General features: G+C 42.0%; 5 protein-coding genes across 8 annotated transcripts; 2 read left to right on the forward strand and 3 right to left on the reverse strand.

Annotated features, from left to right (window-relative positions):
• Window positions 1-25,197: 25,197 nt before the first annotated feature.
• Window positions 25,198-37,837, reverse strand: CCNE1 (cyclin E1). Its single transcript, XM_082770225.1, has 11 exons — window positions 37,490-37,837; window positions 37,293-37,383; window positions 36,971-37,039; window positions 31,442-31,584; window positions 31,228-31,363; window positions 29,888-30,034; window positions 28,710-28,805; window positions 28,220-28,354; window positions 28,023-28,134; window positions 27,776-27,933; window positions 25,198-26,948 (listed from the first exon to the last, which is right to left on the reverse strand). Exons 1-11 carry the CDS (start codon window positions 37,501-37,503, stop codon window positions 26,826-26,828), a joined length of 1,224 nt encoding a protein of 407 aa, XP_082626351.1. The 5' UTR covers window positions 37,504-37,837; the 3' UTR covers window positions 25,198-26,825.
• A 222-nt stretch (window positions 37,838-38,059) lies between these two features.
• On the forward strand, window positions 38,060-87,472 carry LOC309882812 (uncharacterized protein F13E9.13, mitochondrial-like). Of its 3 annotated transcripts, none has more exons than XM_082770228.1 (7): window positions 38,060-38,275; window positions 39,228-39,310; window positions 46,143-46,323; window positions 54,045-54,195; window positions 56,176-56,303; window positions 61,895-61,990; window positions 87,345-87,472. In XM_082770228.1, exons 1-7 carry the CDS (start codon window positions 38,152-38,154, stop codon window positions 87,350-87,352), a joined length of 771 nt encoding a protein of 256 aa, XP_082626354.1. In that variant the 5' UTR covers window positions 38,060-38,151; the 3' UTR covers window positions 87,353-87,472. The 3 variants fall into 3 exon arrangements, with proteins under 3 accessions (XP_082626354.1, XP_082626352.1, XP_082626353.1); XM_082770226.1 differs by lacking the exon at window positions 87,345-87,472 and adding an exon at window positions 70,245-70,529; XM_082770227.1 differs by lacking the exon at window positions 87,345-87,472 and having other exon boundaries at window positions 61,895-63,330.
• On the forward strand, window positions 87,362-90,126 carry LOC309882813 (protein C19orf12 homolog; the record flags this gene model as incomplete). Its single annotated transcript, XM_082770229.1, has 2 exons — window positions 87,362-87,521; window positions 89,028-90,126. 2 exons carry the CDS (start codon window positions 87,362-87,364, stop codon window positions 89,291-89,293), a joined length of 426 nt encoding a protein of 141 aa, XP_082626355.1. The 3' UTR covers window positions 89,294-90,126.
• An 18,233-nt stretch (window positions 90,127-108,359) lies between these two features.
• PLEKHF1 (pleckstrin homology and FYVE domain containing 1) lies at window positions 108,360-116,134 on the reverse strand. 2 transcript variants are annotated; one of them, XM_082769824.1, is made up of 2 exons: window positions 116,091-116,134; window positions 108,360-110,762 (listed from the first exon to the last, which is right to left on the reverse strand). In XM_082769824.1, the coding sequence occupies exon 2, from the start codon at window positions 110,748-110,750 to the stop codon at window positions 109,929-109,931; it is 822 nt and encodes a 273-aa protein (XP_082625950.1). In that variant the 5' UTR covers window positions 110,751-110,762; window positions 116,091-116,134; the 3' UTR covers window positions 108,360-109,928. The 2 variants fall into 2 exon arrangements, with proteins under 2 accessions (XP_082625950.1, XP_082625951.1); XM_082769825.1 differs by lacking the exon at window positions 116,091-116,134 and adding an exon at window positions 114,815-114,845.
• Window positions 116,135-135,007: 18,873 nt separating this feature from the next.
• Window positions 135,008-137,830, reverse strand: POP4 (POP4 homolog, ribonuclease P/MRP subunit). The gene is made up of 7 exons (XM_082769826.1): window positions 137,768-137,830; window positions 137,629-137,681; window positions 137,213-137,436; window positions 136,582-136,659; window positions 136,308-136,369; window positions 135,868-135,969; window positions 135,008-135,388 (listed from the first exon to the last, which is right to left on the reverse strand). The coding sequence occupies exons 1-7, from the start codon at window positions 137,772-137,774 to the stop codon at window positions 135,252-135,254; spliced, it is 663 nt and encodes a 220-aa protein (XP_082625952.1). The 5' UTR covers window positions 137,775-137,830; the 3' UTR covers window positions 135,008-135,251.
• Window positions 137,831-143,616: the final 5,786 nt, after the last annotated feature.

Here is a 143,616-nt window from a genome sequence, read left to right on the forward strand (position 1 = left end):
AACAATAACAGTTTGTGTTAATATAGCACCTCTAATCTAATTATCTGAAAGCTCTTTGCAAATACTAATTAATTAAGTCTCACAACACCCCTGTGACGTAGGTTATTATTATCCTCACTTTGCACATGATAAACTGGAGTCACCACGATGCTGGTTCCCTCAAGTGCATGGTTACCAGCATAACCAAAGCAAACCTTGGCTGCACAGACCCCTCACCCTGTGTGCCAGCACCAGCCCTTGCTTTGCATGCATATAACAACAATTTGAAAAAATGCAGTGACTTTTTTTTCTTTTTTTTGGAAAGAGCATCTCACTGCAGCACCATAACAGTGGAAAGGTTCCTGGCCCTGACTGACAGACCAAGCCCTCACGTACAGTAAGCACCATGCTACCACTTGCTGCTTTCCTGCTCTAGAGGACTCCCCAGAGGCTTATGGATCCACACAAGAGATTATGCGTTGCCTTATCTCTCTGGCCATCAGGAAAAAAACACTGCAGCAGAAGCAATAATTGTTTGCTTTAGGTCTGCTCCAAGGCAGGGACCTCAAAGCAATGAAGTGCAGGACAAGAACCCAAGTCCCAAAAGTGCTCACAAGAGCAGAGGACTCTTTTAGGGGCAAATCTGGTCTCTTCCAGGTGACAGGAATTTAAGCATCCCCAGGAAAAAAAAATAAAAAATAAAAAATAAAAATATTAATAATGTAATTTATCACAGATGGAGCCATTTCTGTTTAGTTAGGAAATGATCCCTCCCTAAAAGTGAGGGTGGATGGAGCCTGGAAGAGAATGCTTCCAAATAGTTCTCAGACACCTTTCTGACAGCAGCTGGAGGAGAATCCAGCTCAGCACTAGCTACAAGGGTGTTTACACAAATAATGTGTGCTGAAACCTTTTACACATCTTGGCAATTTCAATATTCACTTTATTCATCAGTCTGTTAAAAGGGATTCTATCATCAAGAAAGAAATTTTTTTATTATTATTTTTATGAAAAATTCATCACTGAAAAGAAAGAGACGATTGTTATCCACTTCTTGCTGAAAGCAGGGTAGGTTACTTTAGGTATCCAGAACATCACGGCAAAACACCTGTGCCAGCTGCCCTGCTGTCCCCAACAGGGAAAAGGACCACATGTGTGAAGGGCTTTGCATCTGTTACAACTGTTTTGCACCTACACTGCTTTAAATGAACTGCAGTTGGGTGGAAGAGCTGCCACAGCTCTTCTGACCAGCCAGCTGACTCAGGGATACTTTGGGGCATTTGGAAGGCAGGTTTGGAGCTGGCCCTGGGCTGGGGCACACACCCAAGTCGCATCCCAGTGCTGCCCTCTGATCCTAGACACACTCCTACCCAGGCATAGAGCTGGCTCCAGGCGTATCCCCTACTCTGAACTTTCCCCGATGCCCGTGCAAATATTTTACATTCCCGTTGTATCTTTTGAGGAATATGTTGTGTTTTCTTTCCACAGAAGAGTGTAGCTGTCAAACTGTTCCATCCCTGCCACACAATGAGTCATGGGCTGCTTGGTAATACTGGGGGAAAATACCCCTTAGTCTGCAATGAAATCCATCCTCCTTGTTTTTAACATCCAAGTAATAAAATTCACACAGCTAAATGAAAGATGTTGTTAATTATTTTACAGACTCGTTGCCAATTCATTCTCTCCCGTGTTATATTGAGGTCAGTTAAGTGCTGCGGTTTGCTCCATACTTCACCAGCGGCACAGCATGTGCAATGCTGAGAAAAATGGGCGAGAAGGTGTATTTCTTTAAGTCAAACAAGATAAAGTTTGTTTGCCAGTTGATTACTAAACCTAGGAAAGATCAAACGTCTCCAATCAAGGAGAACTGGGTACAGCGGTTCCTAGCAAGTGCTGTGGCTAATTCCAGACCAAAGGGGAAGCAGGATAAGAGGAAATTTATGAGTAAGCTCTTGAAGTAATGAATCGAAAGTAATGCTGATTGGCCTCATTTACAGCAGTTCAAAAGCTGATCGTCATTGCTGAAGTAGCAAAGGATCAACTGACAATCGGTCCCACGGCAAGGAGCGGAGCTGACCCGCAGGAAGCAGTGCTGGGGGCTGCAGGCTGGGCTGCCACGGCCACTGGCCCCAGTGGCCATGGCCCTGCTGGGGCACCAGTGGAGCATCCCTGGGGAGCAGGGCACACAGTGCTGAGCATCACTGTCTGGGTTTTGCCTCTGTGAAAGAGGGGGACAGGAGCTGCAGGGTGGTTGAGTGCAGCCATCAGGTGCTAGCAGATGCCTGCCGGGAGAGGAAAGCTGTGAAGCACGAGGCCAAGCACTGGCCCAGGGCTCATGTAGGGTCCTCGCTGCCCGCCTGGCGCCACCAGGGCTCTGCTCGCCTCCAGCAGCCAGTCAGCAATAAATCAAAGCAAAAGCCGGTAAATCTTCAGTGATTCCAGGTCCTATTTTTAGAACTAAGGATGTTTCTCACCAGCGCATCACTGTATGCTCATGCAGAACCAGGGCAGGGAGAGCAAGCAGCACATTTGTTACCAATATACCTTCACTTTGAGATGGAGTCTGACCCATGTCTAGGTCAGAGCTGTCCAGGAATACATTATTTGTGAACATGGAGCCATCTGGAAAACATGTGATTCGGCTGAATTTGGACAAAAGCATCTGGCCATAGGTTGTACCATGAAGCATGCAGTGTATGGAAACGTTTGTCTCATCCTGGCTGAGGTACATTGTTATGACTAATTTTTGTAGGTCACACTGCATTCAGTCAGGGTGTGCAGTGAAAACAACATGCCTGATAAAATTTTGAGGCAAAGAAATGTATAAATTTTGAAACTGTGGAGCAAAAAACGGCATTTTCCACCCACATGTACGATCTTTACATAAGCACCAACTCACTGCCTGCACTCCCGTGTGGCTGAAAGCCTGGCATTTCCCCGTGGGCTTTTTCATAGCTGGGGACAACCAAGGGCAATGCTCAGAGCTGCAACAAGTTTTTTTAGGTTCTGCGTACGAGGACAGGCTGAGAGAACTGGGCCTGTTTAGCCTGGAAAAGCGAAGACTGAGGGGAGACCTCATTAATGTCTGTACCTGAGGGGAGGGTGTTGAGAGGATGGAGCAGGTCTCTTTTCAGTTGTGCCCAGTGACAGATTGAGAGGCGGCGGGCACAAACTGAAGCCCAGGAGGTTCTGGCTGATTATGAGGGGGCACTTCTGTACTGTGAGGGTGACGGAGCACTGGCACAGGCTGCCCAGGGAGGCTGTGGAGTCTCCTTCTCTGGAGATACTCAAAACCCGTTCTGTGCAATGTGCTCGGCAGGGGGTTGGGCTGGATGATCTCCAGAGGTCCCGTCCAACCTCGGCCATCATTCTGTGTCTCTCTGTTTTGCCACAGGGCGACCCAGCGCGGCCCTGGCGGCCCGCAGCCCGGCCGTCCCGGGTCCCGGCCCCCGCGGGTGCAGGCCCCAGGGCAGCCCCCAGAGCCCCGCAGCCGGCGCTCCCCGCCCGCTGGGCGCCCGGGCAAGCGCGGGGCGGCCCCGCGGAGCCGCCAGGTGGCAGCAGACCCCCGGCAATACGGCCGAGCTGCGGCGGCGCCCCGCGGCCGGCCCGGGGCGGCGAGGCCGGGTCGAGACTCGGGAGCGAAGCGACCCCGCTGGCTCCCCTCCCACGGCCGAAATCGCTCGGGCGACGGCGCACGCCTGAGGCGGGGGCGGCGGCACAGGCGGCCGCTGTCCCGAGGGCAGGAGCGGCCCTCGCCCCGCGGGCTGAAGGCCCAGGCGTGCCCCGCGAACGCCGGGGAGCCGCGGCCTCGGGCCACGCAGTCCTGGCTGTGCAGGGCCGAGCAGCTCCGCGGCCCCGGAGCCGAGGGGCCGAGCGGCACCGCAGGGCGGGGTTGTTCGCAGCCACCGTGCACGGCCGGCAGTGCACACCCAAAGGGGTACCGTCGCGGTTCAGCGGTTGCACACCGTCGCGGTTCAGCGGTGGTAGCCCCACATGGGCATCTGTGGGGCTGAAGTTTTTTCTTCATAAGCTGCAAATGCGGACACTGAGCCCTGTCCACACTGATTTTTCTCCTCAAAGATCTCATGCGCAAATGGAGACTGCTCCACATCGCCTCAATCAAGCGGCCAAGATGTGCTGAATAATGAATGAGCATGGAAAGGCCTCAGCTGCAGCCAGGCCTGAGTCCCGGCGTGGCTCCAAGTGCCACTTTGCTGGGGAAGCATCTCTCAGATGAATGGGGGCATCGCGGGTACCTCTTCTGTGCCCATCCCACCCAGGACTGTGAGCCTACAGGCACTGGTGGGGAGAGGATTGAGCCCAAGGGCAGCAGGGAGAGCTTAGACCCAAGCATCCCACAGCCCCGTCCCTTCATCTCCCTGCTCAAGGCTGCCAGTCCCCCACTACATTTCTATCTCTTGTACATAGACCACTGCCTGCTTTGAAGGAGTTACAGTGCCTGTGTGTATGCATATGAGAATAAACTAAAAGTTAATAAAAGACACATCAAGCAAGACCATCAAGTGTTTGTTACAAGTTTTTGTATTTATTTGAGGGCAAAGTATGCACAGAATGGCATTTTGCTCCCACCTTGTGCAGCAACATACCTTTGTTTAAAAGACTATAAAGAGCAGAGATGTGAAATGAGTGAATACAATTTGAGGTTATTGCTTGGGTGGGCAAGAGAACATGAAAATTTAAAACATTGCAGCAGCCTACGGATGTAGGCAAACTCCTGGCTGTTCAAGGAACTGATTGTTCAGTAAATGCAAACGGACAAAGCAAAGCATCACTGAACTTGAAAGATAAAGGTCGTAACAATAGAGGCTTCTTAGAGTGGGAGTCATTTTTTCTCTTTTTTCCCTGTTTATATAAGTAAAATACAATTTGAGCAACTGGAACATCAGCTCTTTGCAGTGAAAGGTAATTTGGCTGGAACAGCCAATAAGATCATGTAAGATCCTCTAAAGAAAGCCCAAATGTGTATCCTCGTTTCATTAATAAATGGCTTGAATCCAAGCATAAAAATGATGTGACTATAATGGTTTATCCAACTGGTAGCCACATTCCTTGTTAGCGAGAGATCCCGTGTGGGAACGTTAAAATAAGACATCCCCACATAGCCTGGAAGTGATGAAATGCGACCTAGCAGCTTCAGCACGCATCAGAGGATGGAGCTTAGTAATAAAATATTCAAATAAACAATTCAGCCCTAAATGTTTCTGTACCTGCTGGGTGTCCAGATTTTGAAACTGGGATTTAAAGATCTTTATATTTCTATGTGCCAAGTTTCCATAAGTAAATTTGAAACGAAATGTAACAAGCTGATAATTAGGAACTGATTTGTAGCTGGAAATATAACTGGATCATTTAAACCCGTATGTTGGCTTAGCGCTGGAAAACCAGCAAAATCTAGCATCTCTTTGTGAATAAATCTTTGGCATGCCACAGGTAGGAGAGGGATCATGTGATATGGTAGGTTCTCATTTTTTGCTTCAGTAGACTCATTTTTTATTGAATAGCAGAGTAAATATTTAAGCAAAACTAGTGTAAACTGCTGGCAGGTATGCCATGCTAAGTAGCAGTCATTTACTTTTAAATAATTAAAAGTCAATATACAAGCATAGCATTCTTGTTTCTGTGCAGAGTACAGTACCACTGCTCTGCCTACGTGTCACTTCTGAGCTTGATTTACTAATAAAATGTTTAGCTCAGCTCATTCTGAAAAAAAAGAAAAAAAAAAAAGATTTTTAAAAAGCAGCCCACTCTGTTGTGTATGATTTGGGGTATTTTGGCTACACAGACCCCAGCTATTTCTGCATGTGAGACTGAATTTGCATTACTTGTGGGGCTGATAGGGAAAGCCCTGATTTCCTTTGCATTATGCATAGTGGAAGTGTCAGGATGGCTCTGATGGCGTTTAATTAAATATTTGGCAGTGTTTAATTAATTAAATATTTAAACATTAAATACTAAATAGGATGTGATATCTGCTTAGTGGGCATTATGTCTCAATAGCCATTAGTCATTAAATAGGACTCAAATTGGCCCTAGAAGTCTCCCCTTAGCTAAGCAAGGTCTTAAGTACATGCACTTTCAGATCTTCATTAATAAGTAATAGAGGCCAATTCAGACTATGTAGCAACACAGATATCCCTATTAACGAAAATGTTAATGTCTCTGTTTGAGACCACGCTCTCCAGCCCAGACAGCAGGCGAGGCGCTGGGCTTGCCGGCTGATTTATGGGCAGCTGGCCGGAGCTGGATCTCCCGCCCAGACCTTCCCAGAGAAGAACAAAGGCGCAGAGCTCAGATGCCTGTGGTCTACCAGGCCCAGTGTGTCTGGATGGGACTATTTTAGGTTAACTTCAGGGAATTTTAAATTAATGACGTGGTTTAGCATTTGCATACACTTGCACTCTCTGCAAGAGCCCTGCTGCCCGGGGAGCCATGTAGAGCCTCGGCGCAAATGAGAATCAGGCTCTGCACATCCTCGCTCTGCCAGATTCTCACAACCATTTGCCATGGTCGGATCCAGCCAAATGCTAACACACACCAGCACTTTCAATGCACGTTCTTCCCATAGACATCGGGAGAACGGCTTACACGCTTAAAATTAAGCACGTGAGTAAGTGCTTGGATGAAACAAAGTCTATAAAAAAAAGGGGGGAGGCTGATGCTTTAAAGATTTTCCCGTAAGATATTTTTAGCAGGGGAACAATGTTTTACAGGCCCTTGTGGTTTCAAATTTGCTATTTCATTATTCTCTATTCCCTAGACAACTACTAGTGGCAAACACTTCATACTTTTCATCTCAGCGATATTTTTGGTAAGATTTATCATTTTTGCCACAAAGCCCAAATGCTGCACTCCAGGACGTGCTCTGAGCTTCTTTCAACACTGCTCTGCTCAGCAGTGGTTTCTCAGCCCACACAGGCAGTGCCCAAGGGCTTGGCGGGTCCTGGTGGATCAGGAAGGGAAGGCGGGTGACCGGCTCCCCCAGCAGCCCAAGACTTCTCAGAATTGTGCACTGCTGTAAGTTAAAGCAACTCTGAGATTGTTTTAAGTGATGCTGAGGCCAAACCAAAACCCGGCAAGGGCATCCCTGATCAGCTCGGGGTCCCTTTTCATTGTGAATTTGATGCCACTTGCCACATGTGCTCTGAGGCGCAGTGGAGGCTCAGCAGAGGCTTGGTGTGGGCAGAGCCTGCCTGCTCCACCTCCTGCCCAGACTCCTCCTGAGCCATCCCACGTCGGCCCCAGCTCCCAGGCTGCCGACATGCTGGTAATCAAATTGTGCTTCTGTCCGGCGGTTTTTACTTGAAGTATCATTGAGTTAGCTCTTGAGGGATTTGTGTCTGGTGACATATATATTGGTATAGAAGTCAGAGGTCTTCTATTGCAAAGATCCTCTTGATAGGATGATTATGGAAAAGCTGCTCTGGTTAGAAGACTCTCTAACTAGATTTGGTCTTCTCCCTTCAGCCTCACATTAGTGACTCCTGGTTTCTCTCGCTCTTTTAGTGATCCAATCTTTCTTCTTCTGAATTTCTCCCTTGGGACCTCTGTACACAGACATTTTAATATATCACACTATTCTCTGCAGAAATCACTTGCTCAATAAAGAGACCAGATTTTTTTTTAATTTTACCATTAGCAGCACTCAGCAGCAGCCACAGTGCCCCGTGCCTGTGCTTGGCAGGCACTGGGAGGGGCCGATCCTGGATCGAAGCCCCCTCAGCAGTGAGTCAGTCCTCGCACTTGGGTGTCCGTACTGCGCAGCTGCCACTGGCAGCCATCCGCCACCACTCTGTTCCTTGAAAACCCTGGCTGCGCTCTTCGTGTGTTTTAAGAAACTGTCAGAAATGGGATAGGCACTATAAAGCCAGCGACCTATCAAATATTAAGCAGCACAGCCACTTGCTGCATTACTAGCTAAGTGTCAAATGCAGATTTATTTCTCAGTTTTAATGCTTCCTGTTGTGTGATGTCAAGTTGTCAGAAGACACCGTCTGTGGAACACAAAACAAACCTCAGTGCCACACTTAGGAGTAATTCAGACAGCTTGCTCAGCACCCTCTGCCCACACCAGCTTCCAGTGGAAGCCAGGTGAGCGTGGGTGCAGGCAGGCTGCTCTGCTCCTCTCACCTGCTGCTCACCCAGTTATTTCTCTTGGTGCTTTTGCATGCTTGTTGCATTCTGTTAAAAAGCTTTTCATTTCCTGACAATTTATAAATATGTATTGGGCCTGAAGGATGAGGGTAAAGCAACTGCTGTTTCTTTTTTTAAAGAAAATTAAACATGACAAACTTAGTTATTCATGCAAACCATCCGCCTGTTATCTCTGATTATGCAGGATCCAAATGGTGAATGAGTGAATGAGTGCATTCATCAAAGTAAACTGTCAGAGGCAGGAACACAGTTTTAACCTACCCTTTACCTATTCTCCTTTGTACTTACATTTCATCATCTTCAACAGGCAGTTCAGCTGCTTGGTACCACGGGCACTTATTTCACTACTATCTCTCTATTTTAAAGGGATTAATTAGCCTCCAGAGAGCAGAGGAGAAACATTGCATGTAGCTCTCTCATGCTTTAAAACGTCACTTCATCGGGATATTTTAAGCTCACTGGCCAGAACATATGGTATTTCAGGAATAGAAGCTGGAAGTGCAGTACCCATGTATTCCTTCGCACACCCAGCACCGATGGAGGTTAAGTATTTTGTTGTGTCTGTATGCATTCATATGGATGTACACGTGGGAGAAATATGCAGAAATAAACTTCACACACAGAAAGGTGATGGAGTTATTTTCACCCATCCACCAACCTGCCCCATGGCAGCAGGGAAATCCTGGGATATGTGAACTGGAGAAAATAATATTTCATCATGCTGCCTGAAATCCATGACAAGTGACACAGCACACCAGCCCACTTTAATCTGGAGAGGCTGCCCCAGAGGCACCCATACTCAGGACAGGATCAGCTTCGATGTGGCTGGGCACTGCTGAAGCATTTATGCTGGGGAAGCTCCCGTTTGCCTGGCCCAAGGAGGAGGCTCCTGCAGGTGCTACAAGGTCCCCCAGGCAGTGGACATGTCCTCATAACTTGGCTTTGGCCACAGGCAGCAGGATGATGGGGTGGTCCTGAGGAACAGCCTGAGGCACAGGCTCTCTCTGCTGTTCTGTATAGCCACTTGCTGTTGGTGATTGCTTGCTCGTTGCTCGTGCCTCACTTGGTAACCCGTACCTGTGTCAGCCAGTAGGCACAGCTCTGATGCCGGGTTGTGCTGCAACAAGGGGCAAGGAACAGCACAGTGGCAGCTGCAGTACTTCAGGGTTCCTACGCTGCAAAGCTGGTCCTGTTCACAACCCCTTCAGTTCTCTCCTCTGGGTGAACAAGGACTCCAAAATGCCCAGAGGAAGCAGGGCACGTCCCATGACCCCTCGGCCATCCCCAGAACGCAGAGGCAGCAGGAGGACACAGGCCTCTGGGACAGACAGACACAGAAAGAAGAAGGCTGAGAAGTGAACTAGAGCAAAAGGACTGTGTTTTTATCCCTATAACATTGGGGTTAGCCAGAGGTGGAAGCCACACCTTCTGGTATTTGAATCTGGAGAGCAGGCCAGGGGCCTTGCGTAGGCCTAGGAGTGCCTGGGCCCACCTTCAGAGGGGCCAAGCACCAGCAGCTCGGCCGCTGCTGACTCCAGGCCAGCTCCTGCATGGCACAAACTCAGCAGAAGCTTTCCGTGTCTCCAGCCTTGAGAACAGAGGGGAGGGAGCTCGGGGCTGCTCAGGAACAGCCCAACACCTTCCCACCGCTCAGCAGAGAAAGGGAGGAGGCTAAGATGAACCGAGGAGGCTTGGGTGAAGACAGAATCATTTTGAGCATGCTTGCTTCAAGTAGCTGACAGAGTAAAGACTGCAGTTAGGCAAAAAAGCAGTGTACCACAATGCCTTACTAGCACAAACATAAACACTTGCCCTGTAATTTCTGCCCGAACTGTAACAGCTTGCACCAGAAACCAGGCTCAAGCACATACATTAAGAGGCCTATGCTACCCAGGGTGTGCACATGCAACTCTGTAATGTCTTTTAATACCTTTTTATTTATCTCAGAGCGCACATACACAATGGGAAGGGCCAATTACTGTTTAATGTGGCACACTTGGATCATCTGTGCAAAATTTGCAAATTAATTAATTGGTTACAACTCTTCTTTTCTTCTTCCCCCAAAAACATTAACAATGTGTTGAATAGCGATGCTCAGGAGACCCCGGAGACTTCCCCTCCTCCTCAGCTCTGCCCTGCACCTTCCTTTCACCGCTGATCCCACCCATTTTGGTGCAAAACAGGGACTTGAATTTTACATTTTTGGTGATGCTGAGAGCAGACACCAGCCCTGTGGTGCTGTGCAGTGCTGGAGGGTTGAGCTGGCCAGGGGCTTCAGGGTGGGTGGAGGGCAAGAAGGGCTCTTTGCAACTTGCAATCCCTTCTGTAGTACAATGTGATGCTTCAGCACCAGGAAGAAGCTACCGCGCTCTCCACGGTGATTTACATGCTGGTTGAGTCAGTGCAACAGCGGGACTACTTAACGCTACCCTCCGCCCCCACTGTTACAGAGTTACAACTTTAAACGCCGAGTATGAATCAAGAGATTGCTTCCCATTCAAATCCTCCTTCGGCCCTTCTCATCTGACTCATTTCCAAGATGACCACTGACCTTCATGCTAATTGATCATTACTAATAGATAAGACTAATGCAGCTTTGTACTTCTTGATTGGCACATGCTGCATTTTTTTTGCATGGACTATGGTCATCCAAAATTCAATCAGAAGCTGGTGGACAATACCTTGAGAACCCTGTTGCATGCTGGAGGGAACTGCCATGTTGTTACATGCATTGCTAAAAATGTCTGGAAAGGCTCCCTTCCACCAAAGCCATCTGTGACAAGGTAAGCAATCACTGGTTGCACTGCACTGAACCCTGTGGTGCTTCACTGGTGTTGGCTCAGGAAGCCACTCAACACCACCAATGTGCCCTAGTGAGCCATGCTTGCCTGACTTTGGGCACAGTGAGCTGGAGAAAATGCTGGTGACTCACCTAGAGTTACTGTGAGAGCCAGAGGCACAGCTCAGAGCAAGCTTAGTCATCACTGTCCATAGGCTCTGCTCCAGCTATCAGGTAATGCCAGCCTTCCACAATGTGCGAACACTGCAGAACACATTTCATACACAATTATTACTGGAATCTTGTAGAGTCACCTCCTGAGACCCTTGGGAGCCTGACTAGTTAATAAATATCACAGCAGAAAGGTATATAAAGCACTCAAAACAAAGACAGAAGCACATATAGAAGTGTTGAAAGGGAGAGAAGAGCTGGAGTAGTAAAACAAATCTGCATGAGATACATGACTCAGCAGATGGGCATGCAAGTTGACCATATAAACCAGATCTTCAAGCACTTCAAGGTGACATCTTCAGAAGTATCACCTCAAAACCTTCAGATTCCAACTGTTTGGCCACCAGTTTTTCCAGAAACCCTGTCAATGACACAGCAATGCTCACTCCTTACCAGATCTGCACAGACAGGACAGCAGCCACATATGTAATTGGGTGCGTCACAGAGCAGTGACTTCAACACACAGCCTGCACCACTCAGCTGCTCATACTTTTCCCCCTTCATCCAGCCCTGGTGCCCAAAATGAAGAGCAGCAGTCCTTACACACTACTTCCACCAGTTGAGCCCTGGCAGTGAGTGCTCCAAGGACCCACTTCAGGCAAAACAGAAAATACATGAAGGAAAAAAAGAGATCAAGTCACACACCTTACATCTCAACTACATGCCTTGCCCAAATCAGCAGTGACAAATGGTTGTACAAAGTCTGCATAAGGCTCCTAGCTGGCTAGAATACAGATAAAGCATGTGTGGGCTTCTCACACATTAAGCAGAGCTCATTACAGGGAGATGATATTCATTCTTTTAATTCTGACCACATCATTCACTTGTTGCCTCATTTAGACCACATTTTGCCCCAGTCAGGCAGGTGATATGATGGCACTGGCCTTGCTACAACCACTGCTGCCCCTTGCCAGACAATCCAGCAGCAGTAGTGACCTTTGTGCTGGTGCAGCCAGGAGATCTCACCAAGTAAAACTGCACAACCCCACTGAAACACCACCAGTGTCTTTGTGGGGCTGTGCAACTTCCAGTCCGTGAACACATCTAATTCAAAGCAGAGGACACTCTCCAGTAGCAATGCCAAACACACAGATTAATGACAATACTTTGCCTGTGAAAATAGCCTTGCCGAGTTCAAACATGTTCTCCTGAGATGCCAGATTTTGTAAGTTAGCGAAAACGTTGAGCTGTCTGTTTGCTTTAAACAATTATGTCAGCTCTGCAAGTAAAATATGTTCCCTCGGCTGACCTCCCTGTGCTGCTAGGTAGGGTGGTATTTGGCTGTCTCTGGGTCTAACACAGACGTCAGGGGACAACTGGAGAAATTCCTTGGGAAAAGCAGGGTGCACCCAGCCAGGGAGCAGCGGAGGCACCAGGGTGCTGATGGGCTCCTGCAGCAACGAGCTTTGCTATAGGCAGGCATAGTGAAGCCCTCATGCCTCAGCACAGACAAAAGTCCTGCTCAGGCATGGATATACTGAGGGAAGGACCGCAGCCACAAACCATTTCCCCAACTGTCCCCCCACCCAGCTACCTTTCCACCTTTGGACTGGATTTCCAGAGATGAAAATTTCCAGAAACATCCCCCTTACCTCTTCACAAGGCTTTGACCAAAGGTGGAAGGTCTCTGTGTCCAGAGCCACCTCTGGTCACAAACCTCTCTAATGCAGACCAAGTGCCAAGTGAAAACAGACCTGTTTTGAAAAGTCAGCTCTTCGAATAGAAGGCATCTGATGCCACGCTTTTTTAGAAAATACATTCCTAAGATGAGATGGAGGAGGCTTTTGTTACTCCTCCCACCTCTCTCCCCAAAAGGGGAGCTGCTGCAGAAAGAGCGATTCAATTATTTATCTGAGGTCACGCTGGAAGTTTGTGGCAGCACTGGGAATTGCCAAGCATCCCCTGGGGGTGCCCGCCTTCTACATTAAGCACAAACTCAGCCCTCTTCTCAATAGCATGAGGACCAAAGGCCAGGGCAGGCAGCCTCACTGCTGAGGCAGCCTGTCAGCATGGGCACTGGGCTATTAGCAGAGAAACACTGGCTGTCTGTAGCGAGGGCAGAGCAGCAATATTTATATCAGAGCTAATGGAGGCAGACACCTACTGCTTCCTGATGATTTATGTCAATTTAGACCAATCTCAGCTGGAGGAGCCAGGTCCCTCTGCTGCCTCCCCAGAGGACATGAGGCTGTGCTCAAAAGCAGAGGGAGCCACACCAGCACCCCCATATCGACTGCACTGGGTAACACCACACCGTAGTGAAATTTTCCCATGTAAGCGCTCACTTGATTTTTTTCCACTTTCAGTAAAATGCATCTAACGTAGCTTAACCCCAGGGCTTATAAGTAATGTAAGGCTCCCAACCTGGAGGACGCACCAGAGGACCACAAGAAAAAACACAACTGCGTGGCTACAGACTGGAGTGAACAACACTGGAGATGAAACTAGAGGGCAACCTCGTTCCAGGTCTGGTGCACATGCAGATCCAAAATATTTCTTTGTCATTATCTCCACAGCCCATCTAGACAGCTTTCTGGCATGTGGAAGATCAGGTTTGGGGCAGCCAGAAACTTTTTGAGGGTTATGCTGAAAAGGTTGATCATAGAACAAGATTTTTTTTTTTTTTTTTTTTTTTTTTTTTAATTGGGTGGGAAGGGGTAGTCTTTGCTTTTGCCACTGTGCTGGAGGACAGCAGTGGGATGGCACATGTGGGGATCCCCAGACCACACAGCTCCTGGGCACACTGGTGTTTCACATGGGGCTGGTGTTTAGAGCTGTCTGTCCTGCAACAGGAGCACCACACCACCTTTCATCTGCTAACACCAAGGAAGTCATGTCTTGGGATGCAATTGCATATAAAGCCAATGTCCATCTTGGCTGAAACACAGAAAAAGGTGCACAGGGTGGTTATAGAAGGTTATTTCCCACATTGCAATTACATGAGGAGAGACCACAACTGTGTAACAAATACAAAAACTACAGCACTGTTGTCCGTGATTTTTCAGCCTTCAAGCTGTCAGCAGGTGAGAGGACAGCACAGCTTGCTCTCTCCAATATTCAGATACAGTTTAGCATCAAAAAATCTTTCCGAATGATCATAGTCCAGGAGAATACATCTAATTCCTTCTAAAATAATTTGGAGCTTCACTGAGTAGAAAATTGCTATTTCTGCTCCAATGCCAGAGAATTCCATTTTTAATTATAGAAATTTCTGTTATGCACAATTATAATATTATTTCACATTCTCTTTCACTCTTAGTTCAAACATACTATTAGCTTTTTAAACTACTGCTATGCATTGAGCAGACAGAGGTCACTCCTGATGCAGAGGAGCTCAGACATCCATGCCTCTTGAACCAACTCAGGCCTAGCAAGAAAGTACAAAGCCTTTTTTGTATGTTCTGGGACAAATTATCCAAAATATCAATGACTTCTGGCAGCGACCAGTTTTGATAAGACTTTCAGTCAATTAAATGAAAACAGAAAAATGCTAAAGACCTTCTCCACAGAGTGGCTACGGGACTGATAATGCCTTGTGCAGACATGAGTGGTCTAAGGACCCATTTCTGGAAGGAGTCACAGAAGTCAATGAAAAATGTCAGGTCTTTGGTACCATACGTGTATGCAGGGTCATAAAATAAATAAATCCCAAACTGATAAACACAACATTGCCTTTATGCAGAAATCATCCTGTAGAATTAATCAGTCAAGTAATAATAAAATTAATTTAAAAAAAAAAATCTGACAGGCTGGCTGTTCTTGGGCAATAGTCTGGGATTTGCAGCTCACATCTGTCCCAGATGAAAGACTCAGAGGGCACAGGAGCTGGTCAAGACCTACATCCTGAGGATTAGTGTTTATAAAGAGACAGAGATGATAAATCAGTTGCTTTAATCCACTGCTGTGTTAAACAGATTGTCTCTGTAAGTTTAGTACCTGCTTTTTCAGTTCCGACTGGAATTTAGTACCTTTACTGATCTGAATCGATAACTTTAATTGGTAGTTTAGAGTTATGTGCAAGGCACATTGACACTAATGAAAATTAGTTGTTTAATTCCCCAGCCATGCCGGGGAACATGCCAGGCAAGCCAGAGGGAAGGGGGAAGAAGGAGCAGCTCCATGCCCAGACCTCGGAAGGAAGATAGGATGGGGACAGCTGCAGCCCAGCAGTGACAGGAGGGCACGGGGACAGCTCCCCATGCAGCAGCAGCAGCAGGGAGAAGTCACTCAGACAGAGGCATCGTGGAGAGACATGCGTCTGCCTGGTGCTGCCGTTGGTCAGGGCACAGAGTTTATGCACAAGGACATGGAGGACAGACAGACTCCTGGCTACTCGTGTCATACATGCCAGCTGTACAAATTTTCGGGGTTCAAATGCACCAAACAGATCTCGTGCTTTTTGATGAGGATACCTAACCCAAACCCCAGCTTCTCTGCTAGGAGAGCAGCAGTGTGGACCAGCAGCCAGCCCACCATAAGTCAAGGGGCTGCAGGAATGCAGGCACCATAATCCCTGCACCCCACACAACCTGAGTCCACTGCCCAGAAGCATTCCTCCCTTTGTCCAAGCCCTCGTGCTTTCCTGTGCTCAGAAGGGACTCCTGCACTAGTATTATGCTCTGACAACAGCTACACTCACAGAATAGAAAAGGACACATACAAAAAAAAAAAAAAAAAAAAAAAAAAAAAAAAAAAAAAAAACAGCACCTTCCAATTAAGCTCTTCTAGTATGGATCAAAAATAAAACACAGTCATCATGTAGGAGCATTTGAAGCTCTCACTAACCAGCAAGTAAAGTGTCCAGGCTGTCCCTTCTCCCTTTGAATCATGCCTGCTGGCTGTAGGTTTCTATAGTGTTCTCTTGCAATTACAGCTCTTTTCAACTTCTCTCTCTCTCTCTTTTAATTTAAAGAGATTGAGAGGAATTAAAAAAAAAAAAAAAAAAAAAAAAGAACCCCATCAATCAGATTTATCAAATAAAACTGTGGAGGTAGGGCCAGCTGCAGCTACAAACTCAGCTGCAGATATGGAAGGGAAGGCTGTAATTCACAGTCAGGGTGCTGTGCTTTATAAGGGCTTCGCAGTGAAGTCAGGCCTCCTGCTCTGTTCCTAAGCCTTGAGGCGAGCCCAGTGCCATGCTGGGTGAGGGTACCCTGTACTGAGGCTCTGTGCCCGTGTCTGGAGACCTCGCCTCAGGGAAGCAGGGCTGTGCTGCACTGGCTGCAGGCCACACACCTGTGGTTGACTTTGCAGATGTCCCCACTCCTGTGGGCTTGTGAAGTAGTTTCTTTCCTTGCCCTGCTCCAACATGTGGATGAATACAACATTTGTCTAAGACAGCAAGCACAAATTATTCTGGTCACAACAGTTCAAATAAAAGCAAAGAGAATAATGGCAAGACTTCTCATGGATTTACATGGGCCTGTATTTTATTGGCCTTACTCAGTCTTCCTCACCAAGGCCTACGCTTGTTGAATGCCATTAGCTGAGTGACAAGGCAGAGAAAAAAAAAAAAAAAAAACAAACAAACAAAAAAAACAGAAGTGGTTTCCCCAGGTGCCCACACAGGAATCTGGGGGACACACCGAGGTGCCTGCCCCCAGCAGGGATCGTGAGGGGAGGCTGCCCCACCACACACATCCTCACTGCTCATCTGGTGAAGAAGAGGGTGAGCTGAAAACAATGATGAGGCCTATATGTCACAAGGAGGGATAGAGTCAGGGTTGGAGTCACAGTTATTATCACACAACCCCCCAGGTGTCACGGCTCGAGGACACAAGTGAGGCCTGTGGTTCTCCTGCAGGCCCTGCCAGACCCTCGTGTCCTCCAGCAGTCCCCATCTGCTGTGGTTTTATACAAACAGCTCCTGCAAGGACAAAAATACATCGAGTTGGATAATATATACTTAATCTTTTGTTTCTCTAAGCAAATCTGTGCAATTTTGGAGATATTTTGTAAATTCAGATTTATGATTATTATTTTTCATACTGTGGCTATCACAGTGACCACAGAGAATTTATTGAGGTAATAATGTCTTTAAATAGCCAATTTTCAAAAAAAAAAAAAACGGAACCATCATAATGGATTAACATTGAAGCCATTAATATTCAAACATATTAAGTCACTTAAAGGTTTTTCTGTGTGTGGAATTTTGGGGTATATTCTCCTCATAATACACAAACAGAAGATGTGCTTTACTGTTGACGTTTAGCACATTTTCTTTATTGCTTTTCATTTCATTATGAGTAAAAATGTTATTTGTCCACCCAGCCTTTCCTAGGACAAATGCCATCATTTCTGTTTGTAGAGGCAACCAAAAATTAAAGGAAATATTTTAGATGTCAACATTAAATGTCAAAAAATGATTTTAAGTAATTGCTAATACCCTGGCATGTATGCATTTTATTCAGAAAATCCCTGTTAAAAATATTCATCTGGGGATATTCAAATTTATTATGTAGAACAACACAGCGTTAACGCACTAGCTTCTATTTAATGCTTTGGTTCATAGCAACGAAGATACCAATGGGAAATCATTAGACAAATACGCGATTTTTGCAGCATAATAGGTCTATGTTTGGTATCATCTGTAAAAAAAAATATCCTCACCAAGCTCAAACTGACAGAAAAAATGCAATGATCAGGCAAAGTACAGCAACATTATAAATGTTAACAGATTTCAGAAAGTGATTTTATGTTAATTCAAATGTTAATGTTGTCCGAGGCTGCTGAAAAGAAGGCAGGGCTGCGAAACGAGATAGACGTGGCAGTCAGTAGGAAAGCAATGGGAACACAAAGGGCCGGCTTGTGGTGTGGGTGGGTGAGTTTTATTAATTATATTTCCTTTAGTGCCGTAACAACAACCTGTCAGTAATCTGCACATCCAGTACTTAATTGATGTTAACGATTTTGCTGGCTCCCTGTCCTTGCCACAATCTCCCTGCGCTGGCTCCGGCCACAGCTCGGTGAGAAGGGGTCGTGAGAAGCCCAGCCATCTCACATATCTCTTCACCATCCCAATTAAGTCAATAAGTGCGGTGCCACTGAGCTGGGACTGTTATTTCCAAGCCAAGTCTCATGTGCACAGCTCCCAGCCTACTTTCTGAGTCTCTCAAGAAGCCTGCAACCCTCAGCGCAGCCCCTCACAAAGGGATGTATTCAGGCATCCCTTGCCTCATCCCTGGGCCACAGACACAGGGATGGCCAGCAGCTCTCTAATACTCATGAGCAGCAGGTGCCAGGAAGAACACAGCCATCCCAAACCCAAAGCGTCCATTGTCCCTGCACTACCTTCATGGTGAAGGCATGGATATCTTTAAGCGCTTCGCTAAATCAGATGAGCAATTAAAGGGGGTGAATTAGCGCAACTCAGAATTACCCTCCACCAGGGTTGCTCTGGTATCTCCATCAATTTCCTGGTGCCACCTGCAGCTGCCAGACAGCAATACATCCCAAATTCGCCATGATTTACCTTCTCTGGAGCTTAGCCCTGCCATTATGTCTACCCATGAAACAGTCTCTGCATGGGTAAGCCAGTGGGCCCCCTCTGCAGCAGGAGGATCCAAACGAGCTGCAGCTACAAGCTCAGCCCTGGTGCTACCAGGCTCCAGCCCTCAAGCAGCCTGTGGAAACCACAGGAGAAATCTGCAGGCTGAGCATGTGCAAGCAGTAGAAATGACAAAGCCAGGTTGTTCTGGACAAACACACAAAGGCTTCTTGTTAGGTTCAGCTGAGACATTTCTTGCATCATGCTAGCACAAAGGTACATGCACAAGTCAAGCAAATCGGCCTATGACAGCAGAACCAACAGAGCTGTGCTCCTGCATAGTGCTCCATCCCTCCTTGGAGGGCTCTCAGCCTCTGCTCATCCCCCTTCAGGACCCTCATTCCAGCCCCTTTGGATACCGGAATTAGGTCACAGCTGCCAGTGCAGCACCCCCAGTTGTCCCCACAGCCATCGTTCCTCATCCTTGTCTTCCCCCAGCTTCCTATCTCTGCCCTCTCAGCACCAAACCCTGCTGTTACTCACCCAGGGCTCTGGTCAAGCTCTGAGCAGGGTGGCCAAGCCTTTGAGCCTTTCTCTTTCCCAGATCTCAGTTTTCCAGGGGAGAAAGCCAACAGACAGAGAGGAAGAAAACAAAAACCCTCATAAGTCTAGTTTTAATAGAAAAACAGGCTAAAAATTAAACAGGAAAAAAAAATCTAAAAATAGAAAAACAGGTTAAAAATTAAACATAAAAATCAGCACATTCTTACAGCAAGCAAATGCCATCTTTTACCAGAAGACTTCGGGGGAACCATCCAGTGAGAGCCTGTGAACACCTAGGTGCTTCTCCCACTCCATGCAAAGTAGGTGGCCCAGGCAGCAAAATATTTAACAAATTGTCAAATTGTTCTGCTGCCACTTCTCAGGGGAACGCAATTGCTTAAAAAACTCAGATGAATATGGAGCGATCTACGGGGCACTTTGTTATGTTAATGACTGTTACCAACTGTCTCTCCTTTAATATAAAGTGTTGACTCACTGTCAGTGAGGGTGAGCCAAGACAGCCTGCTTGTGCCTTGCAGTCCTTCCACACTCACCCAAACTGCTCATGTGAAGACACTTTAATATGAAGAGACACTGTCTGTGGCCATTATTAATCTCCAGACTGAAGCCCAGAATACTAATAAAACCACAGAGAATAAGCTAACCTTTCTTCAGTGCATTCTTCATTCTGCAAGATTTTGGCCAAAATTGAAATATTTTTCTTTGATCTTACTAGCCTGTGGCTGTCAACCAGACTGCCCAAATCAAGGCTTAGGGAAGTTTTCACTTGAGTTCCACTGTGCTAAAATAACATCCTTAGCCTGGCATGTCTAAAAGGGGACACCTCCAGCTTCACAAACATCAGAAACCAACATTTTACAGATCTGGCTGAGATGACAGAACAACTTGTTTATTCTCAGGCAGACCTTAAAATGTAACAAGCTTAAAGTGTAACAACCAAACCTCACTGCAAGCTGTATGGTCCAGGTATTACAGTGAGAGCTGGCAGGTACTTGGAAGATGAATGTTGGGGTGAATTAAAATGGTTATCTGTGAATTCTTGTCATGGTCAATAATCCTTAAGCATACAGAAAACTGGGGCTGAGGCCCTGAGCTGCACAGGCTGGCTTCTTGTTAGAATATTGCCTTCAATAAAGGCAAAAAACCTTGCATAGAATTATCAAATAAAGCACTGTGTTACACTTTTCTTTCTGATGTTGTTACTCTGGGATTCAATCCAAAAACGCTCATACCATTTATTCTAGCTACATGCAGGGCACGCAATAGGTGAGTTCATGTTGCTGAAGTCTGAACACGATAACCTGGCAAACCGCTGTTGCTGCTTTTTGTTTTCCACTGTGAAGAAAAAAAAAAAAAAAAAAAAAAAAACCAAAAAACAAACAAACAACAAAAAAAAAACAAACAAAAAAAAACATTCCTACAAAGCTTTATTAAATCTCTACTTCCACTGCAGCAAGTGCCTAATTTCCAGACACACCATTCATTTCCAGTCCTACCTGATGTCTCTTCCATCCAGGTTTAAAACCAAAGCGACTCCTGGAGTAGAGCACAATGACCTGTGCCACTGGCTGGTGTGGCAGCAGCAGCTCTAGCCTCCCAGCCTTAATGGATTTCTCATCCCTACATCATCAATGTGCGTGGCCATTCCTTTCCTGAAAGCCCACATCTGTGCACAAGTTACTTTAGAAATTTTTGTTTAGAGTTTCCCTGACATTACTGAAAATAAAAGAATCTGCCTCCAATAGAGGAAAATACAACTGACCAAGCTGAGCGCATTCAGGACTGGGAAAATCATGGGCGTGCTATGTCCTTCAGCTGCAGAATTTTCCAGGAAATGTCCAGGTTTGTTGCTTGCCTCTGTCATAAAAATTGTTTAGTTCATGATTAAAACAAGAATCATTTCAGTTTCAAGGAATTTTATTATATACAGTTAGTAAACAAAAACACTTCATCATTTGATTTGCTTTTATAGCTCAAGAGTCCATTAATATATGTAGCTGAATAGGTTTTTGTTTTTGTTTTTTAAGCAAAGTGAAGACCAACTGAAATATTGCAAGGCAGTAAATGCATTTAGATTTAGAGCACCATTTCCCCACCACAGTTATGAACACTGTCCATAAATCCACTAGCTCCTCCTCTTTCCCAGGCTCATAAAAATCTAAGAAACTAAACCCTTGTTTCTGTAGCAAAGCCCAAGACAGAAGTGTAACATTTAAGTCTTGCGGTACATCACAGGACTACATGCTGATAAAATAAATATTTCCTCACTCAATGGAAGAGACAGTCTTGTTGGGTGATTGCAGGCAGTTCTTTACCCCATAGCAGAAGGTGGTGCCTGCATCCAAGTACATGCACCAGTCAGTAGCAGTAAGCCCTTTGTCTCAGGCCTAAGGGCAGAGGATTTTTGCACTCCTCACATTTAGACAGTGGTCTCTTCAATTCAAACAGATTCTTAAGAACTGAAATGCCTGGAAAGAGGAAGCACAGGTCTAGCTTTCGCACATCTGCCAGACAATGGAATATCGGGGTATGCTTTGTGCATCGCTGTTGCTTGTATCCCAGGCGATCACATATCTCAAACCAAACGGAAACAAACCTTTCATTATTTTTTTTTTTTTTTTTTTTTTTCTTTTGAGCAGGCTGGCTGAAGTCTGATGGTATGTCAGCTCGTGCATCTGCTATGCTGCTAGAGCACACAGGGACCCTGCACCCTGGCTGGGTGCTTGGAGTGCTGCAGCCACATCCACCCAGGCCTCGCAACCAGGTGCCAATGACCATTTCCAAACCACTGATGCTACAGCACAGGGAAGTGAACTTTAAAGACTAACAGGAGGAAAGTTAGTTGGGGTTAGTCCGGTCAATGGTAAACCATTGAATTTCATCCTGGAATGTTATTGCAGCCCTGTTGAAACTTGAAAAAAAAAGCAGTATTTCATAAAATACATTTGCCTTCTCACTATACTCGTTACACAAGAACGTATTCAGCTCGGTTAAACAAAAATAGTTTCCAAATACATATACAGTCAGTCTGCTTCTCTGAATTGCCAGCGGTTTTAGAACCAAAGCACTCTGGGATCAGAAAGTTCCTCCATTCTTCCTTCATAGCCATTTAATTTAATGTGCCCTCAAACATACCAGCCTGCAGACTTGAAAACCCTGGTTTTATTCAGTGTACAAACAACGCTTTTTCTTTTTCCAATCTCAAACTCACCATGAACAGAAATAAAAAGCTTCACATACAAACTTATTCTTTTGTGCTTGGCTTGGACTGATTATTTCAAGAGACTGAAAGAAGACAGATTACACGGTATTGAAATATTCTGCAGTCTTAATTAAATGTTTGATTAAGTATAAGTTGCGTCAGTAAAAGACAATTCAAAACTTGAGATGCAGATTTTATACTTTAACAATAAGACCTAATTTGAACCATTTGCAGGTAGGATGGCTGAAAGAGCCAAATCTCCAAAATATTTACTGTTCAAAAATCCAAACCATATGGCTGTTTTGTGGAGTCATCAACTCTGAAGCTCAGAAGTTTCATGGATTTTCAATAAGTGCTACAATGTCAAGAAACATACTGTAAAGTCTTCACCCCAATTATTAAAGGGTATACACCCTTTACTTCCTGACATCTTACAGGTAAGTCTGTTACTCCACCTTGGCTTTGTCTAAGCCACCCTTTGCAGGTCTACAGGCTGGCACAGGCAGTGCAGGGAAGAGGGCAGAGGCAGTACTGCAGCAAGCAAGCAGGGCTGCTTCCTGACCCAGTGTCACGCAACAGATCCACACATGGTGCTCATGGCACCCGGTGCCAGGGCCCAGGCCCAGCAGGAGAGCTCTCCATGAAGGCTACAGCAGCTCAGGCCAAGTTGACCTCAACCTTGATAGAAAGGAGGAGATGTGCTTAATGCCCGGCAAATTCAAGGCTAGACAAAATCTGTGCTATTTCACAGTATACCTGCTGGTATTGCCATCTCTCTCCCTCCCATTTATTTATTTGTTTATTTATTGGAGGTGACAGGGTTGGGGGGGGGGGGAAGGAAGGTTTGGAAGGGGAATGAATGTGTAATGTGATTACTTTACATGCATGCTGTTAAATGCCCAGAGGAAGTGCTTTCCCAGAAGTGGGAGGGGATTTATACCATCAAGCAGGGTAAGGTGGGCCCATCCCGTAACAACCAGTGCGCTGCCCAACCCTCCCACCACACTGCATGTTGCTCCCCTGACTGTTTACCAGTGCATGTTTACCTAATCTTGCAGTACCCTCCCTGGGTGCAATTCCCATGGAAGTCTGGAGGAGAGCCTGATGTGGTCTTGGGTAATTCTCAAGCTGAGAACCAAGACGAGATGCTGACCCAAGACCTAGAAGCTGACAGCATTGGGCAGATGATCCTACTATTTTGTAGGAGACAAACCATGCAGGAGAGCTATTTCTATGAACCACCATTAGATAATTGCAGCATTCTCTACAACCCAGCATCTAACAAAACCACAGTACTACCTACACATTTTCATTCTTTCCATTCCCCCTTGCTCCTGTTTACTAATACCAGCTCACAATTACAGCCTCCATTCAACAATTCAGTGCCGTTTCCTTCAATACAATCACAGCTACCACTAACTTCCAAGGGCAATTTTACACTAGCAGTAAGAGAGAATCAGCACTTCCTTTTCACTCAGTTTCTCCAATGTCCCCGGCTTTCAGAACAAGGTGAGGTTTTGATACATAGTTACGACAAACCTTTCAGGAGGAAGATAATCATATGCCACCTGGGTTAGCACAGAATTCAATTTCTTTTCCAGCATGCTTTACACCAGCCTATAGCTATTAAAGGGAGACAGTTTCAAGCCAGAGAATGCACAGTAAAGCACAGCTGAATTGTTTCCCTGCTATTCCCAAGAGCCCACAAGCCCCAGGCTAGGAGCATGTACCATCTTCAGTAAGCAGCATCATGTGTTACTCCAGGGCCTTCTTCCCCTGGATCCCTCCCCTCATCTTTCAGGTAATGTGGTCTAGGTTCAAAGCAGCTTGCAGAAGCATCTTATTTTACATCAGCTCATCTGCCGCACAAACTTTGGCCCACTTGTAAACACACTCACCCTTTTTCTCCTGTCTCTTCAGGCAGAGCTGCCTATTGCTTCTGCCCACCCAACAAAAATCCATCTCCAGCTTGATTCATAACTTGAGATAATTTATAAGAATAGGATTCTCAGGCAAAGAAATAGGGATGGAACATCCTTTTTTTTTTTATAGGGACAATTATTTTCCTTAAATATTTCCCTTTAAAGAATTCCCCTTAAAAAACATCCACTGTTCTTCCCCCAAATGGTTTCTACTCTATAGCAACTAGTGCATAATTTTTTTAAGCTACCCTAGAAAGACAGCACAGAGACATAAGTATCTACACATAGAGCAATGTTTTAAGAATATTTTGTTTGTGGCTGTGTAAGAAATTGACAAGAAAACAGATAATATGGTAGGTTAGCCCTCTTGGAAAGCATAGAATCTCTGGTGTGCGGCTGCATTGACCTAGAAAGCTCCAAGCCAAGATCTTCACACACTGAGCAGACCACTTTCACAGAAATAAAGCAGGTTGACCTTTGAGGAGAGTGGAAAAAAGTTATATTGGTGGGACCAACTTGGCGATATGATTCAGGAAGAGGCCAGTTACATTAATAACTTTAAATATATTTAACAAATAGTTTTCCCACACAGCCCAGAGAACAAGGAATAGAACAAGGAATATTGAGTAGAAAGTTCTATTTAGCTTAAACTAAAAAGCTTAAACATTCATAACTGTGACATTATTGCAGTTATTTTATTGGAGTTAAAAGTAATGAAGTGTAATTCTAATTTATAAGGAGTCAGTCAGTTTTAAAATGACTTAAAAAAAAAACAAAAAACTTCAACTAAGCACAGAAGTAACAGAAAAACTAGTACTGAAGTCCCAGGAAGAGGTCCCCCTACCCACCCTCTCCCCCAGGGTTTTGAATTCTAAATGTAAGGACAAGTACCAAAATGTGTCCTGACACTTCCTCCACTGTTACAAACACTTTTGATAGCAGGTAAATATAAAATTCCTTTGTCTAGGACATGTAGAACTCTGAAAAAAGAAAACTTCTCTGAACTGGCAAACTTGTTGAGCTAACATTTACACTTGATCGCATAGACTTATAACCATTCATTACAAGGAAAAAAAAAAAAAACCAGCAGCACCAAGTAATTCACTTACCATTAGTTACAGTAGGCATTTTTATTACATCAGAGCTTTAACATTTACCAGAATACTGGGTCAGGTAGACTGGGTCAGGTAGAAGGGAAAGGGAGAATAACTTAAAGCAGCCTTGGTGGAAACTAACATTCAGAAAAGTTACCATCAGCAGAGTAGGAGCTTCCAGAAATATATATGTTCTAGCATCTACACAATCTACAGGACATGGTGAACCCTAGTAGTCTCACAGATGTTTTCAGTGTTGTTGAACAGTCCTTCAAAGTGAACATCATAAGAAAAACAAGCAACCATTTTTACATCTATTTCCCTTTTCTTCAGAAACATGACTTTCCAGAAATGGTCTTACTATGAATTTTCAGATGTTACAAAGATTAAGGACAACACTTGCTATGAAACTGTAGATTAAAAGGCACACATCATCCAGAATTCAAATTTGCACAAGTGACTAATTGTCAGAGAATATGCCAAAATCACAAAGTTTAAGTAATTTTTTTCTTTAAACATAAGCTTCTTACCTACTGATCACTTCTTGCTATTAAGTACAATAATCCAGACACTCCGATTCAAGAAGTTCCCAACACATTTGTCATTAGCATGTGTTGTGAAAGGATTCCCCATATACTCATCATACTTATTATCCCCTCTAGTCATTTGCAACTGAATAAGGAAAATCTAACTGCCCAACATGAAAATTTTATCTTTAGTATCCAAAAATGATGCTTTCATTGGTAAGCCAGTAGTGGTAAATAAATAATGTGATAGTTACTATATTCTTTGCACCCAACTCCCACACTACTAGTGGTCACAGTCTGAAAAACCTTAGCTGACCATAATTAAAAGAAAAGTAGGAATATACATAAAACCAGCTGTCTTAGACAGCATTTTTATTAAAAATGGATACACAGAGACATAGCAGCATTTACAATAAAGAGTTTTTAAAAAGGCATCAGGTTGTAAGCCAACCATTTGAAAAAAAGGCTTTGAAATGTAGTCTTCCACAGCACATTTTGCCCATATGTCAATAGGGAACAGTATAACTGCCACTTATCCAAAGGACAAACAGGCTACACACAGTAACTTATCTAGATTTCAATCCCTTTTTCTGAATAGTTGGTCACATCAAGCATCACCCTCCATAGCAGCATTTGGAGCACTCGGTGTGCTTTTAAGTGGCTGGTGTACTTGATCCATTTCTTTAAAATATTTTAACGTTCAATAAAAATATTTCAAATAGAAAAATCTTCTGTCATGAAAAATGCAAGGCTTCCTTTTCAAATTCCATAAAAGCTTATGAACTTCACTGGCAGCCTTTCCATAATGGAGCAGAAGTTAGAACCAGCAGAACAGGCACTTCAGCAAAATTGTCTGTCAGTTTGTATAGTCACATCTGCTTCAGCCCAGCCGACTGTTTCTTACTACTTTGTGGTGGCGTAAGGACCCCAGTGGGGAAAGGTGAAGTCCTATTTTGCTCAGCCAATATGGCTTGTTTTGCTTGAGCTTTGTCCTGAAAGCACAGAAGGGAGAAAATCTTTACTTTGCTATATCAATGGAACAGATTAATATAATTTGGTGTTTTATAACTTCATATATTAGCAATCTGGAAATGCATATATACTAGTAACTGATAAAAACACTATTGCAATACACAATAGCCAGTGAATGAGCCCCAGAGATTAATATTGAACTTTTGGAATCTTTTGGAATCTGATGGTCAGCATTAATAGTATTAGTATTTTCAAGACAGCTAAATTTAGAAGCTACTGAACAGTAAGAGGTTTAACTTCTACTACAATTAAATAACCTAAATATTAAAAAAGCCTGATTGTTTAGATTAGGTAGATTAAAAGGCACGATTGTTGGACATGATTTTGATCCTTTGCAAGTTTCTCAAGCTAAGAACCACTACTGCTCAACTTCTTGTCAACCACCACTGTCACATAGCAGTTCCCTGAGATCAGTCTCAAATGATCAGTCTTTATTTTCATTTTTTCATCAGATAAGGTTTTATTTCCCATTTTTCCTATAGAGAAAGGTCTAATACACAATATTTGAAGTACCCCAAGGGCAGAAGTATGCTTCCCATTTCTAGGGTAATTATTTGTTGTTTGAGATGAGGCTGAAATCACAATCACCTTTTTGTACTAAACACTGTACAAGTCAGGTTTTTCCCCCCGTAATTTTGCAGCTAGAGTACCACCTTATGTCTTTTACCATCTGCACACACAAGTCTCAATCCGATAATGCTTCACTTGAACTTACTGTATGTTCTAACCAAAGAAACAAGACTTAGGCGATTTTAAGACAATTTGTCTTCATTGTGCACATACGTACCAGCAAATCCAAGCTGTTTATGTGCGTCTGTATATTGTGCAAGTCTTCAGGAGCTATACCTCTAAAGTGTTTGAGTTTGGAGCTTCCTACTTCCCGTATAGCCATAGCAAATGGAACCATCCATTTTACGCATTCCTCTATCTCACACCATTCATAACCTGGAAGACAAGACACATGCTGATCTGCCTGAATTAAGGCTTATATTTGAAAATAAATTAGACAGTCCATAAATGCCACCATTACATACCTGAAACTTTCTGCATCAACTCAGATGAAGAGAAGTGGTACAAAGCAGAAGCTGCAAGTACACCATATGTATATTCCAAGCAGCCAATATCCAGCACACAGAGATCCAAGAGCTACAAGACAACAGATGTTTAATAAGTCTATTGCAAAACATTTTTTTCAGATGAAAAAGCATTTGAAGGATGAAATCAGCCTTACCTCCGCTATTTGTACAAATATTTGTTGTGGATATTGTCGCAACAATACCTCATAAAGCTCATTTAAATATGCAGCTTGCATGTAAATGTTTAGCCATGATACAACTGTCAGTGGATTTAAGTTCCAATTAAGAGCCTGAAACAGTAGACATACACAAGACTTCAGTATTAATAAAGAACTCATAACTTAGACCATGCAACTTTATTTACTCTAGATAGAAAGCTATGATTCCTGCTGGTCAAGGCATCTTTGGAACACGCCCATCTAACCCTCTCCCGTACATCCTCCTATTGATAGGGTTGATGAACAATTACTTCTGTTAAATATTCATGTATTGGTGGATACTTTAAATCACTTGTTACCTAGAAGACACTATTTTTTAATTAGAAATTGAATCTCTTACCAGCACTTAGGATTAATTGAGACTCTCTGCTTTTAGTTGACCTTTTTAAAAACCCAAAGCAGAACTAATCCTACTTAGAAATATTACCTTCATAATGATCAATTCCATACTGAGGATTTCATCTTCTGTACAAGCTCCATCTGTAACATAGGCAAACTGGTGCAACTTTGGTGGATAAATTTCCTGAGAGATAGGAGATCAAGCATTCAATATGAGAAATAGTTTGTAACTAGTCCCATGTGTTAAAAAGCAGAACAACTTACTGCCACTTCAGCATTTCAAGACAGATGGGGGGAAAAAAAAAAAAAAAAGAATCAACCTCCCCATCCTAACTCATTATTCTCCTTTACCTTTAACATACATAGACATGTTTTTTAACCTTTCTGCCCTTAGTCTTCATCTTTCACTTCTGAAAGATCAGTACAGCATGCATTGTTTGACTATGGCATCACTGAGGTGGTATCATAATTGACATTGATATTTAATAGTTTTAAATACATCCTTTTATCCTTTGTGTTGTGTAGCTCTAATGGTCACAGACACTTGTATACCTACCAGGGTGTACAACCTTATAAAAACTGTTAGAGTAATGACCTCAGGTCTTGCAAGTTGCAGACCAATACCAATTGATCACAGAAGTTCCAGTGGACAGTTGAAGGCAGTAGCTGTATCAATGCAACCACTATCCTTATTAGATTTTCCACATTAATGTTACTGCTAACACAGAAGCTGAGATATCTTGCTGGTCCAAGAGATACTGCATGGATTGGAACAGGTCAAACAACTCCTCAAACCCTACCATTGGAACTGAGCTGCTTTTCAACCTGAGGAGACAGCTTGGCCTAACTGCTCAACAAGTGCAAGGTTCACCTTAAACAGAGTTCACTAATGAAATCTAATTGTTTAGAAGCAAAAGAATTTGTGCTTAAGAATAGACTGAATATTAATATGCCTCTTAAAAGACAGAGTGATAACTTAAATTATTTTAATTGTTCAATTTGTTCCAGTAAATAAGGAATAACTTAGACTCTATTATCTGGTAGATAATCCACTGACAGTAGAATTGCATAGATACTGTGATGTTAGCTAGTCTTAACTTTAACCACTTCTAAAATATAGGAAAAATTTTGAGATTTATTTTTTGTCTCCCACTCAAATGATAGCATCAAGCTCCATAAAGCTTGCCAAAATGCATCTTGTGCATAATAAGTCTGCTGTCTGTCCATTCACTTTTTTTTTTTAAGGTAAAAGCTGGAGATACTTACCTCAAGCTTTGCTGCTATGAATAAAGAAGAGATCCCAATAAGTTGTAATAGTGTTTTTACAACATTCTGTTGCGTTGCCATAAACCGATCAAAGAAATCTTGTGCTAAATAAAAAGTTTCTCTATGAAGCTTGTAGACTTCACAAACCTAGAGGTATCAGATTAAAAAAGGTCAAGAACAGTGTTAGAGTCAAAAGCAGATGCTACAGATGCATTAAAAAAAATCCAAGACCTAGACATAAAATTCATATTAGGTTTCTGCTTCATTGATACTGAGAACTAATAAGTTAACTAAGAGCAGAAGCTAAGCAGTTTCCTTTGACTCACGAGACAACTGCCAGTACAGTAACTCCTCAAAAAAAAAACAAATAAAAAAAAAAAACACGAACAGATTAGAGTGAAAGCCCTTTTAAGAAATGCATGTGTTCTAATAATGTCAGACCTGCAGTTCCTCATATTCACTAAAATGCATCACTCCAACACCTTAAAAGAGAAAATTCTCACAACTGCTTTAGAATGAAGAATAGAGACTATGTCACCAAGTCATTCAAGCAGCAAAGATACTCCCATACAGACAGTGGGGTTGTAGTACATTCTATAAGCCAGTAGAACTTAGAGCTTACCCCAGAGAACTTAGAGCAGCCTACCTAAAGGAGGTCTACAAGAATGCTGGAGAGGGATTATTTATCAGGGAGTACAGGGGTAATGCACTCAGGGGAGGACAAGGGGTAATGTCTTTAAGCTAAAAGAGAGTAGATTTGAGATTAGATATAGGGAAGAAATTCTTTACTCAGAGGGTGGTGAGGCACTGGAAAAGGTTGCCCAGAACAGTTGTTGACCCAACCCTCGAAAAAGTTCAAGGCCAGACAGGATGGGGCTTTGGGCAACTTGGTCCAGTGGAAGGTGTCCCTGCCCATGGAAGGGAGGTTGGAACTAGATCGTCTGTATAGTCCCTTCCAAGCCAAACCACTCTATGATTTATGTTGTGAGATGCATCTAGTCTCTAATGCAACTCCCCTTCCTTCTTACAGTAACTTGCATAATCATCTGTGCAGGTTTTCTCTGCAGCATGAACTTAAAAAGCTTACATCGCAGAGCATTAGGGACTAATCTAAATGAATATTGGAATACATTGTTGGTACATGCACCATCAACTCAATTCACTGTATGGATATATATGTTTTGTAATTGTAATTTGGTGCCATTCGTTGATGAACTTAAGATGGCAACAAGTGTCTAGTGATAATGGATTATGCAAAGATCACGAACAGTAGTCGTAGCAGTTACAGCATACTTCAGCAAAAGCACATTTGAAATACTCTCAGGCACAGAGAAACTCACCTCCATTAGCCAGTCTAGAAGAATTGTTCGCATTTTAGGTTGCAGGAGAGGGTGCCTTTGCATATAAAGTTTATCCCTCACATATGTATCCTCTTTGTTTATCATGTTTTTCCATACATCATCTCTGTTGGCCCAGCTAAGACAGAAGAATACGTTTAGTCTCAAGTCTAAGACAAAAGAAGACAGACAAGCAGTAGCAAAACAGCAGACTTACCCCAGAACTGGTAATGGTGAAGCTCTAGTTGGAGCAACATTTAGATGTATAAAGTGAGAGTAATCAACACCAACTGGATCATCATCTTTATCTGGAGTAGGAATCAGCATATGGGGATCTTTGTTAATGCTATTCCAGGACGGCTATTAAATGAGAGAAAAGATTTTACACTATGACTTTAAAATAATAATTTTAGCTACAAATAGATGATAGACTTTGGAAAGAAACTATGACAGAAATGGTGATTAATTCTTTAAACTGTACAGAATCAGAGGCTGGAAGGGAATTTTGGAAGTCATCTTGCCCAATGCTCCTATTGAAGCATGGCTATCTACAGCAGGTTGCTCAGGAACACATCCAGACAGCTTTTGAATATCTCCAAGGAGAAAGACTCCAGCCTCTGTGCAACCTGTTCTAGTGCTCTAGTCACCTACACAGTAGGAGAGAATTTTCTGATGTTCAGACAGAACCTCCTGCATTTTATTTTACCCCATTGCCTCGTCTTGGAGACAGGCTCTCTTCAGTGGTGCCCAGAGACATCTTATTGTGTCTTCCCTTATTTATTTATTTGTATGTATTTATATACATTGACAAAATCCTCCCTGAGCCTTCTTTTCTCCAGGCAGAAGGGTCCCATCTCTCTCAGCCTTTAGGAGAGATGTTCCAGTCCCTTAATCATCTTATGGAGCCTTCACTGGACTCTCACCAGTACTCATCTGGTTATGAGTCTCCCTTGTAACATGGAGCCCAGACCTGGAAACACAGGACTCTAGGGGAGCAGAAAGGTGTTGCTCATTTTCACAGCAAAGTTTGCAACTAGATCTGAAGAACATTTATCTTGTTTTGCTTCTGAAGGACCATAACTATACTGTGGAAGTGTATTTAAGTCAGTGTCTTGTGTTGTCATATCACATTTTGACTTCAGGTAAAGAATAAGCAGATGCAACTTGAAAAATCTAATTTCTGCTTGAAATTATACAAATGCAAGGTCAGAACTTCTGGTAAGCAATACGTAGGCAGACTGCCTGGAGTTCTTGGTTCCCTGTGAAACATCCTTGATGATGAACACAGCAAAACTGTAATTTATAGAATGTTCTTTTTACTTGTTCTTTGCGTAGTGTTACGTTAAAAAAATAAAACACTTCAGTTGATCAAGTTGTTTCATGAATAAAGCAAGTACATGTTAAGGAACTGCCACTAAAGCATCAAGTCAACCATTTCACATAGAGAATTTTGCCAAGGCCTGCAAACATTAGAACCTATCATAGCCTTTTTCTCTGATTTGGACCAGAATGTACATTCAGAGTTACTTTCCTCCTGGCTAACTGTTAAAGCTGTGGGCATACACTTTTCCCATTTCCCCAGAAAAATACTACTTCTTTTATTTCACTGTAGACTACAAAGCCAGCCCCATGTCACCATGCATAAGCAAGTCAAAACTTAGCATTTCCCTTTAAGTGTAAAAGGCAGCCATCTTGCTGCAGCAATAAAAGGACAGAAATCCTTAACAATATTCCTAATATACTCCAATAATAATAATAATAATAAAGAATCTTTAAGATGCCAGCAAGTAAAACATTCTACCTGAAATTTTGCCCCCCTCAGAGAAGCTTCCACACCTCATTTTTGCTGTCCTTGCTACAAGTGACATCACTTTCCAACAAAATGGCTACCTCCTAGCACCAGCTTCAGAAACAGAAACCACTGACTTCAGAAATGAAAGCCATAGTTCAATCATAGTTATGACTGATTTATACTGTGAGATAGATAGGTAGTTTTCTCTTGGATTTCTACACGCAAACACAGCATAGCTCCATAGTGCCCAATAGTATGTAGCCCATAGCTACATATTCACCCAATTCCATGATTTAATTCAGGCAGCGTAGAAGGAAAAAAGACAGAATAGAATCTTTATCATAAAAATGTAAGATTTCTTATGAACTGAAATTTGAATAAGTGCCACATTAGCATTGCTTTAAGTTAATTTTTGCCCTCCCTCACAGACTTTAGATACACTTTGTCCTCCCAGCTGCATGACAAGCCCAGCTGCCAACAGCTTTTGGAGAAGCACTGTCTTATCAGTTAATCAGCAAACCAACAGAAAAGCCATAAATTATAATATTTAAAGCTACCTACTACACCAGCAACATCTAAAATAAACGGGTTTTGCTCCACAGAGTTCTTTACCAAAGTAGATATCACACATACTACAAGGAAACAACAATGGCAATTGATTTAAGAGAGATTTCACCACTCACAATCTTCTATAAGGAAACAAATCAGGGTTCAAGAGCCTCTTAGATGTTTTGAGAAGGGAAAACAAAGATACTAGATTGCATAGGAGTGGGAAAGGTCAGTTGGTCTCACCCCAAAAAGTAGCATCTTAACAGACGAACATCAATATCGACTACTGGACTGCAGCCTTACTTTGCCCATCAGAAATAGTAAGAGCTATAGTTCAAGCCATTCTCCACTCACAGGAAGCATTAGAGGTTGAAGCATAGGGCTTTTCTTCACCTTTAGAAAGGGATTCCAGAAGTATAAAAAAAAAAAAAATCACAGAATCACACAGGATTGTCTAGGTTGGAAGAGACCTCAAGATCATCGAGTCCAACCTCTGACCTAACGCTAGCAGTCCCCACTAAACCATATCCCTAAGCTCTACATCTAAACGTCTTTTAAAGGACGAGAAAAGAATAACTCACATAATCAGATTGTTCCCATTCTTTTTGAATAGCATAGGAGATTCTGGTACTTTTAATTTTCAAAATGGTCTGAATATCACCCTGCCCTACATTAGGCCAAAGTCAAGCTCTCAGCTTGGATATGGTTAACATTGCTAACATGCTTGTTCAGAGATGTGTTTTTTGTTTTTGTTTTGTTTTCTCTTCCCTTTTATAGAATCTCTTCAGGAGATATTTTTCAAATCAGTTAGATAGAACATTTTGGCAGCAGTAAGACTGGATTCTGGAAAAGTAGCTAGCGAGAAACTGATCAAAACTATTTCTGGAAAGTTTGCTCTGTCTCTTAACTCAAAGCATTAGCTAGTTCCATCTCAAGACTTCTTACCACTTCAAGTTTCCATTCTCCACTCTAGACTGGGGAGACCATGTTCTTTGAATCATAATTGCATGGACTACTCTAATCTAGTTAGATGAATTTTGTTTTACAGAGCCTTGGAAGTGCATGTGTCCACAGAAAGCAGCCAGAATTAATATGAGAATTGCTAGCAGAATTACAGCAGTGCTACTTCTCTGAAATCAAACACAGAATTTACGCAATATTCTGCTGTCACAAACCTGATGATATAGCCACCCTTTCATCACATAAAGGGTAACGGCATCCTAATTAAGAACTCAGGCCTTATGTTCAACAGAAGCAAACTAATGAATTGACTATGAAGATGCCATCAAGTGGAATGTGACTACGATATTTTGCCTCATGTATAACCTAGTGTCAGTAAACAATTTATTTAATGTAAAAGTCATGTGGTATAGGCTGCAGTGGATTTATAGCTACTTGCATTTCAGAATTGTTGTGCCTCAACAGAATAACTACCTCACTGGCTATCATACAAGCCTGCTATACTGCTGCTGGAACCATAAACATATTCTCATTAGTGGCCCATGGCAATTTGTATCAGAGAATAGCTTGTGTCACACCATAGACTGAAGAGCTGCTGCTGTGCAGCCAAATGTTAGCTTTTTTAAACAGATCTGTAACAATCTGGCTACTTTGTCACAACAAAAAACCTTCTCTATGTAGGGACTGATACACAGGTATCCATTTTTATCTATGTTTTACAGAACCAAAGAGCCAAATTCCTACCAGTATCCTATGCGTAACTTGAGAAATTCCTGAGAAAATATTTTGGACATCGATTACTTAAATTACCTACATTTTAATATACCAGTTATTCCTGAAAATAACATTTAATAGCAGCACACAAAAACAAACAAACCAAAAAAAAACCCACAACATTGGAAATCTATCTACTTTAGAAGTTGAAGATTGATATATGCAAAATATACTCCAAGCTTCTTTCCACCGTTTTCCTGGATTGGGTCCACAATAAGTTTTTTTTTTTTTTTTTAACAATACCTTATTATTATGCAATAAACACATATGAGAAGCCTTTACTCAGTCCAAACAGAATGAATCTTTTGGTAAAGAACTGTGGTGAAGGACAGGCAGCTCTTCCTTGTCAGAAGTGAGAGATTAGTTTAATATACTGCACAAAAGAAAGACAGAAGGGAAGGAGAGATCCCCTCATTAAATGCTCACCATTTGAGCCCTGCTTAATATGTTGACTGATAACTAGTATACGCAGTTGCAACAAGCAGAGGCCATTCCAAACAATGATGCCCATCTGTTATGGTAGCACTTCAGTCTTAGAACTTCCAGCTGCCACTGCTGGTTAGATGTGCCACATTATGCATAGCCTTGCGTACCAAATGAGTACGGTCTGTACTCCCTGATCATGACTTTTGCAGCTTAAGTATCACTCTGCATGTGTGTTAACTGGCTGAAGTCCTAGCAACAGAGTGAGCAAGCATGCGTATGTATACAGAGGAAGAAAAAAAATGGAATAAAACTACTTCAGAAAGTAGGCTAATCTTGCTCTTTTATTTAGAGCAAGCATCTCAATATACGAACGCATCATGCTTTCAACACCGTATACCAACATAGCATCCAATAAAAATACCAATATCCAGAGCATGTCAGATTTGAAGGGCACTTAAGGGAGTTAGAGGATGCTGGTGGAATACATTTTGACTTTGTAACTCAGAGCATTCTGTGTCCTATTCAGGAAAACTGGCCCTGGTCACGACTAGCCTCCACTGAATAGCCTGATTTAAGTCCTTTAGCCACAGCTTAAGTGACTTCCCAGAAGTTATCCACAGAAAAATTAAGCCTATTTCACCACCACAGTAGCATCTTACAGCATAAGCCTCAAGGTTCTAATCAGGAACTTCTAGTACTCTGTCAACCTGATAAAGACACTTGCCAAAGGGAACAGAGGTGGCTGTGAAAGGAACAAGTGATCTTTCCTCTCTCCCAGGTGATTTGTAAGCATAGACATGGTTGCAAAAAGATCAGTCTAAAACATGACTCAGTTTGTGTGCTAAAATGCCTCATGCTTCAGCCTGCAAGACACAGTACATAAGAAAAGCACCCTATACTTGCAGGTCTCTAAATAAGAGAATGTGGAATCCCATCATGTGGAACTAAATGCATATGAAGGCTTTCGTAAGGTACACCCTTGCACTCCCAGGACAGTTGGGAATGTTAACATAAGGGTTTAGGCCAATACAGGCCTTGTCTCTTGCAAAGACTCCAAAGTATGCTGCATGAACTGAAGTGTTTTGTGTTCTTCATCAGCCAGGGTTGGTAGCCCTCTTGGCCACTGCAATACAGCACGTGGTAGCTGCATGCCTGTGGCATTGTGTCCATGTTATTAACGTACTGCAAAATAACACTAGAGTTAACTGAGAATGCAGGAACATGAACTGAGGCCAAATCAGTTACCTGGTTTTCATATTGCTTTTTTCTATTCATTTCCATTTGGGCAATTTCTTCATCAGGATCCTGTAAGAACTACAAAAAGAAACGTACAGCATTAGGAGCAGAAACCATGGGATGAACCAGCACTCACTGCTGCAACACACACCCAGATCCTTCAGGACCACAGCCCCATGACAGACCACTACTGGAGCACCCCGACCACCACATGGTGGCCAGCCACCCAACAAAAGGGCGCAGGAGCCCACGGGCCAAGGCACGCAGCGGGGCAGGAGCTGGCCTGCGAGGGCCAGGGCGAGCCACGCTTCCTGCCCCGGCCTGCACTCACCGTGGCCACATCAGCTTTCCTCTTGCGGGCTCGCATGGCACCCTCGGTACCCCCTTCCCCCTTGGCCGGGGCCTTCTCCTCCGCGAAGTCGCTGCCAAGAAACAAGAAGCTGGAGGAGCCCGGCGGCGGGGAGCCTCCCCCCGGGCTCGCCTAATGGAGACTTCGGCCTAGGCGGCCCCAGCCCCGCGCGGACTCACCTCTCCCGCCGCATGGTGCCTCGCCGGGGCGAGCAGCAGCCCTGCGAGGGGCCGGCCGGGAGCCGCGAGGGCAGGGGCCGGCAGGGAGCCGCCGCGCAGGCCTCCGCCAGCCGGGCCCCAGCCCCCACAAAGGGCCGCGCCAAGGCCCGGCGACGGGGCGGGAGGCTGCGGCCGGGCACCCCGGGGGGGCGGCCCCGGCTGCTCCTTCCCTGCCCCCGTCCCTCACCCACCCACCCGCGGCGGCCGCCCGGAAGCTCAGCGGTGGCCGCCCGGTGGCGGGGCACCGGGGCAGGGCGGGAGGAGCGCGGCGCGGGCGGGCTCCGCTGGGCGCCTCCTGCCTCACAGCGCGGCCGCTCCCGTCCCTGCGCACAGCGCGGCCGGCGCCGAGCGGGACATTTAAACGCGCGGCTGCGGGGCCGCCTCCCCGCCCGCCCGCACACGTGGCCCCGCGCCCAGGCCCCGCGGGACGGCGCCCGGCCGGGGCGGGGTCTGCGGGGGGCGCCGCTCCGCCGCCGGGGCCCGGGGCTGCGGGGTCGGGCCGGGGCGGAGCGGGGCGGCCGCGGGGGAACCCCCGCCCCGGAGGGCCGGGCCGCGCCGGGCCGGGGCTCCCCGCCCGCCCCGCCGTGTCCTCAGCGGGAGGTCAGAGGGGGCCGGGCGCCGCCATGCCCTGCCCCGCCCGCCCCGCCTCTCGCTCCGTCCCCTCCCCGCCGGGCATGGGGCGGCCGCGGCTCTTCGGGCGCCTGAGGGCGGCGGTGCTCGGCGTGGTGCATGTGGCAGCGCTGCCAGGTAAGCGTCGGGGCCCGGCGGGCGCCCCCCTGCTCTCCCCGCGGGCCGGGAGCTGAACGAGCCGGTGGGTGAGGCGGCGGCGAGCTCGCGAAGGGGACCGGTGGGGGAGGACGGCAACGGCGGCTCGGGACGGGCTGCGCGGGGGTGGGGCTCCGCGCGGCTCCGTGCAGCCGCAGCCCGGCCTCCTGCCCCCTCCGCCCCTCGGCGGCTCGGGGCAGCCCGCAGCAGCCGCCCGGCCTCCCGCAGGCCGCTGCCGGGCACTACCCGGCCCCGCTCTGCCCGGCTGCGGGCCCTGCGCCCGGCTCACCGCGAGGTGGGACCGGCCCGAGGCGCTGCCACCGAGCTCGTCGCAGCCCGCACCTCGGCGCCTGGCTGTAGGAAGCGAGCGTCAGAAAAGACTGCAATGAATTTCCCTCAGTATTAGTTCGGAATTCCGGGGAAATCCGTGCATGCTCATCTCTGGCACGAAGTTCTTATGCTGCAGATCAGATAACATCCACCTTGCAGACCAGAATGTTAGATTACTTCAACTGATTTAATATTAATTGGTGATTAGCATAGGTATTCTGCTGACCTAGAGGTCAGGTCTTGCCATAGCATTGGATGGAGAATCACTAACACGAGATAAGCTGCAGTAAGTACAGGATTAACAAGCTAGAAACAGACATGGTACAATAAGATGTTATACAGATACTCTTAAAGTTTGCAAATTAGTCAAATTAGTTTTAGGAACTAAACAGTTACAGCAGATCTGTCAGGTTCAGCTAAGGAAAGAGATGCCATTAAGGCATGTCACAGAGATCCAGCAGCCATTTAACAAGCCTGATGCTTCTCCCTTTTTCAGTGTGCCAGTCCCTATAGCTGTCTTACCAGAAAATTGTTACTGTCTGTGGTTTCAGTTTGCACTTGCACTGCACAATGTTACAATGGGTAAACAATGTTGTTCTTGCAGGGACACCAAGAAGTTCTCTTCCTTTGACACAAATCATTGATCAAGCTTGTCAAGAAGCAGAAATTTACAAGGACGCTGGAGTTGTAAGTTTTGGTTTTCTTCTTCCTATGGCAGCATTTACACAAAGCTGCTTCTGCATAGCCAATACTTTGAACTGAGTCTGAGTGACCTAGAATTCATTAAATACATCTTAAGCCACAGAGCTCAGAAAGACATTTAAACATACATCTTGTATTTCAACATAATGCATAGGCCTTCTAGGTTTCAAAGCCTAAACTATGCATCACGTGCACCCAGAATTGAAAAACCTTGGATTCAAACTTTACAATTTAAGTTGCTTAAATAGGATTACTGTCAATTTCTAAGAATTAAGTCAATTAAAAAAAAAAGACACAGAAAGTTGACTGCAACATGAACTGTTGCTGCCATTCTAGGTATCTGAATGTAGGATGCTTCATCATCCAGTTTGACAAGCCACTTTGTTTAGCTCTGTACAGCATACTCTGGTTTCATGAAGTCATGAAGGAATGGAACATGCACAATCATAGGTACTGAGTATCTCACTTATAGGTGGCAGGGTTCCCCGACAAATAGTGCTTGTACTACAATTGTATAGTTTATTCAGGGACCAAAATATCACCTTGGACCCCCTTTTGCCTGATTTAATCCTTCCATCCTAGCCCCCTGGGAGCAAGCATGTCTGCTCTGCACATCTTGAAGGGAAGGCCCAAAAGGCCATTCTTGACCAGAGGCAAGAGGCAGGTACTATTGCTGAACTGCCATTGGACCTAGAGTGGTGTAATCATCTCTGTAGGTCAGCAGAATTTAACAGGGTGTATGTCCTTTTGAAATGTTGGATGTTTTAAACATTTCATTGCCCCTTGTCTGCACATGTTGATGTGATTTTTAGTTGACCTGCCTACTCTATTATTCACATTTTTGGTGTGCTAAGGTGATGACCTGCTGTCTGAGGTTTGAAAACGGCTTAAATGAACAAGTAGTCACAACTGAGCTGCTGTTTTCTGCAAAACTTTAAACTGGGGTATTCTTTTTAACATCATAAATTACAATGATACCTTACAGACAGTGCAAAATTAAATCTAGGAGTTTAGTCTAAATTATGGAATACCAAGGTCAAAATGCAAGACAAGTCACATGAAGTAGGTTATGGAATGAGCACTTGTAAGGCTAAATTAGGAAAGAGTGCTGACAATGGAATTGTTGGAAGGATAAACAACAGCATAGAAGAATGAAGTTTATGTAGGCAAGCTTCAGTGCACTACCAGTTAAAATAATCTTTAACTGCAAGTGGTACAGAACAAGTCAGTTTTCTTCCTTTTTATACCTGTAGAAAGAACAAGTGTGCAATTGCTCTGTGTTCTGTACTGTGACATTCTGTCTTGTCTTTGCTTTTGCTGTATCAACATGAGGTATAATGTGATTTGATCTACATCAGACGAATAGAAAGTACTAGTCTGTTTTCCTGTGTTAGAGGATGTGGTTCTGTAACCCAGAAGCCATTGCCCAGATTCCAGTACTTGTTTACTTGTTTCCCTTATGTATACACTAATAATATATTAAAGCCTTAGCAACAGAGAGAAAGCCAAGTATATCTAAAGGTAACTGAGGATAGAAGCAGTTAACTTTCACCACAGTTGACTGCACTCAACTCAGAAATAATTTTTAAACCTACCTTTAAGGTAGACAGATGAGGTGAATGCAGTCATTCTCTACATGTTCGAACAAATTCAAGGCATAACTGCATTTCCTGTAGAAGTTGTAACAACATTAGTATACAGGCCAAACCAATCTTTATTCTAAAGGTCTGTACATAATAGTGTTACAGCAATATGACAAGCAAATCCTTTATTAATACCACAAAGGTCGGAGATAATCAGGAGAGCTTCCATAAATATCACTATGGTTGCCTAACGCTTACTGTAATGCGTTTGTCTAGTTTTTCCCCAATACTTTAAGAGAAATGTACACTTGCATGATAGATACTAAAGAGCTTCATGGCTTTTGCACAGATCCTACTCTTCCAAGTTAGCTCTCCTGATTCTGTAACGGAATTATTTGGTTTCTACCCTCCCCAATATTCAGATTGAACTGTTAACCTGTCCATTTTTTTTTTGCAGAAAAAAAAAATAGAACCATAAAGGATTTATCCTAATCCTTATTTCTAACTGCTTGCCTATGGTAGCCTTTAGAAGATTTGTAACCATATTGCTGCCACTAGATGTTTGTATGTTGTCTCAAGTTGCTTGAACTGGAGTTAACATTCAAAAATAGTGTGTGGGCTCGCTCACTCACTATCTATTACACTTGGAAGTAACTCCTAGTTTGTTCAGAAAAACGTGATTTGTCTGCCGTATTAATAACTGAACATAGTAAATATGAAAGATTTGTGATATTAGGATAACAGTAATGAAAACAAGTGAGTGCTCAGTTAGGAAGCCATCTGTGCTCAAAATGTATATGCTTTGTACTTGTGTTGCTGAACAATGGAATTCCCTAGACAAGATCTTATAAGAAACAAGCTATGAGATGTTGTGATCTCTCAGATTCTTATCTGCTTTTGTTTAAACAAAAAACACTTGCAAAATATAATGAAGTTAACTTTTATTCATTCAATTCAGCCTGAATGAAGCTTGCTTTATAACAGAGCATGAGTTCATTCTAGTTTCACTGATGAAACACTCCTTACTTGCTATTACCTAGCTGTAACTACGTGAGTAGGTAACATTGAAGATAAGATATATAAATAAGAGTATTTCTTAAAGAAATAAATATAATGCTGTATTGACTTGCAAGTATTATTATAGTGCTTCTTAATAAGAAAAATTTTAGCTTTGCTTCTTCTACCTGTATTGTTCCTAGAGATGTGTTCATTACAATTCTGAACCTCCCAATCCTTCTCTTGTTTCTGGAGCTGCAAGGGTGGTTGCCAGTACCTGCTCTGCATTAAGGTTCTCAAAAGTGAGAAGCCTACTATCCTTATAGTTACAGTAATGGTTACAATTATTTAGGATTCAATAACAGTTGAGACAGAGCAAGTTATCATTTCTGCTATAGGAATATATAGATTGCTAAAACTGGGATTATAGAGATGAATATTTTAAATCATAGCTGTTACAGTAGAATAAAACAGGGAAGTCTCCCCACTGCCATCTCCTATAATATATACAGGAAAACATAAGGTGCCTACTTACCTGAGTTAAGGTAGCAATCTCTTGTTCTGGAGGTAGAGTTTTTTAAAGAAATTGTCTAGGTACAGCAAATAAATGCTTTACAAGGCTGTCTGATTTCCTTTGTCTACAGGCATGTGACTGTGGTGGTGGGAGAAGCTGTAATTGTTTCAGTGCACACCTGACTATTTAACAATGAGTGTCACACAAAAAGCCTCTCTTCAGTAGGCAGGAACAGTTGTTTTCAGCTTGCAAAGGTTTTGATAACACATAAATGTTTGTAGGTAAAGTTTTTCTGCAAGGAAAACATGGAGGTTAAAGTTACTACAGCTAAAATTTACATTACAGAGGGAGTGAGATAAAGCTTGTATGGTTGTTATACCTATTATGATTTATACTGTTGTAGCTATTTTTTGAGGTTTTTCTGAGGTTGCATATGTGTGCACAACAAGTGTTTTAAGAGGTTGCTTCTATAAATAGAGTAAAGCCAAGGAAATTGTTTTCCTCTGTAGTCAGAGAGGTATTTAACTGACCTATTTTCCAGCAGCTAACTGATACAAGAGGCACTCTCTGTATATGTAGCACTCTATTTCCTTCTTACTTTGAGCGACTTCTCTAGTGTTCAAGAATTGTTGAGAATAAGACTACTTTACGTATAAGCAATACTTAAATTGTCCCAATATTCAATGGAAAAGAAGCCCAAAAGGTTTTTGCTAGTCTTATCTCATACTATTCAAGGGAAATCTGCTCTGGAGTGTGCAATACAATATCTGTTCCGATAGACTTCTACACCATAAGCTTAAATTCCAACAACTTTAATCCAGCATAACTGTTTTCTTTCCACCATTTTAATTAGCTGTCTGATAGTACTGAAGTCTGTTTTATATATGTATAAATTCAGTAAACACAGAAATCTGTGCTGTTATATTTTTATATAAAAATATGGAAGAAAGCTTTGCGTTAATGCATCTGTAATTCTGCTCTCTGTATTGCAGAACATATGTTGTTCTTTTTTTAATTAAACAAAACATAATATGCAAAAGAACATAGCCTATTGGATGGCACCAAAAGAATAATGCATTATTAAACTAATACCAAAAATATTCACAGTAACTATGGACCTTAAGGCTATGGGAAGAGATAATTGTTGAAAAGTGAATATACTAAGTATAAGGTAGAAAAGAAAAATGCTGAAATCCTCCTGTCTGCCTGCATTCTGAACTAGTATTCAATCAGATACTTGTTTTATGCACAGTATTATGGCTAGAGTTCCTAATTACTTTAAAAATAAATTTATTAATATATCTAATAGAATACTTTGCTTTATGCAAATCCTGAGTTGTTAAAATAGAAACAATTCATAGAAAGCTCGGTTTCACTGTGATGCTGCTGTGGAGTTCTGCTAGTCTGTTCTGCTTTTTCAGCTCCTAGCTGAGCATCTAAAGCTTCTTTCCTAGGCCTCTTTTTTTTCGTACTGATGTTGGTTCTTGACTGCCCAGAACTTTTAGTTTGTAGATCCTAGCTTCTTGCCTTTGATCAGCTTGGAGTTCCTAGGTTCTGGTGAAGTCTGCCAAGTTAAGCCTCCTTGAGCCAAGGATCTCATCTTCCAGGTTGTGTGGCCTCAAAGAATTACCTGGTTTTGAGGGTTCATTGTATTCTTTGGGTTTATTTTGTTTTGTTAAAATATTGGAGTCCTTCATTAATCCTTCTGCCATGTATCACTACTGACCAACTTCACTTTTTCTCATAAGCAGTTAACCTCTCTCATGATCTAGTATAATTTATGTATAAAGAGGGAAAAAGGCTAAGAGGGTTCTCTTTCTGTTAGTTCATTAAAAAGGATTCAGTAGCTGGGACTGAGGTATGAGAAGACAATTTGGTCACTTCAAATTTGTGTAAGAGTGCTGACCTCGTTCCAGAGAAACCAACTAAAAGTTGTTTGTTGTTGTTTTGTTTGTTTGTTTGTTTTTCCTGAAAATGCTATGGGTTTTCTGAGGACTGGTTGTCATCTTTGTCATCTGTCTTGCTTCTGATCACAGGTAGAGACACGTAGATGTTAAATCAGACAGTTGAACAGGATGTAGAAATAAGACCAGGCACAGATGTGTTAGTTGGATCTGGTTTTCCTTCACCTGGTTGAGGTTTCTTGGATCTGAATTCTATAATAGAATATGCTGATGAATGGCATGAAATAGTATGTAGCTCTATTGTTATGTGCTCATAATATTATATAGTGTTTTTCATTAGTAAACTGTGCCCTTTTATTTTTAAGGTAACGTGTGTTTTGTATATTTAAGTACTTAGCTGTGAGGTTATCTGGTGAGGGCAGTTGTACCCAGCTGCATTGAATGGGTGTGTGCATTGTGTAGTTGGATTTACCATATTGTTCTCATGGGTTACTTACATTCTGTTTTTTTTCCCCATCCTCCATGTTAGGTGTTCATTTATGATGCCTGTGGCTTAGACTGTAATTCAGCCATTAAATGCTTACTGCGTTTTATATACTGTCTTATCTTTTACTGCCAAAAGGGCTTCTAAACTACAACAGAGATTGAAGAAGCGTTATGTATGTGATTTTTTTTTTAAAGGAAACCTTTTTTTTTTTTTCATCCTTTTTCCTGATTCTCTGTTATTATCATGTAGCTTTCTTTATTTCATCTCTGGTTGTATTTTTTTTAATTTATTTTAAAATGGTCTTCTTTCTATTCTGTCTCAGTCAGAATTTCTTTGAAGTGCAGAGCCCCCATTTTAAGGATTGTGACATGTGGTAAAACTCCAGAGAGAATAGAATTGGTTTTCTATATGTACAATTAATGTGTCTTATAAAATTTTTGTATTTTTAGATAGAAACGTGAGAAATTTCTGGCTTCATTTAAAATTCTCACTGCAAATGCAAAACAACAGGCTTCAAATATGTTTCAAGGCTATACTTTTACTGTTGTTATTAGTCCTTGACAAAATTATATGATTTGATGTTGTTGAAAATGTTCTATTATATACCATATGATTGAAAATGTACAAGGTACTAGATGATGTATAAAGATTTTCAATAAATTGCGTAAATTATTTCAGCAGAGTATTTTATTGTCACTCCATTGTTTGCTAAATGTATGTTCATATGGAGTGAGAAGTACAGTAGATAATAAATAGCAGTATCTTCCTTCAAATAAGCCTGAATCTGGAATGGGAGAAATACATGTATCAATAGTTAATACTATGGTATTAGGCACACTGGAAATAAGCATTTAATAGTGAAACAAACAAAAAAAAACTTTATTTTTCTAAAATAACACATTTTCTGACATTAATTGAATTGAAAATTGCCTTGATTATCTCTAAATCCTTCGTTATCTAAACATACTCAATATCCTATATTCCATTTGGATAATTGAAGTTTCTCTACACTACTTTTAATGAGGTATAAGATTTAACTCATTCGCCTATAGTTCACATTCTAGGATGGATCAAAGGAAGACTAATTGATGAATGTATAATTAAAATCGCATTTATTTCTCTTCCTGATTTCTTTGCAAATACCGTGCTGTTGATTAAAGCACTTTTACAAGTGGTTATATGCATCAACATAATTTACTGAAGATAATCCACCCTTTGAAGGAAAACCTTTAAACTTGTCTTTTAATACAAAACTTAGAATAATAGTAAACTAGCCATGTTTCTTAAATTCCTCTTTCAGCTTATTCAGTTTTCCTTATTATGATCTCCACAGGATGGCTTGATAGTAGAAAACATGCACGATCGTCCTTACACGTTGTGTCCTGGGCCCGAAGTGACGGCAGTGATGACGGCCATCAGTGCCGCCGTGAGGCGATCCTGCCCACACCTCGCGCTGGGAGTCCAGGTACTGAGCGCTGCGAATCAACAGGCGATAGCAGTTGCTCTCGCTGCAGGTAATAGAAATGACTCGCATGTTATTACTGTTGTTTGCTATGGCATTTACTCTCTGCAAATTGTGCATTGTACTAACATAGATACCATGAAAAATGAGACATGAAAAGCTCACTGTACCCTGAAAAAGCAGAAATTAGATTTTGAGAAAGATGCCTGTTTGATTATAATAGATGATGCTCACACAGTGCGTCAGTAGGAGGCAGCTTAGAAATCCCAAGGCCATTGGTGCTGCTTTTTGGGTAAAACCTGTCTAAACGTAATGATTAGTTTAAACCTATTGATGTCTAAAAGCCGCCTTTGGTGTAACTCTATTTACTTCAGTTAAATTATATTTGAAGATTAATTTAACCCACTGTGGTGAAGCATCCTGTTTCAGCATCTAATTATATGTTGTTGCTACCACAGTTATCTATTAAAACTAAATTTTCACTGCCTTTGTTCATGAATGAGGCTTTTTGTATAAAAACAAAAAATAGAGTGTACAGGTACCCAAACTACTTAAAATTAAATTGCATTCAGGGAAATTAAATGTAAATTAATCTACCCTTATTGCAAGAATCCTTGACTTGCTGACCTTTCTCTTCTACTCCTTGCTGAAGCAATTTTAGGTTTTCATATAGAATGTTCCCTGATTCAAAGATGGAGACTGGTTTCATATGGAAAGCTTGTACTTCCCAAATCGAGGGTTGATGCCTCTGTTTACCCAAATTGCATATGTAATTATAGTGAGGTTGCACATTTTGTAAATTGTACAAATATTGTAAACAGGCAGAGTTTTGTCAGAACGTAAAACTAAAAGATGCTCGTACTAATTGAAACCCATACTTTGGTTAAAATAATATGGAGTAACATCTGCAGTGGCAGTTTTAATTATGTTGAATATGTTCTGAAAATCTTGAATCCCTTTTTCTTGGTGGAATTTGTTAGTCTGTGTTTGGAACACAGATTTGATTTGAGTGCTTTAGAATCAGAAGTTCACACTTATAAGGTATGTAACTCCTTGTCAAACTGACCAAACACAGGTTTTATTTTTGCAGTGGAACCTATGTGAAAAGCTAAACCAAAAACCTAACAGAATCCAGTTTTAATTTTCGGGGATTGTATGCATGTAGGATACTTGAGATGCATCGGCATTTGCAAAAGTATTTATATACCTTATTTTCAAAAGTAATAGACTGCTAGTGGGTTATGCTTCCTTTTAGGAGCAAAATTGATCACTGTATAGGGGGTGTAGTGTGGGAACAATGTGTTTCTCTTACTTCTCAGCAATTACTAATGTGGGAGAGAATTCCTGAAGGGCTTGGGTTTTGCTCATCTCTACTACTGTTTTGCACTATTTGCTCTGTAACTGGAGAACAGCAGCTAAGAAAGGCCTGTGTTCTGTGTTTAATGCATTTCATTGCACTTCTCTAAAAATGATTCTCAAGCTCACTGAACAGGAAAGCAAAAAGAAAGAAAATCACTTTAGACAAAGCCATAGTAAAATGACTTATTTTGTAGATAGCAAATCTCATAGTAGTGACTTTAATATCAATACAACTTTAATAGTCATTAAAGATGGCTACTAATAAAGCAAGTCCAACATTTTTGTAGCTTTCACTACAAAATGCTTACTGAAGGTGTTATACCCAAAAAGCGTATGTAGCATCTCCTGCTACTATGTAGACATTTCATTTTCCCTGTAGATACTCCTGTCTCTGGCAGAAATAACTTCTGAAGAGCTGCACAGGGCAACCATAAGTGGTTTAGTGGTTTTTAGGCATAGGTAATTTTATTTTGTAAAGGGGGGGGGGGAAATCAGCAAGTTTATGGTGTGACTGGAAAGAACTCATCAATAATATGTGGTTATGCTGATAAATATGCTGTAGATAGCCGAATAGCAACAGATTAAATCACTGAATTTTCCTAGCATAGAATCATTTAGGTTGGAGAAGACCTTTAAGATCAAGTCCAAATGGGAAACGAGCAAAGACCTCTGTCCCAAAGCAGTCCAACTATACAATAAGATTCTAGACAGCTGGTGAATAAGAAGTTTTATATAAGTGTGTGTACGTTTGTGTATTTTAACCTTTGTTCATTTTTCCCTAGCTTCCTTAATTTTTACTTTGTAATACTGCAGTTCTCTTAAGGAGGGCAATTTGGAAACTACCTGAATTAATCATAAGTTGTCAAAAACTCCTAAGTTTTTTGATTCAAATATTAATAATGTTTTTGAACATCCTTTCTTTCTGAGTGAAATAAAGAACGGCAATAAATCTAGAAAGCCCTGCTGTAAACAAATTCCTCAGGTATTCTCATCGTTAGGCAGTAAAAAAGACAGGACAGCATATTGCAGTGGGTTACTGTTGTTTTCAGATTTATTCAATAATAAATTCAGGCGGTGAAGAATCTGAGAAGGCTGAGGTGTTTTTTTGTTTGTTTGTTTGATTGTTTTGTGTTTCTTGTTAGTTTGTTTTAATTTATTTTAGTTCTTTGGGAAATGTTTGTGAAATTAGGAACCTAAAAGAAAGAAAACACCAAAACCGTGTTTGTGCTGGGAGCTTCAGCACAGATATGGGGCAGTGGCAGCGAAGTAGCGAGGGGCCTTGCAGAAAAAAGGAACAACTTTGCCTGCGCTCTTCTGACAGAAATAACTTTCAACACAATCAGTTCTTCGGGTTACCAAAAAGCATCCAGTGAGCCCAAACAGTTGTAGCCAATCTCCTCCCTGCCCTGGAAGGCTCAGCAAGCTTTTGCCTTGATGCCAAATGTGCGCTGCACAGAGGCTGGGGTCAGCATCTGGCAGGCCACAGCCTCCTCCTGGCACAGGCCTGGTGCCCAGCTCTGCCTCCATCCATGGCCACAGGCTCGCGGGCCTGCTCACTGTGACAGAGCATGTGTGGGGATCTTCTGCTTTCACTTTTGTTTTCAAGACTCTGAAAGTTGCATGATTTATCTTTGTTTCTAAGGGCTGATATGACAATGTTAGTATGTTAAAAATTAGTATAATTATAAAGTGTGTCAGTCACATCATAATTATATCATGAAGTCCTCTGCTGCTCAATATTATACTCTTCTGATGTAGGCTTTTTAATTTAAAATACAGTAATATACCTAGGTAACTGTAGACCACAAAATATTGAGATAATACAGAATAGTACAGTTTTATATTTTTTGACTGGAAGCCACCTCAATCTCAAATACTTATTCTTAGGAAAACAAACCTTCTTAAAAGGTGTTTCTAATGACATCTTCCAAACACTGTATTATCGCCTTTCTTTCCTGTTTCATGGAACTAAACTGTTCTTTGTGGAGAAACATGGCAGAAATCGTTTGCTAGGGATACTTTTCAATTGGTTCATTATTAACAGGTGTACCATGTGATTTTTAGAGGTGTACAGTCTCCTGTTTATAGTTCCTGATTTAATTAGCTACATCTGCTTAAGGATGAGACAGAATGATATATCTATGCAGGTCCTTCACACATTTGTAGAGGATACAAAAATTCTCCATTACTTATTTTTTGTTTAGCAAATATTACTGTTTATTATTTTTCAGTGCTCAGGAATGTTCACTAAATCTGGGTCAGATTTGGGCATCATGTTAGGTTTTCCTTATTTATTTGCATACCTTGTTTCCTGAAGTTAACCACCGTTTATGCTTGGTCTGTCTACTAAATTTCATGTAGTCATGCTGTTTGATATTAACTGACTTTGAAATTACATGTTGTTTCTTTTATTGAAAGTTTGCTAATTATGAAGCAGTAGTCATCTTAGAGAGGACAGTTACATTTAAAGGAATAACCCAAAATCCCTCAGCTGTTTTCTGCCTTTTTCCTTGCATTAATGAGATGGTGTGTTTGGCTCTGATCTATCAGTGTATGTCTTTGCAGAGGAGATGCAGAGCCCTTGCAATACAGGGGATATATGATGACGACAGTCTCTTTATCCTTTTGAACATTCTGGGTGTTCTCCGTAGTAACATGCAGCAGTGATTGAAAGATAGAACTGGCCAATCATTAATCTAATGGAGACAGACTTAATGGTGAAAAGGTTTTCAAGAAATCATTGCTTTGTGGAATATTGTCCTAGACATCTGCTGATCTGTGAGACATAAACAATCCCCATATCTGTATCTCAACAGTGCTGCAAGGAAATGGTTTCCATATTCTAGGCACCTGAGAAAAACCTGAGCACGTGAGCCAGAGGCAAGTTGCATTTTTGTGGTCTGCCAGAGCTTCAATCTGTTTGCCTGGGAGCAAGGACAGCAGGGTCTACTGTAGAGTGCAGCTTGCCTATAGCTGGGTGAGTCTGTGTTATTCTTCATGAATCATTACTCAGTTTATCTTCTACCATCTCCAGCTGACTGTGAAAATGCCCTTTTTTCTTTAAGGACCATATTTTAGAAATCCCATGCGGTCACAGTTTCTTAATTAGTCTTCAGTAATGATAACAGCACAGTCGGTAGCTGATTAAGTGAGGCTTCATATCAGAAGATATCCTAGGTACCCAGCTATCTCCAGGTCTTTTGCAAATACAGCTTTCCTGTCTGAGACTGTTCCTTTCCCACAGCCACCCACCAGCAGAGAGATACTCCACAGGAATTCTCTGCTTGCTACATCCAATGATACTGTTTAAGGTGGGATAGAATTAGGTTAAAATGTATGTGAAAATGTTTGCTGATTTATTATTATTATATTTTAACTGACACCATCCTAATTTTTGGGGATGTGTGTGCATGTTTGGAAGCATCTGCAGGTGCCGTGGAGCAAGGCAGCAAGTGCAGCGACTCTCACAGAGATGAGATGCTGCTGCAAGCACTGCTGGAGAAGCTGCTTCTCCCAGGCTTGGAATTCTTGCAGAGTCTGCAAGGAGCTGCTGCGAGATGATGTCCTGAGTAGAAATGGTTTTCCATAGCACAAAAACTGTATGGCTCTAGCATCAATAGCAAGTGAGGTTGATACTCCTCTGAGTTTTTATTTTCAGAACAAAAAAAATATTTTTTCATCTTCTTTTTGAATTAAGGCATCAAGAAGAGCTGGGAGTCAGGATTTGCTGTGCATGTAAGCCAAGATTCTACCAGTAAATTCACCTGCATCATCTTACATTTGTGTGAAGTTCAAATTTCAGCAGCAACCTGGAGCTGCAGCCTTGCAAAGGCCAGATCCTATTCCGTGAAAGCAGTAAATCCTGGCTTCCAGCTTCTTTTGACTTCATAATTCAGGAAAGAAAAATATATCTGAGAAAGGGCTTCTTAATGATTGTATCTGATTCACTGTTCTGTGGTATTAAAATGCACATTTGCATCATTTTAGGATGGATAATGTAAAAGTACTATTTCCTCAATCAACTTAGTGTTGCAATACTTTTTGACCCAGCAAAGGAAATATTTGTCTGTGGTTTTCTTTTTCCTTTTATTCACTAGTTATCACAGGAAGAAAAGAAAAAATAAAGGTTTCCTGTATAATTGATAAACTTTCACAGCTGCTTAGGCAGAGCTGTTCAAGTAGAATTAAAGTGTAGGAACGCTAGCTTTTGAAAAAGATACAAGATCTATATCCTTAAACAGGCCCTGCTCCAGATGGTAACATGATTACATGTTCTTAACACAGTCCTGAAGCTCTGTTTGCTAGGTTTTCTTAGAAACTTCCTGTTCTTGTTTTCCAGTGAGATTACAAGATTTTTTTTTTTTGTTCCCATATAAGTCAGAAAATGGACTGCCTATTAACTATTAAACATCTATTACTTTTCAACTTGGGAAATGTGAAAATAAGAAATAGTAATGTTCTCACAATTTTATGAGCATAAAAATGAATTCATTATCAGAGTCCAATTATGGTTTCATACAAACAGAAGAGTAACGATTTGGTGCCTTTGCCTATTATAACTAGTTAAAATTTGTATCTTCGTAGCTCCCCAAAACCCAAAGAGAGTATACAGCTCTGTTAAACTAAGGACAATGTTTAGAAGAAAGTCTCAAATTCCTAAGTTAAAGGACCACAAACCAACATCAATAAACATGTAAGCAGTGAGCTTCAGTAAATGAATAACCCTCATCCTGAGGTATCCATTATGATTGCTGTGAAAATTTATCATATTTCTAGTCTGATTGATAGTCTTGTGATTAGAGGATAATTATTTTTACTTATTTAACTCTGAATTATACTGTAAATCTGGATGATTTACATGAAAATATGTGGGTTTTGTTCCTAGATGCAGAAATCTCAGTCTAGCTATTTGCACTGTCTTTCCTACTAGCACCTTTAATTATACTTGTGACATATTTGTGTCTTTGGATCCTGAGAATACTCCATGCTTTTCACCTGCTAATTTCAAGGCATAGGACAGCTCATATTTGATTTGGCACCATCTGTGATGTTTCTTGTTAGCTGGAGTCTGTGTTGCTAAGCAATAGAGGCTCTCCTCTATCAGGCATAAGCTTCTGTTTCTGCAACTTCATGGCTTTTGGAATGAAACTGAAATTTAGCTTTTAAAATAAGCAGGCACCTTGTCATTTGGTAAATGTATTAAAGATCCTTTCTGTTTATATTTGAAATATGTTAGGGTGAAGCCTCTGTTGCCTGAGCAGTTCTTGGGTAGGTGGGGTTGCATCCCTGATGGCTGCTTTCATATGCATTTGTTTCCTTGGTATGTCAGCTCTAATTAAATGTGCAGCTGACTCAAAGCTGGAGGAGCAGCAGAACTTCAGAAGGGCTTGGAAGAGAGCTCTGAAGCAACCTGGAAGAAGGAGCAAAGGTTGCACAAGATGAGTGCTGAACTTTTACGCATCTTAAAGGACAGGTGAAATAAGTTTCAATGCTACAAAAGATTGGAGATAAGAGAGGTCCACAATAAAATAGTCAGAATTCTGTCATCTTGTGCCTAATCGTGGTGGGTTTGTTAAGCCATGGCTTAAGGCATCGATATTTAAATATAAAGATATTCAAAGGCTGTGTAGGGGGAATGCAGGAGTAAATGAATGGTCTGTGGTAGTTGTTTCCATTCTTAGTCTTCCTCCTAAGTACCCATCCCACAAAACCTTCGTAATTCAATGAAAGAATGAACATGGTGAACACTGGGTACTGAGGTAAGGTACAGTTGATGCTTACTGTAAATTTGGAGTGGAGTAGAAACCTTATCTTTCTGTACCTTTGGCCTAGCTCTAGAAGTAATTTCTTGATGTTGTGCTGCGTAGAAAACAAGTTGCATTTAGATGAAGAGTCAAATAATGTGTGTAAAGTGTTGTAGGCTGCGCTTTCTTTCTGAAAGAAAACAAGACCTGTGCTGTTCTCTCTTTGTCCATGTCCTTGTTACTTTTGACCTGTTGGCCAATTTCAGGCATGCATAACAGATAAATAGATGTTGGGAAAGAAGTAATACAATCATAGAGTATCTGGAAAAAGGTGAAACCTAAGTTAATGCCCTTTTTTGGAGGGAAGCCACATCATTAGGACAACGGAGCTATGCTTTGGCCTACCCACTCCTTCGTTGGCTCTTGCCTGCTAGCAAATCATGGCAGAGTGGCAGGGCAGGGTGTGCAGTTCCTGAATCTGTTCCATGGCTGCAAAGACTTAAATATGTGGGAAAGCAAGGGTGGTGAGTCTTAGAGCACACGGAATATTTTGTGTCGAGACCAGATAAGAGAGAGGTAGTAGGGTGGACTTCACTTTTAGTTTTGTTTTTCAGTCTTTGGTTCTGGTTAAGACAATTTTTTTTTTCTTCTTTTTTTTTTTTCCCTCTAGGTCTTGATTTTATCCGAGCTGAAGGGTTTGTGTTTTCTCATGTTGCTGATGAAGGGATCATAAATGCCTGTGCAGGTAACCTGCTACGATACAGAAAACAAGTTGGAGCAGAGAATATTCAGATTTTTGCTGATATTAAAAAGAAGCACAGGTAAATATAAGCAATATTTATGTAAGTATTAATGTAATAATGTTCTTACGTTTTTCTCATTTTTTTTCTGATTATTTTATGTCTATTTAACATCAACAAAGTTAATGATAAAGGGAGAGCTTTATTATTCAAGCAAGGTCTTGCAGCACTATTAGGGATATGTTCAAAAATAAATTTGCACCTGTAAGCTGCAGGTTGCTGCATCTGTGAAGTTTTCAGCTTAACCTTCAGGATATATAAATGCAGACTGTAAATGTCTTGCATCTGGTATCAGGTGAGATTTTATATCCTTATATACCTATTATGTTTAAAGAAATTGTTTCAGGAGGCTAAGCATCCAAGGTTATTTTTAGTTATGCAAGCAGTTTCCACATACAGAGGATCCAGATCATAATATTCTGGCATTTTAGAAAGCTCTTCTCTTTTTTTTCTCCTTGCTGCCAATAATACTGGTTTCTTCTACTTAAATTCGGTGCTGTCTATGTACAGATTATGTTCTGTGATTATCACACAGAAGGAACTTATGACAGATGAACCCAGTTTTTCTGTTGATATTTTATCTTAACTGTCACACAGTACTTTTAGCTATTCATATGTCACTTTTTTTTCCAGAAGAACTGCTCAAATGTTATGTATTATACATGTTAAATAACCTAATTAAAGTGTTTGTGTGTAGTACATGGGTAATCATGAAAATAACCATGTTTGGAAGATTCTAAATATCTGTTTGGTTTTTATTTTTTGTTTTGATTTAAAATAGATTTCAAAATAGAAAAGAAAACAATGCCTTATGGCCAAATAAGCTTTTATGGTCCTTTTGCTTTTGTTTCTTTCTAATGATATATAAAGTTATATATTAAAAAGACATTTTTTTTAGACTTACAAAAATTGATGAATGTATCATGTGCTTCTCTTCATTTGTCTTATCAATTGATAGGTTAATATTTAGATTATAGTTTGGTGAAATGATTTGTTTTTTAAGAGAGGAAAAGAGTTGTGTTTTTTTTCAGGGGAATTCTTAAGTTGAGAAGGAGATGCTGAGAGCCATCTTATTACTACCTTATTATATGTATTTGAGATTTATGCCCACCTTTCTCCACATACAGAAAGGGATTTAGTATACTTTCTCTTGCACCCATCACCACTAGTAGAAAGCACTGCTGAGTAAGCATGTCCTACCACTCACTAATACGGAACAAAACCGGGCCCCCCATGTCTATTGTCCATCCAAGCTAATCCAAGGAAGAGGTTGATTCTGCACCTCATTGGTGCAAAGGATTGACCATGGCCATTATTGTTTCTATACTTCCAGTTAATTAGGATGTAAAGTCAGCTGTTGAAACAGCAAAGACTGGAATTCTTTCAAGGTTCAGGTCTGTTTAAATTAAAAACTGCTATCGCTATAGGTTTCAAAGTGCATCACCCATGTATCAAAGCCTGCTGTTGAAAAGCTACTCTGCAGGTAATTGATGTTTGTAATTGCTATGTAAAATGATTCCTGTGATTATATTATAGGTAATAACTATACTTTCTGTTAGTTGGACTTCATGAGATGAAGTGGAGGGTGTTATTGCAGTTCTAGGTAACAGAATCTGGTTTATGAATGACTGAACATCCACAACTCCCACTTGACGTCAGAGCTTCTTGTGCTCAACGTTTCTGGGATACAGGTGCTTGACATGCAAGCAGCTGCCTCGGTTGACACTTGGTAGTTCACACTCCTTAGAGACAGAGGACCCAGAGCAATAGAGCGATCAATTATGGTGTTGTGATGGAGGAGGTTGGGTCTTCTTCCTCTTGTTTGTATATCAATTTTTCTTCCTGTTTTAAAATAGGCCACTTACCCTCTCTTTCAAAAAGCCTGAGTTTGATTGTTCTGACAGTGGGGAAGATGAAGAAATGCAGTCTAAACATTGAACAAGATGGATAACAAATGTGTGTGCCGAAAGTAACCACAGGGTACATTCCTGCTGTTTACAGTGCTCATACTCTGACGGCAGATGTCGGTGTGGCTGAGACTGCAGCAGCTGCCGAGCTCTTCCTGGCTGATGGGCTCGTATTGACTGGCAAGGCTACTGGGCTGCCCACAGATCCTGGGGAGCTGAAAGGTGAGAGCTGTCACACGAAGGTCAGACAACAGGCAATGAATCAGCTTCTGGGTTAATGTAGAAAGAAATCTGTATGTCTGCTGTTCTTTAAGAAAGAAGGGGGGAAAAAAAAAAAGGAAGAAAAGAATTTTCACTGCAGACTTTGATATGGTACAGCAAAGCTGATATGATTGAGGTTCTATTTGGATTCTCTGGTATGTTTCTAAACAACCATTTGACAGGACAAAAGTAAAAATTATTTCAAGCTTTTATAATACTGAATGATGCTGAGGCTTACTTACTTTTTTTTAGAAAAAGAGTATGTAAAACTTAAGTTGTAAGAATTAACCCCCCTTAAAAAAAAAAAAAAAAAAAAAAAAAGTTACTTCATAGCCTTATTAAAAAATAACCTAATAAAAGTGTTTAACTCTTCAGTGGAAAGATTTAAATATTTCACAATCTAAAATAAAGTCCTGCAAGAAAAGGGTTGTTTTGATATGGCACAATTCCAAACAGTAATACCAGGGAAAATACTGCTTAGGAGGTTTTCAGAAAAAAATGCAGATCTGTTGGAAAATAGAAAGATGTGTCATCAAAATATATATATTTTTTTAACGGTCTGGACTTTTTATTAAGCGAAAATTGTTTGGCCTATTAGTCTTGTCCTTTGTGTTAATGTATTTCTTCCTGGTGTAAGTTTGGGCTTTCTTCATGCATCTGCCCTTGTACAATTTCTGTTTCAAGTTGGAGTGATACCTATAAGGACCAATATTCAAAATAATTACTGCATGTTTGGTCAAATAACAATACCTTTTGGCAAAAATAATGTTTTTGAATGAAGGAAGATACTAATATATTCTCTGCTTTTTTAAGCATGTTCTGATCTAGACCATTCTGTCATTATTCCATCTTTGTTATACAAAAGGAGGAGGTGAATAACATGATCTTTTTGGCATAGAGACATAGGTCCCAACATCTTCTGGAACAAAATTAAATATTTTAGTGATTTCAGGGCTTTGCCCATATTGTACATCTTTATCAGCATTTAAAATGAATGTTGAACTTGTCAAAATGTTTTTTCAATTTCACATATGTTAAAAAAAAATAAAAATGTTTTTGCCAAAGAACAGATGATAAATGACTCCACTTCAATCACCAATGTTAAAAAAAAAATGATTGCTTGGAGTGAATACTGAGCTCTTAAATTAGTTGGTTGCTCAGTACAGTAAACTGGAAATGATATGTGGGAACAGATCACCCTGAAAGCGAGGGGCATATTTTGGAGACTGCAAAATTTCCTTAATCTAGAGCTCCATTTCCTGTCTGCAATTCATATCCCCATGTATCCCCCTCTCTCTTAGTGCAGATTAAATTAAGAAAAAAAGAAAAAGAAAAAAAAAAATGACAAGTCTTAGGGCAAATCCTAGTTTAAATTCTTTTTTTCCAACATTCACATGCAACCTCCATTGATTTCCTGCATTTCATGAAAAGTATGGTGGCTTAAAACAGTTGAGAAGAGCATAGAAATCAGTACTTCAGGGTGTAAGGAAATGACAAATTAGGCATATTTATGTCAGTAGATTCTTAAAAGGAATCAGATGTACAGTATACAAAATTGGTTGTTGATATGAGTGAAATTTTTGCATTTGATGAATTTATGCAGCACCGAAAGTGCTGTACTGTAGTGATACAATTGGGCATCTTTCATCACTCTGCAAAGCATCTCTTGAAAGAAGAACCAAGAGACAGATGAGGTTTTGTCATGTCTTTTTTTCAGCTTCGTTGTGTAGTAATATAGAAGTGTTTTTGCCTTTGTGTCTGTGTGTTGAATTGACTGATTTGTGATGGGGTGTGGGAAGTGAGTGTTTCCCTGTCAAGACAGAAGTGTGTTCAGTGGGGTTTTGTTTGTAGTTGGTGTCACTGCCTTCCTGAAGGAACCTGCAGCATTTCTCCTCTCAGCCCTGGGTGGGCTGTGTGCTGGCAGTGAGCAGGGCTCCCTGAGCCTACCAGGAACCAATAGCCAAGGGAGCAAGTGGTCTGAAAATCATAATGCAAACTCCAGGCTGTTAAGGAGCAGGAATTATAGCTGAGCATTTTGAATTACAATTTAATTCTTAAAGCATTTTTATTTAAGAGGTTATATAAGTCTGTTCCAGTTTATGTTGTAAAATGCTCTTTGGTTAGAGGATGTGAATCTATCAGGCTTTCTCCTTGGGATAAATACTGAAGAACCTGGTTCAAATCCAGCCTGTATTATAAGTGACCAAAGCCTGTGTGTAAGGACTGCTTAGTTATCTGTATGAACAAACTAAATGGCCTAAGCTGAGTGACTGGTGGAAAACTGGGCACATCACAAAGCCCAGCAGCTGGCTCTGGCTGTCCCCTCATGTTTTAGTGTTCATAGAAGGGGTGTCAAGACTGATTCACCCTCCTATCTTTGGATGGCCTGTTTAGGTCAAAATAAGAGGATGTTGCCTTTGTAGTTGCCTCCTATAAATAAATGGGAGATGCAAGTCTCTGATCTGTACTTTTCTATAAGCCCTAGCTTTAATGACAGAGGAAAAAGTCCTTTGAATTAAAAAGCTAAAATGGGTTACAGTGGAATATTACCATAAACATAGCATTGTGTATGGTACAGTGATTACTGCATATGAAAAAGCTGTTAAAGAAGAGTAGTCGAGCAAGTTATTGGCACAGTGGTGCTTATTTTTACGCTGCTCTTTGCCATTGTTTTCAAGCTAGGAGCATTTGGCCTTTATTTCATGTAACTTGTGCATACCATAGTTCAAATGCTTTCATTGTGCTTTGCAACCAAACACTATTTCATATGATTTTATTAAAGACATGTCTGCAGACATACTGTCAGAAGAAAGAGCACAGTGCCCTCTAGTTACAGTTCATTGAAATAGAGAAATGTGCAAGGTCTGTAAAGTTTAGTATCTTGTTACTTTAACATCACAAAATTGTCTCCTTTTCTCTTTTTGTCAAAAAATATAATCAGAAGAAGAAAGCTGAAAAAGACTATAAACAAGGTTCTGTGCTTAGAGACATCCTGACAGTGACTGAATGTCACTATGTGGAAGCATCTCACCACTGTTGCTTTATTTTCTTTTACAAGTTAGAATTTGTATTAACGCAGCCAGTAGACAAGTCATCCTCTACTCATCAACTTTAGGCCTTGATGTGCTTGACTTAAAAGTAGTATTTGTAGCATACTTAATTAGATAACCCAGTCTCATTATAGACTGGGCACTCCCATTGCTGTTCTTCACATTGACAGTCTGAATAAATCTCCAGCACAGCAGATGCATGTGGACTGCACGTGTCACACATGGATCACAGCAGGAGTTGGATACCTTGCTATTTAGGAAAGCTTTGTGTTTTTTTTTTTATAGTTTCACAGCAGTCTTGGGTTTTGCTCTTTCAGTCTTTGCCTAGTAGGACTAACCTATTGTCATACACCTGTATGATCGTGCTCTGTTTAATTATTTGGCTCTTCATTTTTCCTGCTGATGTGAAATAATTGCCAAACAACTACCTGCTAATGTGCCTTATGCATCTGTCCTAAAAACCAATACCGACTAGGAACACAGTTCCTCTGGGAATGCAGGAAAGTACAGTTGCACAAATCTGCGGTCAGTTGTAGCACCTTGATTATGCATTGGTATCTATGTAAAACAAATAAGATTTCTAAGAGTACATAGGTGCTATATAAATAAAATTCTAATTTTTCTAGAACAGGATTTCAGTAATAATGTTATAAATAACTAAAAATGAATTATTTTGTTGCTGTAAGCAGGACAACCACAGGAATATAAAATATGCAAAGAAATAACCGTAGCTTTAATCACATATATGTGATTCTGCTTTGTTTAAATTTTTCAATAAGTTCTGTGTGGAATGTTTTTTTTCTTTTATGTTAAAAAAATGTAAGAAGCAGTTATTGTTCCTAGCTGGAAAAACAGACATGAGACCTAAAAAGAAATTCAAGAGTATTTTAATTGATCCCTTTTCTTTGGTGAAGTAGCAAGGTGACACACAATTATTCTTTCCTAAAGCATCATTAATAACTTAGGCTACTGATGAAATATTATTTAAATAAACAGTGTTTTGAAGCAGACATTTTTTTCTTACATATATGTTTTCCCTAGTTTTTTCAAGCTCTAACCATCTTGCATCAGCATATTGTCACCAATTAAAGCAATTTATATGTTCTTAAAGGTCAGAACTAATGCTTCACAACATTCCCCTGTGTAAGGGATGAAGTGTTGAGAGTGACTCTTAAGATGGGCAGTTCAAAATGAAGGGATGAAAAGGATGCCTAGTAACTCTAGAACGAGGGCTTTTCTAGTTTTCCCAGCTAGTACTGCCTTGTGTTGTACAGAAAGCACTCTAACAACCTTTTGTGTCCATGGAGAACCTTTCCATGGTCCAAACAGTAACACATACTGTATACAGAAAAATTGTCATTTTGTGTTCCATTGATATTTACAGAAAGAGAAGCAGTCTTTATCAGTGCTGTCTTTTGAGTTTTAGTAAACTAGCTGGAGCTATCAATGCAGCCTATAACCACTGCTTGCTTTCCTATTTTTGTGTTGCTGAAATTTGCCATGAAGCAGAGTGTGTGTTCTTTTTCAGTTCTCTGTAAGTAAGGCCCTTTTTGTTTCTTTGGTGAAGATCTGCTAGTTGTCAACGTAAATTTAGCAGAGACCTGGCAGAAATACACACCAGTCCAACTACCATTATTGTGATTTAAACTGATGACTGAAGAATTGTAATGAGCACAGCTCTGCTGAATAGTTCTGCCACTTTAATGATCTCACCAGACTTGCAAAAAAGAGTGTGAGCTGATATAATAAATGGAAGAAAGAATTTCATCTTATTCTTGTGTCTATATACTGATTACTTCATAAAAAGATTGAGAAGAGGTGGTTAGTCAGTTCATTTAAGGTGAGGGAAATTGAAAACGCAGTTAAAAATCCACATAGCACATGGTAATCCCCATGGTCACTCCAGCAGCAGTAAATCCTTTCTCAAGACAATGGAGCTGGTTTGTTTGGAATCTATACTAGGTGCTACTGCAACACAGTAGAAAATAACTGTTTTCTGCATGTGGTACCCCAAGCACAACAGAGCCACTTAAGCACAATGGTAAACAGTCACATTAAATAGGTGGGTCAGGTCTTGCTGTGCAAATGCTTCCTGAATCCAGCATCTCTTCTTACCAGGGATGTTTTTTCTTTGGGGTGGAGGAGGGGAGGAGAGAGAAGGGGTACAGTTATGGGTACCAAGACTCGACTTTCATCTCTTGTACCACTGAAACCATCTTCTGATATGCAGTCAGGAATATTATTCTGCAGTGTTTCATATGATAACAGAATGCAAAATTAAATGAAAGTGATATTTTCTTAATAATCATTGAGAGCTAAAGGAGTTTTCTTGAAATCAGTTGTATCACTCTATTATAGAACTAAGAAATACCACACTTATGAGTTTCTTGAGATACAGTTTTTCAAAAACAAAGTTGGAACATGTAGCCTTTAGAGAATTTTAAAGATGGGTTAGAGTCAGAGAATTTAACCCTATTTTTTATTTATTTTTTTCTACTTCAGAGGTTCAACATGCTGTGAAGATTCCTGTGCTGATTGGGTCTGGAGTGACTATGGAGAATGTCAATAATTACGTGGATGCAAATGCTCTAATAATTGGTTCGTATTTCAAGAAAGGAGGTTATTGGGCAAACAGTGTTGATCCTGAGCGAGTAAAGAAATTTATGGATCACATAAGTAAACTGAGAGAATGAGTTTGTCAAACAGTATTCTTTTTGTGTGTATACAAATGCAGTATGATATATCGCACTGAATTAAAGCACAAATGTGCACTTGAGTGGCTAATAACTTTAAATTAAAATGCACATCATCTCCATAACTAACTGGGGAACGTGGTGACACTTTACAATGAACTGGTGCTATGATGTTTGTTCCTAGGCAGCAGAATTCTGTAGCACTCAAAGCCACTGCCAAGACAAAACCAGCTCTCCAAAGGCTTTTATAATATATTCTCTCCTATATGCAAAGTGCTTATGGAGTTTAAGAAATTGTAGTAAATACTGATTGCAGGATGAGCTGAGTTTTGCTTTGCATGTGAGTACAATAGGACACCCTAAGTTTACAGCTACCAGTATTGTAAATTGGACAAGTTAATTAGCCTTTCAGTTTCCCCATCTGTAAAATGATGATAATAGTACCTACATCACAGGGGGGTTGTAAGACATAATAAATGGATGAATGTACACCACTTTCATCTCCTCAAATGAAGGGCTCTATTAAAGTTCAAGATCATTATTTTTTCATTAGAATTGTGCATTTATTACAAAAATGTAATAATTGTATACCATACAAAAATTTAAGATAATTGGGAAATTGATTTACTTACAATACTTATTAGAGAATAAATGTAAATATTTAATTACATTTTAAGTAGAGTTGGAATTTAGTCAAAATGTTTTTGCAAAAATTGGAAACTTTATTAAAGGCTTATGGTTATTTTCCAGCAAGCTCCTACAGCTTTGTACCTCTTCAGACTAGTATTAGTGATGTTTAAAACTGCCAGGTTCCTTCCAATACACAAGTTAAAGTTATGATGGAATCCTTTCTACCAAAACTGACAGGGAAACATGGATTTTCATTTTTCCTCTAAAATGTAGAGGAAAAATGTGATGATCTATCTATATTGTTAAAGATACCCCTTAAATTTAATCTTTTAGCTGTAAGGAATACAAAACAAAGAAAAAACAGAACAACAGAAACACAGCAATGAATACCTGTTGTGTCATGGCTGTATAAAATGTGGACATATGTTTTCATTCCTTGGGACTGCAAGCTAAGTTTACCCTCTGGGATCTCTCTCCTGACATGTATGCATCAGGCTTCTGCTGATGCTAATGAAAGTTATATTGTACATATCAAAGCGAGCATACAAACATATTTCTTCTGTCAGCTGGCAGAGTGCCCATGCTTCTCTGAACAAAAGATACATCCTCTTCCAAAAAGAGATTTTTTTCAAGAAATTTAGCTTCATTAATTGAATGGTGATTCTAAAACATCACAGCATGAGATCAAGTCTTCTCTTCAGGTTCCCTTTTTTTGGACTAGTCTGTCTCCCACATGACCCCCATTAAAAGCAGACATAACTTTAGACATAACATTGACCTCCTAGAGAAGGGGTTGTTTAGACCCTATAACAACCTTGGCATTCTTCTGCTTATATCCCTTTTCCTTCTAAGTACGCTGACAAAGTTTCGATCTATAAAAATCCTTTCAGGTGTCTCTTTATTGTGGGCAGCACTACTTTTTCAAAGTCCACATTTATACATGTGATTTAATGTCCTGAGGATTTGGACTTCCATCAAAAACAATGGTTCCATCTCAAACAATGTCCAGAAAGCAGGAGCATTCAAGGATTTATTTAAATAAATATATTTTTCCCCTACACACTCATTCACCATTAGCATATTTTGATGTATTTATCAAGTAAACCATTGATCTGGTTTAACTGATAAGTTCTTAGCATAACTAATCAGTTCCATCTTATGGCCTCTTTATTATGAAAAATGCCACATTAAAAAAAAATAAAGAAAGAAAGAAAGATTTAGATATTAGTAATATCAGTGTGCTTAAATTGACACATTTTCCACTTTTGTGTATTTAGGACTGTTGTCAGGCCTTTCACATGTCTGATCATTGCCTAGAAGACTTAGTGATGGTTGTACCAACAAATATTTTCTAATACAGTTGCCACCAACTTCATTTTCACTAAACCTGTAAGCTAGAAAGGCTGGTGTGTAAGCAATGAACATTTGCCGGTGCTTTCATGCCATAAGCAAACACTGTCAAGTAGTCAGTTGAAAACTACAACCAATTTACTAATAAGCATCTTTCTGTGATGATAATTATGTTTAAGAAACTGAATGAGTTGCCAAAATCACATTCATTTCTTTATGGAAATATAATGTGTTACCAGAATGCTTGTTGGCTTGGTTTCTACTCATTCGCGTCCTAAAACTGCAGTGACTGGGACTCTGAGGGGCCTTAAGCTGAATAAAAGGAGTGATAAGTGAGAACTACTTCATTTAGACCTTGCTTATAGTACTGAAGTAATGCCATACACAGCCTTTGTATGACAAAACCTTAATGAGTTGGTGTAATACCTCAAAACATGCAATGAATACTGTAGACAGCACTTTCACTGTCAGTATTTCATTTAACACCACTGTAACACTTAACAGAAGGAACAGGCTGTAATTTGGACCTGTATTATTACATATAAACTCTAAGTGAAGAATTTAGGGACCAGAAGCAAAGGAAAGCTGATTTTAAAGCCTGGAAATGTGATTGATCACCAGTTCTCTATCATTCTTTGTGCTGAAAGTATTTGTCTAGCAGCATTAAGCATCTGCTTGCCTGTTTCACACAGATGCTGTAAATAGAATTTGACCTTTTGTTCAGAAAGTGTTTGAATATTTAATGTAAAAAATATTAAGTTATCAGGCTGTCTCTTTTGGGAAGAGTGTTGAATTTTTATACAGCCCAAGTTCTTGACGTACTTTGGAGCATGAATAACTTTAGAGCAGAACAAAGGAGGCAGTGCTAATGTGTAGTAACTCCAGAAGTAAATAACAGCTGTTCAAGAAGACTTCTATTAAATACATATTAATTAATTTGAAGTGCATCACTTAAATATGTGAAGAGATTATCTTGTGTTAATTTACATTAAAACACATGGCACTTGTTAGCCTCATTACAGTATCCTAAGTGTATCCTAAGCTATCACCTCATCCTACATTGAATGTTTTGTTGGGTGTTGATTGCTTTCGATTTGCCCTTTTAAAATGTCAGATAGTGGCCTCCCTTTCTTGTTAGATTTCTTCTTTCTCACACATTTTGCTCTTGCCTAGTTACTACACTTACTTGTGTCCATTATGTGCTGAGCAGGAAAGAACAGATCGTAAAAATGTAATAGCAGTTACACACAGCTCAGTTCCCTTATGTGCCCACCCAAACATCATGCATGGTTGTCACTGTTGACTTATGAACTAGCATTACTTTTTTTAGTGTTATTAATCACTAATGGACCTAATAAGATAAATGTTTTGTTTTGTTTCAACCTATTTCAGTGGTGAAAATACTTAGGCTTGTAAGATTTACAGATAATCTCTAGAGTTTTTCTTCCCTGTGTCATCTAGGCAGCTGGTCCAGCTGCTGAGCTGTTCTTTGTGTTACTAGAATGTCACCTAATTCTTTTGACTCCCTGGTTGGAGTTCTTGTTTTTATTTTTAAGTTCTTGTTTTCTGCACCTATCCTAGCAAAATTCTCACTGACAGAAAACCAAGGAATGTAAAGGACTTGCAAGCTGAAAGGAGAAGGAAACTAAAATTTTTGGGTGTAGCAAAATCTTGACGTCCATGACAAATTGCTACAGAGCATGATTCTCTCAAGAGAAGTGAATGGGGATGTTTATTCCTCTTGACTGTAGTTTCAGGTTGTTTGCTGCCTCTTCAGTTAAGACTTCATGCGTTTGCACCTGGAATATGTTTCCAAGATCATCTCTGCTGGTATGTGTGCTTAGGGAGACATGTTTTGCTAAATGAAAGCTGAAGTTTTCCAGGATAATTATGGCAATAAGATGTGATATCTATAGTGAAATCTGGGCTTGGAATTCATGGCTCTTTGGTTTAGGAGCATATTTAGAGATGGTATATATGTCTTCAAAAATAAACCACTAAAGATTTGCATTACAAAAGCTTCACTTTCAGCACCTTTGCCCTAACATCTAGGCACTGTTTACTATGCTAAAGCAATTTCTGCTCTATAAACTAGAGACGGGGAGAATTGGTTTTAGCTTGTGTGATGTTATAAGCGTGACATGCCAGAGCTGGCATTGCATGTGTCGTAAAGACAAAGAACTGGTATTTAGATGTTGAGTTTAGAAACAGAATTTCCTCTCTTGGTTTTGTTTGTTTGTTTTGCTTTTTTTTTGTTTTCTTATGCATTTGCAATGCTAATCTGTGAAGCCTAAATGATAAAATGTTCAGAAAGGGTGAAGAACTGGGCTTAGATACTCTTTTTGTGGCCTAATATGCCATGGTGTATAGTAGAATTGAACCTCCCTCCCACTCCATTTTATGGTCCCTGCTGCAGAAATACTGTCAGAATTTAAAATCCTTCTGAGAGATACTGAGCTGGGTTTCCTCCATAGAGATGTCAGGGAAAGTTACCCAATTAGCTCCTTGTTTTTATAACAACCAGTGCTTCTACTGGGGCTTGTTTGTGTTGAAGTATCATGGAACTTCACTCCATTTGTTTCTACTCTTAATCATCATTTGACTGCTAGTGACAACTGTTATGTGATCCTTTGAACACTTGTTCACATTCAGAGAACTGTTGTATACCTGCAGTGAAAAGAGACAATTGAGGCAGCAGGTAAAATGAAAGTAAGGCTAAAAGGTTTTTGGAGAAATGCTGAGGCAAATACATGCTTCCCCCCTCCTCCCCCCCCCACACACACACACATTTTTTTTTTTTTTTTTAACCCTCATTATTTAAAAATGCATAAATAATTGGGGGGGTGGGGGGGGTGAGAGTGACACTTCTGCAATACAAACAGGGAAGTCCCTCATATGAGGCAAAAGGTTTGTAATTCACAACAGACTTTGTCTCTTTCCATATAGTTTGAAGCTTCAGAAGTAGTAAGGTAGTAAAGGTAAGGAGGGCCTGGAGTGTTGCTTGTTAAACACTTGAGAGTGTGCAAAGGTGTGAGGTTAATTTTCATGATTAAAAATTTATCGATTTTATTAAGAGATGGGTTTCTTTCAAGATGTCACGAAGTGATTTCACTGATTTGGGCTGAAACTGCTACTCACTTTCTGCATTTTAACTTCCTTCTTTCCTGTCACTGTCAAGTTTTCACTGTTTCACAAAGTAAATTGAGTGTCAGACAGCAAGCCTTATGTTTCACGACTTTTTTCCAGTGGAAATCACTCTCTGAAATGAATGGGAGAGAGATGCTGCTTGATTGAGTGCAATGTTAATTTACTCGGTGTTCCTCTGCTATTAAATCCGTTGTAGCTATTTAATTGTTTTTGAAAACATCTTTGCTGGTAGCAGCAGAATGATGAACAGATGAAAATTTCAAGAAAAAGAGGTGACAAGAGGGTACACAACCCATTTTCTTTAAAAGAAGCACAGGTTAGAATTAGTACCAGGTTAAGCAGAAGAAATTCCTATTTTGTCTGTTATCCATAGTTCTTGAGTCCTTCTCCATTGATTCATCTCTCTTTGATCTCCCTTTTGAATGTTAAAATGCATGTGCAACTTCTTTTGTCCTGCTGCCTTTGCAAAGGAAGATGGAATATCTAATGTAGGGGGTAGGAGCTGATGAATCTGCTGGTATTTAGGACCTTTTTATTGCTTTGCAAACAGCATTAAGTGTAAAAGTGTAAGTTCAGTGTAAAATAAACTTTAAACATCTAAATTTGCCAAATTGGACATGAAATTAAGTGTTCAAGATGGTAGTTAGACGTGGAATTGTTTGACTTTGTGATGCAGCTAGTGTACTGGCTGTGCCGTGTCTTACTGCTATCAGAATGAGGTCACAAAACAGAGGAGATTAAAAACATGTTTCATACAAATGTAGGAGGAATCCCAAATTCATCAGTAAACAAGGACAAAAAGGAAGGCAGTACATTAAGGGCAAGAAAAGATGCTTAAGTTCCCTGCAGTTCCTGCATCATTGTTTATTCCAGCTTCCTGCTTTTTCATTTTGCTTCTCAAGCCTTTCTTGTGCATATACATAGATTATAGTATACAGAAGACTAAGAATAAGCTGAAGGCAGAAAATGACTTAATGAAGACATTCTTGTGGTAGAGAAAAGATTCTGTTGTCCACAGATGCGCAAAGAAAAATAGAAAAGCAGCTGCCCTTAGAAATGGAGTAAAAGTAGTGATAAGTGCTACGTCATGATGCTTTAGTCAAAATCTGAACTGTTGAATGTCTTTCCATGAGAGAATCTGTACTTTTGTACAGGCACATAACCAAGAGGAGAAACAATACACCTCTGCTGGAAAAATACTGATGGTCTCATGTCTTAGATACTGTTCTGAATAGCGCTGAATTTTTGCTCAACTTTCAGCTGGAGAATAAGGATAAAAGGGAATAGCTTTCAACTGTTCTGTTATGAATGACAATATTAATAACCAATTTCTTGTCAAAAGCATTGGTTTCCTCAAGACCAAGCTTTAGAGGTATAATCATGTTCTGGCATCTTCCAGAGAAAAATTCTGAAGGGCACAAAGGCCCCATGTCACTAGCTTCCTTCTCTCCGCTGTAGTCAGTTTATGTTTTCTGAAAGCCTTTGGACAGAGTCAGCAGAAAGGTAATGAAAGAAACTTATGTAACTATTGTTTGACAGGTAAGATGAAGTGGAGGTGAGATACAGCAATCAAGGGGAGGTTTTCTGGGTCTCCTGGCCTGCAGAATTAAAAAGTAAAACAAAAAATAACGACACAAACAAAAAAACAGGTCTGTAGTTGGTCAGTAATGAGTTATCATATTAGAGTACCCGCACCACAGCCGTGAGGTGGTGAGTGCTGGAGTTTTGATAAATGGAGATGGCTTATTTTACTCTGCAATAGGCCCCCATGCAATTTTGCTCTTCTGTGAAAACTGTCAACTGAAGCATTAATGAGAGCAAGTGCAGCTGGTGGCATTTGGGCTGTGAAAATTGGTTTGTAATACTTTACTAATAGTAATTTGGGATCTTAAATAATTTTGACTAATATTTCAGTTGAGCACTGAAAACCTTCAAGTTTCTGGAAATAAAGTTGTTTTGTTTTGTTTTTAATACAGTCTTTGTCAGAGGATTCCTCTGAAGCACTAAGCATGGCTGCAGCGACATATGTGGTGAAATAGATCAGTGGTCCAATCTGCTGTGACAACTCCTATGTAACTAAAAATAGGAAAAAAAGAAGAGAAAATTTGTAGGGCTGGTAGTGGCTTGTATTTTTCAATAATTTATCAAGATTCGAGAGCACAGATTTCCTTTGGGAAATATTAGTTCTTAGGTTTACAAAGTGCCTCAGTTGTAAATACCCATAAAAATGACAATTTGGTAGGTCGTATTTATTCTTAAGCGGGTCAAAGGACATTAGCGTATTCCTCCTATATAAATCTGTCAAGTACAGAATTTCTTTATGTTCCCAAATCACAAAAGCGCCTCTTACAGTCAAGGAGAAAATGTCATATTATTGCCAATCAAGGACAACAAGCAAGCATATCGATCTTTACCCAATAACTTTTGCCCTGCTTGCTAAGTTTTTATCACTGTAACTGGACATATCAAGGGACTGGATTTAATATATACATATAGTGCTGATTTATTACAGGAAGAGAAATACAGTCTGGCCTTACTCCTCGCTCAATATTTTAACAGTTATTTTGTCCCTTGCACAGAAGCTGGCTATGACTTTTCCTACAGATAGGGTGCATAACTTTCAGAGATCCCTGGATGTGCACAAATCTTCAGCTTCCATAGGTATGGCAAGTGTTACATGTGCACGTGCATTCTGCGTGTGGTGGTCTTAGTCTTGAGTCTTGATTTTAAGAGCTTGTATATGTGCAAGTCTGTAGAGGGGTTGCTATTTGTTTTGTAGTGGCATAAATCAGAATTTTTCTGGGGAGAGGAGAGATGAGATCAGAGAGCACACAGACATAAAGGCACGAGCCTGGTCTCGGGCTGTGCTGGCCCTCATTTCGTTATGTGGGACTGCCTATGTAAAGCCTTATGTAAAGGGGCTGTTTACCAGCCACAGGTACTGGAATGTAGCAGCAAGCTAGCATTGTCCTTCTTGGTCCTTCTGTTAGTGAAGCTTCATGTTTTTTGTCACTTTTTATTGGTAACTGCAGAGGATTTGGCCTATTCCACCCACAAAGCATCTCTGAAAAGTGAAGGACAGAAAAACTCACAAAAAATAAAACACACAACTGAAGGGAAAGATCTTCACCACAGAATTGTGGAACAGTTGAGGTTGGAAGGAGCATCATTTAGTCCAACCTGGCTCAAAGCAGAGTCAACTTGAACAGAGTACTCAGGATCTTCTCGCAACAGATTTGAATATCTGCAAGGAAGGAGACTCCACCACCTCTCTGGACAACTTGTTCCAGTGCTTCAGTCTTCGAGGATAAGCTTCTGAGTTAGAAACAGGCTATGTAAGTCAGCAGAAGCATTTATCTGCTTATTTTTTTTATGATAAATGTATGAAGTCAGTATCCTCAAGAGCAGCTAGCTCTCCTCTGTTGTTTTATGGCTAGGCAGTTCTGCTGCTTTTTTCTTTTTCTTTTTAATATCTGGGCAAAAGGCATGAGTTTTGGTTGCTCTTTGGCTTCTTAAGAATGCAACCCCTCTGTGGAATAAATGGGTGCAGAAGTAGCTGATGGATTTCTCATTCATGTTCAAAATAATGTGGAGAGAGCTAGCAAGGTGATACCCCACTTTATTTCTGAATGGAGCAAGTAGAGGGACTTGTGTTGAGTTTCCCCAGATGTGTCCTTCCCCTGGCAGAAATTTTGTCAAGAGCTTATCTTCAAGGACTGTGTAAGTTAGTCAAGATTTCCAGGTGTTTAGTAATCCCAGATTTTCCTCGTCATGGGAGCAGATCATTTCTACAGTGCACATATCACAAATCTGACATTGGAAGTGCCCACAGCACTGCACGTGGTGTGCACACTCACAGTAAATGGGACATGGTCGGGGTTTCTGTGCATGTGCTCTACTGTTTAGTTTCACAAGCACAACAAATTGGATGTGTCGCAGATATTTTGTGTTTCCTGTGCATGTTCAAACCATCTGTGCAACACATGTACCACAGGACTGACAATGCTTTAAGGGTTGGACATGATGCCTACATGACACAGCTCCTGGTGATACATTTCAGGATAGGAAATTTAGAACAGGATAATGGAGAGCACAGAAATAACGCCTTTCACTGGGACCCTCTAGGAAGAATGCTCCCATTAGAAGAAGCTGATTTTTGGTTCTTCCATCTCTTGACTTGAGAGGTAACTATACAGTAAGTCTTATCCTGTTTTCCACGTGCTTTGCTACTGCACAAGTTTTGAAAGGGTCTCGAACATGGTGGTTTTTGATTTGGAGGGAAGGGAGTGTCTTGGCTAGAACGTATTCTGTTCACCTTTGTGAATATAAGCCAGAAGAGGGGAGAGAGAGAGTGAGCAAGCTGGTAGTAAAGAGACAGGGAAATATGACCCAGGGTGCCTGTTACCTGTTTCCTGGGTCAGGTGGAAATGTAGAGCTTTGCCAGCCTTCTTCAAATCATCTTGCAGAATCAGGCCCAGAACTGAGAAAGTTACGCTGATCCCATGAAATTCTCACCTTTCCGGCTAAGTACAGAAAGCTGTACTTGCTAGATCAGTGATGAATCATGACTTCCTTCCCTCCAAAGAGCCTTGGGCTTTTTCTCCCCTCCAAACATTTAACTTACTTGCAGTGCTGACAGAAAAGCAGTAGACTTTTTTTTTCAAATATCCATTTGCCTTCCCATTTATCTACTTTGATCTAAAATATAGAACCTGATGGATGCCCTAGGTAAATCAAACATTTTCTGTCTGCCAAAACGGTTTTGCAAATGCTTATTTCATGCCATTACCATTTTTCTGTTTCTAGTAGTAAATCAAAAAGTATCACCCATTCATCCACCTTAAAAGTAATGCCTTTTCTTTGCATAATTACACATACCCAGTGGAGATCTGTATGCACAGTAAATCTATTCCTTTAAAAGGTTTCGCCTTAAGTACCACAGTGACATAAATTGGTGTAGAGCAAATTTATTTATTTAATAGGTTTATTCTTTTAACTGATCTGGTAACTGTTATACTTCCATTGTTTGATTTGGGTGGAGAAGGCTTTTAATAACGTATCAGATTTAATTCTGCAGCAGATGTTTATGTAATAAGGTCTTACTCTTTACAGGATTTGTAGTAATTGATCTGTATGTGTAATTTATTCTCACTACAAGTTTGTTCTTAACTGGTGTTCAGGGGGTCTTCACTGTGTCTCCAGTAGATCCTTGAGAATTAAATAGTTTAACAAATGTAATGAGCAAACCTGAAAGAAGTACAAGTAGGGAATTGTATGTATTTGGACATTACCTCACCAAATGCATAAGTAACATAAATTTATTTATGTGAGAAATTGCCACAAACAAATGTATTCTGGTAACAAGCACCCTGGACAGTATTTTGGCAAAGTAAAAATTTTAAAAATGGATCTCTTCATCATTCTCATGTAAACTTGTTCATTTTTATCAGTCATGCATGTAGCTCTCAGGGGTATAAAACCTAAAGCAGACAAGCCCAGCTGGTGGGATCCTGAGAGTGAAATGAATTTTTTTTTAGCAGATCCAAGTTGATTTTTAGGCTTAATAGAGTTATTTTTGATTTCCCTGTGAGTGAAATTGTAAGAAGTATATTTAAATAAATAAATAAAATAGGGAACTTTACCAGAACAACAAAGGTAGCAAAACACCAGAGCCTAATTGTAGCTGAGCACATAAACATATCCTGAGTGCATTTGAAATTGTGGTTACAGTGCACTCCTGCAAATATTTACATAGACATTCAATTTGATGCACACAGAAGTCTTGAGACATGCACTGAGTCTAAGAATATACAAGATTGTAGGTTAGGTTGTGACATGAGTTAAGTCATGGAGAACTGAACAAAACTTGTAGTGTAACTGTTTTTCTGTGGATGTATTTTCTGTGGCACTGGAAGTGAAAGCAAAACTTCAGTTGGCTGCATTTCTTTAGGTTATGCATTAAAAACATGCAAAACATTCTGGGGAGAGGATGGTTCACAGTAAAGTTTCAAGTCTTGTATCTCAGTTAATTAGGGTAATTTTATGAATATAATCAAAATATTCAACCCTATGATTTTTCACTGTTCATTTCAAAATGTTATCGCTTCACAGCAGGATTGGAAAGAGTAACAAATGCTGGGAAGGAAGGTGGTGGCGTGGGGAAGCAGGGGAAATACCCCATGTGAGTGTTAAGGAGCAGATTCAGTAGTGGTGTGTTGACTTTGTCTGTTTTACATATTCTGAATATCTGCCTGATTCTTGTTTTAGACCAATTCCAGCCATTGCATTTCATGCCTAATACTGATATGTTACGGTAAATCACAGGTTCTCTTTAGTGTTTAGGTGTATGCATAAATACGCATGCAGCCTGGCCCAGCTGTTTCAGCAAACCTGAGCAACATATTTCCAGAGAGATGCATACCCTGAGTAGGAAGAAAAAACACTTTTAGCTAGTTTATAGTTGTTCCTGATAATTTTAATGGCAGGATTGTGTGATCTTTTTGCTTGTGATAGGAGAGACTGTCTTAGTAAGTGACAAAGATGCCTCTTTGAATCCTGTGTCCAAGAATGCGGTCAGGGGAGCTGCTAACTGGGAGCACTGGGGGCTGCAGCCTCCCCTGATGGAAACAGCCTCCCCTCTGTTATGGGGTTGGGAACCAGAGGAGCCACCTTAAAGGGTGAGAGAGTACCTCAGCTTCCAGACTGGCTCAATCTTTGTCTTCCCATGCTGTTTGCATCGATGCTAATCAATGTTAATTATGGTAGTGGGGCTTGTGATGTACTCATTATAAGACCCATCCTACTTTTCTGTGCTTGTACAGTCTGTAACACAATAGAGCCCTGATTGGGGTTCCCTAGATGCTACAAATAGTAATACAAGTACTTGTTATGAATACATGGTTCATGGTGCAAGACTACCAAGCCCAGTTCCTGAAGCCTACTGAAGCATTGCTTGGCGTTTCTGTCCACGTCACTCGGTATGCCATGGTGAGCGATGTGCCTAATAGCTGGGACATCAGTGCAGGAAGCCATCTGAGCTTGTGTGTGTTTAAGTAGGTGCTTGTTTTTAAGCTTGCACTTGTATTTGTGGTTGTTGGTGTTAATATACTTGAAGTTAAGCCCGTGCTTTAACACTTGTTTGACTCAAGATCCTTATTCCACTAGGTTCCCATTGCACTACCACTCCGTTAACAGTGCCAAAAGCTGATGGCCACTGCGGGGTGGTGTGCCAGGATATTTGCTTCTTTCTCAAGTCGGAGGTTAGGTACAAGAGCTGGGAGATGCTACCAGCTTAGAGCTGAGCTAGTTGCATACAGGTTGTAGCATGGGTGCCCACCTCCTGCTGGGCCCAGAGCAGGTGGAAGCCAGGAGCTGGGAGCTGGCACTTCCCCTTCTCAAGGGCCTGCAGTCACCTTCCTGGCCGCTGTTGCTCCATGCTGGGCACCCTGGTACTGAGCTGCTCTCTGACAGGCACAGACCCTGTGATGGATTTGGTTCAGTTGGGCTGTTAGCCTCGCTGTGAATTTCAGAGCTATTGTTTATATGCATTAATTGGTTTAAATAATACTATTAAGCCCTTGACTCTGCAGTCCCAGGTGTTACCCTCTTGAATTCCAGTGACTGAAACAGACTCATAAATCTTTATCAAAGAAAGTTTTCCACAAACAGACCCTTATTGCTATTTTTTTTTCTTTTATATATATATATTAATATATATATATAAAGGTATACTGGTTCTACTCCCATTTTTTTTCACTTCCCACTGGATGGCATGCCTGGTTCATAGTTACCTGTGTGTGGTTTAGGTGATTCAATTTAACTCTCTCATTTAACTCTCTCTCAAACTAACTCTTATTAGTTGTCTGTTGTGTATAGCAGTGTGCTTACCAAGCTTGTGTAACAAAAATGGTTTAAATTGTTAATGTCTGTTACCTCTCTTGACTGTCTATGTTGTTTTTAAAAGGAATTTGAGTCAGTGTTGAGTTGTTTCTGTGTTTGTAATTAACGTAAAATATTTAGTATAGTAGCTAGATTTTTCCCTGTTAACAACTGTGCTTTACTGAAATTTCATGATCTACAGCACACCCTAGTGATATCTGGAAATCATGAAGTTAGATCCAGTCAATTTTACTTGCTCTGTGGTGATAGAAAACTTAGGAGTCCACTAAGCCAAGTTCACAGAAGTAAATGCCTCCATATCCAAAATGGGAAGAGGTTTAATTCCTTGGCTTATCAACAAAAAGTAGCCCGAGAAAGTATGGTATGTTCCTCTGTGGAAAGAGCATCTGTATGATGAGTTCCTCTGGATTTCAATCTGGAGTGTTGGACGCGTTTTGACAACAGACCATGGGGAAACGCAGATAGTTGAGAAGAGAGAACAGTTGTTAGGGGGTTTCTTTGAAACTGGAGAGAGCATGGAAGGAGAGATCGGATGTGAATACAAACAGCATGGAGGAAACCTGCAGGCAGTCTTTGCAGGTCAGAAGTCCAAATGACCTTTTAGTATCTTATAACCAAAACATTACAAATTATGATAGATATTCAGTTGCTCCTTTTGCAGAAGGTTAGATCACTTGTTTTTTTTCGGATGATGGTACCTCTATTTAGTTTTCAGAGGCTAGCAGGCCCCATGTGACCCTGCACAGGAATGTGTACCTACTCAACTTTTAAGGTGATCTTGCACTCAGTTTCTCCTGGATTAGGATCTGTATTTCACTAATTTGATTTCTTCTTAACTGAATGCACAGAATGCTAAGGGTTCTGAATTGGCAGCTTGTTGACCCTCTGAGAGCATGAGAAGAGAAAGCAAGGTTGAGAAGGACTCTAAGGTGTTTATTTATATAGCCAAGAAGGAAAGCAAATATTTATTGGAGGTGAAATCGAATTGATAATGTATGGATAACAGTGAATGTCAGTGAAAACAGTAAGAGTATCAGAGAAAAGAGTGTAGGTTTTTAAGTTAATGGTTGTTGAAGTTAAACCTCATGAATTCTCAAAGTGAAACAGAATTCATCAGAGACAAGAGTTAACATTACTGTAACCTCCCAAGGTGTGAAAGCTGGAGAGCATCCATTGCAGATGCTGTCAAGCACTCCAGGAGGCTCGTGCCCAGTCCTCTACACCTGTAGACTTGCTGTTGTTACCTCTGTGTGCCTAAGCTCCAAACAGCTAAGTTATCTCAGGAAAAGCAGTAGGGTTGGCCAGGGAGCATTGCATGCCAGCGAATGAGCAGCCCTGAGGCTGCTCTGATTTTCATGAGGGGTCATGAAACCCTGACAAATGCAACGTACCACATCCCAGTACCCTTGACCAGCTTGCAGCTGCAGCTTGGCTCAACTGAAATATCTGCTCCTGTACCGCTGTTAGATCCACAGAGCACTGATTGCCTGTGGAAGACATGCACGAAAAACCTGTAGTATTTGGGGGAAAGTTTATTCTGAAAGACCTCTGCATTTCACTCGTCAGGTAATCCAAACAATAAAGGGAGTGAGTGTTTTGTTTTATGTAGATAAAAACAAAAAGTTTGCAATAATTTATGGTATTTATTTAAATGACATGCAAATTACTTTGTGAAACTTAGGGGGGAAAGCGGCACAACTGAAACAGCACAATTGTTTCCAAGAATGCCTTGCATTCATTTCAAATCCACATACAATATTTCATTCATGCTTAATTATTTCCCCCATGCTAGTCTAAGCATTACTAGTTCCCTTTGTCTTTTTGCTTTTGCATGCAGTGTGATTAGCAAAACTGCTTGTGCTCTACCAACTTCTGCACATATGGGGTTTAGCCTCATTGTTTGAGGGGTGGAGCAACAAGCAATATGAACACTCATGCTGCCAAATTTGGCACACATGAGCCCTCCAAAGTATACAGATATCACCCGTTTCATTTAAATCCCTGTCCATATTTTGCATTGCTACCAGAACAGCAACTCCATTGTCTGGGTGTATTATTTGAAGCAGCTTTTCTCCCATTGTTTGTGTACTGTAATCCTGGAGGTTTCTGTAGTCATCGTGAGCAGCTTACTTGAAAGAAATCACTTAGCTCTCACAGATCACTCTCTGAACCTGCTGGCAAAGGAACAGGCCATGACTAAAGCATGAGACCTGTGATCTTTCTGAAGAAAATCTCTTCAGTTGAGTTTATAATTTGTTGCTTTCACGGGGCTCTGTTCTCAGGGTTTGGACTCAGTGTTATCTTTTCGTACCCCATGGATTTTTTTTCTACAAGGCATTATGGGAACGTAAGCTGAAAAAAAAAAAAAAAAAAAAAAAAAAAAAAAAGAGTAATGCTTGCTGTGGATGTGTACCCTAACAACATTTTACACACATTTCAAATACTGGCAAAGGGAGACATCTACCGTTTGACAGAAATTAAGGATAGTTGTTTATTCTAATTGCGGCAAAATCTTAGCCGTTTATTCTTCCATGGTATAGAGATTGGCATATCCTGCTGTGAGTCTTTTCAATAGACTTGAGAACTTAATGCTTAGGGTAGAATAAAAGATCCCCTGGAACTTATCACAGAAAAGGAAGGGGCTGCTCAGTTCTTTCCCTTTCTAGCATTCAGTCATTTGCATGGTCGGTGCCGTCTGCGCCAGTGGCACTTGCATCTCAGGGCTGTGTGTATGCACACTCTTGTAGGTAAAGGAATTTGGCACAAGCCCCTTATAAATTTTTTGTCCATTAAAGGTCTTGAATGCACATCATTTTACTCCTGAGACAGCTATTTATGAGATTTTGAAGACTGGTTCCCAAAATGAGGCCTGCAGAAAGCCAGCAAAGGGCTTCTTTATAGTTTGTAAAGAATGGGTGTACTCCAGTTCTTTTTGTTTTCAGTGTCTAGGTCACATCCTAGAAAAACTATAAATACAGTATAAATGCTGCTTTTCATTTAGCTTAGCTATAGCTCTTTAGACAATCTTGTAGCCACCGAGGCATTATGTGATCCCAAATGGTGACACCCTTGTGACTGCAAGTAAAGGAGAGGTAGCTGAAGAGACAGTATTAAAACATAATGTGCTCAACTGTGCCAAGTCTGAAAATTCCATTTTAAGACATTTGAGTATTTCCAAAGGCTTCTGGAAGCTTTGAATCTGGTCTATCATAGTACAGAGGGATTCAAATTAATCTTTCCATCATGTTGCCTCCGAAAAGTCACATGAGAAAACAAAATCAGAGAGTGCAATTGGTGTCAGCTGGCCTCTTCTCTTCCTCCTCAGTGAATCTGAGCCCCTCTCCTCTTGCCTGTCACATTGTCAGAATTCAGACCCAGGAAGGCTTGAGAGAACAGTTCTGTGTTCCCAGAAGAACAGGAAGCTTTGTCCAACAGCTATGTGGATGTCGGGCTCTCTTTCAGCACCTGCGATGTTGGTATAAATTTGGAAGTGAAGATAGCCATGGACCCTTCACTCTGATGGGACTTATAATCAGTTAAAATTTTACTCTTTGTGTCCCTGAAGTACTGTATATTTATGGCCAGAATTTAATGTAGCCAGACATTTACTATTCTCAGGCTCCACAAGCACTGAGTTACAATATGGATTGCTTTACTACTGAATAGTATCAAGCATGGAAATCTCACTGATGTCATTCCAGACTCCTTCAAATACCATCCTTCCATCCTTGATACTAGAATGCTTTATTCTTACCTGCATTTACTGTACACATTTTGGATCTGATTTTGAACTTTGTCTGCTTTTTGTGCCCTTTAGTTAGAGGTATGGAGAAACCTCAGATATGTAAATTCAGAAGAAAAAAAAAAAGTGCAGGGAAGTGGTGGTAGGAGATTCTCTTATTTAGTTCCTCACAGATATTTTGTGTAGCTCATTTTTACCAGGATTTTCCTTGCACTTCAGTGTTCAGACATGCTATAACATATGAACATAGAAGCTAATTTCAGGACACTGACTTTTACATTCATATTCACTGTAGCTTTTTCTGAAAACATTACAAAATGGCTACTCTGTGCCAGTAAATGCAATTATTGAATTAGGCTGCTGAGGAGGAAAAAACAAAAAAAAAAAACAAACAAACACCACGCAACCACAGCATAAATGATTATTATAGTGAGTCTAGAAGAGCAGAAGATAGGTGTACTGTTTGCAGTTAAGGAAACATACTTTAATTATCTGTAACAGCTTGGATAGCACTAGCTAGCGATGTATACTTTATTCCAAACCACTAGCCTGTATTTTTGGATCATCCTTCAAGAATGAGATGACACGAGGTAATTAATAGTGTTTTGTGACCTTCTGCACCGGTAGTCCATCGTTTTGGCATTGAAACTGATTATGCCCAACTTGTCACTTCATCACTTGCGAGTGTGTGCAGAGAGACCAAAGAAGCACCTCTTAGAGCAGCAGTGGAATGATTTAGTTCAGACACACTTCTCCACATTCACCCTGTTTCCTACAAGCTGATGAGGCAAACCTCCTTTTTGCTTAATGTCACATAAGGTACACTGAAAGACTGTGAAGTGACAGATGTTCTGTAACTTCACTTCATATGCAAAAACCTGTTATATCGTTTATTTGCATTCAATTAGAAGTCAGACCCTGATGAATATCTAATGTAGGAAATGGGGAAAAGATTCGCCATCAAGCATATGCTTTGCTTGTAGTGGATCTCTGTAGCCTCCTATTGTGTCTTCCTGTAATGAATTGGGTAAAATTGTCATTTTTACTATATTATTTACACCTGCACGCACTGAGATGAAGAGTGCTAATAGGTGAAAATTGGAGTTAGGTTACTGCTTTTCGAATTTCTTTTTCCTTTTGTCATTACACAGAGCTCTGGAGAAAGCATGATTCCTTTTAAACAGCCATTCTGTAGCTGCAGAATTTCCCTTACAGGAAAAGCCGGGCTCTGTTCAAGTGCTAATGCATTGCTTTTATTTATTTATTTTCTCTTTCGGTATAGGTTATGCCTCGTTCTGTGAAGTTCGCAATTTCTTGGTAATCCAGAATGTAATATGAAGAAGTTAAAATACTAAGTGTGGTGTTTTCAGGAAGGGAAGATTCTAATTATAATATGAAGAGAAGTAGCAGACTCCTTTAGAACAGATTCTTGTTCCTGTTAGCTTAGCTTAGGGATATGGTTTAGTGGGGACTGCTAGCGTTAGGTCAGAGGTTGGACTCGATGATCTTGAGGTCTCTTCCAACCTATAAATTCTGTGATTCTGTGATTCTGTGACCCTTCAGAGCATGCATATGGTGGTTCTGTATTTATCTAGAGAGAGATACGGGTTGTGTGGAACCCCAGACATTAGACAGAGCTGAGCTGGGAGGAACTGATACAAACCTCTTGCCCTTCCAAGCTTGGATATGGTCAGAAACCTGCTTTGTTACATCTTCTGTCCCCTTTCTTCTCTGTGACCACTCCCATTGCACATTCTAAGGAATGCACAGCATTTCTTCCATTTTCTTATTTCCTACATGCTTTGATGAAATAACATTGTGAATTAAGCCGTCCTCACCAGTATACAAGTTAATGCGTTGGCACAGAAGGGGAATCTCACTGCACGTTTTTAGGTGCTTTACAAACTAAGGCACATTGATCTATATTACTTGCACACACCTCATGTTTTGTAGATTTGTTTCCTGACATTGTAACAGTGAGAAATTTAGAGATTGCATGGGATAAAAAAGTGCAACTACATGAAACTACAAGTCTGCCACGGACAGTTGCCTAACCCTTGTATTTTCTCAGGGAATCTCTGGCACAGAAGAAAGTTTAGAGAACCAGTGTCTTCAACTATTTTTCCCCCCCTAACAAGATTAAGTGCCTCAATTTACAAATCTGCCATGGTTTCCTGAGAAGGTAATAGGTATTTCAGATAATTGTATCAGGTATTTCAGGACAATTCCTCCAGCACTGAGCCTGTTCCTGATGGACATTTTCTCTAGACCCTGTACAGAGCAGGCAGGAAGCCAGAATGAATCAGTCTGTTGGTAGCAACGGCCAATCTCCATATGAAATCATTCCTGGCCCCCCTTTGGCCTATCTCCGAGTATGTCAAAAGCTGCAGATTAGGGGATTTTTTTTTCCTGTTTCTTTTTAGGAGTACAGAGTTCCTGGTAACCTGAAGAAGAAAAAGGCATAAAACATCCTGCTAAAGGAAATTAAATAGTGAGTGGATGCTGATAAAAGGCAAAGGGAACCAGTATAGGAATAGAAATGCCATCTACTACTTATAAGAGCCTAGCATACTGTGGAAAACAAAGTGAGATCCTTGGCAGGATCCAAGCTGCAGCAGGACTTCCTTGCTCTCACTCTACCACCTCCTAGAATTTAAAAGGCATATGGATGTTTATCTCAGGTACTAGTTATTTCTTCTGTTGAAATGGACATAAACACATGCTGGAATTACAGTGACAGATATATGTTATTCACAATCTGGTAAGAGATGATACAGCCAGCTGAGCTATCTTTTTCATTCAAGATCATGGTTTCCCAAAGGGCACGTGTGGACCGAACCCCTGAGGTGGCTAGGTGGTCGGGTAGCCACCAGATGGAGCCAGCTGGGCAGTAAACGTGGTCAGGAGAAAATCTCTTGTGGGTCTTACTGCTTCAGTAAGACTAAAAATAGGAGTTTTCTGCATGGCTACATAGCAAAAACTCACAGAACGCTTGGCAGACTGTGTGGTGTGTTGATGCATGTCTATAGGTTAATGCTCACCAAAAAAACAGGCACACCATCAGGTACTGGCTGGTAACTATGTGCAGAATGAAATCTGTGTCCAACTGATTACAGTGGCCAACTTCCATTGATTTTAACAGAGTCAACATTTCTTGGAGAGTGTACTGTGATTTACAGTACCACTTAGAGGATATATTTTGCACAATTATCTCACATTTTCATTATAGTAGCTTCTAGCATAGAAAAAAAAATGGCATAATATCTGCTGATGTAGTCCTAATAAATTATTAGTGTTTATCCTTACTTTGAGTTCTGAGTTAATAATTCAGTTCAGGATAGACTTATAAAAATTCCCCCCTTCAGTGGTCAGCAGGCTTCATTGCTCTTAATTTTGCTCCTAGGAAAGAAGGAGGAACTTTTGCAAATGTACGCGGCATTTTGGTTCTTTGTTCATTTTAGGGATTACATTTGCTTTTTACATCCAAATCATAAAAATCAGGAGCACCAGCAGACCTGTAACATTTTGAGTTGTTAAACAGAGAGTTATTTTATGTGATCATATAAAGCATGGGGAGGTTAAAAAGTCCCCAGTGCAACCACAGGAAAGAGACTAGAATTGTAAGTGATGTGCTTTCCTCTTTGCATCCTGCTTTTTCATCTTCTCAATGAGAAATTGAGGGGAGATGGCTGACTTTAAATCAGAGATGAAATCGTAACAAAGACTTAGCTGACAAGAAAACAAAACCCTCACAGTAATCTATTCTTGTAAAACAGCTTTTTTTAACGTTAGGCAGCGACCTTTTTAGGATTGTGCTAGTGTTAAGACGCAGCGTGGTGTTTCCAGAGCCCGTACGGGGCAGCTGTCGGGCCATGCCCCAGCTCCTCACGGCTGCGGGTGGTGCCGCTCCCGCCTGGCACCCCGGGCTGCTGCCTGGCACTGCTGAGCGGGGCACGGAAACACCCGGGTGGGCCTGCTCGCAGCGCGGGTGCCCTGATGGCGTTGTTCGGACAGGCCCGGCCCTCCTTTTTCCTCAGTAGCTCAGCCGGGGCTGGGGCTGGGGCTGCTCGGCGCTCCCCCGGGCTCCGCGCTCGCCCTTGACGAAAGCCGGGGCGTCGCCAGGGCCGAGCACAGCCCCGGGCGGCTGCGGCGGGGCGCCGAGAGGGTGGGGAAGGAGGGACCGGGCCTGGGGCTGCTCCGCTCCGCTCCCCGCCCCTCCGCCGGGGTCGCCGCCGCGGGCCGCGCTCCTCCCCCGCCGACGCCGCCTGCGGGCCCGGGGCCGCCGGCCGAGGTAGGAAGCCCGGGGTCGGGAGCCTGAGCGGGCCCGAGGGAGGAGCCGCGGCCGGAGAGGGCCGGGGGGGGGCTCGGCGGCCGCACGGCCTCTGTCAGCCTGCGGGGGGGGCTGGGGGAGGTGGGCGCAAGGTGGAGGCGCGGCGGCGGGGCCGGGGCCGAGGCGGGCCCCTGGGGCAGTGTCAGCTCCGTGTCACCGCCGGGCCGCGTCCTTCCGAGCGCCCTTCGCGGCGCAGCGCCCGGCACCGGCGCCGCAGGAGAACTGAAACGAAAAGAAACGGCAGGCGTGGCTGCTGTGCTCAGCCTGCTGCGGGCAGAACATCGGCGCGCTGAGTGATTGCATCTGCTTTGTGCTTTTGTAGGGAGTCGGAGGACGCAGCTTTAAAGCAGGACCGAATCCAGAAGGTACCGCTGTAGCGTGCCGCCCCAGGTGTCTCTGCAAGGGATCCCGCGCTGCGACTCAGCGGCTCCCCGAGCTTCTGACCTTTTTCCTTTCCTAACTCAAAGTCTGGTCCTTTTGGCTTCAGTGCAGCTAGGTGATGCAAGGGGCCTGTAACTCCCGAATCTGTTCTCTGAAATGGAAAACCTAACTGGGAAGCGAAATAAGTTTCTGCTCAATTGGTAGATTAAAAAAGACAATTGGGTAGGGCTAGCGTTTCTTAAGTGATAAGGAACTTGTGGCCAGCCCTTCGCAGATACTTAGTCATATAGCAAGCTTCTACATCCTATAGGAACCTGATGCTTCACCTTTGGGTGTCTTTGCTCACAAAAAGTTATTTCATGTGTGTTAGAATTACGTTGGTTTAGGAAAAGAAGCCAGTTTGACTGCGGGTGGGTGGGGGACACATTATGGCGCTCTTGCTTGCAGGTGAGCAAGAGGCTGAATTAGGCTGGAAAAAAGGAACAGATGATGCAGGAAAGAAAGGATGGGTAGAAAGTGTTTATTTGTTGGTTAGTGATACCCATGAGGTTGACTATCTGAGGTAACAGTCTCATTTTTCAAATGCAGAATTCTTCATTTTTAGGAATATGCTGTGGCAGAACAGGGTGTTTTCAACTTCTGGTAAACTTTCTGAGATTCCTGAAGCATTCTGTCATTAAGTCCTCTCAGATGGAGAGCCACGGGTTTGGGTAGATGCTAACCACTGTTGCAGGTCTATCCACCCAGGTAGTTAGAGATTCTCTAGCATTTCATTTGACTGCCAACCAAATATTTAAACCTCAAAATAGTTATACTTTCCTTTATCTCTTCACAAAAACCTGTGTATCCTGTGGCCTAGCCATAAAGCATGCAGTAAGTGCTAGGAAAGTTGAGAGGAAACCAATTGCAAAGCAGCTTTTCAGATGAAGAATAAATTGGCTTTTTGTAAGAGAAAATGTAAGGGAGAGGGAAAATCTGAAGTACTTGCTGAACCTGGCCTTGAGAGCTCATCAAGAGCCCGGCTTGCTGTAGGTGTGAGGAAAACTAGGCTCATGTAGTTAGCTTTGATCCTCAGCAAGATCTGTATTGTGCTGCCCTGTCAGTGCTGCAAAGCCTTCATATTGAAGAACTTTGCATGAGAAATTCTCTGGGTTTAGCCCAAAGAGAAGAAGCAAATTCAGCACTCTGGCCATTGGTTTAGTCTGAGGTTGTGCTGAGCTGGTGCAGGACACACTGAAGTTGGTTTCCTTCTCGTTGGGAGAAAGAACTGGATTTTGCACCAGTTACAGGTTTAGAGTGCTGGTGTAAATATTATTCTGGGTGGAAAACTGGTTACTTGTTGCTATGTTAAAAAGAAATACTTTTCTTCTTGTTTTTCAACATTACCAGACTAGTGTGCTTTCTACAAGTTGTATGTATTGTTTTTGTTTTCTTGCTGCTCCAGGAAGAACAGAGCAGCCATTTGTTTATTACTTTGAGCTTGGATTTTATTGAGTGACACGATGGAAGCAGAGCGTGTTACTTTGTCACCAACCAACACACCCTGTTACTCTCATACACTGCTGTGTCCTAAGCCTGACCAAAAAAAAAAAAAGAAAAAAAGCTACTGTGGTAAAATTAGGAACTGTGATATTTTATTTGGGCTGGCATGAAGATGAATGAAGTAGTGAGAGGAATGCAACTATTTGATGAATTTCCTGCTGTGTGTCTATGGAGCTGTAGAGCATATTTGCTCCCTTTCCCAAAGAACACGTTTTTGTTCACAGTCAGCAGTGCTTGGGTACTGCAGACACTCAGATAATTTGGAGCCAGCCATTTTAGTGCAAAAGAAACCTTTCACTTTCACAATAGCTACATTTTAATATGGAAGTCTGTGATAGTGCTTCATGTAAACTTTGCACTGGGGAGAGCTGTTCAAGAAAGACCCACGGTTGGCTCAGGCTGAGGAGCTATGACATGCTGTGTGCAGTAAAATCTGTTCTAGAGACTGGAAAATCAAATGGTTGACTATGAGATGGGGCAAAGTTACATGTGCAACAATGCCTCTGTGCCTTCGGGGTGTGTGTGATTATATTTTTAATCATGGCATGTGCTTTCTTTCTTTCCTTCTGCAAGACCTTTCCTGATGTGTAGTGCAGAAGGAAAGGTATTTGTGTCAGGAGCAAGCTTGTTCTTACTGTTCAGTGCCGAGTCCTATTGCCTTATTTACTGAACGCTCCTTGGACTCTGCTGTTTGTTTTGAGTTGCATAATTTCTTCTCTTCATGGGTTTTTCTCTGATCCCAGTGTTTCACTGGTATTAAGCTTGCTTTTGCAATATGAGAGGAGGATATTTTTAGTATCTCTGTCCTCCTAGTATTAATGTATTTGTAAAGCTGACAGTATCTTCTTGCTGTACCAAACTCAAAACCAAAGATTTATTTTTCAGTGTTTGTTGTTCTCAAACACTGTATGTAAACAGAGCTGTGGTTGAGTTTGGTCATTGTTGTGAGGGATCAGGATTTTTGCAGATAATCTTTTCTAGATTGTAGGTTGGGTGTCTGGAAAATTTAGAATAGTAACTTATTTCTAAGAAGTGTGGTTCAAGTGGCTGGCTTAACAGCACACAACCATTAGTAGCTAAAGAAGGGGTAGGATCTTGTTTGTTTGTTTTGTTTTGTTTTGTTTTCAGGGAAGCATTCCATTTGTTTGGTTTTTGTTTTGTTTTTTAGCAAAGAAGCTATAGTATCTCTTTATCTAGTCTCCTGTCTTGCTCACCATACTTGCTGATACCTGCAGCACTGTGCCATATATGTTCTTTAATATGTAATGTGCAGTAATTCCAAAAACATGCCTATATCAGTAATAATTTATCTAGGTAATGTTTGGTGCATTACCTGCAGCACTTTCTGCTTTGCGCAGCATCTCCTGGCTCCTGCTGAGTTTCCTGTGGCCCATGTAACTTCCACTTGGGAAAGCAGAATGCCCTGGTAGGGTTGCCAGATCCCTCTGGTCACAGTCCCACCCTGCCGTACACACACATCCCTTGTTTCTGGTGCATCCCGTTTATTCCCAGTCCCAGCTCTCTCTTCTGCCTCCTCTCTCCTTCCCCATGGCTCTTCCTGTCCAGGGCAGTGGTTGAGTCACCATCCCTGGAGGTCTTCCAGAAGCATGTAGATGTAGACCTGGAGAGCATGGTTCGGTGGTGGGCTTGTCAGTGCTCGTTTAAAGGTTGGACTGGATGGTCTTAGGGTCTTTTTGAACCGGAGTGACTCTACGATTCCTGCTCACGGTAGCCAGATCTTGGTTCAACAACCCCAGTCTTCTGCCAACTGAAATCTTAATGCAAGTGTTTAAACATGTAAGGAAATGGAGAGAAGCAATACCAAGCGAATAATTTATGGCAAGAATTAGGACAAAAAGGAGATGCCTGGCAGATTTGTAAACTACAATCTACTAGTTATATTTGAATGGGGCTGTTTGGTTGTTCTCCTGAAGCCATACGCAAGGCTGTATAAACATAGTAATGGCTTGAGACTAAGATAATATGCTGTAGAATCAGATGGAAAGTTCAATCTTTCATTGCTATTACTGCTATATTATTTATAATATTCATTGCTGTGGTTTCAATTGCATTTTCACTACCTATAAACTAGTTGTTTTCTGTGAAGGAAACTCCCACTTTTTTTCCCCCCATATTGACTCTACCTCTGCTTTGCATAGACTCCAGAACTGTGCTTCAATCCAGCAAGAGTTAGTCCGTGTTGCATCAATCAAAACTTCAGTGAAATATCTTTTTCAGGACCATAACCAGCCAAGATGCCTGTCAGGGTTGATGACGTGATGCAGCTGCTGTGCCATGTTTCCCAGGAGAAGGGAATGAAAGCTGCTGTGAAACACTCCGGTCGAGGAGCACTGGTGGCAGGTGCAACGGCGTTCCTTGGGGGCTTGATGGGAGGCCCACCTGGTATCGCTGTAGGTAAGTGTGCTTTGATTTAGGAGTAAGAAGCGTGGTTAACTCCCTGAGTGAAGAAACTAGTGAGTCTATGTAGTAGGTACAAGCTGAAGTAAAAGGATGTGTAGTGGCAGGATTTCATGCAACTGAGCTGTTTCAAGATGGCATTGAGTATTTTAGCTGTTCAGAAGGGTGCTGTTAAGTAGGTGTGCATCAAAAGGCATGTGTAGGTGCTTCCTATCAGGGTGACAGTAACCTTGTTGATTTAAACTCCTTTGTTGAGAATGGAAAGTCATACACAGAGCAGAAGTTTAGGTATTGACTCCTCTGAAGGCCATGGAACGAGCTATTAGAAGTTTGTTTGCTTTAGATGGGTAGAGTGCTGGTTCCCATATGCTGAGGCGTACCAGTGTCAGTAGTGTAGCACAATCCTGAGAGCAAGCTGACAGGTTCTGAGCTTGTTATTGTGAGCTCTGCTCCGGCACTGCAGTAAGGGAGTGGAAATGAGGGGTGAGGCAGTGGCAGGAGCCTGAGAGACAGTGGTAGCAGTTGTGGTGGTTGAAGAAGTGCAGCAAAACAATGTTTTGTTTCTGTATTTTAAAGCTACCTGCTGTCCGTTTCTTGGTGAACTTTCTTTCCCCATCTGGGAAACTTTCTAAAAATTACAAAAAGGCCAGAGTCACAAAAGTCGCATGTGCGTCAGCCCTTGAATAGTCTTTGCTCTTGTGAGCACTTCCATAAATTTAAAGGGCTTATTGGTATTGGAGTAAGTGGCAGTCTCTGGGCAGCATTGTAAATTGTGTGAGTTACTGTTGAAAAGCATTGTTCTGTAAGTTTGGTAGCCCTTTGAAAGAGAATGTCAGCGTAGGGCCATGACACCGACTTTCTGTTGTTACTGGTCATAATCACATCAGCCATGTGGGATCCTTCATCTTGATGACCTGCAACTACGCTTCTTACTGGAGCGTTTCTTGGTCAGCTGGGGTGGGGTGTTGATTTGGTAGGTGAAAGGTTGAATGTGCCTGAATAACCCCACAAAGTTGATGGTCTTAATCTCTGTTAGCTACCTTCTGAGGTGTGGACTTCATGGGTGCAGTGGGAAGGTGCTATCTGGGGCTTGGCAGAAACAGAAAGCTCTGACCATTCTGGGAATCTATAGTAAGAGATTACATGTTAATGGCCACTGATAAGGCAGTTGTCAGTGCTTGTTTTTTCCATGGAGAGGGATTTAGATGATAATAGAGCATATTTTAAAAAGACAGCTGCCTAAAGGATGCTGTTTTGCTTTTGAATTATAGCTTGAAACTGTTAGCTTTGATTGCGTGGAGTTCCTTTGTGATTGTTGTTGATGTAAAAAGCTGTAAAAATCCTTTTTGGTGCTTTGAACATCATGTGTAAACCTTGTTGAAAGTAAACGTGCCCGTCCACGCAACTCTGCACAGATTTCTTATACAGGTGGGAATGCCTCTGAATAGAAATTCAGGTTTTACCATCATTTGCTAGAGGGTAACATCTCTCTCTGTTTTCTAGGAGGAGCACTTGGTGGATTGCTTGGTGCCTGGATGAATAGTGGACAGTTCAGGCCAGTCCCTCAGATATTATTGGAATTGCCTCCTACTGAGCAGCAAAAACTCTATGATGAAGCAATGGATATACTCAAGCGCTTAGACTGGACTGATGTCATTCAGCTGACTGCTCTCGTAATGGGAAATGCGAGTCTGCAGCAGAAGTTGGCAGGAGTGGTGATGAATTACCTCTCCAGAGAGCTAAGAGCAGAGATACAGTATGGAGAATAAACCTTTCCAGATCAGGTTTTTACACTGTAATGAATTCTACTCTGACAATTGTGATTCTTCAACATAGTAATTATTAGTTATAATTATTAATTATGAAGTTAGGCAAATCTAAGTATCTTTTTCATTTTTTGTTTGTTTGTGAAACTAGTCTTTTGTATTTTCCTGTTATGTAATTATGACCTGCCATGTAATTTTGAATTAATGTGCACCGGAATTCAGTTCAAAATCACTGAAGGGGGAGTTACACTTCTCAAATGGTAATGTTGCACACGGTTTAAAAAAAAAAGTCATTGTGTTTTATTTAGGAGATGTAAAGCATTTCTACAAACAGGATTACATTTCTTCTGTAATGGCCTGTAGGTATCAAAGTAGCTAAGGAATGCTGAAGAATTTTATCTTTTGAGTCCTGCAAAGGAGAGTTAATAGAAAGTACTTCTACTGTGAATTCAAAAATCTCAAGCCTTTCTTTATTTTTTTGAGGTATTCCTTTCTGTAAGAAGTGAAGCCAATATCTAAACAGACAAAGCAACAGGAAACTACTGTACACAATTAGTTGTTCCTGGTGTCCTAGAACGGGAAGGTATGGCAAGAAGACTATTAAAAGAGGGGGGAGGGAAATCTGCCATTTTTATACTATCTCTAGTATTAGCTTGTCATATTAGCATCAGTTTCCCACCTGGATCTGAACATCTGCTCCTCTGTTTTCATTAAAATATTCCTAAGAAACATCATAATGTCTCTGTTTTGCTTTAGAGTAAATGAACTCTTTAAAACTGTGCACTTAATACCTTAGCCAGTAGTTCACCATTTGTTTAAAGGCACTTGAGAAACAAGTTTGTAAATAGAAATATGTGCAGATGTACCTTTTTTTTTTTTTTTTTTAATGTTGGAACAAGTGAAACTGCTCTGATAGTTTTGTTTTTCCCCTAAAACAAAGATTTCTCTATGTGTTTCTCTGAGGTTTATCAAAGTTGAATTTTCAGTGGGGAAGCTTTTAACTCAAAAGTTGCTGTTGTATACATTTGATTAATTTACTTCTGTAGGTATATGTTGTCATTGGTAAATTCAGTTTATTTTCCTGCCTGGAGTGCAGGGCAATAATTCTTCTTCTTATCATTTGAAAACGCTTTTTCAGTGAAGTGGAAGATGGAAGCAAATGGTAAGTGGGAACTTCCTACCTTGTAGTAGTTTCATAATACAAACCTGAAATCAGTGTGGTTTTTTTTTTTCAGTTTAATTGACAGCTTACACACACTGCAATTTGCTTTTTAAGGCTTCACATGCTCTAAAATACTATTCTTATGAAGGCTGATATTTGCAATTTTGTGATTAATTCACAAATTAAGTTTGCTCTTTCTAAAATAACACCCTGCTAACGGCAGCAGATGACTGAATGATACACTAAGAGAGAGACCAGCCCTCTTGAAGTTGGCAGTTTGAACACAGACATAAGAAAATTTAACATCCAAACGTGAAGTAAGCTGTAGAAAAGATGTTGGTTTCAATGAATTTATAGTAGTAGCCACTATTTAAACAGATCACCAGCAGATTTCACTGTGGATTCAGACATCAGGATAGTGGCTTTCATTTTATATAGGTATTCATAAATTGGGTCCCAGAATTCAGGTACAGAATTAATTTGTATGGCTCATGCCAGTGTCATAGACATGAAATGGAGCTTACATTATGTGAATACCAGTCCTGCTCTGTCCAATGTTACTCTGTTTCCTGTATTCTTTCAAATGCTTTTTATTAGACTCTTAGAAATGTTAAACTGTTTTTAATCACAAACTTTCAGCCTTCACTGTAGTGTATAGGGATTATGAGCTATAAGTATATGAAGAGAAACCTAGACTAAGTTGTTTGTAATTTTGTTGGGGGCCAGTCTAGCTTATGTTAAACCTTACTGCCACTGAGCTCTTGAGGAGCTTCATACTCTGTGCTACAGAGTAACATGCTCTTAGCCATTATAAATTTAATTTACACATGTTTTCAGGTGACTTGAAATAGAGTCAGAAAGAAGTGATTGAATTGTTTGTTCTCTGTATCACTATTTAATAGGTTTAATGTACATGGAACTCCTTGGAAGGTGGCAGCTACCTATTTTCAGAGGGGTAGGAATAGGTTTGCAGCAAGATTTGCAGTTTGGTCTGAAATACTTTTCACTGCTGGTAATAGAAGAAGAAAAGAATGCAGCTCAGCTGTTCATCTCAAGTGAGTTTGGATGTACAAGAAGTAGTAAATAACCACCTGTAGTTAAGGAGACCTTGATACATAGCTACTGTGGGAGAATGAACATGGGAACCCACAATATTCAGTGTTTTTATTTTAACAATTTATGGCAGTTCATGCTGTTGAATGCTGCAGAAAGATCAAACTCGTCCATATTTCTCTGACTGCAGACTAAGGCTATAGTGTCCAGGTCACCACAGTATTTGCATCTTAGCATTACTGGGGTATTTGGGCAAGTTAAAAGAACTATTCAGCACATTTGATCATCTGAGGAAAAGACCTGTGTGAAAATGTATTAATATCAATCTGTTAGTGTTCTTCGGTACGTGTCATTATTGGAAACAGCCACAGGCAGGGGATGACATCCTCTGAAATCCATTCTAGCTGTATAATGTCCATGCTAAGTGTAGGACAGAGACATCACCGAGGAAACAAGGTAAAGCAGTGCCAGCAGTTTCAGGAAGCAGCTGAGTCACTATGGGTAGATGTACATATTTATATAACAAATCCACCTGTGATGCTGGTTATTAACCTGGTTTGGTTGTAGATGTGACAGAATCATGCTAGATTTTTCACTGGCAGATGCTGCATTTTTAGGTAATTTTTCTCCTCTGGTCTTTTTTTAGTTATCTGATTTAAAAATGGAAAGCAAGCATAATTATCAAGTGTTACATTAGCAAAGAGAGGGAATTTTTATTTATATGTTTTATTTAAAAGCAATCCTGAATTCCAACATAGATTAGTCATTGAGATATGCCATCTAGTGGCAATTAGCTTAATTCTTAAATTCAGCCTATCTCTGCTGCCTCTATGGATAACACAGCTATTTTTTTCTATAAAAAATTGGGATAGTTTTATTTTTTCTATTAGTCTGTTAAATCCTTGGCTTCAGTGAATTTGCATTAGATCACAAATATCAGCCCAGCTATGACTAGAATTCAAGTACATTCCCTGATTAAGTTTTTTTCTTTTTTAGTGGTATTTATCTCATGTGACCTATGACTGCCTGAAGTTTACTGCAGCTGTGTGTCACTTTTCATTACAATGAGAAAATGCCCAATCAGCAAGAGGAGGGCAATTCTGCCCTTATGAATACTGAAGGACAAGTGGATTTTATGAGCTGAGCACCAGCCAGTTTGGAAAGAATGAGTGACCACTGGTGAGTTGACAAGCCAGGTAAAGCCACAGGCTCTGCCTGGGCCCCGCTGCCTTAGGAACAGTGCTTACTACTTACATATGGCTGGCTGGCCCATGCTTAATTGCTGTTCATGTGGGTCCTCCTCCCCTCTGGGCTTCAAAGCTGTCGTTTTGATACCTGCTATTATCATCAAGTCGGAAAGACTTAGGTTATAATCAGTATTAAGTCATTTCTTGGTGAAGTTTACCAGCCACATCTCATACTCTTTGTTAACCGGCCTCTGTTCCTGACCGCTTTTGTTTTGTGTAAGCCTAGTTTTCACAGCTCATGTTTTTGTTAAGTCAGTGCTTCATAGATTTCCATTGCAAGTCAAGTATTTTCTATGAAATCCAAATAAGTTACAAAAAATGTAGAGATACTAAAGACTGGGCAGTTTCTGAGAACCCTATGAAATTTCTGTGCTGCTGCATTGCCAAGTCAGTCATCCAACAGGAACAGCAGTATTAGAAAGCTGTGTGACGCAAAGCCTCCCTCAGCTGAATGCTGCTTTGGGAGAGGCTTCTGGTACAGCACTGCCATGCATCTGTTTGAGAGGCTTGTGCATGATTTTCTCTTTGAGCCTTATATAATTGTTCACTCAAGATTCCATAATCTTTGCCAGATTTGTTAAAAGTGTTCAGTTTGTTCCTCTAGAAAGTCACATAAAAGTCGCTGACAGTATTTGTGTTCATGCAGCAAAAGACCAAAACTCATGCTTCTTTTATAGCTAAAATCAAAATTGGTTCAAACAGACAAAAAGTTTAATAAACAGTGATGACAGGAGCAAGGTGAATGACAGGCATCAACTTTTCACATCAGAGAACTGCTTAAACAATTTTTTTTTTTTTTTTTTAACTTCCTTTTTAACTGTGAACTGATTTGTATATTATTTGGTTAATAGTGTACACACAATGCAACCTGTTTATTACCCTACTATTACCTAATTAACAAAAAAAAAAATATATATATATATATATATATATCCTCCATGTCAAAGGTAGGTAAATCATTAAAACATTGGTCTATGCTACATGCACTACTGAAATTTTAGTTCAGTTGGCCTTTGCTTTGCAGGCCAATCTTCTGTTAGTAACTTTAGCAGCTGACAAGCCCATTCATGATGGCAGGACGATGCTGTTGCATAGCAATGTTCTCAAAATTCCAGCTTTGCATGTACCAGTGGTGAAGAGAAACTGAACGTTGTGTTAGGTTAAGTGAGGCCCAAGAGCACTCTTGCCCTTGGCAAGCTTAAGGAGCATTTGGCTGTGAGAATTCTGTCCTTGCTAGTCACTGTCAGGGTACAGACTTTCTGGAGGGTCTTGTTCCCAACTGCATCTGAGACTTCTAAGGTCAGTCCTCTTGAATTCTCCTCTCCATGAGGAGAACTAGACCCAGACCTTCAGCTAAGGACAGGGAACAGGGTGCTAGAGTGGTGCACCATGGTGGCATTCTGTGCTGGCTGTGGCATTGGCAAATTATCATCATATAATATATATAGAATGGCTCAGGTTGGAAGGGACCTTAAAGATCATCTAGTTCCAACCCCCTGCCATAGTGTTCTGCAGGGTGTTTGCCTTGCCAGCTGAGGAGAGTGTGCTGGCTCGGAGAGTTTGTCTTTGTCACATCGGTTCTCACCTCTTCCCCTAGCATGCAAGGTAACACAAATCAGCATTATGTTGGCACTTTTTGCAGGTCATGTCCATGTTCTTCGAGGACTGCAAACCAGTGGCTGTAAAGGGCTTTGCTGGTGAAGAGCAGTCACAACCCTGAGTCTTCATGAGCTGCTGACAATAGGGGGTGCTGTGTAGCTGTCTTTGTAGGGTTTCTTTCTTTCCAGGGACAAAAACAGTATTTGGGTTTCCTCTAGGTGCAGGCTGGTTCTCTTCCCTCCCTGCCTGTGCTGCAAATGCCTTCTCACTTTGAGAAGGATTGTTTTGGAGACAAGTTTTGCTGATCAACTTCTGGCAGTTTAAAGAAGCTGATTGATCTGCTGCAGCAAGAATTCTCTGTGTGACATGGGCAGTCACTTAGCTCCCCCCAGTGACCTGCTTTTAGGTGGGATGGCAATGACAATGCCAAGTTACTGGTGGAGAGCTGTGCAAGGTGACAATTATGTCAGCATTGTGTTGTTATGATTTGATCATTTCATGCAATATTGTTTGAGATATTTCCAGTTGTGTGGTGTGTGATACTGTCCACTATAACTTGATTATATGCCACTGTACCCTGGCGGAACTGCATTCCCCTTTTATAGCTTGCACTTTATAGCTCCTGTCATATGTGTTTCAGTGCACCAGGTGAGTAGGAATTAGTGCTATCCACTCCTCCTGTTAACATTCATCTCACTTTTAGAGAGGAAAGCTTGTGGTTCAGAGGGCTTGGGTGTGCTCGGATAGCTCTTCTTTGGAAGTGAAATTCTGCTCAGTACACATAGTGTAAAAAGCTCCCAAGACTCAATGTGTTCCGATTTTTTTCACACGACAGCTATTTGATGATTGCAACCCAGTGACTAGACGGTGATGGTTAGTATGCCTTTTTCGTTTTTGGTTGTTTTATAGAAAATTAGTGTTATAAAACTAAGTAATAGATCTCATGGAAGGGAAAGGTGATTCTATTATTCAGAGTCACTAAGCAAATTGATTTTATACAGTCATACTCCCATGATGTATCTTTTCAAATAGTCTGACCAGGATTCCTTCTGTATGACATGAAGGACAAATCAAATCTTCATCTTCCAGCTTCTTCTTGATTGCCAATGATGAATTAACTTTTGGGCTAATCTTTTATCTCCCTTAAGATATCTTTTATAAACTTTTACTATTGTTTTACTGTTAGCCTTTCTGTTATCCCGTTAGCCCACTGGGTTAACAGAAGGAATGGCATGTGTGATTTGTTGCCACCTCTGACATCGTCTTTATGTCAGAGTGCAGGGTTTTCTGTTAGCAAGAAGTCTGTGCTGTGGTCTTATTGAAGGGGGATCTTCTGGGCTCAGTGGAAACAGCACACCCTTCAACTTGATGAAATGGCACCCCTTCTAATCAATAGAGGCTTCTTTTTTAATTGATGTTTCAGTGTTTTCACACACACCTATTTCCAGTCATACACCATTTATACCAATTTCAGTTAAAAATATGCAATTTCATGTGGAAATACACTTCCTTCCTTTTTTTCCCCAGTACTGCAGCAGCTTCAGCAGTGATAACTGGGGAGATATGGCCAGGTTCACAGGGTTTATCCTGTGAAGATGCATTGGTATGTTGGTATAACCTATTGAGCTCTGTCTACACTAGCAGTTTAGCAGCAACAACGCAACTAGGAGATGACTACTGGTAATGTAAAAGGAATGCATATTTTTCCCCCAGAGTAAACGCTCTTATGGAGAAAGCACGAGCTTCTTAGAAAGGCTGATGTTGCTTGACCAGCTGATATATAGCTCAAGACTAATTGAATAGCAGACTTTCAGCAGGGTTAGAAAGCTTTAAAAAAATATAATAATTTTTTAAAAAAGAGCTTTGTATTGCAGTGAACTAAAGTTATTAGCCCCTAACTAAAACATGAAGTTTCATCTTTACCTTTCTACAGATCACAGAAATATCTATGTATTTTTCAGGCTGTGGAAAAATGGAGAGAAGCAATAAGAAAATGGAGAAGAAAATGGAAAGAAGCAATACCAAGCGAGTAATTTATGGCAAGAATTAGGACAAAGAGGCCTGGCAGATCTGTAAACTACAATCTACTAGTTATATTTGAATGAGGCTGTTTGGTTGTTCTCCTGAAGCCATATGCAAGGCTGTATAAACATGGTAATGGCTTGAGACTAAGATAATATGCTGTAGAATCAGATGGAAACTTCATTCTTTCATTGCTATTATTTGTTCCTCCCTGTTCAGTCTTCTGGATTCATCCTCCAGTCTGTACTGTGGTTTCAATTGCATTTTCACTACCTATGACCAGCAGAAGTTGGCAGGAGTGGTGATGAATTACCTCTCCAGAGAGCTAAGAGCAGAGATACAGTATGGAGAATAAACCTTTCCAGATCAGGTTTTTACACTGTAATGAATTCTACTCTGACAATTGTAATTCTTCAACATAGTAATTATTAGTTATAATTATTAATTATGAAGTTAGGCAAATCTAAGTATCTTTTTCATTTTTTTTTTTTCTTTTGTGTGTGTGTGTGTGAAACTAGTCTTTTGTATTTTCCTGTTATGTAATTATGACCTGCCATGTAATTTTGAATTACTGTGCACTGGGATTGATTTCAAAATCATTGAAGGGGGCATTACACTTCTCTTGAGGTAATGTAGCACTAGGTAAAATTCGTTTAAAAAACAAAGAAACAAACGCAAATTTCATTTCAAATGTTGTTATATGTTATTTAGAAATTGTAATGCTCTTTATGGAAATGGTTTAAATTTCTTCTGTGAATGGCCCTTAAGTAGCTAAGGCATGTTGAAGAATTTTATCTTTTGAGTTATCTTTTATTTATCTTTTGAGTACAAAGGAGTTATGAGAAAGTACTTCTACTCTGAATTCAAAAACCTCAGGCCTTTCTTTATTCTTTGAAATATTTTTTTGAGTATTCCTTTCTGTAAGAAATGAAGCCAATACCTAAAGGAACTTAAAGGAACAGGAAATGGAACTGTACAAAATTAGTTGTTTCTGGTGTCCTAGGGAAGACATAGCAAGACTGTTTAAAGGGGGGGGGGGAAGGGAAGGAGAGAAAGCAAATCATAGAATCATTAAGGTTGGAAAAGACCTTCAAGATCATCTGGTCCAACCATCTCCCTGCCACCAATATCACTCACTAAACCATGTTCCTTATCACCACATCCAACCTTTCCTTAAACACCCCCAGGGACGGTGACACCACCAGCTCCCTGGACAACCTATTCCAATGTCTGACCACTCCTTCTGCTATAAAGTGTCTTCTATTTTCCAACCTCAACCTCTGCTGGTGCAGCTTGAGGCCATTCCCTCTACTCCTATTGCAAGTTACCTATGAGAAAAAGTCAACCCCCAGCTCCCTACAACTTCCTTTCAGGCGGTTGTAGAGAGCAATGAGGTCTTTCCTGAGCCTCCTCCAGACTAAGCAACCCCAGTTCCCTCAGCTGCTCCTCACAGGACTTGTGTTCCAGATCCTTCACCAGCTTTGTAGCCCTTCTCTGGACATGTTCCAGGACCTTGATGTCCTTCTTGCAGTGAGGGGCCCAAAACTGAACACAGAACCCGAGGTGCAGCCTCACCAGAGCAGAGTACACGGGGCTGATCACCCTTCAGGTCCTACTGGTTAACTTATTCCTGATACAAGCCAGGATGCTGGTGGCTTTCTTGGCCACCTTGTGCAGCCTTGAGAGGCTCCTGTGGCCCTGCAGCGCTCTCTTAGGACCTTCTGGAAGACTGGCAGGGCCTTGCAGTGTCCTCTAGTACCCCCTGAAGGCCTTGCAGGCCTCCCCAGTGCTTTCTGCAGTCCTATTCAGTGCCCTGTGCTGTGCCCCAGTGCCCCCTGCAGGCCTCCCAGCACTCCCAGTGCACTCTAGCATCTGCTACCAGTTTCCCAGTGCGGCCTGGAGGCCTGCCAGTGCACGCCGCTGCATCCTGGCTGCCCTTGGAGCCTCCTATTGCACCCTTGGGGGCTCCCGGAGCCCCTTGCTGTAGTCTACTGGAGGCCTCGAAGGGCTCTCTAGGGCACCCTGGAGGCCTCCCAAGGCACCGCAGGTTGCTCTAACGCCAGCTAGAGGCCTTGCAAGGCTCTTTCCAGCGTCCTCTAAGATGCCCTGAAGGCCTTCCAATGCTCACTACGTGCCTCCCATCAATCTCCAGTCCACCCTAGAGACCGTCTGTGTCTTGCAGGAGTACACAGTGCACTCTAGTTCCCCCCAAAAGCCTCTCAGTGGCCCCTAGTGTCCTCTAGGGTGCCCTAGAGGCCCCCCCGTACAGCATTCAGGCCTCTGATGGCCCCCAGTGTGCTCTAGTGTCCCCTGCAGGCCTCCCAGGGCTTCCAAGTGCCCTCTATCACATCCAACTTCTTCTCAGCCCACACCCAGTTTCCTCTAGGATACTCTTAGAGGCCACCCAGTTCTCCCCAGTGCACTCTAGAGAGCACTAGAAGCCTCCCAGTGCACCCTACATTCTTCCAGGGCCTCCCAGTAGAGTCTGGCACACCCTGAAATCCTCCCAGTGGCCCTAGGTGTGCTCTAATGCCCACTGGAGATCTCTCAGGGCTCTCTAGTGTGCTCTAGGAAACATGCAAGGCTACCCAGGGTCCCCCAGAGAGCTCCCGTACAAGCTAGAGGCCTCACAGGGCTCCCTGCTGTCCTCCATATGAAATAAATGCCTCCCAGTTCACACTGGAGGCCTCCAGTGGCCCTCTGCTCCACTCCAGATCCTCCACAGGTCTACCAGGGCCACCCAGTGCACTCCAGCTCCCCCTGACTATCTTCCAATGACCCCTAGTGCACTCTAGAATGCTCTAGAGGCTTCCCAGTGTACCCTTGAGGCCTCCTGTGGCCCTCTAGTGCTCTCTAGAACCTTCTGGAGGCCTAAAGAGCCTCCTTACCCTAATTATGGCTCTAACCCAACAATAGCCCCACTTAAGTCTCACACGAAATAGTGCTCAGAACGGAAGCCTTTTGGTAGACCTCCACTTCCTTTGTCAGTTCTTACACAACCCCCCTCACAACAGCACTCTGCACTTTCTCTCTTTCTGACCCTAACCCTTACCATAATTATGACCCTAATCGAATCTGTTTCTGCTGGTTTCCATAAAAGGGGATTGCTTGCTTTTTCACAGCTATTCTCTCCAGGAATCTGTATATAAAAATATTTGTTCTATAACCACATTGAACAGTCTTGCATTGCCTGGCAGACATTTGTGTGCTGGAGGCTTTCTTCAGTTTCTGAAGTTTAACTCTATAGGAGCTTGTGCAGCTGCTGAGTCTAATCCTTCCTTCAGTCTTTTTTGTCCCCAGCCCAGGCCCTGTGGGACTTGGACTGTTGTCAGTGGCTGTAGCACATCCCACTTGAGTAAAGGTCAAAGATTAGCTTTCACATCGTACCACTAATGATAACCAGCAATGAGGATAATAAGGAGCTCTCTTGTAGTGTTTTACGTCTTCAAAGTGCTCTAGTGATACTAATTAATCTGCCAAGTAGCCTTATGACAAAGGTATTTTTCTGTGTGTAATTTAACTGCACTATATTGTTATGCAATAAAACAAAACAGGATGGTGTCTTCAGATTGGATTCAGAAATCAATTAAGCAGCTATTCTTTGCTTATATCCTTGACACCCCAACAACTGAGTCAACCTCAAAGCTGTCCTATTTCTTTTGGTTAGTTTTGGCACAACTTGGGGAACCTCAAATATTCATGCAAAGCAGCACAATGCCAAGTGTTTAACAAAGTAGCTCCAGTTATTTGCAGTAGCTCATTTCCATTGATGCACACCCATCTCTTAACACTGTCTGGCAGATGTGGTCCCAGTGCCACTGGAACCTAAGTTAAACCTGGGCACTCTGCTATGCTTAATTGAAGAGCTCCATTTTGTGTGCTAATGGTGCTTTGTTATACTTAAAAGTATTGTGTGTGTATTGGTCACAACAGAAACCAAGGTCACGCTGTGTGCTGGTGCTGTGCTGACCTGTCAAGTAAGAGTGCACAAGCTCTATTTTAACTGCAGGATTTCAGTGCCTTTCTGCACAGATAAATCATCTGCTCCAAGTACTCCAGTGTCTGCTACCTTCTGTCTGCGTCTACTGCTAGCATGAACTTGAGTGACTGATCAGTAGAATGGTCAGTAGAATAAATATTCATCGAAGAAAGATAACCTTGATTATATAGTCATAATGCTGATCTCTGAAAGACCTATTTCCACTCAGGAAAGAGCTTGAGGTCACTGTGGACAGATTTGTGAAAATAAAAGCTTAGTGCTCAGCAGCAGATCAGAAGGCAAATAGAAAGGCCAGATGAGACAAAAGGCAGTAAACATTGTTATGTCACTGAATAAACCCAGGTTGCAACCACATTTTGAGCACTCTGTACAGTCTGCTTGACTGTCTCTGATTAGTCCTTCTTGAGACAAAAAGAACATTACAGAGCTAGAAGAGATTCAGAGAAGAATAATGTGGTGTGGAAGTGCATCTGAGTAAAGAGATTTTGAACAGTCTGAAACTGTTTAACCTGGAAAAGACACTAATGCAGGGAGCTTTAGTAAAGGCTATGAACAGTACAGAGAAGAACAAGAAGAAAAATAACATTGCATAGAAGTCAGGGTGTACCTATTGAAATGATTGAGGTAAAAGGAAGTGTTTTTTCACACAGTGGAAAAGTGAATTGTGGAACTAATTGACGCAGGATGTCTAGATGCCTAATCGCTTTTTGAACACATTTTTCTTTTGGCAGATTAATGGTAGAGGGGGCCAGCAAGGACTATTAAACACACAAGTCCAGGATCAAACACTGGCTTAAGAAGCTTTCAACCACTGGTTGTCAAGAGACTAAAAGAGCGGAAGTATCACTCTGTGGTTGCTTGCTACATGCTTTCCCTAAGGATTTTCAGGTAGGTGAGCAGCGGCTCTGGTTCATGAAGACTACTTAGATATGTTATCCCAAACACATGCTAGCACACAATTTCTGTAGTGTTGTGGCAACATATACGCTACTGCAAGTAAAATATGACGTGCTGCCAAAGAAATCACATTCTGAAAACAGTGCAGCACACTTAATATTGTTTAAAATGTTTTTCCTGTAACAGGGGAAGACCCGCCCATTTGCCTTTGTGCTTGTTATTCCTTCTCAGGAGTGGAGCCTTCCTCCCTGAAAACTTACCAGTGTATAAAAAAGCAATTAGGAAAACCTAACCTTTCTTAGTCAGTTGCAGTCAGATACTTCATCTTCTCAAAACTGCATTATCAGCTTAAAGATTAAAACAAATGCCTTTATTGTTTTCACCAACAAGAAAATGCCTCTGTGCCACCAGAATCAAAGTCATTAGACAGTATTTTTAAAGAAGAAAAGCTCCTCTGATTCATACCCAAATTCAGTGGAAGTTATGTTAAAATACTGTCAGGCTGTTGCTTTGTTTTGCAGAAGGGAAAGTTGTTTTAGAGAGAGACATTACATATGGGCCATATGCTGACTGAACAGTTCTTCACACTTCTTTTTGAATGTTAAACTGTTCTCACAGAACTAATTTAAAGTGTATATAAAAAAGCTCCCTCTCTTTACCTGTTTTGCTATTCTTCCAGGAACTGCATCAAACTCCACTCACAGATATAGCTGAATGCGCCTCACATAAATGTAAGTGACATATTCTACCAGACACCCTACTTCCTAAAGCACAGTGTATTTTCCACATTCCAGCATACATTCCAGGGGCCATATAGCTGTGTGAGTTTGTCTCCAGGAAAGTTCAGCCTCCAAAACACAAGAGACAAATTCTGCTGGAGGAGTGGGTGGGAGAGGACAGGCAAGGAGGAGAAAGTTCAAGTGCTCCTGGGTGGGAGGTGGAACAGTACTGGAGGTAGATCAGTCTGTTTTGGTGAAAACAGCTGTTATTACCACATCTGGTTCTTTAACTGCCTGTGGAAGTGTGTCTTGTGGGAGCTGCATGGCTCATGCTTAGATTAATGACTTGCTCCTCTGCTTGATTCCAATACAGGACTCTTCCCCCATCTCCCAAGTGGAAGAGGAGCTGCAGTCTTTAACGGTCTCCCTGCATGATTCGTGAATTTCCCAGATGATTCTCCTGAGTGGTGAGGACACTGAAATGGGGGAAGCTGTGTAGAGGATTAACTCTATTTTACCAGAATCTGTCTCTAACTTGCAATGTGTAAAATGACAAATATGTCTTTTAGAATTCCTTCTGTAATATGGTCATGTGCAGGACTTTGGTTATTGCATGTCCCTGAGGAGAGAAAGAGAATGTCAGCCTAAAATGTTGAATGCTTTGTTAGTGATTGCCAGCATGCTTGCAAAGTTGAAGCTCATGTAAGGGGTGAGGTTGAGAAACAGAGGCATGATATGAGGGACCGTCCTTGCTCTGGCAGCTACACTAGCTGCATCACAGATCCCATTTTTATGAGGTAACATGTGCCTAGGGAGTATGCTTCAAATCTGAATAATCCTGCTGTGGTCACATATAGCAAGTCTGTAACTCAGTAGCTCTGCCATGTACCAAAATATCTAATGTTAGGAAGTGCCATTTCAGAAATCTTGGTCTCATTTCTCAATGCTCTGTGCTAGAAAACAAACTCCATGGGTGTGTGTAGTCCTGCAGTGCCTCTACAATAGGAGGCTCTGGGGGCTGGGCTTGTGCTGGAAGATTTTCCATCTCTCTTTGTGCCTCCTGCTTCATTCCAAGGGAGTGAGACAGAAATGAGCCAGTGGAACTGTACAGCCGGGGGCAAGTAATGAGCAGATATAGAAGCTCTGTGATTCCATGGGGGTATCTGAAAAATCCAGGGCTAGTTTTAACTAGCATTTCTAGTGGCCAATTTGAACCAATTTTATTCCACCATGGTGCAGAGACATGGTGCATGGTACAATAGTAGGAAAATCCATGCTGTACATCTACTGATGGTGTTTTTCTATCACACCTCTAACTGCTGTATCATAGGAACACCCATGGTACTGCTGAAACCTTGAAACAGCAAGGCACAAGTCTCTATTTGTCATCCTCTGTTCATTAACACCATAGCTCTTTCCCAGTTGGGTTTTGGAGAACCTCTCATCATTAAGACTGCTTCTGTGAGAACAGATGGCTGCACTGTGTGACATCCCAAGTGTCTGTTGGGACCTAGCACAGATATATGGGTTTGCTCAGCCTGTTGGCCTGCACATCTTGTATTTACCTGGTACTAGGAGAAAGAACAAACATGGAAGCAGCCTGAAACCCTGCAGACCAAGCCCTCCCATGGCCATAGGACCAGTGCTATTGACACTGGCCCATCTCTGTTTAGGTTTGGGGGTGAATGTGTCCACCCTTTGAGAACCACAGCCGAAAGCTCTGCTGCAGAGGCCCTTGCAGAGTTAATGCATAGCTCCACTGCTCCCTCAGCTCCACTGTTGTGATTAAATAACATCAGCTGTGCTAGGAGTGTGGCAGGGAGAGCAGGTGGATCCTGCCAAGCCAGCGAAAAACAGCATTTCCTCTGAGAAGAAACACACCTGCAAGTGGTGTGGAGCTTCCTCCCACTGCAGCAGAGGTGATGGGGCAGCGGTGGCTCAGGAGCTCTGCTGTCATGCCTCTGGTGACATTGCGTGTCAGGCTGCTACTGAGGCTGGGCAAGTGTGCTTGTCCCCAGTCCTGCAGGGGAGCTGAGGGGAGCACAGAGGCATGCAAAATCCTGAAGGAATGTACAAAATACCTGCTGGCTAAGAAAGCTGTGCACAGTAAAATCTTGCTGGACTGCCTGGCCTTTAGAGGCTGTTCTGTAAACAAGGTTGCTTGAGCCTATTTTTTGGAAGGAGCTAGAAACTCTGGTTTATCTGAAACTTGCTGCTGAGTAAACATTCTTGAAGACAGACTGATGGAAATGAATTAGTTGCAACTCGGGTGCAGTGACCTTGGTGGTGGTTGTTCTGGTCTGTGGTTTTGGTTTGCCGTCTTGCAGTATGTTATCTGAGCCATCCAGGCTGTCAGGTCAATTAGCGGGTGCTGCTCTAAGTGCTGCTTTCCTGCCCTAAAAAGCCAGGCACCGGGCTTGCCCCGTGGCTCTGGTAAGGCTCGAGGCAGCGTGTCATGTGTGGGGAGAGGTGCTGCTGCAGCAGGTTGCTGAGGGGGCCGCCACCACACGCTCGCCCCGGCTGTGGCAGGGAGGCAGTTACATGAGGGCTGCCTCCTCATGGGTGAGCTCCATCGGCGAGCTTTGACAGGAGTGGGAACAAGCCTGCTGAGAGGCCTCGGTGCCACCATTATTTTTCCCTCTGGCATCTCTGGAAGAGCCTTGAGACGTGGAACCACTATGGTGTCTGTTTTTCCCTTATATGTAACTCTCCCGATAAAGGCCGCATGTGACCTTTTCTTTCTTGTTGTTCTCTGTTAGAGGAAAAGAAGCCTGCCTGGCCTTGGGTTAATGCTTTTCCTTGCTCAAATCCTGTTTTTCTAAAGTTCTCACTGAAACACTCACATTGTTTTTAGGACAAAAATATAAAGCCCAAATATGCACTGGCGACATACAAACAAGGCGTTTCCTTGAAGCGATGAGAGGCTGCGCGACACTGCCAGCGAGCCCTAGGCCGGTGCCAGGGCTTCATTGCTGGGCAGTGGCTGCTCTGCCAGGCACATTCCTCCCTCCCCTCAGGAGAAGCACTGTGTGAGAGCCCTCTTAAAGCAGAACCTCTCGTATTTAGCTCCCCTCCTTCCTGTAATAACAAATGGGGGAGATTGTGTAATTTGCCGCTGGCTGCCAACGTCTCTCTCAGAGGTTTACAGAAAACTTGCTCATGGTTTATTGTCATTGCTGGGCCTGACTGGAAATGAAGTCAAATGCCAGCTTCAAAGCGAGCTGCTTGGTGTTACTCTGTTTGATACTTTTTCCCTGCATGCCTCTTCTCCCTGGGTTGCTGTCTTGAGGTCACAGCACTGATGGTTGTTTCTCTTTTGAGGTTTCATGAACAACTGCAAGGGCAGGAAAGGCTCTTTCTCATACATGCATGCCACATAGTGCTTTCTGTTGTGTGTGACACTGAGCATAAACCAGGCCTGGCTGTTGGTTGTGCCCTCAGTGCATGGCTTCACAGGAGCTGAGCTCTCCTCCCCAGATGGTCAGGAGAGCACCTCCAGTGCTCAGGTCATGGTCGGTTGGCCACGAGTCTTTTTGGAGCTGTTTTGCGATACTGTGTCCACCATGGAAGTGACAGTAAACGTAGGTTAATGTCCTCTTTCTACTAACACCTTTCTTAAAAGTCCAAGGCTTGGAGCAGAAAGAGTCAGAAACAGAAGCCTCTGTTTTTAGTTTGTTTTTAGTTTGTGTCACTTTAAGGCTCTGCTGTGGTTGGGGCCATCTGTGTTTGTCAGTTCCTTCTGTTAACCAAAAATCCCAAGCTGAGGAAAACGAAAACCTGCCTTGCAGTTGTAGTGGGATGGAATTGGCCATGGGCTGTGGCAGAGCCAGACAGAATTCCTGCCTGGATAAAAACTGACTATTTGAGTAACTTGCAGCAAGAATTTGACTGCGAAGCTGGCTCGCTTCATCGCGCTGCCTGCAGATGTTTGTAGGCTGTGCTGAGTCAGCACCGTGCTCTGGGGTTTGTGGTGTTCCTTGGCTGTGCCTCAGGGGAGGCTGAGCACAATTTCTCACTAAAGCTCTTTGATCCTTTCTTTTTGGTTTATTCACAGTTCAAATCTCCCCGTTACCTTTCATTCTGCTTTTGTGACCAGCTGCTGCAGTAGTGTCTCTTCCTCCTTCCCATGGATTTTGGAGAGCTGATGTGGATTTCATCATGGCATAGCCATAATTCTGTTTTTCTGTCACTTTCCTGAAAAATCCCCAGCAGTTTCAGCAGGTCTGATGTTAACATTTGAGTTTTGTTCTCCTTGTTCAGTGCACCAATGTACTTCCTGTTCCTGACAGCTATGGGGACTGTCCTCTGCCTCGTGTGCCCAGCTGAAAAGCAATCATTTTGTTGAGGGCCAAACATCTCTTGCATTTTTCTTAAAGTGACTGGGTTCCAGGCTGACTCGAGGAACAGAAAGACCAGCTTTCAGCCAGTCTCATTTCCTGAACTAGGTTACCCCAGTGTCAGGCAAGTGCCCAGGTTGGTGCACGGTGGGGATGGCTGTGCAGTGCTAAGCTATATGGGTTTTGACACCTTCAGACAGTAGTCTGAACAAGGAAATTCTTCTTGTAGCTGATCCCCACACATCACATTTAGGAGTCTTTTAGGAAGATGTGACTCCACAAATCTCCCACCTGTATGTGTTTTTTTTGAACTGAGCATTCAGGGTGCCGGTCTCCTTCCTGCTGGGTTTGCAGACTTTAATGAATTCTTGAATTCCTGCTAACAGATTTATTTAGCTAAAAAATAAAAAATTAAAAAAAAAAAAAAGGAAGGAAAAAAAAAAAAGGAAATGCCCCATTAATGCACTGGAGATAGAATCAGGCTGGAAAACTTCAAGACGGACTGCTGTAATAGCACAGCCCATGATGTAAAACCCATGTGTTCAGCAGGCCAGATGCCAGGAGTCCCAGGCTCTAATCCCAGTGCTGAGCTCCCAAGCTTGGGTAATAAAATTAAAGAGAAAGAAAAAGAGGTCTTGTTTAAATTTCCTCATGTTTTCCTCAGCAGGCTCCTTTTACCACATGCATTATGAATTTAATAGTTGCTAGGTTTCTTAGGTCTTCTGCGTGAAGTGTTTTCCAAAATCTGCAGCAGCCCCAGCCTTTCTGGGTCTCCCTGCTCTCAATTCAGTACAGTGAGGGCTTGCAGCAGCTGTGTGATACCCAAAAGCTCTGTCTGCATGACTGCGTAGCTGAGAATAGCACTGACCGACAGCCTAGCAGTAATGGAAAACTTTGTGGGAAAGAATTTTAAGGTACAGGAAGCCAGCATGTCTGTCAGAAGCCTATGGAAGTGCAGACGCTAATTTGCACCTCAGGTCCAAAACACGACATTCAGACTGATACTCAAAATAGCATCATGTGTCATGCTTGTCACCCTTATTCTCAAGGGTGTCACAGCTCTTCTACCTTTGATCATTCTGCATACCTTCCTTCTGTAAGGAATGGGGAAGTAAGTTGGTGGAAGGTCTGTGCATTTTGGGAAATTACATGAACTATACCATGCACACAAAAAAAGTATCTGGGTTTCTTTTTTTTTTTTTTTTTTTTTTTTTTTTTGCCACTGTGATTACAGAAAGATCTTGCTCTACAAGAAGGCATTTGTAAGAAATGTGACTGTCCTTCATTAGTGGGTAAAAACAGTTCATAGGTCTTTTGGGGCCCGATAGTAGTAAGACCTTTGGACATACAAGATAAACTGATTTCTGAAAGCACTAAGGAGTAGATTCAGAACTGGAATATATTTCTGGAGCCAATTAGTAGGAAGAAACTTGAGAGTTTTGCCTAAGGAATACAGAATTGGAACTTAAGTTATGGATGCTGATTCAACAACTGTGCTATTTTTGGCACCTGAACTGTTCTGATGGCTGTTTATTTTTAAGGTCAGTTTCTGTTTGCATAGCATATACACCCTTCTGGTGGGTGGGAGGCATTATAAAAACAATCACCGCTGCTCAGAATTATGAACTAAACTTGAAGAGGGATGGAAAAAACAGAACTCAGTGTACTTATTACTTTAAAAAACATCTGTTCAGGTCATAAGGTTTGTTGATCTGCTGTAAGCCGTGCCCCCACCAGAAAAATACTATTGCAATTAATATAGACTACTGCAGGAGATTGCAAAACACTTGGGAAGACTTGGATGATGATAAAATGGTGTAAGAAGAAAGATAGAATCAGATTTGGCAATTTTTTTGAACGTATTCACCTTCAGGTAGTACATAAAAAAAAAAAAAACAGAACATTCATCCCATGGTTAAAGAGTTGCTAAGAGCTGGATTTTGTGCTGGCTAGCCATGCTTGAACCAGCACATTTATCCCATCCCTTGTTTAAGACTCCTGTTAAATAACAACACATTTCAGTGACATATTTTTCTGTCTTCTTTATGTTGGCCATATCTTTATTCACACAGTCAAGTAACACAAATTCATTTGACAGTGGCAGTTTACAAAAGAAAGTACAAATGATTATTTTGAGCTGATTTTTTTTTTTTTTTTAATAAAATAACTCTGGCCAGCTGATATGCAATGCAGTGTTTGGACCAGATACTGGTATGAAAATGATTTATAACATTGGCAGTGTACCCTCGGCTATGTTCCTTTCCCAGAATTTAAGATACACAATACAAAAATATACTAAAATAATAACTGAGTTTGTAGAAATGTCTGCTGCAATATAATTGCTGTTGTCTAAGTCTCAGTGTACGTACTCCCATGCTACATTATGATAAAATATTTGAATAAACACAGTTCATTTCTAACGATTTGAATGTTTTAAGTTCATCTCAAAATAACTTGCTTGGGTTCTAATCCTGAAGACACATTAAGGACCTTAACTTTGAACTTGTGAGACTGATACAGTGAGATGAGCATCAAAATGAATGTTCAGTTTCTTGGTTCAGAAAGGGAGTAGAGATTGAAATACTGAACCTCATAGGTTCTTTACTTGGGATATTTTCCTGGATTTTTGAAGACTTTTAACAAGTCCTCACTGGGCTACCCCTTTATGTGGTAGGCTTGAGGTCATCAGGTTCTGGTAATCTGGTGAAACTGCCGGGAGGTGAGGTCTGGGATTCTGCACTTGATTCAAATGCAGTAAGCTTCCTCCTCCTTCCCTTCTTTCTATAAATGTACCTGTCCCTCTTCCCCTCCCCTCCTCCTTCCCTCCTTGCCCGGTATCACCAAAATTATATATATATTTTTTAATATGAAAGTGCCAAATGCTCCAGCACTTTGCTAAGGCTGCTCACGTTGAGCATCATATGACCCCTATGCCTTCACAGGACAATTTCCTTAGTGTTTCCAAAGTTCAGAAACCTTGGTGTAGAAATCAAAGTCTGTGCCTATCTTACCACATGCTGATAAGCAGCTATCCAGTCAGGTTTGCACACCTGCAGTGAGAATACCTGAAGTAGATCTAATGCTTACAAAAAATGCCAGCCTTGGAAGTTCTCTGTTCTCCTTAAGAAAATGCATCATGGGAAGCAAAAGCACCAGTTTTCTGCATTGCCCTATCTGGAGCTTTCCTTGCCTCTGAAAGAGAAATTCACTGCTGGCAGGCAAGCATGTTTAAGTCAAGGATTTGCTCCTTTTTCTCCTGAGGGTAATCTCAAAGCATTTGAGAAAAAAAATAAAAAAATTAGTATTGTTCTATTTTTGCAGACAGGAATACTAAGGCACAGAAGGGTGAACTCGTTTGGATCAAGACTGATCTGCAGGTCTCTAGTCCAGGCTCTTCACTAGGCTGTCACTCTCCGCATGCGAGACATTCTCAGAATGATGAGGGGTAACACCCTGACCCTTTGTTCCCTCGCAGGCAGCACAAACAGGAACCAACATCCACCTTCCCAGACACGGCCTCCGGAGAAAATGATAAGGAGGACATGCATTGAAGGCCAGAAGTTGGCTTCCTGGTGTTTAAATTCCACTGATTCCCAAGGAGGTCAGCTATGGAAAGATGACCAAGATACTTCTGAGGTATAAAACTCCGTGTCTGCTGGCCACTGGTCAGCTTTGTCATCGTCGGATTTGTCACTGTCGTCACCGCTGGAGGGTTCGCAGCCTGCGATGGCAGAACAGTACCGCTCCAGCTGCTGGCAATCAGCCTCTGCTTCCTTCTTCTGCTCTGCCAGCAGCTGCCTGTAGCACAGGTTGCAGACCCTCAGGGGTTTGGGGGACAGCCGGGGCATCAAAAACCTCTGCCTGGAGCAGTCCCCACACACGACAAAGCCACACTTGCGGCAGTGGTGCCTTCGAGTGAGGGTGGAGAACTTGGTCTGCGTGCAGCGCATGCAGATGTCTGTCGCCTTGTCTGGGATCCAAGGGGCCGCGTGCTCCGTGGAGGGCTGCCTGCCTGTCTTTGTCAGCAGGTGCCTGATGCACTCCTCCAGATGGCTGATCCACTCCTTCCGCTCTGTCAGGGAGGCCGCAGAAACCACGAAGGACTTCTTTGAGGTTTTAATCATCCAGCGGTTCTTCATCTGCAAGGTGTCTGGCAGCGTCTCCAAAGTGACATCTTCAAGGGGGATGATGTGCTGGGAATTGTACTTCCTTTTGTTAATCACTATGCTACCGTACACCAGGATGTCGTTGAAAAGGAAGAATATGCGAGGCTTTGGTTTCTTGCGGCATTCTTTGGTTAAAATCCCTTCTCCTAGGAGGACTCTTCCTGGCACAGCTAAGGGCTGGCCAGAAGCCCCAAAGCAGTTTTCCACAGCAGCGATGCGCTGGCTGTTGATCTCAGTGTTTGCGAGGTGGTCCACCATCTCCGGCTCACTCTGAGGAGAGGAAAATAAAGACGGAAGTGATGAAGTGCACTGAGCAAACTGTGCCAGGATGAGGCCAAGCATCAAACGTATGCACAGGTGAGGAGCTTCTAATGCAGACTGGGGTTAGGAGCCATCTCCTTGCCACTCTTCATGAGAGATTATTGCCTTTTAAGTTTTCAAAGGTTCTGTCCCCACTTTACAACAGCTTGGTCTCTGCTGGGCTGGCTCTGTTTACAGCAATGGAAGCCCTCTAATATGGTCACCTCTTCCATTACAACTCTGCTTTTCACCAGTATAACTGCATTCCCACATAAAAGGAGGCAGGCTGGTCTAAGGACTGCATACGTGGGTGCATTACTTGTTGTGGAGTTGCTGTACTGTGAAGCTGGAGGGTGCTAGGAGCACCCACCGCCCGTCCTGGCCAGTGAGTGTGGCTGCAGCGCTGCACAGGCACCCTGCTGGCACACGGAGAGCACCCGTGGTCTTCAGAGCAAGCGTCCCATCTCTGACAGCACGCTCACCGAGGGTCAGTTACACACACACACGGTTACACACACAAATGAATGCCATTTTAGGCCAGAGCTCAGGCAGGCTTTTGGAACAAAACAGAGTGCTCTATTGTTTGTTCCCACTGATCCTCCGTGCGTGACAAAAAGGAGAAAAAAGGTAGGGGGGAAAAAAAAAACAACATCATCTGAATGAATAAGCCCACACGAGCCAACCGTTCTGCCGCTGCCCCAGCTGTTTCAGCTGCCTATTGCATGTTCCTCCAGCTACAAGACACATCATTCTGAAAAGTCTGATCTCTGCTGAAAGGGAAGTAGCATGCCGCACACTCACCCTTCCCTACACCTCTGCACCCTTGTTCTCATACAACCCGTGTTTTTTTTTCTTGCTTTTAAACATAGATAAAAGTAACTCCAAAGCAAAAGCAAATGTTTTGCTATTCAGTTTGTAGTGAAGAACTGCTTTACGTTGCAAGTTCTATTTTTCAGTGCACCTAATTCCCTCTGTGTTTCATGGTGATGCATCGAGACTATTCAGGCCTAACAATCCACAAGAAAGTGAGTCATTTCCTCTTAAAGCGAGGTATTTCAGAGATCACGAGGTAGCACAGCAATCACAGGGATGTGTGTAGCCCTAGTTTCTATTAGCATTTTGTATAATAACTAATATATAGAACCAGCCTCCACAATTTTTCCCATCCTTCTTACACAGAGTCCCTGCAGCCATGGAGCATTGCAACCTGGAGGGGAAAGGGAAGAGAAAGAGGGCAATATGCTGAGCTGGGTATTTTGAGGATGATCATGATTTACATTCTTGTCTTGCCCTTCACCCCTTCAGAAAGCTGGAAGGGAAACCACATAGTGGCTGTAAAAGGTTGCTGCATGCTGTTTACGTCTTGCCTAAGCTATTTAACAAACAGGTCATTCAATTCTTCTGAGTCCCCAGATTTTTTTTTCTCTAGAGCAGGCCAGGATGTTTAGAATTTCCCTACAGCCTGCACAAAATAGATACTGGTTTATTCCCGGGGGGAACCTGAATGAAATTACCATCTCTGCAAAAATAGCTTTAAGCAAGAAGTGTTGTGTAGCCAGCACTTCTGAAACTCTGGCTTCTGTGAGGGCAAGTATTGGGATTTCTAGTTAATCCATGAAGATAGCACCTTCTGCAGCACAGGGCTTGTCTGAGACTGCAAGAATGCCAGCAGGGCTCCTGCCAGCCCTGTCTGTTCCACAGAAATCTTTCCAAGACTCACTCAAGAGCTGCTGGGATCAGCTTGGATACCAACCCAGTAAGGCGAACAGAAGCTGACAAGTTACTAAAAGAGGACAATCCCAAGGTGAATTGTTCCCTTGAACTACAGGGAGGATCGTGAGGCTTCCAACTTCCCCCTTTAAGGATGTGAATTTTCAGGGTCTTCAAGTACCAGAGCAGATCTGACAGATTTGGACAGAGCAGATTTGATGGATTTGTTTTATGTTAAACATCAACTCGTGTGTGTTCTCCAGCGTGAAATGCAATTTAAAATTAACTACAATACGACTACTTACAACAAAAGCATCAGCAAGACAGTAGCAGTATAATAAAATACCTTCAGAGGAAGTCAAAGAAGTGAGAAACTCTGAAGAAGTAGGAAACTTCTGAATTTTTGTTTGTCTTTTTCAAGAAAAAGCGAGGGGAAAATAGCAGGCTTCAGCTGGCTGATTGCAAAAATGATCCCATGCCCCATTCTCCTGAGATCAGTACTGTGCCAGCAATTTGTAGTCACGAGGTGGTCGCCATGAGCTGACGGCATGCTGAGCTACTGGGGGCATGCTACTGCCAGATGTGCAAGAATGCACAGGTATGATACAATCAGCAGCAGCCCAAGTAATGCCCCAAAAACCTACTGTTTAGTACTTAGTACTTGCTATCAGGAGAGAAGAGAGACTCTGTTCCCTTCCTTACAAAATGCAACAAAATGCTGTAAAGAATTTTTGGCACCAGAAACACCAACTGGGATAAATCAAGCAGTTTATCTTGCTCTCGCTGATCTTGATTCCTAATGCTTGCAGATCACAGAGACCAACTTTTCTCCTGTGTCTTTTATTCTATGCATTTTACAAGCACAGTCCAAGCTCTCAAGTAAGTATGGTACTTGAGACAGCTCTATTTCCAGGGTTTTCCATGCACCAGATCCCAGGGGAAATGAAAACATTTTGCCAGATGTAAAGACTGTGCCTGAAGAGCCAGGACACACAAGCTAGATCGTTTTCAAACAGGAGTGCAAGCCCTATTGAGGTGAGAGCTTTATCTATTGGATTTCTTTGGCCTATAAGCAGGATAGAATGCTTTTGGACTTCTCATATCATAGAATGGCTTTGGTTGGAAGAGACCTCATAGATTATCTAGTTCCAACCCCCCTGCCATAGGCAGGGACTTGCTGCACGGGGCAAAAGGACAACAGGACAGACAGGTGATGGACACAATCCTGAAACGCAAAAGAAAGAAAAGCAAGTTTCCATTATGTGTCACACTCCCACTGGGAGGATATCTTTGTATTCCTCCATCCCTCTGAGTCATTACATACTTAAAATCCATGAGTTAACTAAGAAAAGATAACTCCATCCTAGGTAGGATTCACATTGCTTAACTCCAGGCTCAGACAAATAACTCCATGCATCTTCGCACTCCCTTATCAGTCAGCGGGGAGAAACAGCCATCTGTAAGGGCACCTCACCTCTTCCCACCATTTGGGAGATTAATCCTGCCCTGAGTTTCTAGATACTGCTTGCTTTGACTAATCACCCACGAACTGATTTTGTTACTACTGTGACTCACTGCAAATAATGCTCAGCTTTGCCTTGGAATGGGAGTACTGCCTACGACAGTTTCTGAGTCTGACTATTACTGCGGTTTCCTTTACTGTGAAGTGAGCGTCTCTGCCTTTAGGAACAACAGTGATGCGATATAAAAATCAAGATATAACTTCTAATCTATTTGATTAATTTTGGTAAATATATTTTTCCCTCTGTCTTCAAGTTTGTTCTGTGACATCAGCAGGATCGTGGTGCTTATTTACCAAGTGATACACGCATATAAGCATCTCGTGGCAGAAACATTCACAATTTAAATGAGAGAGGGAAGATGCACTTTTACTGGTGTTCTACTTTACATGGGAGTTTTTGGCATGGCAAAGTTTGATTTTCTTCTTTTTTTTTTTTTTGGTCAAGTTCCTTTTTTTTTTTCACGTGATCAAATATTATGCAGTGAATATATTAACCCAATTTATACAATTGGCATTCAAAGGAAAAAATACTATTTTGTCTTCACTCAACTCCACATCTTTCAACAAAGAGCGCTTGTTAACTTGTGATTATAAATAGCCATGTTGATGCACGCCAGGCAGAGCATTTTGTCCTAAGCTCCTGGATCAGTGAGTCTGGAGTAGGTTTCTCAAGGCTGTTTGTATCTAAGGCATAGACCTAGCAAAGCTGTGAGCTGTTCTACCTGGTTCTTCAGTTCCCTCTGTCAACCCTAACTGACAGTCTTGTATCCCCTGCATACATAATGCATACCAAATGCAAGGGTTGGCCCGCGGAGATGAGCACGTTGAGAGCAGATCTGCTGGCAGACTTCAGCAGGCAAATGCTCGGAGCCTCCTCTCTCTCCAGACCTCGCTCCCTCCTGGTTCAACCAGCTGTGAAGTCTCTTCTGGAGTCAGAGCTGCCAGGAGCTCCTCCTCACAAAGCACACTCGTCAGGAGGTGGTCACCTTTTATCCAGGCATTCGGTGCCCGGGGCAGGCATTTAGAGCAATAGAAATCCTTCCACTCCTCTCCCTGCCTGATTAGAGCTTGCCTCTCCCTCCCTCCCACGCGTGCTGATAGCTGCTGAGCCACCGGGGTACGGGAGGGCGCTGGCAGTGCCCTCCCAGTGCTCTTGGCAACCCCGCTTTAGGGCTTGGACATTTTGGGAATGGCTGTCACGTCAGGCCTTTGGCTGAGAAATGACACCTGTCCTAGTGGGGTATGGACTAACCATGCTGAGCTTCTTGTGTTGCTGCTTGGTGCATTCAGGACCTCTGGGACGTGGGGCCAGAGTGGGGCAGCAGCCAAGCAGGGGCTTTAGAGGAGCTCAGACTGATGCTGTCCCGGCCAGCAGTTGGTCACTCAGGTTCAGCTGTAGCTCTTGCACGTACCGCCCAGCTCTGGGGCACCCGAACAGCTTCGCGAGGAGGGAAGGAAAACCCAAAACTCCCAGAACGGCCTCCTTTGCCTTCCTGTCCCCCACTCTCTCCATGCACCCGCTAAAGCAGCGCAGCCGGGCTGCCCTCTGCACACCTCTCACTGCCCTTGCTGGGTCAGCAGCACGAACCCGGGGACCCGCCGCTGTCCTGTGCCCTAAGAAGCCCTCGGGCCCTCCAGCAAGGAGGCTGCGGCTCCGACCTAAAGGCACGTGCTCGGGCAGCCCGGAGCCAACGCGAAACAGGTACGGGACAGCAGGACCCGGGGGGGAGCATCTCCCCCTCTCGTGCCCCGTGCGGGCACACGGGCAGCGCCCCCCGCCCGGCTGAGCCGCGCCCGGGGCACGCTGCTTTTCTGCCCCCCTTCCAGCGCCGAGCCCTCTCCCAGCCCCGGGGCTTCCCGAGCGGCGGGGCCGCCCCGCTCCCGGGCGCTGCGGAACGGCGCCCGCCAGCTCCCCGGCACCGCTGCGGGCTAACGGGGCTCGCTCCCTAGGCAAACCCCGGCGGCTTGCCCGGAACGCGACACCGCGCCGCCCGCACAACCTCCCCCCGTTCCCGTTCCCGTTCCCGTTCCCGTTCCCGTTCCCGTTCCCGTTCCCCGGCCGGTACCTCCGAGTGGGCAGCTCCGAGCAGCTCCCTCCGCGCCGGGCGCCCCTTCGGGAGCCCGCCCCGCGCCCGCCCCGCGCCCGCCCCGCGCCCGCCGTCCAATAGGCGGCGCTCGGACTCGGCGCGCCGCCGGGAGGCCACGCCCCCTGGTTGGGCGGCGGCCAATCGGGGGCCGGGGCGGGGCGCGCCGCCGCCAGGGGGCGCCCCGGGGCGGTCTCCCCGCGGTGCCGGAGGTTGGCGCGGGCCGGCGGGGGGGAGGCGGCGAAGCCTTCGCAGCTACCGGCTCTGTCGACGAGAGCTGAGCCGCCCGCGCCCATGCATAATTCAGGCGCTCGCTCGTCCTAATGGCTTTTCTATTTTTAATGGGAACTGATGGACCTGTCAAGGCTTTAGAAATGTTTTTCTTCCCGGGTTTTCGTTTTCTTAGGTAATGATAATGTGTGCTGGGAGCTTATGGCGCCCTTTAGAGCTGGAGTGCTCGGGCAGCTGCATGAAGTTTCCCCGCGACGCCGCAGGAAGCAGATGCTAGGGTCAGGCCATCCACACCTTCCTGAGCATCTGGGAGGACAGACCCGGCAACGGAGGCTGTTGGGCTGAGCGAGGGTTTTCAGGTTGTTTCTCAAGCTCAGCTGTGGGGTCTTCCCTGTCCTTGTGGGAAGCATGCCCAAGCAGCCTGTCGGTGCTGAGAGGTGCAGAGCAGGTGTCCGTGCTGGGCACTTGTGAGCCTAAGTGCTGCTCCATGCTCAGCCCTGGCACCAACTGGCCCAGCTGCCCCAAGAGCTGACTGTGGCAGACTGGGGAGCATCTATCCAGTTAATCCTTGATAAAACGATTTTTTTTAATTGTAAAACTCTAAGTACACAAAACCCTGAACTGAGTATGCCAGAGTCAGAGCCTGTCTTATCCACCACAGTAATTTACATCTAACCTAATGGACTGTCACTTTTAAAACTTTTTTTTTTTCTTTTTTTTACCCCCCCCCCCCCCCCCCCCCCCCGTATATCCTAAAATTACTCTGAATTCACTGTTGGGTTGTCGTAATCAGAGTCTTCATCACTTGTTTCTCAGTACACTCACCTGTGCAGCAATCACTGCATGGTAACGTGTCAGCCAAAGGCAGCATCTGGTGAGGCAAACAATCTGGGGTTTGAAGGTTGTGTTTACTTTCTGCCACTTCAGTTGGGAGTGAAGGAGTGTTTAGGCAGCTGCTGCATAAAGCAAGGGAAGCTTCCAAGTATACACTGTGCATGCCTTCAGTGTTTATCAGTTGCATTGGGGAGATGACTTTTTTGTTTGTTTGTTTGTTTGTTTGTTTTTTTGGAAGCTATTACATCCCAGTTTGAATGCCTTGAGTTGAGATATAAACTCAGAAGGTAACCAGTAATCTTAATGACCATTTGATAGTGAGGCTCAGGAGCTCTTTTTTTCCTGGCGGTTAAAGTGAAACATTTGTAAGACCACTTGAAAAAGCTGCCGCCTGAATTACCAGCTTTTAAAGTCTCCTTATCTTGCTCTGGTTGCATTATCTGATCTATTGCCTCTGGCATTTTCTCTAAAACCACTTGTTTCTCAGTAGCAGAAATACCTTGCCCAACTGGGATGCAATAATTTCAAAACAAGTAAAGGAAACTGCAGCTGCTCAGCTGAGTCAGCCAAAGGTAAGCTCTGCAGGGGTGAAAATGGATTTTTATTATCTTCTAGTGGCAAAGTTACTACAACAGCCTGCAGGAAAAACTTAGATTATAATACTTACAAAAACATCTGTTAAATTCTGAGCTCAGTGTATGTTTAGTGCATGTTGAAAAAAAAAAAAAAAAAAAAGCAGATGCTTTATAAAATTGTTCTGAATAAAACTCAGTGTTGAGATTCAGTTTGGGATGTTAGGAACCCACTGTGATCTTAGGATAGGCGGAGGTTTTAATTAGTTGACTACATGTGTCATTTCGTCATCAGATAAGACAGTTTGTAGCTATGGAGATACAGTGTGGTATCAAGATTTTAGTGAATTGAGCATGGAATATACTCCTGTTAGTTAACAAGTGAATAAGTTAGTGTGTGTTCTTTATACACGTTAGCTGTAAGAATGAATAACCTCTTTCCTGTGCTCTGTGAGAGTGTGGTATGCATCTGTCTCCCAGTGGATTCAGCTAATCAGGGTATTTTAAAAATTTTTGAATTGCTGTGGTTGATTTGTGTCACAGAAGCACTACCAGCATTGTCTGTGTGCTTTAGAAATGAGGTCCTTCCAAGTCTGACAGTGCAAAAATGACAGAGCCATACTTGGCTCTGTCAATATAGATCTAACCTGAAAAACATTGGTTTCCAAAATATTACTAGTTTGAATCCATTGAAAGCACTGCCAGACAAACGTGTTTCAGAGGGTCCTTCTGGCTCCTCTCTGCCCAGGCGCAGGAAGTTGCCTACTTTTTGAGTTTTTCCTAGGAGCCTGGCTGCAAAATGATTGCCAGTGATTAAAGTATTCCCCAAAGCAGCCTTGAGACTTGCTTGTTCATTTTCCTTTTGTGTTAGGAAGTAATATACGATAGACGTGCTTTTGTTTTTACAACAGCATTGCTGTACTGTGCACACATGCAGCACTTCATTCCAAGGATCCTGAAGTGTAGCATAAATTCTAATAACCATGTGAGGGCTTGTGTCCTCCTTACAGAGAGTAAAACTGAAACTGTGTGAGTTATATATGGTCATATGCAGCTTGATCACTGAAATAGGAACAGTGGTTTATTTACCATTGTTTTCAGCAGCAACTGGCTATGGCTCAAAGTGAATCACAGGGAGGCCGAGGAACAGCCCCAGGAGCTCCTGACTCACAGCCTCATGTGCCTTGCCACAGGGTCACAGCCCAGCTCAGACATCTCAGTGATCATTGCAAAAGCTGTCATGTACAAGGAATTAAACAAACAAACCCCTCTCTCTGCACTTGCTAGTTTGCATCGTAAAGAGCCTTTGCATTTGCTGTGCCTTGTCCTTCCCTGCTCAGATCAGCAGCCCTGTTTTTCTGATCATGTATTTGTCACCCCAGTCACTAGTGGGTTCTGCGGGGCTCCGTTTCAGGGCCAGTTCTCTTTAATGTTTACATAAATGACCTGGATGCAGGACTCAAATGTGTGCTGAGTATGTTTGCAGGCTAAATGAGGAGCTGTTGGCTCCCTCAAGGGCAGAGAGGCCTTGCAGAGAAATCTTGATGAATTAGAGGGCTGGGCAATCACCAACTGTATAATATTAACAAGAGCGAGTGCCAGATTCTGCACCTGGGACGGGGCAGCCCTGGATGTTTGTACAGATGGGGCATGAGAGGCTTGAGAGCAGCCCTGCAGAGATGCATCTGGGGGCTCTGGTTGATGGCAAGTTGAATATGAATCAACAGTGTGCTCTGGCAGCCAGGAGGGCCAACAGTGTCCTGGGGTGCATCAGGCACAGCATTGCCAGCCAGTAGAGGGCAGGGACTGTCCTGCTCTGCTCTGCGCTGGTATGGCCTCACCTCAAGTGCTTTGTGTGGGTTTGGGTGTCAAAATACATGAAGGACATAAAACGATTACAGAGTGTCCACAGGAGGGCTGCAAAGGTGGTGAAAGGACTGTAGGGTAAGGCATACGAGGAGCTGCTTGGTTTGTTCAGCCCAGAGCAGAGCAGGCCGAGGGGAGGCCTCATGGCGGCCTGCAGCTCCCTCACCGGGAGCAGAGGGGCAGGCGCTGAGCTCTGCTCTCTGGGGGGACAGCGACAGGACCCAAGGGAATGGCATGGAGCTGGGACAGGGGAGGGTCAGGCTGGGGGTTACGGAAAGATTCTGCACCCAGAGGGTGGTGAGGCACTGGGACAGGCTGCCCAGGGCAGTGAGCACAGCCCCAAGCCTGACAGGGTTAAGGAATGTTTGGGCAGTGCTCTCAGACGCAGGAGCAGATTTTTGGGTGGCCTTGTCCTATGTGGAGTTGGGCACTGGACTCAATGATCCTTGTGGGTCCCTTCCAACTTGGGTTATTCTGAGCCTATTCTATATGCAGTGCTGTACATAACCTTTAGGTAGAACTGTGATTTGACTGCTGAACAACCAAAAATGACCAAGGACGTAAATGGCATAGGTTAAATTTAAAAGCTGTGTATAAATACATAATAGCTAATTGCTCTTGGGGTCTAGGGAAAAAAAAAAAAAAAAAAAAAAAGGGTGTGTGTTCTCACCAGTAAACAAAACAAAACAAAAAAGATGTTTGTGGTTGTCACCCTTATGAGGTTTTCAAACCTGTTTCATCTTTAAGCTGTACACCAGTGTGTGTGTGTATGTTAAGATTTGACAGTTGTCTGTGCATCTCAGGGCTGTGGAGGGATAAAGTATTTTCCTTGTTCCTTCTTAATTTTCACTGATAAAAAGCAATGGTGAAACATATAGTTGGAGAGAGGAATGCTAAGGATTTCCCTGCTAAGTCAATTTCAGTGTTAATAGTTTGTTCTCTTCACAGTGGACTGTAATTGTAATCACAGAAGTAGTTAAAAGATCTGATCCAAAGCTTGATAAGAGTTTTAATTTCAGTGGATCAGCATGTAACATGTAGTTCCATTGAAAGCCCCCATCTTGACTGTAAAAGTGATCAAATACCCTCAGTATTTTATGTTCCTTATATGATATCTTCAGTGCGTGCCATTCTGCCTGGTATGGTATGCTAGACATGTGGGACATGCTAACACTTGAAATGTAAAACCATGAGCAGAATAATTGCGCTGCCTTGTTCTTGCAGGGTCACATGGAGAGTGGCAGGAGTGTGGCAGATGTCAGGAGGGCTTGCTGGACTTCTGGTGCTGGGAATACGAGGCAATGACTAAGAAGCTGCTGTGCCCAGGACCGTGAATGTGCCTTGCCTTGCAGTGCAGACCCCTCACCGATGTCCCACGCTGGCACCCCTCTCTCTGCTGTGCAGAGCACTCAGCACCACATGCCCCATGTCAGCTCTGCAGCTTCTCCCATGTGTGCTGTTGGGTTGAAAGTAGAAGGGTGCTTTAAGGCTGGAAAGTAAGCATGACAAGCAAAGAAGAAAGGGGTTGTATAATTTCAGTGGAAAAGTTTCTTTTATCTAGGTTACTTAGACTGACTCTCTCTCTCTCTCTCTTTTTTTTTTTTTTCTTATTTTTCTTTCAGGCTCTGTTGCTAATCATGCTTTCTTTCACTCTTGACAGCATGTGTGTTCCCTGAGATTTGTGTTCATTTTTTGAGTGGATTCATCAAGTGGCTCGGACACCATGAGTCTCTACGTCTCACTAAAGAGCTGCCCAGTATGGGGACATACATGTATGACAAGAAAAGCTCAGAAGTTTTCTCTGTTTTATGGAGCTGAAGGGGTGAGTACCCAGTAACGACTAAGCAGTAAGTTGGGCGTACTGCCATGTCACTATTTCTGAGTAGTGATCATGCAGTAATGGGAGCAGGCTCTAGTTGTAATATGAAAAGGGACGGTGAAAAAGATGTGAGGTAAGGGAGTATGAAATGCCAGAGCCATGAGAAGGCATAGGCATTCAGTGCAGAGAGGTACAATACTGGAAAAGCAACATATGAAATGAACGTAGAAAAATGACATGTCTAAAACAACATTTTGCAGCACGCTTGGAGAGAGCTTTTTTGAAGCTTGGCTGTCCTTCCCAAATAACATAATTCTGTTCATGTTCTTCTGAACTCTTCTCCTACTGTTGTTGTATTTAAACAGGGATCTCGTATTCAGTATGCTTTTATTGCACAATATAATTCATGGTAAACAATTAGGTATTTCAAATACTAAACTTAGTCAAATTAGGCATTTCAAATATTAAAATGGAGAAAAAAGCAGAGGGAACAAGAGTGTGATAATCATGACTTAATTATAAAAGATGTAAATGTGTTCGCTTATGATTGACTGATTAGTCAAAGACACATAAAAGAGTTTAATTCAGAAACCCTGCTTTGTCCATGGATATAGCTTCTATTTATGTGAAGAACATGCTTTGGTCTCTTTCCTTTGGAACTGTTGCCCAGGCTGTGTGTGTGCGTTGCTTGGAAAGGAAGTCATCTCTGTGTGAGGGACCTGTGCCTTGCCCCACATCAATGCCTTTTGTGCAGGCGGTATCTGTTGTGATTGCCTGGGGCATCTGGGGAAGTTTTATGCATTGAGTGCATATTGCAGAGTTCTATGAAAGGGGAAAGAAAAAAAAAAAGTAAAAAGTAAGGAAATAAATATTTCCTCTTGGGTTGTTCAAATATAAGGGGAAACAGAAATGCGGCATGTTTTCAGGGTGTTCTGCTGAAATCCTGGAAACAAAAGAGTAAACTTGATGGGGATTCCCATCCATTGACATGCTGGATCTTAAAATGGAGAGGTGCTGAGCTGAAGGAGGAATCATGGGGGTTTCGTATAAGGTAGGAGGAGGTTTATTGGCTTTTAGGGAGCCTGACGCCGACTGGGCTGTGCAGCATATGAGATGTGACACAGGCCAGAATACAGAGGATTTGTGTGAAGGATTGCACCATAATTTATGAAGTGTAAAAAATATTGCCTGCTTGAGAAACCGGAGGGATTTCTTGTAATAGGAAGCATGTGGCAGGCTGTTCAGGGACATCTGAAAGGAGGAGTTAAGGGTCTTGCTCTGTACATCAGCTTGAGCTGTGAAAAAATTGTCCATGTGCATGTGCTACCATCCTGTCTTTTGGGGAGTTGAAGGTACCTGCAAGAGTTAATGTTTCCTGAGATTTCTCTCTTTCTGGTATACTGAGATATGCAGAAGGCTTTGTTTTTGGGTATGTATGTGTTGTTGTTGCTGTTTGTTTGTTTGTTTTTTTTCCAGAATGAAATGCTTCATCTCTAACCTGAACCCTGAAGAGCAGTTGAGGGGAGGTAGGGGAAGGCAGTGCAATTTGGCTCTGTACCATTTGGGCTGTTTGAATTCATTGGCTTGGGAGCCCCTAGAAATGCCTCAGGCTGTGTACCTCCTCCTGCACCCAACTTGGGAGAATCTCTTACCACTACTGCATGCATTAGCCTTCATTAATACAATTAGCATAATAGTGATTAGGATTCATTATTCCCTACCAAAAGATAAAGCCAGTAAGACATATCTCAGAATCAAATTTCTTAGCGCCTTGTCTTGGGATTGCTTTATTTTGGAGTTGTTTGCCTCTTTATATCCTTCCATCTCCTAGAAAAAAGAAAGCCACTTAATTGTAAAACTGTTTAGGTCAAAGAAATGCACTGAGATGATCTTTCACGCATGCTAAATAGGTGAATTGATCTATGGGACCCACACAGCTCAGACAGCTACTCAACAGTAGAAACTGCGAACTTCATCTTCTTCAAGCACAAAAGCTACTTAGTTTCCTCATGTTGAAGACTTTTTATAATAGCAATAAGACAACTCTAGAGAGAACCATCTAATATTAACTCCAGGGAGTAATCATCTAATCACAATCTGGGGGTGATTTGAAGCACTCATCTGGACCAAATGCCTCACAACACCCCAGGAGTGGTTTTATTGCATGATAGCAGTACCCCATTGAGCCTTATTGCTTAATTAAAAACAAATTCCCAAGTAATTTTTTTGCCTTTCCATAAAAACACAGTAGTACATAGCATGTATAAAACATCCATTAAATGATGGTAGATGCAAATTTACATTGTGCGATACAATCTGTTTCTTTACCACTTGGGGTTGAAGTTAAATGTAAAACCATTTCCTATAATCTGTGCACTGCTGCGTTTAGAGAGGAATAAATATGGGAAGGAGAGGTTCATTGTAGGATGCCTTGTTTTTATTAAGTGATATGTTTGGTCTCTTTACAAAGCAGTTTGACTCCCCGTCCATTTTACAAACTCAACAGCCTATCAACAGTGTGGCCTTTTTTGCTACTTCCTGAAGATTTCCTTGGCTTGCTGTCCTGTTTCAATGGCGATCTTCAATAGGAATCCTGTGTTTCTGTCTGGGGTTTCCATTTCTCTCTGGGCAGAGAGAGCAGGAGCAGTGCAGGTGATGTATTTAGAATACGTCTAGCATACTGTACAGATGCTGCTTGGTGTCCTTCATGGGTTTTGTAGAGTAAAGCAGATTAAGCCCAGTAGACACACAATACGGCCACTTTTGGTGGCTTTGCTGCACAGCTGAACTCTGCCTGCACCAGGTGGGTGGCTGAGATGTCTCAGCCTCCCACAGTTTGAGTGTATCTGCTGCAACAGCTGTAGCTGCTCAGCAACAGACACAGGTGGCAAAGGAGAAGAGTAAGAAAGTGCCTTCTGTCTATGCTGAGGGGTTTTCCTACCTCAGGGTCCTAATCCACAGCTTTCTTTACACCTTTACAAGGTGCTTTCATAGCCCCGAAGTGATTCCCAAATGTCAGGTTCCCTAAGGATTTTGGGTGTTGTCCCTCTGTTGGTAGAGGAAGCAAATTGAAGGTTTTAAGTGATTGTGTGAGTGCTGGAGACATTGCTCCAAAATCCTGGCAACCACACCTGTATGGACTTTACGTCACAGTACTGAAGTAAATGAGGGAAAGAGGGCCAGTATGACTTTTTCTTCAGGTTAGTCACTCAGGGGTTCCTTTAATTGATTGGTGGAGATGTACCTGCAAGTTCAATTTTTTGAAAAAAAAGCTGAGAATTAGTAATAACTATTACTCCAGTTGTCCACGTGCCAAAGCCTTCTTGTGGCACTCACAAACTCTGGATGGAGGATGACAGATGTGCCAATCCTGCCTGCTGTGGGCTCCACTCAGTGCTGCACAAACCCTTCTGTTTCTCTCTGGCAGATGGTGACTCACAGAGGCTGGTGGGAGCTGAAACCACGTGTGATATGCAAGTACTGCTCGCAGCAGGTTGCAGCACTCAGTGTTCCTACTAAAGAGGCAGCGTGCTTTGTCCCACATTTAGATTTTGGGAAAAAAAGAAATTTTGTTTGCTTGGTGAACCTCTTAGCTAGAATGTTTTGCTGATTCCATTTTTAATGGCCTGTTAGAGAGATGTTAGGTGTTGTGAAGGACAATTTGTTAAAAAGGGGTTGTGGTATTGTAGTGATGAAATGAACAAGAGTAAAACTAGCTGCTGCTCCTGCTGCCTAAGATTAGTAAGGGTGGTACACAGCATAATTAAGTCCGTCTATTTAAACTCTTAACGTAGCAACCTGGGACACTGCCAGGTCAGGAAAGGACATGAAAGGACCTGACTGTTCTTGAACAATGAACATTTTTACCTGAAAGATCTCTGCTGGCTTTATTAGAATCGCACAACTAGGAATGCCATTATCTTGCTTTGATGTGGCTCTCGAGAGCTAGCTGCTCGTACAGCTGACACAAAGCAAGTAGCCAACAAAGGGACATCCTAATGGACTTTAATACTTTACTAAAGAGTTTCTCAACCCCTCAGCTGCATGTCATCTCACAAATGCTCATTTCATCTTGACACATCGTGGAGATGATTGTGTGCAGTGAGGTGAGCATGTGCCTTGGCTAAGGGGCAGGGTTTTGCAGCCTTGCTGCAGTCAGACTTGCCCAGCCCTGTCACAGTGGCTCAGTGCAGGGCTGCTGGGGCGTTCAGCAATACTTTTTGCCTGCTGCAGCCCGAGCGTGTCTGTAGGACAGTGTGGGGGGCTGCCCTGGAGTGGGCCTGAGGAGCGCTGCTGCAGCTGTGCTGGAGCTGCTCCCACTGCTTTTTTTTGCAAGTAGGTCTTGAAGCAGGATATCGGTTTTACTGGCCTGCCTAACAGTGAGAAAAAACAACCATACCTTTGTGGCAGCTGGTCATGCTGGGCAGCTGCATGCTGCTGGGGTGAGGAAAGGCATGTTGCTCAGCTGCAGGTCTTCCTCTGAGTGACAGCAGCAATGCTGAAGTACAGACCTAGCCTATTTTCTCATCTGAACGTGTATTTTAAGCTTTAGGTGTAGTATGATGTTTGTTCTGTATCCTGCATTTACATGGCTTTCAGCAAGTAGTGTGAAGATTCTTACTTTGATGGTTCTGGGAAATGTATGACTTCTAAGAATACGTCCCCATGTGAGTGAAATGAAAGGTATGATATTTTAGCAGTTGGAAATGCCTGTCTTAGTTTAGTTCTGTTTCCTGATTTCATTTTGGCACCAAAAATAATTTAGAAAGCATATTTGCAGAAAGTAAAATCACTTTTTATGGAAACCTCAGAGAAAAGCAGCTGACATAGGGTAAGGCATGCACCAGATTAGCTGTACACATAGGCATGGCAAAAAAAAAAAAAAAGAAAGTTCATGTAAGGTAAGGGAGCAGTTTCTAGGCACTGTCTGCTTCATGGCTGTTTTTTTCTGTTAGAACAGACGAAAAAAAAAATCACTTTAAACCTGTGAGCGTCTGGCTCCATCTGCTGGTAACAAAGCAAAATATATTGCACTAAGCATAGAAAGAGGTGGGATTTCTATTTTTATGCCAGCTGCAACAGAAAACAACAAAACCAAAAATAAAAATGGAATAAAAATGGAATGCCTGTGCGTCAGAACCGAGCCACAAGATGTTAATGTAGTTTTCTTGAAGGTTCAAAACATTCTGCTGCCTGGGAAGAAAGCTTTATTTTCTTCATAAGCACATAGCCCAAAATTGGCATCTTTCAGAGCACAATACCTCCGTTCTGCATGAAAATGATGTTTGCTCAGGGCGTGGACTATACCAGCAAAGCTTGATGCCTCTGTAGGCGATAACTGTTCCCTGCCCTGCAGCTGTAGGATGTTTTATTTTGTTTCCCACTCCCCCAAAATATCTTTGACAAAATAGCTAGAACTCATTATACCTCTTCCTGAAAATGCTAGCTGGGGAGAAGGAGAGATGAACAGTTCTTTGAGATAGACTGCCAGGAGTCAAAAGAAAATAAAGCTGTTTTAGCACTTCACCAAACAGTGAATGTTACATTGCTTATTGTGCATGCTTAATTGAGCTTGATTATGCAATCTGTTCACCTTAAGAACTCTGTTAATTATGGAAGTAAGCCATTGCATGAAAACAGAAAACCTCAGGTTTTCTAAAGTATTGACCCAGCTTTATATATTTTATTTTATTTTTTTTCAATTGAAGTAGAAGCAAAGGAAATTATGTTGGTGCAGTGCTGTCCAAAAGCTGTTTTTCACAAGTAATTGCAAATAGGAGGTAATGCAATGTGAATGCAAAATAAAAAAATACGTGTCTTGTATTTTTCTTATTTCATTTCTATGTACCTATGTGCTTTTTTTTTTTTTTTTTTTCTCTTGGAGATTGAGGCTAGGATATATGGGGCCTCATAATCTTTGTATGAAGAGTAGGTTTTCAATCCAAACTACTGCATGGTAGAACTGTGGGAATGCAGGTGAGGGAATATAAATTTAATGGCTCTGCTACTTCTTGCCCTTACTGTGCCACTCTACAGCTAACATGAGCGGTGAGTTATTTGCATGCAGCGCTTCCCTGAGGGGACGACTGTTTGAAGACCTGCTTGGAAAGGATATGTTCATGTCAGTCCAGTCCTTGTATGGCAGGCAATCATTTCAAAAAAAAAAAACATCACCAAAGTGAGAACTAGCCAGGGTTTCTCATAACGGCCTCAACAGAGAGGTGGAGGATCAAAATGAGAGGTAGAACTAATCTTTACTGTTTAGTGTCATACTTTTAAGCAGTACCAGGTGCCATGCAGAGGGAAGCATGTGGTTCCTGAGGTTTCTTCTTGAAGCTGTCTCCAGTTCCTACAATTCCCCCGCAACACATACACTTTTAACTTTCAGATTCATCCTGTTTCATTTCACTGGTGGTTCCAACTTTTGAATTCTGGGGTTTGTGATTTTCTCCGTATCCTGGGGATCATTTTAAAGGGATCCACTCACCTTTTTGAAAGATACTGTAAGGGCAGCACCTTTTGCTGAAACTAACAGTAGATAAATACTACAAGCATCTTTTATTAGAAAGTTCAAAACCACAACAAATCCTGCCTGGAGTATGTTGGATAAATCAGATCTTTTGTAGACATCTGGAGATTGTGTTTGCAAATCCCCAGCCGGTTTGTTTCATAGTCATTGTTACCATAATTCAGGTTAATGTTGTTGCCACTTTTTACTTCCTTAAACACATGTTGTGCTTTATGGTTGGGGCAAAAAAAAAAAAAAAGGGTGGCTAAAAGGTGGCTGCCTTGGAACAGAAGTTCTTGTAAAAGCCTTTGTGGAAGCTTCCTGTTTGGAGAAACAAATGTCAAATCAATTGTCCTAGCTCAGAACTACTATTCTGAAAATGCAGCTGTGGAAAGAGATTACTTGGGTACTGTGATGGGGAGTGCGTAAAGGTCTGGATTGAGAACTATGTAGCAACATAGACCAAAAATAACAAGCAGAACAAGTAAACTTTTAGGTTTTCTTGCGAAGATTTGCTTAAAAAATACTAGATCCCAAGTGAGAACATTCATGCCAAGTTTGAAATCTCATTTGAATTTTTGTAACTGTTATCATCAGTGACATATAACCTGGAAATAGGGTCTCATGACAGAAAGGGTGAGTCCCTTGACTGTTACCTCACAAAAAAGGAGATGCTCCAATAGGTTACAATTCTGAGACAAATCTGCAGGGCTGGTTTATGTCTGCATAACACCACTCAAATGGGCCTAAGCTGAGCACTTCACATTGTTTGAAGGTATTTGTAGGTGTGTGATCAGCTGTACACAGCTGTTCCGGTAATGTTAGCCTTTAAGTATAACAAGCACAATCCAACAAATCCTTTATCCACTGAAATGTTGCTGCAGGGAGGGGGCATGAAGATTGGACACAGTGTCATGAAAGTAGAGAAGAGCTTATTTTCCTTTTTGTATCTCCTTATTCTTCTGCATTTATATGCAGAAGAAATGGAAGCTCCCAAGGAGCCCAGGCTGCAGAAAGAGTCCATGTGCCAGTACTCTTTTTCCTCTCATTATCATACGGTTGCTATCAAACTCTAATTTTTGAAATAAAAAACCTGCAGGATTCTTTATTGGTACTATTAAACCTTCAATCTTCATTATTTAGGATAGCTACTTACGTTTTACTCAATGAAGTCATAATGCAACTGCTCCCATAAAAACTATTGAAATGGCTACTGTGGCAGCGAGTAGATTTTCCTTCGTGTAAAATAATCCTCTGTGAGTGAGACATAACTATCATTTACATTAATTAGGCAGCCATATAATGGGGTGTTCAATAGCTGTTACATCATTTAAATTCTTCAGTGAGCACCTCAGCCACCCAAGAACTATCCAACTGAACATTTCTAAGTCCATAATTTTGAAATAATCCTTTAGAGGAAGAATATGCATGGCAGAGCGTTGCTGACAATTTCACAAAAAAAAAAAATCATTTGGATTTATGGGGTTATTTTAACATTTGCAGGAGGTGTGCAATCCTATATTTCTCTGCCCCCCAAAATAACAAAGCTATAAAGTGGAATCAGTTTTGGGGCTGATACTGTGTGTACACTAGAAGCTGGTCAAGGAGCTTGTATTCAGAGGTCTTCCCTGACAGCTGGAGGCATGTAAACAATGAGCAAGTTTCCTTAAACACTGTTACAAGCCTGGGGCCCTTGCCTGGATTGCTCAGCTGAGAAGCTGACTCACAGACAAATGGGAGCCATCCTGCTGGTGGTTTGGTTTTTCAACTTCTGCCTTTAACAAGCATGTGAGGTCTTCAGCATTTGCATTCAATTTTGATGGTTGTTTTAAAATTTGTGAGATGAATGCAAACTCTTTCATCTCTGATGATATAATAATTAATCTAATTAATATTTAATTTAATTAATAATTAATTTATTAATAAAATAAAATAATTAATTAATGATTAAATAATAATCTGATATTAACATTTCTGGTAATATCATACTTCCCAGGAACTATTATAACAGATATTCTAACTGTACTATTATTATATATTTTCACATATTTTAAGATGTGAGTCACAGTCAAAAGTTTGCACACATCGTAAAGCCAGGAGCTCATTCTGAGAGCTGAAAGAAACGAGGCTGAATTTATTAACTAGTATGCCAGGAAGAGCTTTGTATTAATAGGCCTGTACTGCAAATCTTTTAACATGCTGTTTAGCTGCCTATAGAAGGTGATGGTTATGAGGAAAACCGTCAGTATCTGAAATGACAAATGGCATGTTTTAAAGCAGTTTTTCTGGGCAAGAGTTAGGCCCTACGGGAATAGCTCCAAATTGAATGAAAAAAAAAATATTAAATTGTTGTCTTAGGTTGTGATTTTTCATTCAGCAACCCAGTTCAAAACTGTCAGTCGTATTACTTTGGTCAATTGCATACTGGATTTTTTTATCTACTTAATGATTATAAGGTGCTGTACCTCATCTGACTGATATAGTAGCGAGTAACAGAGCCTTTTAGGGGGGATAGCTCATAATTTGGTGTTAAATGTTGCTGGGACCTCTCTAGTTTTCCACAATCCCCATCTATGTGCAGACTGTAGAGAGCTAGGTGTCAGAAACCACCTGCAGGTAGAGCACTAGGTTCCCTTGGTGCCGCAGCCCAGGGGGTTTGTATTTGCCAGATGCAAACGCTCCTCTCAGCGGCAGTGGATGTGATCCTGTATCTTTCACATTTGGTAGTTAATTTAATTAAACCAGTACACCGAGAGAGACTTCTGTCTTACCAAAACAATACATGTTCATCAAACACTGTGGGAGATATAGTTCAGAATAGAAATGACAGAATTAACAAAGGGGAATGTGAGGCAAAGGTGGGTCAAACCTCTGAAATTACATGGGGCTGGTCGTTGTTGCACGTAACCTGGACTCATACTTCTTAATCTGCTACACAGGGGCGTGGTCTGGTGAATGCTGATGTACAAAAAGCTTCGTAAATCCAATTTTTCTTTCTGTTTAAAATGTATGAAGGTGGGTGTTTGTTATATTGGTCAGTTAATGTACTGTACTCACCAAGGGCCCCCGTACTGACTTGCTGACTTAGGGTGCAAGAAGCAATAGAGCTGGGACAAGAGGAACAGCTAATGGAGGTGAGTCATTCAAAGTACTCAGGTGTTTTCTGTATCAAGAGACCTTGTTTGGAGTTTGTTGCCAAGGAGACCAATTGCTGGACATGTGCTTCAGTTGTGATGTCGCAGAAGGCTGGCCACATACAACTGTTCCTGGCTGTTGGGACCCTCATTTTGTGCTGGTACTGCTGAGATCTCTCCTGAAGTATGGGCTGAAGAAGGCTGTGGGAAGATTGGTACCAAAAAGGAGAATTCATGGGTAGGTGAAACCTTGTACTTGCATTGCCTATGGTAAGATCATTGCAGAAGCAGTGAGAGCTTAATTTCAGAAATGTTCGTGTGGGTTGAGGGAGGGGTACAAATAGCAGCTGCTAGGAATTAGCCATCCGGCAGTCTTCAGGGTGGAAGTGTGAGCAACTGCAGCAGGAATAATAAGGTAGCTGAAACTTTTGGTAGTTAGAAAACCTATCTCTGTGTCTTTAGACTTGTATATGGGGAATGGATGTGTGTAACTGGTAATGGGCTGAGGAACTGGCCTGTTCAGGTAAAAGCAGTGCCACTGCTGATTTTGAGAAGACACTGTGCCTGCTTTCTGAAAATATGCTGCTGATGCAGAGGAGCAAGCAGTTGTTTTAGGTGAATGGCTCTCACGGTACAGTGGGTCATAGCTGCTTTTTAAGGGAGTTTTAGAAGGTGTGAAAGGAGGTATGGAAAAATGTGAATTTGGTTATGTGAAATAAGGAAGTATAAAATATGTGAAAGGAAGTATAAAAACACTTCAGATAGCAAATTCTAGGTGTTTTCTTGGATGTGATTTAACTTTAACTTCAAGTATTTCCTGCAGTGAGTTATTTTGGGGTTTGAAACAGAGCTTGGGTTTCTTTGTTTTCCCCTTTCCTGTTTAAATGTTCAAAATGCAGTAACTGGATAGATTAACCTAGTTTTATACCACAACCAGTGATGTAATCTGAACTGAAACAGTTGTATGAATGTGTATTTTTATTATATACATGCAGTAGTGATAGGAAAGCAGAAATGTGAGTAAGGTAGTTTGACAGTATATTGTTCATTGTTGTTGATTATTCCCCAATTAGCTTTTTCTTTGGAGAGTCTGGGTACAAAAATCATTAAGAAAGATGTGTCCCTGCTGTATGCAATTCCAAGTTCAGTGTAAGAAGGGGTATGTTAGAGACAGCTGTGATTAGTTCCCCAATTTGCTAGTATTAAATCCATTAAGTATTTACTGTCTCAGCTAATGAAGAGATGTGGGAATGGTTGTGAATCAGCAGGGGAAGAATGGCGAGCAGTGATTTTTGTGTTACGCAGTTTCCAAGAAAGGTCCTTCACAAGCAACGGGGAGTTTATTGCATTCTAGTGAGGGATGAACACAGGCAGCAGACATGAGTTTGGTTTGAGCAGCCTGTGGGTAGACAGCAATACCAGTGGTGTAAAGGAGAGGTTTAGCTTAAGTAAGTGATTTGTGGGGGCTGTTCAGAACACCTCACTGAGTCATTAGAGGAAGGCCTCTTCAGGTGATTTACCAACTGCAGTAAAGGTGTCTTGAATGCTTTGGCTGTTCACATCTCTTGTTAGTCTTCATTTGTCACCTGTTTTTATGTGCTACGAGCACGCGATTACCTTGAGGAGACCTTTGAACATCTCTTCAGTACTCTTCACTGTAAATAATGAATACCTGGCTGTTATTTATCAAAAGGGACCGCTAAGCAGCATTTGTCTTCTGGTCACTGAAGTAGTTTAAAAAATGCCGATGGTAGTAGCTAGGGGAAGCTGTATCCTATTTATCTGTGTGTCCATATGGCAGAACATGGTATGTCCTTAGGCACGATGTTTCATTGTGCTGCAAATTCCGGTTTGTATGGCACTGCTATTAATTATGTCTATTTAAGACATCCATTAATGGTCTTTCCTGTTAATTAACAGGACTATGCCAATAAAATTCTATTAGTTTCCCCCTATTCATTTAATATTATAGGCACTTAACAGCTGTCTTAATTGGATGTTACACTGATAGCTGTAAGCAAAATTAAAACTAGGTCATTGTCCTGCAAAGGAAGTTTCTACTATGATTTATGCTTCTTAGCACTTTATTTTTCCTTCTGGAGTCTCATGGGAAACTAATGGATTTCAGTGAGCTTAAACCCAAGATATTACTCTACCTTTTATACACTAACAACTTCAAGACACCTTGATTTTGCTTCACAGTTGTTAATTGTAAAAATCTTCTAGCCTTTGTCACTTTTGAATGTTATCTGTCTTTTCAAAAGCTTTTTCAGCATCTCACCTACTTTTTCTTCAGTGTGAAATGACTTATTTTTTCAGTCAATAAATGTTTTATTTCCATTCCAACCTACTTCAAAGGGGTTAAAGTCCTGAATTCAGAGGGGGTAGAGGATTGTGTTCTTTTTGTAAATAGATATTGCCTATGCTGTTAAGCAAAGTGATCAGAATCTGGGTCAGTGATGCTGCAGCTGATCTGTCTGAGCAATCCTCCCTGGGAGATGCAACTCTTGTAACCCAGAATGCTGACTGGCTTAGTCGGTGTTCTCATGGGTATGCTAAATGGTTTGTGCATTATTACAGTGCTGCTATAAGAGCACCACCTCTCTGCTTGAGCTATGCTCCTAACACTGGTACCAAGCTTCCCTGTGCAATGTATGTGAGAGAACAGCTCTTTTTTAAGGAAAATACTTTAAGAAGTTTTCCTAGTTGGCTACAAACACTGGAATGGTGGCAGGGAAAAGTTCTCCATAAAAAAATGAATTCACAAACGAGACTAAAAAATCTGAAAGCTTTTAGTGCAAATATCAGATTTTTTTTATTTTTTTTTTTTAAAAAAAAAAAGTGATCCCAATACAGGGATTGCTTCCATCTCCCAGACAAGTCAAAACTGACTAACAGATCTGATTTGGGGGGACTGAATTGAATTTCAAAACAATCATCTGGGATTCCAAGAAGGATCCTGGGAAGTACTGAGTAAAAACAGGGTATGAAAAAAGGAGATAAAGGGGTTGAGGATACTTCATTTCTTTTCTAATAACTTGGATTTAAGTACCATGTAGTTCTCTGTACCCGGAACACAGAATTACTTAGTTTAAGTCTGATAACTTGCTTTTCTGGTAATGCTCAACTAAGAGCCTGTTAATTTTAAACACGTCATGGACCAGAATCCAGATGATTGTTTTGAAATTCTGAATTACCATGTAAGCTCAAAAGACAACTTTTAATACTTATATTCCTCCATTTAGAAAACAGAACTCTTAAAATAGCACAAGTAATTCTAGACTAATAAGTAATTTTACTACCTTGGTATTTATCAGTCCTTGCAAGTTAAATACTGAAGCATCTCATACGGTTTAGCTGCAGAAAACAATCCAGAAACCTTTCTTGATCCTCTTAAAATGAATTCTGCATTGTGCTGTCAGGAAAAGATTCCTTTTGCAGTACAAAACACCTTTGCTGCTGACATGCAGAAGACATTTTTCCCCCTAATGCTTACTTTAAAAGGTTTTTCAGAATAGCATGTATGGACCATGAACTACTTATCTGTTTAGTACTTGGCTTTGGCTAAATGCAACTTGGAATTTCATTATGAATGCTAGACTAACTGCTATAGCCAGTCTGTATGCTTAGATTTTTCACTTATGTATCACTTACCTACAACAACGTTAACCACTGCAACAGAGATATTCAAGGTAAAACCTGTCAGTTGAACCAACTTACCTGCATATACTTGTACCAGGCAAAGATGTTGATGTTCACCAGGAGCAATGATTATAGAAAAGCAATTTTCCTCAGCTTCAGTCTCCTTATATGGAGAAAATAGGCAGATGTTGCCCAGTTTATACGGAAGGCAACAGCAACATGTATCACAAAGTTCAAAGATAAAATCTTCATTGCAAATATATTATTAATAAACTGAAACAGAAGCCAGGGAATCAGTACTAAGTAGTTTTAATAAAAGGCAGAATGTTACATACTTACATACAAATAACACAACTAAACTCCAACAGCCTTACAGACTGCTTTCAAGGCAACGGAAACTAGTCTTCAGTATGAAGAAATGCTCTAGAAAGCCTTCAAACAGTCAATTCCAATTTCAGTTTGCCAGAAAACCTGATTCTCAAACTGCAGGAAAACAGTAGGCATTTTTATTAAACATACTTCTGTTTTGCTGTGAAATCATAGGTCAATAGTTCCTTTTAGCTTGAACTTCTTTGCAGATCGCTCACTTGCTCTGAGCTGGAACTTGCTTCCATAGATGTAGGAAATGAACCCATCAATCTCCAAGCTAAATACATTGTTAAGTTTGGGAACAACTGAAAATGCAAAAGGAAAGAAATTAATGAAAAAGGACTAAAATCCCTGTTCAAAACAGATATTGATATACCACAGGATATTACTCACACGTAGGCTTCAGGTTTGACACATTTCACATTTATGCTCTATTAAGAGAAAAAACGTAACCCAAACCTCTATCTTAAACAGCAATTACTAAAAGTTAGTCATCTTCTACAAGTGTGCAGTAAGTGTTGCAGAGAACATGAAAAGTAAATCAGATGAATACACCACAGGCGCATTAGGTTCACTGGAAATGTTTTCTCTTGCTCACTTCTGAAATACTTTTTGCAAGATACTGGGCTTTTACACCATTGGTAAAAACATTGACTTCTGCTACTATGCAAAGAACTCAAAAGGACCAATACGGAACAAAGCACATTTGCTCAGAAGCAGTGTGAATTTAAGAAATTTTGGTTATTCAAATTGTAAGAAGCACTGAAAAAAAAATCTAGTATACCTTTTAATTTGTCCTCCTTAGTGATAATTTTGAAGATATGTTTAAACTCCTGTAGAATGATTCCTTTTATCCCAACGTAAGAGGGACATTTTGATTTTGTGACTGAAGAAACAAGAATACATATACATTATAAAAACTCAGCTGCAGTTTGTTTGCTGTTCAGTGGTTGTCTCATGATTTCAAAAGCTCATTGTAATGTTCTGAAACAATGCAGTTACAGTAATAACTGGTAGAACACAGTTTTATTTGCAATCAGGTTTTCAAAAGCAGTTGAAAGTTAAGTAGAATTGATTAACGGAGAGAGCATTAATCAACACAGTAACAATTATGTGATTCTAGATTCAATGATACTGAAAAGAATTTAAAAAGCAGCATCTGAAATACAGGAGAGTCTACTGAATTTCAGATATTTTGTAAAGAAAATAAAACAATCAGAATACCTGTAACAATAGCTCCATGGAGATCAGCTTTTAGGAGTTTGGCCTGAACCATCTGTGGTTGCCTTGGAGAAGAGGGTAGGATCAGAGAAAGAAAGAAAAATATATGGAGAAGAGTAGGTTTACAAAGTATGACTGTGACTACTGAAATCATGGTCAAAACTCATTTTACAGGTGTATATATACTCTTTCTGTAACTCTGCTTCAAGAGGTAAAATAAGTAAACCTGAAAATAATTACTAATCAAACCCACTAATTTTAATATATCTCAACTTACGCATCTGGTTTAAGTCCATAGCATAGGTCTCTGATGTACTGTTTCCACAGTTCATGCAGTGGTAAAAAGATTGCATATCTGCAGTTAAAAGGCGAAGATTATTACACAAAACTTAATGAATAATCAATGTTAGTCTTAACGCTTTAAATATAGATGGACTATATAATCTGCTCTAATACCTTGCATGGGAAGTAGGCCACTCTAACCAACAGGTTTGTTTTTATGAAAACAAACTAAATAGCCTCCTATCAAGCCAAAACAGCGATGCATTAAGAGACTTCTACTCCCTACCTCCCTCCTTACCTCATTTTACAAACAAGGACTTCATTCAACATCTATTAAGTTGAGAAACCTGATACAACATTTTGGTCATAGTTTAACTTTTAAAAACAGAAATCCAAGGCAATTGTATTTGGTTTTGATTTCTTGTATTTGGGTACACAAGAGGACAGAGAACCCAGTAACAAACAAGTTTGCTATATATTCAGCCAAAGTAATTGCTGTGGATAATTGCCACAGAGTAACAGACTGTATGTACTGAGGAGTGGGTAGCCACATATATGTGCTCCTGGTTTTTACTTTTTTTTTTTTTTTTTTTTTTTATTCTCACACAAAGTATTTTAGATCTTACCTCTGCTGTTCCGGTTCGATTTCAAAAAGACGCATTTCTCGCCTCTGCTTGGCAGTAAAGCTTTTAGTTTTCTTCCTCTTTCGCTTTTTCCTTTTTTTGGCGTAATGCTCCAGAATCACAGCTTTCCGAGACAACACATCCTGGATGGCTTCATCTTTCATTTTCGGCATGCTGCGCTTCAGGAAGCCGCTTACAAAGGCTTTGGCCTCTTCTGACCTCTGAGGCTGCAGACATTTTGACGAGGCACTTTACAAAGTTACAGTTAATAAAGACTAAAACGGCCGCAGCCGCCTGCCAGCCGCACCGGTGACAAAGCCGCGCCGTGACCACACGGGAGCGGTACCGACACAGCTCCCGTGCTGGAGCCCCGCGCCCACACCCCGGGGAGCCCCCAGCCCCTCAGCCGCCGGCGGTACCTGCAGGCTCAGCTCCTCCGCCGCCTGTCGGGGCAGCCCGCCGTACAGCGCACCTGCGGGGGGCACAGCACGGGCCGTCAGGGGGCGGCCGGCCCGCGGGGGGCCCCGGGCCCCGCCGCCCGCCCCCCGCCCCACTCACCCTCCATGGCGGCGGCGCCGGGCGCGGGCCGCTGACGTGCCCCCGCGTGCGCAGAGGCTGCGCCTGCCCGCCTCCTGAGGCGGGGTTAGCGAGCCTTGCGCTGCCTTAAGCGGGATAGTAAAGAAACTTCAGGAAATACAGAAAATTACACGGCACTACTTGAGTTAAACTGTGGATTTAACATGGAACACTTAGAATTTTATTAAAGACAATGTAACTGTGTTAATGAATTTGGTAGGCAGGAGAGCAGGCCTTTGGCTCTGGCACTGCCAGAAGGCTGCGCTGCAAGGGCATACGGGACAAAGGGAAAGGAAAGGAAAGGAAAGGAAAGGAAAGGAAAGGTGCCTCAAAGCTTCCTGAGCAAACAGAAGTAAAAAACAAAACAATGGTTAGAGTCTGCTTGCTAGAAAGCTTCTTATAGAGAGGTTTTACTAATTGGCATATCAGAAGAAATACCACATCATTACTCTGCTGCTGGCTAAGGTAGCAGATCCCAGCCTTAACCTCAAATTTCAGCAGCTATCATGCGAGAGGTGACAAAGAACTCCTAGGTCTGGGAAAGCCTTGCTGCATATGCCCTTGTTTCTGGAGTACACGGCTGCTGGTGTGGCTGGAACTGGGTTTCTGCAGAAGTAAGGGTCCCACAGAGCCCCTGTGCCTTGTAAATCACAAACCAGAGGGGCAGTCATCTCTAAGAACAAAATAATAATAATAATAATAAAAAGAACCCAAAATGGAGAAGTAACATTGCTTATCACAGTGAGGAGGTCCTGCAAAGGATGAAGCCGTGGCCAGGGTAGATTGTTAGATTAGCCATTTAGATTGAAGCAGATAGGAAACATTTAATGACATTAATTTCTGTTAGGCTTTTGAACAGCTACATTACTATTATTATAGCAGAGATCAAGGTGCAAAATGAACATTATTTCTAACCAGAGTCGCACATTCATATTCAAAAGACAAGGAAGATGCTACCTGCTGTGAGGTTTGCCTCTTCTGCCCCTGTAGCTGCCTCTCTACTCTTGGGATAAGACACGTCTTGCTCTTGTACAACACAGAGGTGCTTTGAAACCAGTGCAGCTAATTCCTTTTCCTTGCCAGCCGAATCCCAGCTTGTGCTGCCCTCTGCTCAGACGTGTTGGTTCTCCAAATAAATAAAGTGTTTATATTCCTGTCACGGGGTGGGTATTGGCTTAGCACATAATGAAGCACTGCTTGCTGAAGGAGACGTACCATGCGAGTTACTGAGGCAGAGTATAGGAAGTGCAACAATTTGTTGAGTGCTGCTGTGGAGCACAAAGGCACTGAAGTGATACCTAATGGGGAATGAAATTGTAGATATGTGTGTGTGTTTGTAAAGAAAAAAGGGCCAGCCTCTTCAGAGTATTAAGTATGAGCACCGATTGGTGTGTATCAGAGACCTCCTGGCAGTTAAGGACATTGCCACAGCAAACAGATCTCTTGATTTTACAAAGCTGTGACTCCTTGAGTTGTCATTGCTATTAAGAAAAGATCAATTTTCATGAATGGAGTACCAGGATGAGCACTATGGGTCTTCAGGGCCGTATGAGTGCTCCTTCACTGGATTTATGCTGCAATTCCTGAGGCACTTAAGGGATTAATAGTCAAATCAGTGTTGGCGATGCTGGTGTTGTAAATCCAATGATCCAGGCTAAACTGGTGCCTGGGGAAGCCAGTCTCTTCCAACAGCTCTACATCTTCATTTCCCACTTTATCTTCAGATACAATGGCTGAGGGAGCGAGATCAGTGCATTAGTATGTGTTCCAAGAAAATATGCGGAAATAGTGGAAATATGCGAACAAAAGAGCAAACAAAATAACTCAGAATGTGCAGTACCACTACTCCACCTGTCTTAGTGTTTTAGACCTTTGAATCTTTTTGCTTCTTCAAGTAAATCAGCGTGAAAGCATGATACAGGTTTATGGTGATATAAACCCCTAATGTATATTATTTATTCCAAGTTACAGGAGCCAGCACTGGCATTTCTTATTCCGTTAAATCTATGTTTGGCGTTATTTATTGTTCTCTAAATATATATGTATATTTGTAAAAATCCAACACTGAACCACTATACATGTGTACAGTAGGGGGCTATATTGCTTTAGCTGTCGGTATTGTTGAATTACAGTGTGTGATGGGAAAAAGAATGTATGCAGGCCAAGTCAGGTCACAGCAGTGTCCTGGGGGAATGTCAGCATGAATGTGGGAGCAATGACAGAAAGTGCTTTACAGTCAGTCACAGAAAGCTAGAATTTAGGTGCAGAGTAGCCAAAGACTTATGGTGAAATTGAATTCCTTCAAAATCCTCCTTCCACAGATAAATCTACTATAATGTAAAAGAAGATATTTGTATGACATAAGAATAGAAGATCAGATTGGTTGTTGTTTTTGTTTTTTTTTTTTTTTTTTTTTTAAAGAGTTATCATGAGCTGAAGCTGGAGATGAGCACAGGTGGACTGATGTGTGTAAAAAGTGACTGGGCTATAATCACTGTTACACTTTTGCTGATTGCAGGTGATACAAGAAATAGATACTGTAATTCTCTAAAAGACTATCTCAGCAAGCATTTGAGCTCTCAGGATCAATATAGCTTATTCCTCTTGGCCAAATTGCATTAGCAGTTGAATTTGGTCCCTTGGTACAGCTGTACTAGCAAAAATAATTTCAATTTAAAATGCTCTGATCTGATTTCCTCCATCTGAATACCAGGCAGCTACCATAACTTCCCCACTGTGTGCCGAAGCAGTGTGCAGCCAGCCCAGGTACCTCAGCAGCCCCGCCACCGCCACCACCTTGCTGTCCTTCCTCCGCCGCCTTTTCCTTGTCCTGCTGACGGCTCCTTTCAGTCAGGCCCAGGTCAGGCCCATGCCAGCATTTCAGGCTGTGGAAAAGGCCGTTCCTGGGGAACGGGGAGTGCAGGCACACTAAGAATTGCTGCTCGGACAGCTGGATAAACAGAGTATTTGGGATCAGTAGCCTGGACTTTCATTTCGTGGCACTGTAGGTTTACTAGGGGGGAGTTTGTAATGTTTATGTGTGGAAGCCCAAACTCTTGCATTATCGATTTATTTGATGAATTTCAGACGGCTGGGTTTGGTTTAAGAGTGTGATCTAATGATATACCTTCTGGTCCCACAAATGTTCCTTTTCAATGTGTTTTTCAGTAAGTTTTCTGCTTTATCAGTTTGTCTAACTCATTGATTAGGATGAGATATTTCCCCCCAACGCAGTAAACTATTCACGCTGACTGAAGGGTCATTATTACCCTAAAATCCCAGCTCCTTGTCCTCTCAAATTGCAGATATCACTTATGCGTGAATAAGAAAGTCTGGCCTTGCTGTGCATGAAAAAATACAATCCAAATATATATTAATGGGTCAGAAATCTGGGGGACATACAATAACCCCCAAATTCTGGGGGGGTTTCAAAGCTTTTAATGATTTAAAAAGCTGGGCTTTAAAACACAGGCAAGGAAAGGAGCCAGCTCTTCTGGAGTCGCAGTTGCTGCTTGCCTCACCAGGGGGCAGCGCAGGACAAGGATTGGTGAGCCTGCCTCGGCGATCTGCGTTGGGGCATCTCTTGCTGCAATCCAACCAACGGTTTGAAGTTTAAAAATAAATAAATAAAATTAAATATTGGTTCATCTTTTGGACGAAGTTTACCAGTTTGCATCTTCTTTTAGCATGCAGGGTTCGAGGTCTCACATACCCCAACTTCTTTTACATTATAGTAGATTTATCTGTGGAAGGAGGATTTTGAAGGAATTCAATATCACCATAAGTAAAGAAAGTGATTTTTTTTTTTTAAACACCAACGTATTTTTAACATCAAAATAACTAGCTATATCCTTCATAAAACATATATAAAGAATGAGTGAAACTAGAATACCTGGGGATAACTACTGCAGAAATATCATTGCCCAGCCTCATACAATGCTAAAAAGTCACCACTTGCTCCCCAAAACAATAATGAAGAGTCAGTAAGCTGAGGTTTTGGCAACTGATATTTGATTTCCCTGCATGCTGAGATCACACATGGTTCAAACACATCAGTATGATGGACACCGCTGTACACCTGAACAGCTTGTAGTTACTAATTAACAGCAGCGTTCTGCACCCATGCATTAATCTGTTACAGTCTGTCTTAGAGGCATTATTTTTCTTGTTTCTTGGGTTTCATCATTTAATATTTTAAAGCATAGCGAACATTGGCATACATTGAGATAGGGTTGTATGATGCAAAATGGGTATTAAATAAAAATGATAAACTATAACATAGTAATGGTTGTTGGAGTTATAGCAGATTGAACTGTTTAATGTGGCATTTTGTTTGATTTTGGTTAAACTATATTAAATTAACATAATTAAAAAGAATACAAATAAAAAGGTTTCAAGCACCAAAAAGATCTATTATGCTGGATGTTTCATCCAAGAAAAATGAAGACTTTTTCCCTAGGAAATGGTTGTCCAGTTCTGGAAGCCTGTTTGATACGGTTTGGTTGGCTCGACTTTGCAGTGCACCACTGGGGTACAAGTTTTGGCCATACCTGTGTCCCTGCAGACCACGACACCATTTGTAGAGTGCGAGAGACCTGCTAACCTGAAGAGCGTGGAGTGAGCCATCCAGTTCAATAACACACGTTGGCTTGTGCTATCCTTGTCTAAGAGGTGCATTTCTAAGGCCACACTGATGAAGGTGTCAAGTGCTGAGTTTTAGTTGCCTGGCTTTAGGTCCTCCCAGTTTGACTGCATCTCACAGTGTGCCCGTGCACGCTGAGCCCTGCCTGTTTTACCTGTGTGTCTCCAGGTAGTGAGGCCCAGAGAAAAGTATTTGACTGTTGAAACTGGGCTGAGCAAGATTAACAGATTGACGGCCACTGCAGGCAAGAGCTTTATGAGGGTTGGTCGGGGTGGCAGCTGCTAGCGTGGCCCTAATGGTGAGACTTTAGTCTTGCGATATGCAATCTGACTTCTTCCGAACTGCAGCTGTGGGATGGGGCTGTGAGGGGTTAATGCTGCTGTACTGCTTTGGTAACTGAAGAAAAACCAGAAACCTCTGTTTGTTTGAGTTCAATGCTTTAGTAAGTACCTTTAAAGAAAATACCACCTCATGCAACAGAAAATATTTTGTCCATCTCTTCAGCACAAATCTGATAAACCATGGAGAGAGGCAGGTGTCCAAGGAGATAAAAGTAATAAATGTGGCTGCGGTTCAGGAGTGAGCTAGCCTGTCAGGCTGTTAATTAAATGGCGTTCCAGCTCAGAAATACTAGCAGCTAATAGATATACATGCCAATGCCAATTCATTTACCTCATCAGTGTATGTTAATTTTAGCATGAGCTTAACTTACACATTTTGCAGTGGGTCAAAATGGCAGTGGATGTGTGTGTGGGGACTTTCACCCTATAGTGATTAATTATTTCAGGAGGTATAGACTATTAAGCACTTTATACTTCTTAAAAACAGAACAGCGGGTGAGAATGGGTGAGAGAACATTTTTAATTTAGGCAGATCCTCTAAACAGAATAAACTAATCACAGACTTATAACTGAGCTGAGCCATATTTGCAGCCAGCTGCCAGGGGATCCTTTCTTTGCCACAGCTCAGCAAGTGCAGAGCCCTAGTTAGCAAATAGTTTGAGCTTGAGTCACACCTATGTTAGTGTAGTTTTAAAAGGATTTCTAAGAGTTACATTAGTGTGAAATTAGGACTGCTGCAACGGCAAATCGCACCTACAGGAAAAATAGCTGCTATTTGCAACTGCTCTGAGACCAAGGCTGCTTTGGTAGCTGCACAGAGAAGGTGCAGTAAAGGACTGTCTTGTGTG

This window comes from Aythya marila (assembly GCF_965140915.1).
Source record: "Aythya marila genome assembly, chromosome: 12".
NCBI lineage: Eukaryota > Metazoa > Chordata > Aves > Anseriformes > Anatidae > Aythya > Aythya marila.

Coding starts and splice junctions, on each gene's coding strand:
- CCNE1 (XM_082770225.1), bottom strand. Junction 37,040..37,292: donor GGAAAGCTGATGTGGCCACG/GTGAGTGCAGGC, acceptor TTCTTTTTGTAG/TTCTTACAGGATCCTGATGA. Junction 28,806..29,887: donor TCATAGCAGCAAAGCTTGAG/GTAAGTATCTCC, acceptor CCTATCTCTCAG/GAAATTTATCCACCAAAGTT.
- LOC309882812 (XM_082770226.1), top strand. CDS start 38,152: ATGCCCTGCCCCGCCCGCCCCGCCTCTCGCTCCGTCCCCTCCCCGCCG. Junction 46,324..54,044: donor AGCAGTTGCTCTCGCTGCAG/GTAATAGAAATG, acceptor TTTTCCCTCTAG/GTCTTGATTTTATCCGAGCT. Junction 61,991..70,244: donor TGCAAATGCTCTAATAATTG/GTTCGTATTTCA, acceptor TGGTAACTGCAG/AGGATTTGGCCTATTCCACC.
- PLEKHF1 (XM_082769824.1), bottom strand. CDS start 110,750: ATGGTGGACCACCTCGCAAACACTGAGATCAACAGCCAGCGCATCGCT.
- POP4 (XM_082769826.1), bottom strand. Junction 137,437..137,628: donor CGGAGGAGCTGAGCCTGCAG/GTACCGCCGGCG, acceptor AAATGTCTGCAG/CCTCAGAGGTCAGAAGAGGC. Junction 135,970..136,307: donor CCATGGAGCTATTGTTACAG/GTATTCTGATTG, acceptor TTGTTTCTTCAG/TCACAAAATCAAAATGTCCC.